We start from the raw sequence: 131,441 nt of genomic DNA, 5'->3' as shown, positions 1-131,441 counted from the left end.
ATAGAGCAAGCAGGAAGGTAAGAAAGAGACAGAGAGTGAAGTTCTGTTGCATCAGAGGGGAAAGGTCTCAATGCAGAGAATGTCACACTGGACAGGTCCAATAAAATGAGGACTGAAGAGTCTATGGGATTTGGCAACCTGAGTAAGAAAATCATTATTAGAGTGGGTTAGGGAAGGGGACAGATGGGGAGAGGTTGAAAAGTGAGAGAGGAGGCGAACTGTTTCTAAACAAGCTCTTAAAGGCAGTTGTTTAGGAGTAGGGAGCCAAGGTTAGAAGAATTTAGTGGGAGTTCTGGGTAGTGTGGGATACCTGATAGAGATTCACGGTCATGAATGTAAAGGGAGATCAGTCTGCTTAGTTGTGTGATTTTCCCCAGCAACAGAAGTTGCTTGGGTGCAGGCACAGAGGGAGTGAGGTCACACTGGGGGTTTGTCAGGTGAGATGTTTGCCTGTGAAGTTGATAGATGGGGTGAGACTTGGTGGAAATATGGAGGGTTGGCATAATGTTCAAACGAGAATTCTAAGGTAAAGGCAAAAGGTTACTGTGCTGCGGGCAGCTAACTAGCCACCTCAGACGGATGAATAAAGAAAAATTAAATTTATTGAAAGGGGATGGGTATCCAAAGGGAAGGGCTACACAGCACTGAGTCAAAGGGCATTGGGTCCATGATGGCAGCAAAAATACACTTGAGACAGATAAGAGTATAGAAGCAGCAGCAGGAGAACCTAGGCTGGGCTGCTTGGGCTCACTGAGGAGTCAGAGAGAAGGGGGCCTTGGAGACTGGTTTGGGGGGTAAGCCCCGGACGAGCTGCTGCTGCCCATTGCTCCCCTGATGGTGCTGGCTTGTTCCTCTGGTGGGGAGCACACACTGGGTCCTTTGTCCTGAGCCTATTTCTTTCTTGCAGGCAGAAATCTTAGGGGAGGTCTCAGGGGAGGGTCTCAATAGAATATTCATCAGCTTGCCAGGTGAGCTCTTTCAGGGTCGTGGCCTCCACTGATTGGCTGGTGCAGGAAGTCATTAGTCAACGTATCTGATCCTGAGGCAGCCACGGCCCCATTTGTCTGGTTTTGCTGCTTATATGGGCATGGAGCTGAAATACAACTGAGGCCTAATGTTATCTTTAGGGAGGAAACTCTGAGGGGCTGTAAACCAAATGACCAGTGATGTGCTGGGGGAGGAAGGTTACCCTGGGCACAAGGTTATTGTTTTTCCACTTTTGCCCTTGCTAAGCACCCGGGGCTTCCTGCCTGTTTCTTAACCTGAGTTTCTGTATCTGGGCTTCTCTACCTTGAACATCTAATAAAAAGAACACCCATAGGGTTGGGAGAGGTTTTGAGAGATGAGGCTTGAAAGTTTAAAAAGGCAGCATAAAAATTGTCACCTTCACTTTGTGGACTTTCCATTCATGTCTTTTTTTATTGGCCATTTTCCTTTATATACTAATGACCTGAACTTTGGTTTTTGGGGGGAGGGAGGGAGGGTTTGTTTGGTTTTTATTTTTTGAATAAAAATAAGTAGCTTATTCCAAGAATGTAGGAGTTGGCTCCCCCACTTTGCCCGCATATACCCAGCCCCCACTCCAGGCCTTCACCACATTATTGTTTGTGCCCATGGGCTATGCATATATGTTCTTTGGTTTATCTTTTTCAGTTCCCTCCCCCTCCACTTTTCTGAGATCTGTCAGTCTGTTCCATGTATCCATGCCTCTGGTCCTATTTTGTTCCTCAGTATTTGTTCATTAGATTCCACGTATAAGTGAGATCATACGATATTTGTCTTTCTCTGACTGGCTTTTTTTACTTAGCATAATAATCTCCAGGTCCTTCCATGCTGTCCAAAAGGGTACCAGCTCCTTCCTTTGTTACAGCTGCATAGTATTCCATGGTGTAAATGTCCCACAGCTTTTTTATCCACTCATCTACTGATGGGCACTTGGGCTATTTCGAGATCTTAGCTGTTGTAAATAGCCCTGCTATGAACATAGGGATACACATATTCTTTCTGATTGATGTTTCGGGTTTCTTAGGATATATTCCTAGAAGTGGGATCATTGGGTCAAACAGCAGTTCCATTGTTAACTTTTTAGACTCCATACTTTTCTCCACAGTGGCTGCACCAGTCTGCATTCCTCCCAGTAGTTTACTAGTATTCCCTTTCTCCACACCCTCACCAGCACTTGTTTGTTGATGGTAGCCATTTGGCAGGTGTAAGGTGATACCTCATTGTGGTTTTAATTTGCATCTGATTAGTAACATTGAACATTTTCACATGTCTGTTAGCTATCTGTATGTCCTCTAATGGAGAGTGTCTATTCAGATCCTTTCCCCATTCTCTTACTGGTATTGAATTGTATGAGTTGTTTTAGAAATTAGCCCCATACCAGATGGGTCATTGGCAAATGTTTTCCTATACAGATTTTCTTATTTGCTGTACAGTTTATTTTTGTTTAAAATATTACAGATGTCCCTTTTTCTCCCCAATGACCCATCCCACCCCTTCCCTTCTCCCTTCCCAGTCCCTCTGCCCACCATTGTTCGTGTCCTTGGGTTGTGCATATATGCATATAAATTTTGGTTACTCTCTCTCCCTCCACCCACCCGCCCTCCTCCATCCCTCTGACATTCATCAGTCTGATCCATGCTTCCATGTCATTGAATCTATTCTGTTCATCAGTTTATTAAGTTCTTTAGATTCCACATATAAGTGAGATCATGTGATGTTTGTCTTTCGCTGCCTGGCTTACTTCAGTTAGCATATTCTCCAGGCCCATCCATACTGTCCCAAAGGGTACGAGATTCTTCTTCACAGCTGCGTAGTATTCCATGGTGTAAACGTCCCACAGCTTTTTTACCCATTTGTCTACTGATGGGCACTTGGGCTCTTTCCAGATCTTGGCTATTGTAAACTGTGCTGCTACAAACATCGGGGTACATATATTCTTTCTGATTAATGTTTCAAGATTCTTAGGATACATTCCCAGGAGTGGAATCACTGGGTCAAAAGGCAGCTCCATTTCTAATTTTTTGAGGAACCTCCATGTTGTGCAGAAGCTTTTTAGTTTAACGTAGTCCCATTCGTTTATTTTCTCCTTTGTTTCCCTTGGCCTAGATATATTGGTGAAGATACTGCTACATGAGATATTTCACTGCCCGTTTTCTTCTGGGGTTTTTATGGTTTCACAGCATACATTTAAGTCTTTTATCCATTTTGAGTTTATTCTTGTGTTATGTTGTAAGTTGGTGGTCTAGTTTTTTTTTTTTCATTTACCTGCCCAATTTCCCCAACACCATTAATTGAACAGACTGTCTTTACTCCATTGTATGCTCTTACCTCATTCGTCAAATACTAATTGGCCATATTGGTGTGGTTAGATTTCTGTGGTCACTATTCTGTTCCATTGATATATATGTCTGGCCTTGTGCCAACAACAGGCTGTTTCAATTACAATGGCTGTGTAGTATAGTTTAACATCTGGTATTGTGATCCCTCCAACTTTGTTGTTCTTGCTCAAGATTGCTGTGGCTATTTGGGGTCTTTTTTGGTTCCATATAAATTTTTGGAATATCTGATGTAACTGTGAAATATGCCATTGGTATTTTAAAGGGACTGCATTGAATCTGTAGATAGCTCTGAGTAGTATGGACATTTTAATTATTTTAATTCTACCAATCCATGAGTACCATATATGCTTACACATTTTTGTCTTCCTCCTTAGTTAATTCCAAGGAATGAATATATCATACATACATACATACACATTGGTCACAATGGTAAAGAGAATTTTTATAGTTTGTCCTTCTGAGGATTCATTATTGGTGTGTAAAAATGCCATCTATTTGCCCTAGCCATTTTGACTCAGTGATTAGTGTCTCTCTGCTGACTAAAGGGTCCCAAGTTTGATTCTGGTCACGGGCACATACCTCAGTTGCAAACTCAATCCCTGACTTGGGTCAGGGCAAGTGTGGGAGGCAGCTGATCAATGTGTCTCTCTCACATTGATGTTTCTCTCTCTCTCTCCTCCTCTCCCTTCCACTCTCTGAAAAAGCAATGAAAAAATATCCTTTGGTGAGGATTTTTTAAAATGCCATCTATTTCTGGGTGTTAATTTTGTATTCTGCTGCTTTGCTTATTAAATCTAGCATTTTTTTGGTGGAGTCTAGGGTATTCTATGTACAGTACCATGTCATCTGCGAATGAGTTTTACGTCCCTTCCAATTTGAATGCCTTTTATTTCTTGTCTGATTGCTGTGGTTATAATTTCCATTACTATTCTGAATAAAGGTGGTGCAAGTGGACACCCATCTGGTTCCTGTTCTTAAGGGAAATGGTTTTAGTTTTTGCCCATTGAGTATGATGTTGGCTGTAGGTCATATATGGCCTTTATTACATCAAGTTATGATCACTCTATTCCCACATTGCTGTTTTTGTCATAAATGGGTGGTTAATTGTGTTGAATGCTTTTTTGCGCATCTATTGATACGATCATATAATTTTTATTTTTCATTTGTTTGTGCTGTATCACGCTATTGATTTTCAAATATTGAACCATCTTTGCATCCCCAGAATAAATCCCACTTGGCCATGATGTATGGTCTTTTTAATATATTGCTGGACCTGATTTGCTAGTATTTTGTTGAGGATTTTACTATCTACATTCATGAGGGCTATAATTTTCTTTCTTTGTATTGTCTTTATCTGGTTTTGGGATTAGGATAATGCTGGCCTTGTAAAAACAGCTTGGAAGTCTTCCCTTCTCTTGAAATTTTTGGGAATAATTTGAGGAGGGTAGGTCTTCTTTGAATGTTTGGTAAAACTCCCGTAAAGCCAGCCAGCCCAGGGCTTTTGTTTACTGGGAGTTTTGTTTTTTTTATTACTACTGCAATTTCACCAGTTGTTATTGGCCTATTCAAGTTTTCAGTTTCTTCCTGAATGAGTTTTGGAAGATTGTATGTTTCTAGGAATTTGTCCATTTCACCCAGATTGTCCATTTGAAGTTCAATGTGTTTTCTTAGAATGTGTTGTATTTCTGTGATTTCTGTTATTTCGTCTGTTTCATTTCTGATTTCATTTATTTTGGACCTTTGTTTGTTACTTGATGAGTCTGGTTAAAGGTTCATCTATCTTGTTTATCTTTTCAAAGAACCAGCTCTTCATTTATCTTTCATATTGTTATTTCAGTCTCTCTGTCATTTATTTGTCTGATCTTATTTCTTTCCTTTTACTTAATCTGGGATTTTCTTTTTCTAATTCTTCCAGTTGTAGGGTTAGGTGGTTTATTAGAAAATGTTCTTGTTTTTTTAGGTATCCTTGTAGTGCTATGAACTTCCCTCTCAGTACTTTTGCTTTGTCCCATAGATTTGGGGTTGTTGTATGCTCATTTTCATGTTTCCAGGAAGTTTTGGATTTCTTCTTTGATCTCATTGGCAACCCAGTCATTGTTTAATAACATGCTATTTAGCCTCCATGTGTTTGAATGGTTTTGAGTTTTTATTGTAGTTATTTTCTCATTTTATGCCAATGATATCTGAGAAGATGCTTGATATTATTTCAGTTTTCTTGAAGTTGTAGAGACTTGTGTCATAACATGTGGTCTATCTTTGAGAATCTCCCATGTGCATTTGAGAAGAATGTATATTCTGTAGCTTTGTGGTAAAAAGTTCTGAAAATGTCAATTAAATCAGTCTGCTTAGTTTGTCATTTCGGGTTGCTTTTTCCTTGATTTTTTTGTCTGAAAAGTCTGTCCAGTTATGTCAGTGGGGTGTTAAAGACCCTTACTATTATTGTATTGCTATCAGTCTCTCCCTTAAAGTACTCAAGAAGATTTTTAATGTATTCGGGTACTCCTATATTGGGTGCACATATGTTTACCAGGGTTATATCCTCTTGTTTTGATCCCTTATGTATTATGTAGTCACCTTGTCTCCTTATGGCCTTCATTTTGAAGTCTAGTCAGATATAAGTACTACTATCCCAGCTTTTTTGAATATTTTTTTTCCATCCCTTTACTTTCACCGTGAGAGTATCTTGTAGACAGCATATATATGGTTCATGTTTTCTTATCCATTCAGCTACCCCAGGTCTTTTGATTGGAGTATTTAACCCATTTACACTTAAGGTTATAATGGATAGGTACTTATTTATTGCCATTTTTATTATTTATGCCTATGTTCCTCTGTTTCTCTTTCGTTTTCTTTCAACAGTTCCTTTAGAATTTCTTGCACTGCTGTTTTGGTGATAATAAGCTCCGTTAGCCTTGTTTTGTCTGGGAAGCTGTTTATTTCACCTTCAACTCTGAATGACAGCCTTGCTGGATAGAGCAGTCTTGGTTTCAAATCCTTGCTTTTCATTACTTTGAATACTTAAGGTCATTCCCTTCTCACCTGTACTGTTTCTGTTGCGAAATCAGCTGACAGCCTTATAGGAACTCTCTTGTAGGCTACTGACCATCTCTCTTGCTGCGCTTAAAAACTTTTGCCATTTTAATTATAATGTGTCTTGCTGTGGTTCTCTTTGTGTTCATTTTGATTGGGACTCTTTTTGCTCCCTGAATTTCTCCAACTTTTTCCTTCACCAGGTTAGGGAAATTTTTTTGTTAATATTTCTTCAAAGAGGTTCTCGATCTTTTGCTGGTTTTCTTCTCCTCCTCTATTCCCTATGATGCGGATATTGCTGTTTCATTTTTCCCCACAGTTCCCTTACACTGTCCTCAGGCTTTTTAAGTACTTTTTCTTTTTGCTGCTCCAGTTGAGTGTTCTTCTTCCTTGTCTTCTATACCACTTATTCGGTCCTCAGCTTCTTCTAATCTAGTTGATTCCTTCCAGGGTATACTTTATTTCAGCTATATTACTCTTCATTTCTGATTGGTTCTTATTCATGGTTCTCTTTTTTCATGATGATGTAGTTTCCACTAAGTTTCTTGTAGTTCTAAGTTTTTTGAGCATCCTTATAACCATTACTTTTAACTCTATATCTGATAAATTGTTTGCCTCCATTTCATTTACTCTTTTTCTGGAGATTCCTCCTGTTCTTTCATTTGTGGCTTCTTTCCCCATTTTTGCTGATTCTTTGTGTTTGTTTCTGTGTATCAGATAAGATAACCATGCTTCTAAGTCTTGGTAGGGTGGCCTTCTTTTGGGAGCCAGTGGTGCAGTCTCATTGATCTTCTGAGCTGGGGCTCTAGAAATGACCCTTGTGTGGACCGTGAACTCTCCTGTTAAATTTGGGTGTGGACTGCTGTTGTGCCAACTGTGGATAGGTTCAGCCCTCAGGCTTGTTGACTGTGAGTCTCAACTCCAACCATGTTGTACCAACTGTTATACAGGCGCTGAAATAACAAAACAAGGTAAAACCAGACCAAACCAGAAACAAAAGAAAACAAAACAATAAAAACTACAGCCACAACAAGACTAAAACACACACACACACACACACACACACACACACAGAGAGAGAGAGGAATATTAGAAGACATGAGACCCAAAGACTTAGAGGATAAATGAAGAAAAAAAAGAGTATCAAAACAAAGAAGGAAGAAATCAGAAATAGGGTAAGTATAAAAAATAAAAGAAAAAAACACATAAATGAAATAATACTTTTAAAAAGTAGTAATACTGAGTTATATAAAATATAGGAAAAGAAAAATGGTAAAATGAAAGAAAAGGAGACAAAAATTGAATTAAAAATACAAATTATGAAAAAGTAAAGAGAATGGGAAAATTAGACTAAAATGAAAGAGCAATGACTGAATATGGAAAGTAAAAGAGAGGAAAGAGAAAAAAACAAAAACAAGCAACCCACCCCCCTTTGGATCTGCTACTTGTGGAGCTTGCTGGATTTTGTTTCAATGTTGTTGGATCTGGCCCCTTGGTGTGCAGTTCTGGACTTCCTGAGCCATTCTCTAGTGCAGGACAGTGTGAGTTGCTGTCTCTGCCTGGCCCTGGGCAAACTGACTGAAGCCCTGCTAGACGGATCCCTATGTGGTCTGATGGGTAGGGGCTCCCTAGCCTAGAGGCTGGGTCTACTTCACGACTTGCCCCTTGAATATACTTTTTCTGAGCTGCTTTTCCTTCCCCCATGGAATTGGCCTCTGCAAGGGTATCTGGTCTTGGTCAGAATGGTTTAAGTGGATTTGCACTGGGGGTGGTGCCTGTAGCTTATAGGAGGGGTAGGCAGGCACTTCTTCCAGTGCCTGATGGGTCACTGGCACCCCCTAGTTGCCACCCCAAGGAGGAAGGGATAAAATCAACCAACCAACCAAAAAACCTCAGCCCCGCTTGGCACTCTTAATCTTTCAGCATGGCGGGTTCTTTCTGGGCAGCACTTCTGCCCAGGCTTCCACCAGGCCAGATATCCAAGCCCCCCTAGGCCAGGCCCAGCTGCACGGGGATTAATTTCCAGTCTAGTGCCGTTCCACAGGTGGGGGAAGGAGCGCCCCCTCTTCACTCAAGGTGGGGAGGATCGCATCTCTTTCTCAGGTCACTCTGACTTGCCCCTGCCTTGCTCTCTGTCAAAAACTCTTCCAGAGTATAACCGGCCCCTAACATTTACTGCTAGGTGATCTGCTCACACTCCTCTGCTGGGCTGTTTTGCTGAGTGACCCCTCCTGCTGACAACAATTAGTGTGACCTTCTCAGGCCGGTGTAACCAAGCACTTGCTTTTTGCCTGGGGTAGTGTGGTCGGAGTCCCCCTTTGTGTGCCGAACCACCAATTCCCACTGTCCAATGCTACTTGGGCTCCCCTTCCCTTCTGTGCTGCTCTGGTTTTGGGATCCCTGCATAGGGGTGAGACTGCTTGCTCTCAGGAGGCTGGAGCTGTGCCACCACTGCTGCACTTTCCTTCCCACTTCCCAGCCCCGCTGCACAGCTGTGAGAGTTGGCTCACCTACTCCATGTCTTCTCCTGCCCCTTCTCCCTGCTCCCAGTTTTTCAGATCAGCTGTTTTTCAAGTTGAAAGTTCTGCAGTTTAGCCACAGGTCTAGTCCAGTGAAGGGAGCAAGTGGAGGGAACTTCCTTAGACTGCAACCATCTTGCCCTCCTCGAGTTTTCTTTTTTTTAGCTATTAGGGTTTAGGGAAGTTACACCATAGTCAAACATGCCTGAGAAGAGACACCTTCTCCTGGTGGTGGAAGCAACACAGGAAAAGAAACAAGGACACCCACTCTCTCCTATGATCTCCACTATCTCTTTCAGATGGGAAATAAAAATTCAGTACCATAAAATTCACCTCTGGGATGCATCCTAAAGAATTGGGAAAATTTTGACCCTTGGATCTTAAAAAGAAAAAGGTTAATTTTCTTTTGTAATACAACTTGGCCCCAATATAAATTAGGAGATGGGAAGTTCGGCCTGGAAATGGAAGCCTAAGTTATAATACAGTCAATCCTGCACTAAACTTATTCTGCTTAAGGCTGGGGAGTGGACTGAAATACATGCCCAGGTCTTCATGGCCCTGAGGAATGACTCTAAAATGTGCAAACACTGAAAGGTAGATCCTGTGCTCTTCGCAGCCCTAGCAAAGAAACTAAATGAGGGTGAATACCTGTTTCCACCCACGGTGCCTCAGAAACCAACTGCCCCAGAACTAGCACCACCCTCTACTGAATCAACTGGTAGGGGGAGGATAACACAATAAATTCCAGAGACAAAGAGTACCATCTCGACCCTTCCCTTTAGGGGAAGCCCAGGATGGGGCAATAATAATTCAGGTTCTGTTTAGCATACAAGACTTAATGGGCATAAAGGACAGGTTGGGGAGTGTCACAGATGACCCTGGCAAATTTATCCAAGAATGGAAAAAACTCACCTTACCATATGACTTATCTTGGAGGGATGTTAATCTAATCCCTTAAGAAGCCCTGACCACCTCAGAAAATGATAGTATTAAGGGAAAGGCACTGGCCTATACAAATGAGGTCCATACACAAAATGATAACTATCCACCAGGAATGGAGGCCATCCCCTATTCTAATCCTAATTGGGACTATGATTCAGAAGATGGGAGATGGGGCAGAGACCACGTGCTTTTTGCCTCTTGCAGGGCATGAAAGCTTCCCAAAAGAAACCTGTTAATTATAACAAACTGGCAGCCATTGACCAAGGTCCCCAAGAAAACCCTACCTCCTTCATAGAAAATCCAAGGGAAGTTTGATCAAATACACCAATCTGGATCTTGATGATCCAGCTGGAACAATTGTCCTAAATGACAAATTCATGACCCAATCAGCCCGATATTAGGAGGAAACTACAGAAATAAGGAATGGGAAAAGCTACCCCCCTGGAAGAGCTGTTAAAAGTAGCATCCTTGGTATTTTACAAGAATCAAAAGGAAGAGAGAGCTTTAGAAAAGGAGAAATGCAAAGAGAAAAGGCAGGTCCAGTTTCTCACCACCCTACAAGGGCAGAGGCCAATGTTACCATGAAAGGGGGAGTCCAAAAGCGTTCCTTCCAACAAATGCCATAAATGCAGGAAGCCCAGACACTGGAAAAGGGAGTACCTCGGGAATAAGCATCCTTGAAAGCCATGCACCCTGTGCCACAAGTTCGGCCACTGGAAGAGGGACTGCCCTGGAGGCCAGAGGGTCCCTGGACCAGAATGGCCTTGAACTGAAGGCGCCCTACACTCCAATCAGCTCTCACTAAGAATGTCATCACTGAAGGGACAGAGCCAAGGGTAACCCCTGAAGTGGCAGAAAGGCCCATTAATTCTCTCTTCAACACAGGAGCCTTCTCTGTGCTGATGTCCTACCAGGGATCTCTCTCTTCCATCAGCAGCGTTATAAAAGGGGTAGAAAGAAAACCCAAGGCAAGATACTTTACACCGCCTTTAAATTGCCTATGGGAAGTGAATACTTTTGTGCACCAAATTCCTAGTTATGATAGAATGTCCCATTCCATTGTTAGGAGATATTTTAAGCAAAGTTAAAACCTTAGTGATAGTTTCAATAGATACTGAGAGCCCCATTCCATTTTATGACCTTACTTGTAAAAAGAGCAACAGCTGAAATAGATATAGACATAGACCAGGAGTTAGCCTCCCCCCTCTCATGTGGACCACAGGAACTTCAGGCAAGCCTATAGAGTAAAGCCAGCCATGATCAGTCTGAAGGATTCTAGCAAATTTCCAAATAAACAGCAATATCCTATAATCCTGAAGCAAGGGAAGGCCTACAAAAGGTTATTACAATATTCTTTGGTCATGGTCTGCTGGTTCTTTATAACTACCCCCTGCAACACCCCTATCCTATTTGTTAGGAGCAAGGATGGACCATGTAGGTTGGCCGAAGATTTAGGAGCTGTCAACAGGCTGTAATTCCAATACACCCCATAATACCAAACCCATATACAATTTTCGGGGAAATTCCCTCTCAAACTCAATGGTTGTCTGTATTAGACTTGAAGACCCAAATTACCAATTCCTGTTTGTCTTTGAATGGACAGATGCCCAGGAACATAAACAACAGTTTATGACACGGATGGTTCTTCCCCAAGGGTCAGAGACAGCTCACGCTTGTTTGGACAGGTCCTGGAAAGGATGTACTGCTCCTACTGAGGCACTGGGGCGCACATGTGTAATATAAACCCTAAACTTCCTGGACTAGAGGAGATACAAGGTCTCTAAAAATCAGGCTCACATCCTTCAACAAAGAATAGAACACCTAGGCCTTGTGATAACTCCTGCGAAAAATGCTGTCTTCAGAAAGAATATAGGCTACCCTGAGTATTCCAAGGTCCACAGCCCAAAGACAGCTATGGGCCTTTCTAGGACTAATGGGATACTATAGACCCAAGATGTGGAGGAAAAGCCTCAGCCCTTTATGAGACCCTACAAGAAAGCAGTCAGCAGGAAACACCTAATTTACAATGGATAAAAGATCAATGAAGGGTCTTCGAAGGCCTAAAGGCCTTGACTCCAGCTCCTGCTTTGAGATTGCCAGACTTTAAAAAAATCCTTCCAATTGTACGTCACTGAATGGCAGGGAAGCGCATTACAGGTTTTAACAAATGCCTTGGGACATACCAAGAGACCAATTGGCTACTTCTCAAAAGAACTGAATACAGTAGTCCGGGCCTGGCCCCACTGTCTTGGGGTGGTTGCCACAGCAGCTGTATTTTTAAAATGTTTTTTTAGGACTTTTATTGATTTTGAGAGAGAGGGAGAGAAAGAGAAACATCGATGTGAGTGTGAAACATCAATTGGCTGCCTCCTGCACGCCCCCTACCAGGGATCAAGCCCACAACATGGGCATGTGCCCTGACCAGGAACTGAATCCATAACTTTTCAGTGTATGACACGACGCCCTACCAACTAAGCCACACCGGCCAGGGCACTGCCATGCTCTTAGAGGAAGCTTTTAACATACTCCTAGGACAAGAAATTCCTCTATACACCTCTCATCAAATAGGACCCTTATTAAATACCAAAGGGCCACATTGCCTTACCAATAATCGCATACTATGATATCAGGTCACCTTAACTGAAAATCTTTAAGTGAAAAGAGAGCTATACAGTCCTGAATTCAGCTACCCTAATGCCTGCATCCAATTCAAAAGAGAACATAACTGTTGTTTGGTCATAGGTCAAGTCTATGCAAGCAGACCAGATCTCAAGGACCAACCTCTTCTAAATCCAGACGAGGTTTGGGTTTCAGATAGAAGTAGTTTTATGAGAGAAGGTATACATTATGCTGGATATGCCATAGTCTTCTCACATAAAATAATAGATGCCCAAGCTCTACCACCTGGAACCTCAGCACAACTGGCAGAATAGTTCTCACAAGAGCTTTAGAATTAGGCAAAGGAAAAAGGCTAAATATATACACTGACTCTAAATATGCATTCTTAATACTACATACCTATACAGCTATTTAGAAGGAAAGGGGATATTTAAATGCCAAACAAAGCTCAATAAAATATGGAAGACATGTATTACAGCTCCTTGAAGAAGTACAATTGTCCAAGGAAATAGCAAAGATACACTGCTGGGGGTATCAAAAGGGCACAGGTGAGATTACATTAGAAAATAAGTTCACTGATCACATTGCTAAGACTGTAGCCACAGTATATTGGGGGCCTTAAAACTCTCTGTAAATTTGAATAGATTTACACAATGGAAAAGATAGGATGGGCAAAGCAACACGGATATACTAAAGATGAAAGAGAATGGTATCAGAAGGCCTCATATACCTTCCCCAAAATATTTAATAGAAAGTTATTAAAGGAGTCCGTGACCACTGCCACTTCGGTAGAGACAAACTAATGCAATTCTGTTCACACCTAACTATTGGAAAAGGGTTACAGAAAACTGTCAGACAAATAAGTGAAGGCTGTCCTCTTTGTGCTATAAGTAATCTTCAGGGGTCAAGACAACCTTTGACCTTCATTGAATCAATACAAAGGAGTGGGGCTTACCAAGGGGAGGACTGGCAGCTGGACTTCAAATTCCTTTATGTCAAGGATTCAAATACCTATTGGTCTTTGTAGACACCTTTAAGGGTGGGTTGAGGCATTCCTAACGGACAGAAAAGGCTCAGGAAGTAGCTAAAAGATTGTTGAAAGCATTTGCCACAATTTGGGCTTCCTCAATCTTTGCAAAGTGGCAATGGTCCAATTTTCATTTCCCATATAAACCCAAAAGGTTAAGGTGGGTGGTGCTGGGCAGGCTAAATAGCCATCTCAGATGGTGGACTAAGAAAAATTGAATTTATTTAAGGAAAGGATATGGGGGATGGGAATATCCGAAAGGGCAACACAGCACTGAGCCAAAGGGTCTATGATGGCAGCAAAAATATACACAGGACAGTGAAACAAGGAAGGTGCATAGAAGCAGCAACAGGAGAGCCCAGGCTGGGCAGCTTGGGCTCACTGGGGGGGGGGGGGGGGGGGGAGGGCTTGGAGACAGGTTTGGGGGGTTAGCCCAGGACGAGCTGCCGCTGGCCATTGCTCCCCTGGTTGCAGTCTTGTGGGGTTCCTTAGAGAGATGGAGATGGAGCTGGCATCTTCCCTGGTGGGAAGCACACACTAGGTACCTTTCTTGCAGGTGGAAAGCTTAGGGGAGGGCTCAGGGGAGGGTCTCAATAGAATATTCATCAGCTTGCCAGGTGAGCTCTTTCAGGGTCCCGGTCTCCACTGATTGGCTGGTGCCAGGGCAGGGTCATTGTGAAGGTATCTGGTGCTGAGGCAGCCATGGGCCACTTGTCTGGTTTTGCTGCTTTTCTAGGCCTGGGGCTGAAATACAACTGAGGCCTGGAGGTTATCTTTAGGGAGAAAACGCTGAGGGGTGTAAACTAATGACCAACGATGTGCTGGCGGAGGAAGGTTACCCTGGGCACAAGGTTCTTGTTTCCCAGTCCCCCTGGGCGCAAGGCTTCCCGCCTGGCCCCCTAACTCACCTGGCGGGGGGCTGCCGGGGGGCTTCAGGGGGCTCCGGCTGCGGGGATGTCGCTCCCGCCCACCCAGGCTGCGCTCCCCCCCCCCGCCCTGCCCGCACCCCCACAGACCCGCTCCCCCAGCCTGTGGGTCGCCGGCCGGAGCGAGGCTTCCGGCCGGTGCGGCGGCGCCTCCTCTGCACTGGGGAGGTGTCCCCACCTCAGGGCCCGGCGGGGCCACCGCCTCCGAGGGCCCGGGAGCGCCGCGGACACCGAAGCCTGCGGACACGGCGCGGCCGCCTTCCTCCGCTGCAGAGGGGCGCGGCGGGGCCCCGGGCGATGACGCAGTTCCGGCGGGAGCGCAGGGGCGGGGCCTGGGCCTGGCGGGCGGCGGCGGGGCCCCGGGCGATGACGTGATTCCGGCGGGAGCGCAGGGGCGGGGCCTGGGCCTGGCGGGCGGCGGGCGCGGCGGGCGGCGACCCGGCTGCTGGCGGCCGGTCCCGCGCCGGCACCGCCCTCTCCGCTCGCTCCTGCCTCCCGCAGCCTCTGCCGCCCCCGCAGGCTCCGGCGCGGAGCCCATGAGCGCGCGGGCCCCGCCGCCGCCCCCGCGGGTCGCAGTCCTCTCGGAGCCGGCGCGGCCGCGGCCCGAGCGCGGAGCCCGAGGCGGGAGCCATGTCGGAGCAGCGCGGCGGCGCGCGGGCGGCCCGCGGCAGCTGGGTGAGCGCGGGTCCCGGCTCCGCTCGGCCGGGCGGCGGGGGCGCGGGGCGGGCGCGGGGCGCTGCCCGCCTGGGCGCCGCTGCACGAAGCTGTGCGGTCTGGTTCGTGCTGCAGACGCGCCGGACAGGGACTTCTTTGGGGGGCTCGTTCTGAATTTTCCACGCGTGAGGTAGCCCAAGTCCTTCTTGTGGTGACTCCCGGCCGCCCGCACCTGCCCGGGGCCGGTCGGGGGAGGCGGGCCGCGCGGGCGGCCGGGAGCGCGCCCAGGCCGGTCTCCTTCCAGGGTTGCCGAGGCGCGGATGGCGCCTGAAACCGGCTCGGGTCGGCCCGGCGGGTCTTGTCAGCGGGCCTGGGGCTCCTCGTGACGGATCCCTGCGCGCAGAGCCTGGCGTTTCTCACAGACCTTTTCCTGCCCCTGCCCCTCTTTTCCTCCCTCTTTCTCTCTCTCTCTCTTTCTGTTTTTCGTCTGCCTAGTTAGGACAGGAAATATAGAAATATTACAGTGAATAGAAACCCTAACACCAAGGAAACGTTTTTCTAAAGCAAAATAAAAATATTGGAAAAATTAAATATATGTAATGAACTTAAGGTTTTTAATTTACCGATCTAAATTTGCTTGTAAGTCATTGTATTCGATGGTGTGAGCCCCCATTAGCGCGGGAGGCCCGGAGGAGGCGCGGCGCCGGGCTCTGGGCGGGCCCCCGGCTCTGGGCGGGCTCGGCGCCTCGCCCGCGGGAAGAGCCTGGTCGTGCTGAAGGCCCCGCCCTGCAAAGGGCCTTAGTTTTGAAAGGCATTGGGGCGGGGGGAGAATCCTCATTCAAATATAATATTTCTGGAATGTGGGAAATTTATCTTGGTAGGGGAGGGATATTCTATAGAACTGATTTTTCTGGTTGTTTCTGATTATGTAAAAAGTAGGTTGGTTATCTTCCTGCCCCTGAACAAAACCAAACTGCCAGCTGCTCCTCCCGTCTTTTTTGAATTGATAGACAGTAATTACCAACGAGGGCCAACGAACAACTTAAGAGGCAGTATCTTTCATTCCTTCACATACCTACAGCTTTCAACACGTTAGTCAGTCTAGCTGAGTTTGCCGGGTAAAGATTTTAGATTTTGCCCTCCTGCATTCCTATGGTTCAGTTCCTCAGCATTTTTGACCTAGATTCTGACTGTCTCTTGAAACTCTGGCTTACCTCACCATCAGTCTGCCTTCCCCAGCGTGTATCCGTGTGACCTAACATGTAAAGATGATCACTGCTCTCAATTTTTTTTTCATTGGCTCCCTTTGCCTTGCAGGGGCGGGGAATCTTTTCTCTGCCAAGGGCCATTTGGATATTTATAACATCATTAGAGGGCCATACAAAATTATCAGCTTAAAAATTAGCTGTAGAAAGCTCTAGATTTATTGAATTTCAAGTCCTGCCTGTAGTGCCTTGGCAGGACCAGACCAAATGATTTTGGGTGCCATATTCTGCCCGAGGGCCGGACGTTCCCCACCTGTGGCTTACAGAATAGAAAAATAATCTGGCAGGTTGAAGCATTTGGCATGGTGATTAGATGAGTATGCTTGGAATCCCAGGTCCCACCTTAATTAACTGTATATTTGGACAGGTTACCTCTCCTAATTAATTGTGTTTACCTCAGAGGATTGTGAGGGTTACCACAACCTGGCACCCAATAAGTCCTCAATAAATATTAGCTGTTATTTTTCTTATTTCTCAATATTTTTGGCATGAATGATCGGTCAGAATGTGTAAGGGTTCCCTGACAAAAGTATTCAGTTCTCTCATATACTAACATATATAGGAACTAGAACCCACTCTAAAACTTAAAATTGTTAATTATGTGCTTACAGCAGGAACTTTTGAAGAATGTTTATTTAAAGAAACCTAGACAATTTATTCCTAGAGTCCTCCTGTGAATCCTGATGGTAATTTGGGCACAAGTAGATTTCCTGTCCAGTCTCTGAGGTTGCATACAGGCAGTACCTATTAATAAATTACAGTGAATACTGAAAATGAGTTTTCCCGGTGCTTAATGTACTTGTACTTAGTGATATAACTAGCATGGGCAGGTGGCAGGATCCAGCCACTGGTGCTTTTTGGAATGTGTGGCGGCTGTGAAAGCAGTGAATGCCTGTAATTGTAGATGTTCATGTCGTATGACAGTACCTCCAAATTATGCATCTTTCCTGCTTGCTGCTTCTGTTTAGTATCACTTTCAGGTGCTATTGTCTACAGCTCCCAGGACTTGATTTTATTTTAATGTGTTGGAATTTCCTTATAGCTTGATTTCATGGTTTCAGGTTCTTAAGATGCTACTAATGTAGGGAAAGACTGTTCGTGTACAAGGAATTGGCTGACTCCTCTTTTCTACTTTGTCTGGCAAAGAGGTGTATTGACCTGAATAATAGAAGGGAATCAAGTATTTACTCCAAGGGATTATTGCCTTCTATGAAGGGGAGGTGTGAATTAATTTTTTATGTGGTGCAGAATGTAGATGAAGTTCTTTTTTGCATGTAGATAACCAGTTACTGTATCATTTGTTGAAAAGACACTTTTATTCACTGAATTGCCTTTGTAGCTTTGTCAGAATTTAGTTATCCTTGTCTGTGCCAGTCTGATCTGGATTCTGTTTCATTGACCTGTTTGCTTATCTTTACATCAGTACCATTCAGTCTCTGTTACTGGAATTTCATAATAAGACAAAACTAATAGAGTTAGTTTTACGATCTTGCGCTTCTCTTTTAAAATTGTTTTGACTATCCTGGGTTCTTTGCATTTTAGAAGTATTGAATCAGCTTATGAATTTCTACCAAAAAAAAAAAAAAAAAGCCTGCTGGTATTTTCATTTGGGATGATGTTGACTCCGAAGATAAGTTTGGGGAGAATTGAAAACAATATTGAGTGTTCTGATCCATGAGTGCAGTATCTCTCCATTTACTTTAGATCTTCTTTAATTTCTCTCAGTTGTATTTTGTACTTTTCAGTGTATAAGTCCTCCACAACAGTTGTAAGATTATTCCCTATTTCTTATTTTTGATGCTGTTGTACATGTAATGTAAATGTAATATAAATGTAAATTCTTAAAAAATTTGGTTTGTTGTCAATATGGAAATAGAGTTGATTTAAGAAATATTTTTAATTGCCATATTATACATGTAACAAAATTTACAATTTTAACCATTTTAAGTAGTTCATTAGTGCTAATTTAGTTCACACTGTTGTGCAACCAATCTCCAGAATTTTTTCATCTTGTAAAACTGAAACTTTACATTCATTAAACAGCAACTCCCATTTCTCCATCACAAATCCCCTAGTAACCACCATTCTGCTTTCAGCTTCTGAATTCGACTACTGTAGATACCTCATATAAGTGAAATCATGTACTGGTTGTCTTTTGTGACTAGCTTGTTTTACTTAGGTGTGCTGTCCTCATGGTTGTTTTTGTGGACCATGTTGTCATCAACACTGCTGCAGGGCTGTGTGCATGCGTCATGATTTTCTTCTTTAAGACTGAATAATGTTTCATTTTATGTCTGTGCCACTTTTCATTTCTCCATGTACCTGTTGATGAGCACTTGGGTTGCTTCTGCCTTTTGCTCTTGTGAATAGTGCTCCTGGAACATGAGTATACAAATATCTTTTTGAGACCCTGCTTTCAGTTCTTCTAGATATCTACCTAGAAATGGAATTGTAGGATCACTGAGTAATTCTATTTTTAATTATTTGAGGAATCACCATACTGTTTACCATATGGCTGCACCATTTTACATTCCCACCTACAGTGTACAGGGTTCTAATTTCTTCACATCCTCACCAACCTTGTTATTTTCTGTTGTTTTGTTTTTGTTTTTGATAGTAGTGATCCTCATAGGTGTGAGGTGATATTTCATGCTTTTGATTTTGCATTTATGTAATAATAAATGATGTTGAGCATCTTTTCATATGCTTATTGGCCATTTTTATATCTTCTTTGGAGAAATATCTATTCAAGTCCTTTGCCCATTTTTAAATTAGGTTATTTGGATTTTTGTTGGTGAGTTGTAGAAGTTTCTTATATATTCTGAATATTAGCTCATCAGATACACAGGTTACCTTTTCACTGTTGATTGTGTCCTTTGATTTACAGATGTTTTAACTTTTGATCAAGTCTCATTTAAAGTTTGTAATTTTGATGAAGCCCATATGTTTTTTCTTTTGTTGCTTATAGTTTGAAGTCATGTCTAAGAATCCATTACTAAATCCCAAGATTTACCTCCATGTTTCCTTTTAGGAGTTTTATGGGTTTAGCTGAGGTCATTCATCCATTTTGAGTTACTTTTTATATATGGTGTGAGGTAGGCTCCAGCTTTATTCTTTGTAAGTGGAAATTCACTTGTCTCAGCACTCTTTGTTGAAGCAACTGTTCTTTCCGCATTGAATGGATTTGGCTCTGTTGCCAGAAATCAGCTGGACATACATATATGGGTTTTTTGTGGACTTTCAATTTTATTCACTTAGTGTATATGACATCCTCTCTGTCTTTTACTAACATGTTAGCAGGTCACTGATGTTTACTGGGATCATTTGTGAAACAAGTGGGAGTAACTTTCAACCTTATCTTTTACCAACTCACAACAGATGACCTGACTAACAAAAAAGCCTTGTGCCCTAGTTTATCTGAACTTTCCAGGTCATGTTGAGAAAGCAGGCGAGGGAGTTAATAGAGATTGTCCTTTTGCCCAATTACACACTAGCCAGGCCAGACTCCTTAGAGTGGGGAAAGGGGCGGGTGGGTAAGTAAATATCTGCACTGTGCTTTGCTTAAGGAGCTGTCTACATTTGACTCTTGTTACCTCTTACTCAGTTTGCTGCAGTCCTGGCTACCTGCTGTATATCTGTGCTAGTTCTGATTATGGAGAAATTTGGGCTAAGAGAAAGTCAGTGTAAGTAATACAGTGGTTAGTGGCACACACTCTCTGGAAGTATGTGACTCAGGATGGAATACCAGCTTAGGCAGTTACTAACCATTTGAGTTGGGCAAGTTACAAGTAAATTCTCCTCATCTGAGTTTTGTCATCTGTAAAACGGGGATAATAATAGTTATTCTCTCAGGACTGTAGTGAGGATAAAATGATAGTACGTGTAATATGTTTGATCAGCACTTGGCACAGTGTCTGTTGCTGCTATTACAGGATCATTTTTTGCCCTGGTATACTCAGGATTCCTTGTAATAGACTGTCCTTGTCCTTCAGAATGTTTATTTTCATTTTTAATTTTATATCCATGAAATGGGAGCAGGGATAGTTTCTTTTATTGCTACTATTGCCCCCAGCATCTAGCTGACATATAGTAGAGCTCAGCAAGTATGTGTTGAATGAATTAATCAGGTGGAGTTGAGTATTTTTATTTTTTTTTATTTTAATGGACCCGAGACTTTGGGAACCTTTATTTAATCATTTATTTATTTCTATTTTGTTAATCCTCCCCCAAGGATATTTTTTCCATTGATTTTTAGAAAGGGTAGAAGAGAGAGAGAGAGAAGCAAGAGAGAAATATTGATGTGAGAGAGACACATCAATTGGTTGCCTCCTGCATGTGCCCTGACCAGGGCCAGCGATAAAGTCTGCAACTAAGGTACGTGCCCTTGGCTAGAATCGAACCCAGAACCCTTCAGTCCTTGGACCAACACACTAACCACTGAGCCAAACTGGCCAGGGCAAGAGAGGAATATTTAAAACACAGTTCTGGGCATCTTGGTTTGCTTTCAATTGGGTGGTGGTTGGTATATTAAGACTTTGAAAAGTTGAGTGGAAAGCAGTTATTTTACAAATATTTAATGAATGCTTAGTGTGTGCAGCATGATAGCCATCTTATTTATCCAACTATTTAATGTTATCCTGAGAAAATATTTATAATTTTTGTGGAAAAGTCATCTGGAGAAATAAGGAATAAAATTGTTTTTCTACTTTTATTCCAATACTATCATGAGGAAGAAAAGCAAGGCCTTCAAGTATAGTCATTTATTGGTTTTAAAAACCGTTTGTGTTCCTCATTCTTGTGTGTATATTTAAAAAGCTTTTTGAAAGCTTTATTTTAAATATATCTTTATTGATTTCAGAGAGAGGAACGGAGAGGGAGAGAGAGAGATAGAAACATCAACGATGAAAAGAGTCATTGATTGGCTGCCTAGCCCGCAACCCTGGCATGTGCCCTGACCGGGAATTGAACCCTGATCGCCTGGATCCGAGGTCGACGCTCAACCACTGAGCCACGCCCGGCTGGGCGAAAGCTTTATTTTTGATGGAGCATTTTACTAACTAGATAGATATAATAATGATGTAGATTAAAAGTAGCAAATGTGTGAATTATTAAAATAGAGTTTATAGTAAAACATAGTGTTCATATATGTCTTTGTAGTAACGCAGAAATGACTGACGGACTCTTGTGACAGCACTTTTCAACTAGTTTTCAGTTAGAATATATTTTTAAGTAAAAATTTTTCCTATTTAGAAGTAAAATAGAGCCATCAGTTTATACAGTTATAATTTTGGTTCCTTAGCCTCAAACTCATACAATTCAAACTAAGGTATTTCATATTTAATAGGTTAACATTGTGCATGATGTGATGATGTACTTGATGATAAGGGTATTTATTATTGCACATAATAGAAACACCAGGAATAGTGTGCTTAGTTTAGCAGCTTAGTATCACCAAGGACCTGGGCTCATTACACTCATATGTTCTGGTCTTCCCAGTATACTGGCTTTTGGTCTTTAGAATTGACCCCCTCTGGTCTTAAGATGGTTGACAGCGCTAAGGTCACCTCCTTACACAACAGTGCCCCCAAACTGGAAACAGTAGTGTTTTTTAATATGCCCCTAGAAGAGTGGAGATAGGTCTATAATCCTTCCCACTTACCTTTCCTCATATTCCATTGGCCATATTTGGGCCATGTAGCTCGTTCCTAACTTAGGTCATCGAATTATCCTTATCAATTTGACTAGTCAAGATTCAACGCCTGGGCCTGAAGAGCTCTCTAGCCAGCGATCCTGAGGAGGTGACTACTAGCTCAAGCACACAGTTGCTGAAACATGACACAGTTAGGAATTTGTTAGCAAATATCTCTTGGGCATTATAAGAAATCAACCTTTTCTGCCACAGAAACCTATTATCTGCTGAGTTCAGGGTATGTTTAGAAAAATGCTGTGTGGTACCTGCCTGTGAGTGGTGGTGTGTGGTATAGGGGGAAACGTGTTAAATGGAAGAGGAGGCTGTGGGGATGTGGTGGGAAAGCACCTCCTCTACTCAGGGAAGACAAGAAATATCCGCAGCTTCGCCTGGCTGGGCGTGGCTCAGCAGTTGAGCGTCGACCTAGGATCCAGGCGATTGGGGTTCGATTCCCGGTCAGGGCACATGCCCAGGTTGCGGGCTAGGCAGCCGATTATTGACTCTCTCATCATTGATGGTTCTGTCTCTATCTTTCCCTCTCCTTTCCTCTCTCTGAAATCAATAAAGATATGTATTTAAAAAAAAGAAATGCCTGCAGCTTCTCAGATGTTATATCAAGTTACTGATATTTGTGAACTCCACTTTGTATGCCACTTACATTGGGGTTGGCAAACTTTTCTGTAAAGAACCTGATGATAAATATTTTAGGCTTTGCAGCCATATAGTCTGTGTCACAGCTACTCAGCTCTGCCAGTGTAGCACAAAAGCAGCCATAGACGCACATAAATGAATAAGTGTTCAGTTTCAGTAAAACAGTTTGCAAAATCTGGCTGTGGGTTTGGGCTGTGGTCTCTAGTTTGCTGACCCCTGCTCTGATATTTAAGGGCACTAGTTTTCCCTACTCCCCTTTTCCTCCAGGATGTTTTATATCCTTAGTCACTTATTTTTAAAATGAAGTTTATTTTAGAATAGTTTTAGATTTACAGAAAAATTACAAAGAGTATAGTTTTTGTATGCCTCCCACCCATTTTCTATTATTAATATCTTACATTAGTATAGGATATTTATCAAAATTAATGAAACAATATCCATACATTATGATCAACTAAAGCCCATTCTTTATTTGAATTTTCTTGTTTTTTATTGAATACACTTTTTCTATTCTAGTATCTTAATTACATTTAGTTGTCATGTCTCCTTAAGTTCCTCTGGGTTGTGATAGTTTCTAAGGCTTTCCTCTTTTTTTTTTTTTTTTTTTTAATCCTTACCTGAGGATATTTTTTCCATTGCTTTTCAGAGAGAGTGGGAAGGAGAAAGCAGCGGGGAGGGAGGGAGGAAGGGAAAGAAACATCGCTGTGAAAGAGATTTATCAATTGGTTGCCTCCTGCACGCGCCCCGACCAAGGCTGGGGATCAAGCCTGCAACCCAGGTATGTGCCCTTGGCCGGAATTGAACCTGGGACCCTTCAGTCTGCAGGCTGACACTCCAACCACTGAGCCAAACCAGCTAGGGCATGCTTTCCTTGTTTCTGATGACCTTCACAACTGACACGTTCTGGTTAGGTTTTTTTGTTGAATGTTCCTTCTTTGGAATTCATCTGATGTTTTCCTAGTGATTAATATGGGCTTATAGGTTTTGGGAAGGAAGCCCACTGAATTGAAATACTATTTTTATTACATCATATGAAGGATACATATCACTGTTGATGTTAACCTTCTGTCTGAGTGTTAGTCTGCACTGAAAAGTGTCCCTTTTTTCCCTTTTCTCCGCTGAGAAACGGCACCAGGTGTTAGACAGGTGGAGTAAGACCACACCTTGGTTCAGCAACCTCCGTACTTGAGTTCTGGCTAAGAAAGAATTCAGAGACAAGACTCAAACTATAAGAGAAAAATTTGTTTAGAAAGTCACAGAGGTAGAAGTGAGCCATAGAAGAAATGGGTTCAAGTTACAGAGACAAAAGAAGGGCCATTAGAGCTTAGGTGAAAGAGAGAGGCAAGGAAAACATGCTTGGGGGAAGGCATAGCATGCTTCATAGAGAGAGCCGAGTTGGGCTCTTCATCTTGAAGGCATTTATCTGCTTTCTGAAGGCAGGGATTGCAGGGGAGGTCCCAGGGAAGGACCTCAATAGCATATTACTTAGCTTTCCAGGTGTGTCCTTCCAGGGTTGTGGTCTCCACTGATTGGTCAGTGCCAGGGCATGGGGCCATTTAGTCTATGCTAAACATCAGCCATGACATTGCTTGTCTGGTTTTGGTGCTTTTCTGGACCTTGAGCTGAAACAGAAGTGATACTATCCATAGATACTATCCTTAGGGTTAGCTTAAGGGAGTGGTTGTGCAAGGGCCCTCATGGGAGTAACATGATGCCACTCTTCATCCCCTAGTCCACCTCCAGGAGGGGTCTACCATATGCCTAGTGGCATGCCAGGGAGGAAAGGTCAGAGGAGGGCCTGAGCTGCATGACCAATGACATGAAAGGTCAGGAAGTTTAAACCACATGACCAGTGACGGGCTAGGGAGGAAAGGTCACCCTGGGGCGGGGGTGGTCGGTTTCCCAGTTTTGCCCGTTGCTAGGCACCCTGGGCTTTCCCCACTGCTGATCTTCTATACCTGGCCCATCATCCTTGCTCTACTCATGCCTATCTGCCTACCACACTTTCTTTTTTCTTAAAGAATGGTTTATTGATTTTTAGAGAGAGAGGAAGGGAGATAGAAAAACATCGAAACATCAGTAGGCTGCCTCCTGCATTTTTAATGACTTGTTGAGCATCTTTTCATATGCTGATTTGCAATCTGTTTATCATACCATGACTGGGAGTGGAACTGGGATCTCCTGCATCATAGGTCGATGCTCAGCCACTGAGCAACAACTTCTTTATCCAGTCATCTAGCTAAGGACACTTCAGCTGTTTCCTCGTCTTGGCTACTGTCAGTAATGCTGCAGTGAACACAGGGGTGCATATATCTTTGTGAATATGTGTTTTCAGATTTTTCGAGTAAACAGAAGGGGATTGCTTGGTCCTATGGTAGCTCTATTATTTTTGCTGAATTCCCTTATTAGCTCGAACAGTTTGTGTGTGTGCACGTGTGTGTGTGTAAAACCCTTAAGGTTTTTTTTATATAAGGCCAGTTTGGGTGCTTTTTATTTCTTTTCTTTTCCTTAATTACTCTGACTAGAACTTCCAATACTATGTTATATAGAAGTGGTAAAAGCAGGTATTCTTTTCTTGTTCCAAATCTTAGAGGTAAAGTTTTTTCAGCCTTTTACTGTTAAGTGTGGTGGTAGGTGTGGATTTTTCATGTGCGGACTTTATCATATTGAGATGTGGTTTCCTTATATCCTAGTTTTTGGATTTTTTTAAATCATGAAAGGGTGTTAGTGTTTTCAAATGTTTTTTCTGCATAAATTGAGATGATCATATGTTTTTCCCCTTCATTTTATCATGGTGTTCTTTTGATAGGTTTTAATGTGTGAACTATGCTTACATTCCAGGAATAAATCTCACTTGATCATGGTGTATAACCCTTTTAATATGCTGCTGAATTTGGTTTGCTAGTATTTTGTTAAGGATTTTTACATCAATAGCATAAGGAAAATTAGTCTATAACTGTCTTCTTTTAGTGCCTTTGGCTGTGGTACAGGTAATGGCTCCTTTATAGAATGTGTTAGGAAGAGTTCCCTCCAGTTTTTGTTTTAAATATGTCTTTATTGATTTCAGAGAGGAAGGGAGAGGAAGAGATAGAAACATCAATGATTAGAGACAATCATCGATTGGCTGTCTCCTGCACGCCCCCTACTGGGGATTGAGGATCAAGCCCACAACCGGGGCATGTACCCTGACCAGGAATCGAACCTTGACCTCCAGGTTCATGGGTCAATGCTCAACCACTGAGCGACACTGGCCAGGCACTTTGTTTTTAAAAAGAGTTTGAGAGGGATTGGTGTTAGTTCTTCTTTAAATGTTTGATAGAATTTACCAGCAAAGCCATCAGGTTCAGGGCTTTCTTCTTGTTGGGAGGTTTTTGGTCATTGATTCAATCTCCTTACTAGTACTAGGTCTGTTCGGATGTTCTGTTTCTTCATGATTCAGTCTTAGTAGACTGTTTTTTCTAGGAATTTGTCCACTTAATCTAATTTATCTAATCTATTGGCTAACAATTGCTCTTATAACCCCTCTTTCATTTCCAATTGTAATTTAAGTCTCTCTACTTTTCTTGGTCAGTTTCACTAAAGACTTGTCAATTTTTTGATATTTTTATAAAATCAACTTTTAATTTTGTTGTTTTTCTGAATTGCATTCATTTCTGCTAATCTTTATTATTTCTTTCCTTATTGCTTTGCATTTAGTTTGCTCTTTTCTAGTTTCTTACAATGAAAAGTTAGATTATTGATTTCAGATCTTCTTTTATAATCAGGCATTTACAGCTGTAAACTTACCTCTAAGCACTGTTTTAGCTGCATTCAACAGCTTTGTATGTTTTCATTTTTGCTCACCTGAGAATTTTATAACTTTCCTTGTGATTTCTTTTTTGACTTGTGGTTATTTAGGAGTATGTTGTTTAAAAATCCACATATTCGCGAATTTTCTAAATTTCCTATTTTGATTACATAGTGGTCAGGAACAGAGTTTGCACGATTTCAGTTCTTTTAAATTAATTCAGACTTGTTTTATGGTCTTTCCATATGCACATAAGAATGTCTATTCTGCTGTAGTTGTGTAGTGTTCAACAAATGTCTATTAGGTCTAGTTAGTGTACAGTGTTACTGAAATCTGTTTCCTTGTTGATCATCTCATTGTTCTATCCATTGTTATAATTGGGTCTTGAAGTCTCCAACTATTGTTGAATTGTCTTTTTGTTCCTTTATTTTTAAAGGGTATGGGTGCCAGTGGGTGAGGGAGAATAAATGAATGTGTTGCATAATCTAACATCCTTTTTTTTAAAAAAAAAAAGAAGTCTTTATTGATTTCAGAGAGAGGAAGGGAGAGGGAGAGAGAGAGATAGAAACATCAATGATGAGAAAGTCATTGATTGATTGGCTGCCTCCTGCACACCCCCTGCTGGGGATCGAGCCGGAAACCTGGGCATGTGCCCTGACCGGGAATTGAACCATGACCTCCTGGATCACAGGTTGGTGCTGAACCACTGAGCCACTTTGGCCGGGCATAATATAAATACCTTTGATATTGACTCTAAGGAGGTCCTACAATCACTGTGCAAGATTATACTCTCCAATAAAAAATGTGCAAAGGAAGAGCAAACAATTCATACAAAAATATAAATTTCTGATAACCATAGGAAAGAAGCTCAGCTTTGCTTGTAATCAGGGAAATGCAAAATAAAATGAGACAACTGTGAAGTCTAATTAGCAAGGGGAGACAGGTCTTTTCAGACACTGTTAATGAGACTACAAGTTCATTTAAATATTTTAGACAAACTTTTTATTTTTTTAATCCTCACCCAAGAATATGTTTATTGATTTTTAGAGAGAGAGGAAGGGATAAAGAGAAAGAGAAAAACATCTGTTGGTTGCCTCCAGTACGTGCCCCAACTGGGAATAGAACCTGAAACCTTTTATTTTTTGTGTATAGGATGGCACTCCAACCAACTGAGCCACCCAGCTGGGGCTCAACAACCTTTTTAAAGCTTTTTGTTGTTTTTTTAATTTATATTTTGTTATGAGTACTCCCCCATATTTGTCACCCTACTTCAACAATTAGAAACTTACAAGGCCAGTTTTAGTTCACCTGCATTTTCTGTAAACTGGTCATTAAGTATCAGCTGAATTGAATGCAAGCTTTCTGTTTATTTGGGGCAAGAATACTTTATGTAGTGCTATTTCTTGTTATATCACATCATGCTGCAGAGACTTTTTTTGCGATGTTTGATTGATCAGGGTTCAGGTGTCAGTTCAATTATTCCCTTATAAAATGCCTCATCAGTTTTTATTTAATGTTTTTTACAGCCATTAATGGTTTTTGCCTACATTCACTATTTCAGTGAGGTTACAAAGTGTCCAGGGGTATAAGTTAATCATTCCTTCTTTATTTGTTACTGGAATTCTTTGTTTTTGGCTGTCAAATTAGAAATATTTTCCTTTCTAGTTCTTAACTAGCTGGGCATTTCACTGCACCACTGTTGATGTCATCTGTGATATCATGAAGGGTGGTGGCCATCAACATTGCAGCCCACAGACTGGGTATTCCCCAGGATCTCTTTAATGGTTCCACAGAGTTCTCTAGCTAAAGATCTGTGCTGCATCTGTTGGACAATGTTGACAATCTCATCAAAAGTGTTATTTCCACTGTACTTAATTCTTTTGCTTCTTTCTGTCTTGTGTTTCTCTGAGGGCTTTGATGACCAGGCCAGAGGCAGAAGCCGCTACCTGTCTGGGCTTGTCTGTTCTGAATGGACAGTTTCACTGTAATCCTCAGACCCTTCCAGTCACTGGTTGCTTTGGTGATGTCATCACCAAACTGTTTTGGAGACAGACCCAGGAGGCCGATCTTGGGGGTCAGGGCAGATGTGGCACTGACATCCCCACTCGTGCACCTCAGGTGTACAACTTTGATCTCGTTGGGGTTGAACTTTGGGCAGCATGGGATCTAACTTCTCATTGGGGAGGCAGCTGGTGTCGGATGAACCTGGATTAGGGGCGACCAAAGAAAGTTGCACCTAAGCCTCCTCCAAGCCGAAAGCCCAAAGTCTTTGAAATTCTTAAACTTTCCCTGATCAGGTATTTGGTTACCCTGAAATATAAAAGAGCAAAATAAATGCTTCCTTTTTTCCCCTCCTCATTTACCAGTTTTCAGAATAATGACTTGGTTTTCTAACATCCTTCAAATATTAATGGATTTACAAATTTGAACAGCTTTTGCTCAGTGAGAGTTCCTTCTGTTTGGCTCCTGAATCCTTTTGATAAAACTGTAGTCTTTGATAGCATCCTTGCTTTTGGCAAGATATGTTTCAGGAGCATGTATATATAATATTTTCCCCCTAAATCTGGAATCTGATATTTGTCCAAAAAGTCTCATTTTCTTTTAGTAGGAAATGATATTTCAAGACCACAGTCTGGGCCCTAGGGGTGCTCACTTCTATTGGGTTGCTTATATTTTTCTAGGTCTTTTCAGTAGGTAGAACTAGGAAATCCTGTTTTTTTAAGGTAATTTATAATCATTATCTGTATTGATATTTATAGACCATATTTAGAATTTCAAGTTTTTACTTAGATTTTGTGTCTTTTTTTCTTACAATGAAAATATTGGTTCCTAGTGACAATAGCATAGTAACTTATTTACTGTACTCTGTAGTAGTCTCCCTTTATTCATGGGGGATGCATTGCAAGACCCCCGGTGGATGCCTGAAAATGCAGATAGTACCATACCTATATATATACTGTTTTCTCTCTCTATGTAATAAAGTTTAATTTGTAAATTAGGCACAGTAAGAGATTAATAGTAACAACTTGTAACCAAAATGCAGGTTTGACTGCCTGCTGCAACAAAAGCCAAACTCATGAGACGGGTACTGGTGCAAAAGGAAAGAAATTATTCAGGTTCCGCCACCTGGGAGAATGGTGGAATCCAAACTCAAAGACTATCTCCCTTTCCTCCTCATGCCTGGTTCTAATAAGGATAAGGAGGAGTGGGCTTTTTTTCTATGCAATTATCTTGCTAACTTTTGGCACACTCAGGCCCTATCCAGATTCATCTTTCTAGCCTCTGGTGGTGATCAGTGTAAGAACCTCCCCCCCTGTGCTATCTAGGCCAATGGGGGAGACTCTGGGCACTCCCTGACTGTCTATGGTATCAGGGCTAGTGGTGGTGGGGCTGCAGGACCTGCCATCAGGAAGCCTGGAGATGCTGCAGCTGTCAGCCTGCCTCCCGATGAGGTACATGGGCCTGCAGGTTAGAGTTTGCAGGACACCCCTGGATCCCAGCACAGCCCCCCATGTGGCCCACCCCTCCGAAGTGGCCAGCTGGACTTCTCACCCTGCCACCTGTGCTCACCCTGCTGTTGCTGCCCGTGCTCTGACTGACTGACTGCAGTAACAGACTGATAATAAAATAGAATAATTGTAACAATTTCTGTAATAAAAGTCATGTTAAATATGGTCTCTCCTTCTCTCTCATAACTGAAATGGCTACTGAGTGATTAATGGGCAGGTAGTGCCTACATCCTGGATGCTCTGGACAAAGGGATGATTCAGCTCCCAGATTTGGCTTCCATCTCTGTTGCCTTCACTCCTTTTCTTTCTTCTGTATGTAACTACTTTTCATTGGTTGCTTATTTTTTCTTTCCAACTTGTGTTTTGTTTTAAATACAAGCAAATATATGTGTGTCCTAGGTATTCATATTCTTTCACCCTTTCTTAAATAAAAACTACTATACATTTCACAGTATTTTGAATCTTGCTTTTGTTTTGTTTTTTAACTTGGCATCATATCCTGGGCATTGCTCCAAAGCAATATGTAGAGATCTCCATTTTACTATTGTATAATATGCCAGTGTGGGGATTTATTGTACTTTACTGAATGAACAGAGCCCCCTCCCCCTTTTTTTTGGCTAGTATAGTGTCGCCATAGTCTTGTGCATAATGACATATCATATTTTTGCAATTTTGTCTTTGGGACAAATCCCTAAAGTGGGATTGTTGCTTCAAAGGATAAATACGTAATCTTGCTAGATGTTGCCTCATTATACCATTTTTTATTCCCATTAGCAGTGTAAAAGCATATTGTCAAACTTTTAAATATTTGCCATTCTGATGGTGAGAAATTGTATATGAGTATAGCTTAATTTTCTATTTTTCTTATTATGAATATGTTTGTTGAAGGGCTGTTTGATGTCTTAGTCTATGAACTGTTTGTTCATATCTCTTGCCTGGCTTTCTATGAATTGTTAATCTTTTTCTTGATTTTTAGAAGCATTTTATGTTGGAGATTAGTTGATTAGATGACATAATAATTTGAACTATTTTTTCACCCAGTTGTACAGCTTTTTTACTGTAATTGGTTCTTATTGATTATAATTTAAAATGTGATAATTTTTGGCAACTTCACTTCTAGGAATTTATCATATAATGCTGTACAGTTGTGTATATATAAAAGGATATTAATTATCCCAACAATTCCACTTGTAGGTATATAGCCAAGGGAACTGGAAACATATCTTCTTAGAAAAACTTGTACACCAATGTTATAGAAGCATTATTCATAATAGTCAAAGGTAGAAACAATTGAGTATCTACTAACTGATGAATAATGAATAAAGAAAGTGCAGTATATTTAAACAGTGAAGTATTTGACCATAAAATTGAATAGTGAAAATAGATGAACCTTGAAAATGTTATGCCGAATAGAAGCAAAACACAATAGGCCATATGTTGTATGATTCCAGTTGTATTTGATTCCAGAAAAGGCAAATCCATAGAAACAAAAAGTAGATTAGTGATTGTCAGGGGTGGGGTGAGGGAAGAATAGAGGTGACTGCTAATGGGTACAGGATTTTTCTGGGGGGGGATAATGAGAATATTCCAGAATTAGATAGTGGAAATAGTTTTACAACTTTGTAAATATACTAACAACCACCGAATTGTACACTTGAAAATAGTGTATTTTTATGCTACATGGATTATATAAAAAAATATTAAAAATGACATTATGCATCTAGCCAAATTCAAATTGAAGAACATTCTGCACAATAACTGGTAAGAGAAAGTGTCAATATCATGAAAGTAAAAAGTAAGTTTTGGGAACTATTTCAGATCAGAACCCAAGGAAACAGAACTAAATACAATATGAAATGGATTAGATTCTGAACTAGAAAAAAGTAGTGAGAAAAATGGTGAAATTCAAATATTATGTAAATTAGCTAAAGTAGTGTAGTGTGTAGCAATGTTAATTTCTAGGTTTGAAACATTGTACCATAGTTATGTAAGGTGATAAAGTTTGGGGAAGCTGGGTAAAGTGTAAACAGGAACTCTGCACTGGTTTTTTACTTTTCTGTAGGATTTGCATATGTACTGTGACATAGAAAGAGATAGATTAAAGTAAAAAAGGTAGTGTGCATGTTCTGTTACCATTAATATAAAAGTATATTTTTACCTATTAATGTCCATTCATAAAAATATGTAACAAATTTCTAGCATTGTCATTACCTATGGAGAATAGAACATACTTATTCCCTTTAAAGTTTTACAACATATATTTGTGGAACAGTTTTATTTTTTTTAAATATGTCTTTATTGATTTCAGAGAGAGGAAGGGACAGAGACATCAATGATGAGAGTCATTGATTGGCTGCTTCCTGCCCGCCCCCTGCTGGGGATTGAGCCCAAAACCCGAAACTCGGAATCGAACCTCGATCTCCTGGATCATATAGGTTGATACTTAACGGCTGTGCCATGCCAGCCAGGCACAGTTGTAATTTTTTAAGGCATATGTATTTCATTAAAAAAGAATGCAAAAACACAATACACTCATTTGTCTTTACTGTTTTATAAAATATTAGGTGGAAGAGAAATGCTATGTCCAAGTATGTAGTTCCCTTAATATTGTCCTTCGTAAGTGTTTTGTTTGTTTGCTTGTCTTCCATGAGTTTTTAGGAATATTTGTGCAGTGATTCATTGGTTGCTGTGTCCTACTTTGAATGAAATCCCAGAGTGTAGCAGTTTTGCACAGTGCCTTGTTTTAATGACTGATTACAAACTTCTTTGTAGCCATAGTGATGTTAAACTTTGTCACCTCTCTCCTTAGGAGAGAATCACAGTAATTTTAGTTAACAGAGCTGAGTCTAGAAGTTGTTTTTCTTCTCAGGCAAAGAGACCATGCCTTTTACTCACCCAAAAACTAACTTCTAATATAGTAGGAAAATTGTCACTAATTAAAATATCCCTGCATTTAGCACCCTTGAGCACCCTATGTGTGAGAGGCAGCTCAAAGACAAGTCTAGACCTGCAGCTGCTCTTTTGGCTTTATTTGGGGTTTGTATTTGGAAGAAGTGGGTCTTAATCCTCCATATGGATGTCTTGTCATCTTCAATTACACAGGCTTCCTTTCCTTTCCTTCAGTGTCAACTGCTTTTGAAAATCTTTTTTCTGAAGGAGGAGGATGCTCTTGTGATTTGGATGTTCCACATGCATAGAGTCAGCCCTCAGTACCTGTGGGTTCTGCTTCTGTGGGCTCAGCCAACCTAGGATAAGTTATATGCAAATATGCCGTTTTATATAATGCACTTGAGCATCTGTGGATTTTGGTATCTGGGTGGCATGGGAGGGTGGTGGGGGTTGCCCTGGAACTAATCCCCCATAGATACTGAGGGACTACTGTATATGGAAATACGTACATTTCTTTCTTTAATTTTGGTAAAATATACATAATATAAAATTAACCATCTTAACTGTTTTTAAATGTGAGTTCAGTAGTGCTAAGTATATTTACATTGTTGTGCAGCCAACCTCTAGAACTTCATCTTGCAAAACAAATTCTAGACCCATCAAACAACAATTTCCTGTTTTCCCCTCCCCCCATCCCTTGACAACCACCATTCTACTTTTGTTTCTATGTGTTTGACTCCTCTAGATATTTCACATAAGTGGAATAATGCAATATTTGTCTTTTGGGGACTGGCCTATGTCACTTAGCATAATGTTCTCAAGGCTCATCCATGATGTAACATGTTTCACCTGCGTATATTTTAAGTCAGGTAACACCCTCTCCGTTTCTCCTATCTCCCCCCACTAATACTGTGAACTATTCTTTTTTTAGTCTGTTCTTTAAAAAGTGATATTTCAGGAATTTTTGTTGCCCTTTCTGACCACAAATGTCTATAATACCTAACTAGTAAATCTTTAAAATAAAAGCTCAAAAGATGGCTTCTGAATGAATATTATTCTTTAATCTCACAAATATTTTATTGAGTTATGTTTGGACTGAGGGACGAAATTGGAGAGTTACAAAAGGAACTCAAAGCAGTCTTAAGAGTTTAAACCTAGCCCGGCCGGGCGTGGCTCAGCAGTTGAGCAGCAACCTAGGATCCAGGAGATCTGGGTTCGATTCTCGGTCAGGGCACATGCCCAGGTTTCGGGCTCGGTCCCCAGTCGGGGGCGTGCAGGAGGCAGCCGATCAATGACTCTCTCATTATTGATGTTTCTCTCTCTTTCCCTCTCCTTTCCTCTTTCTGAAATCAATAAAGATATATATTTTTTAAAAGTTTAAATCTAATCATGAGGTTGTATCATTTGATGCAGAACAGGGTTGTATCATTTAATAATTGCTACATGAGAAACTACCCCAACAATTAGTGACTTAAAACAACAACCATTCATGACAGTTTTGGGGGTTAGCATTTGGGCCACAATTAGCTGGAGGGTCTTCCCGAGATTTGATTGCAAATAGGCTTCTGCAGTCATCTGCAGGCTGACTGGAGTTGGGTGATGTAAGATGGCCTTGCTCTCCTGTGCCAGGCATTGATGATGGCTGTTTTGTGATTGGTCTAAGGAGCATCAGTTGGGAGGGCTTCAAATGCTCTCATCCTCCTGTGCCTCTAGGGGATTTCCCCACTGGGCCTTGAAGGCCTCTGAAGTCTAAGTTCAGAAGTTCATGTTGTCACTTCACCTGGCATCTGTTGGTTAAGCCAGCCCCAACCCTGGAAAGTACAGAAATGGATTCTGCCTATTGATGGAATCGGCAGCACAGTGACGTGAAAATGTATGTACAAGAATAGGAGGAATTTGTGGGCTGTTTTTTGCAGCCTAGTGCAGGAGTGATGGGATGGCATTTGTATTTCGGAATGATCACTCTGTGTGTAGTGTCAAGAAAGATTTGGAAATGGGCAGGGAAGAGGAGTCAGGGCAGGATTCAGAGGCCATGGTAGTCATCTGGGAGATGGTAATGTGAGTGTGAAGACGCTTCATCGTCTGCTCAGGATGTTCTGTACTGGTCTATAAAAGGGCAACAAAATGGAGAGGGGAGACGCAGAGCTGAGAGGCTGTACTAGGTCAGGCTCAACTGGAAATGTTTTTAATCCTCACCTGAATATATGTTTGTTGATTTTATTTTTATTTTTTTGAGAGAGAGAAACATCAATGTGAAAGAGAAACATTGAGTGGTTGCCTCTTGTATGCACCCTAACTGGGGACTGGTCCTGCAACCGAAGTATGTGCCCTGACCAGGGATTGAACCCGCACTCCTTCGGTGTATGGGATGATGCTCTAACCAGCTGAGCCACACCCAGCCAGGGCAATAATTGGTTAAGTTTTTATAAAGCCTTCTTAATTAGCTCAGATAATTTAAAGGAGAAACCTATTACCCTTTTTTTCCTCAGCATACTGGCCACTAAGAACTTAGAAATAATTGGAAGTAAGGAAGATTGACTTCCGTTACCTTATGTCCGATTGCCCACACAGAGTTCCCACCATACCAAGGCCTACCTGTGGCATTTTTCTCAGATATCACTGTTATTGCCTAGAGATGCATGATAGTTCAGTTAAAAGTAATTTATGTAACAAGGACAGTAATAATGTAATATTTGCATTTTAGAAGAGATTTTTAAAATTTTTACCTAAGAAAAATATAATGTGGGAACAAAAAGGTGGGTGGTCTGGTTTTTGCAAGGTTTTAAAAATAATAGCATAAAGATATATGCACACAGAATAAAGTATGTATTTTTTTTAACATTTAATCAGTATTGCAGCCACAATGATCTCGATAAATAAAGCTTCATTGCCTGGGAAAGTGCACCAAATCACAGAAACTGCACTTGAAAAATAGGGTAGTGTTCCTGTGCTTCCTACTTGTAGCTGTTTTTCAGAGTTTTTTGAGATTCTTGTATGCATGATATTTGATAAATAAAACAAATGATTCAAGAGGAATAGGGTATTTATTGACTGTTTGGAAGCAGTTGCTTTGTGATATAGAATGAGGGACTATCAGAATTTTCAACGAAATAATTATGAAATTACCAGTAAAAGCCTATAGGCTATTTACTTTTTAAAATTTTTTTTTTGCCCTGGCCTATTTTGCTCAGTGGTTACAGCATCAGCCTGCGGACTAAAGGGTCCTGGATTTGATTCTGGCCAAGGGCACATACCTCGGTTGCAGGCTTGATCCCCGGCCCTGGTTGGGGTGAGTGTGGGAAGCAACCAATTGATGTTTCTTCCCCCCCCAACCCCCTTCCCCCGCTCCCTGCCTTCCACTCTTTCTGAAAAGCAATGGGAAAAATATCCTCATATGGGGATTAAAAAGAATTTATTTTTTGTGCTCCCCTTCTCCTGCTTTTGTTATCATCTGATACCCAGTGCGTTTTCAGATTTCCATGATTGACTCAAAATTATCTTTTTGTTGTTGTTGTTTATTTGAGTCAAAACCGAAAGTCCACATATTTTTAAAATTTCTTTTAATCTATATACTAACATAGTTCTCCTTCCTTTTTCTTCTTTATACCGTTTCTTTGTTGAAGAAACTGGTCCATTTGTTTCAGTTTTTTTCTATGTTCTGGGTTTTGTGTTTAAAAGACCAGAAAAAAGACATTGGTTTGGTTATTAGGACTCTTGTCTTTCTACATTTACTTTTGTCTTTTATAACATTGAGATATTTTAAGGAGAACAGGCCAGTTGTCTTGTCGAATGTCCCACAGCCTGGATTTGTCTGATCTTTTCTCATGATTAGATGCTAGTTAAATAATCATGCAGGTGTAATTTTACCTTTTGAAGACTTGAAAATATAAACATAGGAATGGTGTGGGTTTTACAGAGTCTTTTGTAAGTTCGTTTCTAAGTGCTAGCAAAGCACCTGATCATGTAATAGGCATTGTCACAGTGTCAGAGAACATTAAATTAAAAGGAATTTTAGATTTCATCTCCAGAAGTCACAAACTGCAGACAACTAGCAGAGTAGACACAGTCTTAAAACAGAAAATTGGATTCTAACACTTTTGGGAATTGAGTATGTTTCTTCTCCCATCACTTAATTTAAGTCATCTGCACTTCCCTAAAGTTTTTGAGTATATGACTCCAATGCCTACTTTCCTTATTTAGCTAGGGAAACTTCAGACTTAGGCCAGGATGCTGAAAAACATACTTAGTAAGAGACAGAATAGTCAGGCCCTAGAACCTCAGTCTCTTGAAGTCTCCGTTGGTTTTGTACCAATGCTCCAGTGATTTGTATTGGTGGGATTAGTAGAATGTCTATAATCTTGATACCTTTTATAATTACGGAAGATGAAAGAATCAGGGATATTGCAGAATGAAGTTTTATCTTAAACATTAAAGATAGGTTCTAAATTTATACTGTGTGTGTGTGAGAGAGACAGACCGACTGACCTACTGACCATTTTAGGATAATGGATTTTAAAAATTTTACTCTTTTTCACAATAACTTTCTTCCTTTTTTAGCTACAAGGTTTTGGCCGACCAAGTGTGTACCATGCTGCTATTGTAATCTTCCTTGAATTCTTTGCTTGGGGCCTATTGACAACTCCAATGTTAACTGTAAGTATTGCTAAACTGGGTCCTCATTTAAACAAGCCAAAGGAAAATGCTTAAGCATATGTTCACAGGACCATATGTCTAAATATATGTTTGAGAGTAGTTCTTGACAGTAGTTTAAGACTGCTTATTCCATTAGGTTGTTTCTACTGTGTTAGATGGAACCACCTGCAACAAAACACTTGGGATGCTCATTAAATATTTCTGGGTAGCAAGACACCCACTGAATCAGAATCTTCGTTCATAATGAATAAACTATATATATTTAAAAAGATCATTAAGATGCCTTAGAGGAAGTTATCACAAAGCTTTGTTGAAGATTATAAGTTACTTTATATGGATGCGATGGCCATGGACTTAACATAATAAATAGGAGATTGGTAAGTACCTTGTAACAATGAAATTGATGATTGTAAGAGTGTTCAAATTTCCATTTTTGGTAGCTTACCTACATCTATATCTTTGCAGAGGCTGTATTGAATTTCTTAGAAAGAATTTAGATGTTTGATGTGTACTTAGGGGGAAGGGAGATGCTAAGAAAAGATTGGGGCACAAATTTTAGGTGCTTAGTAACTATTTAACACTTAATTTTAATAAAGTTATTTTGAAATTGGCCTTGAAAAATACCTAATAAAGGTATTTTTCAGTTGTCTTAAATTGTTCTTTAAAAATCATTGGGCCTGGCTGGGCGTGGCTTAGCGGTTGAGCGTCAACCTAGGATCCAGGTGACTGGGGTTGGATTCCTGGTCAGAGCACATGCCCGGGTTGCGGGATCGATCCCCAGTCGGGGGTGTGCAGGAGGCAGCCGATCAATGACTCTCATCATTGATGTTTCTGTCTCTCTCTCCCTCTCCCTTCCTCTCTCTGAAATCAATAAAGATATATTTAAATAAATAAAATAAAAATCATTGGGAATTAACTCTTCCCAGTCACCATTTTGCCAAGAGAATCCCTTTGAATACAAATAAACTTTGTTTCCAAATTAGGTTTAGAAAATAGAAAACTTCTTAGAGGGTGGCTATTAACCTTACATGACACTTTGCTATATATACTTTTTTTTTTCTCCTCACCCAAGGAATGAAGTCGTTTTTTCCTTTGATTTTTGGGGGGCAGGGATGAACCTGCAACCCAGGTAAGTGCCTTTGACCAGGAATCAAATCCGAGACCCTCCAGTGCACAGGCCGACGCTCTAACCACTGAGCCATGCCTGCCTCGCTGTGTACTTTTAAAAGTTTTTAATTCTTGTGGCATATTTAAAATATAATATAGTTCATTAAAATTACAACATGGATGGAACAGTTTTTAAAATTTCCCGTGTTTATAATCTTCTGTTTTGTTCTTTCTCATTGCACTGCTTTTTTCTTCATAATGCTTTACTGCAGAAGTTAACTGGCTAATAGGAATAAGCAGTCCCCATTTCAGGTGTCATGAGATTTTGCCTGCTGTGCGCATCACTGTGTTCCTAGTACCTAGGGTTGCCTGGGGCTCAGTTGGTACTCAATATCTATTTTCTTTGAACAAATATGTGTTGCAGGTATACACATATACGTCCCCGAGTGATTGTTTCTTCAACACATATTTTTAGTATTGAATATATACACATCAAGCCGCCATTTTAAGAGACTGTGTTATTTGATTTTTTTGGCCCTACTTCTCTGTGTGTCTCGCCTCCCCCTGGTTCTCTAGGTTACAAAGTTAAGAGTTTCAAATAGTATTTTTCTGATGCAACCACTTGCTTATAATCTACTGTGGTTGTTCAGCAGGTTTCTCAATATAGATGTAATCCTGTAATTATTATTTGGTAAAAATTCAAATTGAATTGAAGAATACTTAAGTGTTTTTGATACCCTGTCAGAAATTCTACAAGTTCCTTCTAAATGGTTAAAATCCTTGGGTCTTTTTGACCTAGACCAGATTGTCAGATCCCTTTTAATTTTAATTAAACTGGTTAATTTTAATATGCCCCAGGGACTGATGCGCCTTCCTCCTTGCTGACCAAAGCAGATAATTTTCCTAGGTTTTCTGTATCCCTGTTAGACCTTAGAATGCAGTCTTATTAGCCAGCTAAAATGCTGCTCTCCTGTCTCTGCGGTTTCTAAGCGGTTCTGCTGCTTGCAAGGATTTGATTAAAATGGACATTTGTTTGTGAGGAGCACAGAGTTGCTAGCATCACTTTGACACTCTAGGGTGTCCTGGAAGTGTAGCCGAGTTAGTAGATGTGCTTATTCTTATTTTCTAAGCTCTTGACATTGCTAAGTTAAGCCAAATGTCCTTTATTTTTCTGTGTCCTTCAGCCTTTATATTACAGTTTGCTCTTTTTGTTGTTATTGTTTATTTGTTTTGTTTGTTGTTATTGTTTCATTGATTTTTAGAGAGAGGAAGGCAGAGAAAAATATTGATGTGAGAGAGAAACATTGATGGGTAGCCTCCTGCACTTCCCCCTGCCGGGAATTGAACCCACAACCTTTTGGTGTTTGGGACAACATCCAACCAGCCGAGCCCACCCTGCCAAGGCTGTTTTGTTTGTTTTTTAATGCAAGAGAATGGTTCACTCCCCCTTTTGAAAAAACAGTTTTCTCTGGCATATCCATTTCATTTTTTGCTGTTTCTGGTTGGACAAAAAAGTGATAATGTGAGGTTGTTTGATAAGGAAAGGACAGAATTGGGGTTTATCTCATTAGAGCTGGCCCTGTCCTCCATGTTGGGGTGCACTGTTCTGGGTTTCCAGGTCTTGGCATCCAGGTCTATCACCTGCCACTGTGTAACTGTTAGGGTGGTGGTGATTTGGGTGTGTTCCTTTTTTTTTTTTTTTTTTTAACTTGCACAGCACTCTGTCCTGTTTCCATCAGGGTGAGAAAAACAGTCTTGAGATCAGGGTTTGAAGCTGTAGAACAGCACATAACATATTAATGTTTGTCCAGTCTTTCTCTACATCCTAGTACTCATTAGGACCCTCTGTTTGAAGCAGTCTAGAACAGTTTACTCTCTTAGTAATTTTCTCTATGAGATTTGCTTCTTGTCTCCTGTAGACATGTCCTGGATTACAATTTTAGTTTGTTAATTAAGCACAGTCAGAAAGGTCTTCATCCCTAAAACTCTGAAGCAGACTTTAAAATTGGCCTTACACAGTGGCCTTACCTTTTAGTAGCAGTAGTTTGTACGAGAAAATGAATGCCTGACATCTACTCTCTAGTCAAAAGCAAATCTTCTTAAGAGCCTGATCTTATTTTGATATAAATAAAGTACCTATAATCTGATTAGACTAATTTAAGTGCCTTCATATGTTTAAATAGAGCACTTACTTCAGTAAAGATAAATGCAATTTTAGTTTCTGTGAGTGAAGAATTTTATTCTTGCAATGAGCATATTTTCTTTTGCATGTCTTTCCTGAAATTCTGCTTTTAAGCGCTTTGTTCCATATTCCTTTTCCTGATCTAGCTCTGCTTGTTACTGTCAAAACAGGTGCCCCTTTATTCAACAAGCATATTCCATCTTGTCAGCCCCTTACTTGCTCTGCAGTCCAGCCCTCCTTTATTTATTTATTTTCACTTAATCAGTGTTTCCTCTTGAGAATTGAGGTGGGTGGGATGAGAAAAGACAAAGGTACTTCACTGGGTGATTTGTACTTCACATGACCAGGAAGTAAAATTCTAACTATAGCCACATGGAAACTCTTTTTTTAAATGTTTTAATTATCTTTATTGCTGAAAGTATTACAGATGTCCCCCTACCCCCCCCAACTAACCCCCTCCCCCATACCCCTCCCCCAGGCCTTCACCACACTGTTGTCTGTGTCCATGGGTTGTGCACATATACATGTAAGTTCTTAGGTTAACCTCTCCCCACCTACTCCCCCATAGCTGCCTTCCCTCTGAGATTCGTGAGTCTATTTCATGCTTCTATGTCCCTGGATATATTTTGTTCATTAGATTCCATAATTGAGTGAGACCATGTGATACTTGTCTTTCTCTGACTGGCTTATTTCACTTAGCATAAAACTCTCCAGGTCCCACCATGCTGTCTCAAAGGGTAAGAGATCCTTCTTTTTTACAGCTGCATAGTAGTCCATGGGGTAAATGTCCAAGAAGATGCTTGATATGATTTCAATCTTCTTGAACTTGTAGAGACTTGTTTTGTGTCCTGACATGTGGTCTGTCTTTGAGAATGTCCCATGTGCACTTCAGGAGAATGTATATTCTACAACTTTGGGGTGAAATGTTGTGTAAATGTCAGTTAAGTCCATCTGATCTAGTGTGTCATTTAGAGTCACTGTTTCCTTGTTGATTTTTTATCTGGAAGATCTATCCAGTAAAGTCAGTGGGGTGTTAAAGGTCCCTACTCTGACTGTGTTGCTGTCTGTCTCTCCCTTGAAGTCCTCCAGAAGTTTTTTTTGCAGGCTGTGTGAGTCTTTGGTTCTGAGGTGGGTCTCTCGTAGACAGCATATATTTGGGTTTTGTTTTCTTATCCATTCAGCTACCCTATGTCTTTTGATTGGAGCATTTAATCCATTTATGTTTAAGGTTATTATTGATAGGCACTTATCTATTGCCCTTTTAATTCTTTATACCTATGTTTCTCTCTCTCTCTATTTCTACTTCTAATTATAGAAGTTCCTTTAACATTTCCTGTAATGATGGTTTAGGGGTGATAAACTCCTTTAGCCTTTTTATGGGGTGTGTGTGTGTAGCTCTTTATTTCACCATCTATTTTGAATGATAGCCTTGCTGGATAGAGTAGTCTTGGTTTCAGATTCTTGCTTTTCATTACCTTGAATACTTCATGCCATTCTCTTCTGTCCTATAGTGTTTCTGATGAGAAATCAGTTGACAGCCTTATGGGAGCTCCTTTGTAGGTAACAAATTGATTTTCTCTTGCTGCCTTTAAGAGCCTCTCTTTGTCTTGAATTTTTGGCATTTTAATTATGATGTGTCTGGGTGTAGCCTCTTTGAGTTCTTCTTGCTTGGAACTCTCTGTGCCTCCTGAACTTGTGTGACTTTTTCCTTCACCAGTTTAGGGAAGTTTTCTGCTATCATTTCTTCAAACAGGTTTTCTATCCCTTGCTCACCTTCTTTACCTTCTGGTATTCCGATGATGCAAATATTGTTATGTTTCATGTTGTCCCACAGCTCCCTTAAACTGTCCTTTTTTAAAATTTTCTTTTCTTTTTGTATCTCTGATTGAGTGATTTTTTTCTACCTTGTCTTCTAATTTGCTGATCCCATCCTCAGCTTCCCCTAATCTGCTGTTTATTCCTTCCAATGTATTTTTTATTTCTACTATGTCTGTCTTATTTCCTTCATAGTTTCTATATCTTTTCTCATGCTGTTGAGCATCCTTACAATCAGTATTCTGAACTCTATATCTCATAGATTGCTTATCTCCATTTCATTTATCTCTTCTGTAGAATCCTCTTGTTTCATTTGGGGCTTGTTTTTCTCTCTCCCCATTTTGGCTGCCTGATTGGGTTTCTGGGTTTTAGGTAGATCTGTTATCTTCTACTCTCAGCAGGTTTCAGACATACAGCACAGGATTAACTAGTCACCATGTTTTACATAACATCCCCATGACTTCTTTATTTTATAACTAGAAGTTTGTAACTTCTCACCTCACCCATTTGGCCTCTGGCAACCACCAATTTGTTCTCTGTGTCTATGAGCTTATTTTTTGTTTTATTTTTACAAAATTCCACATATATGTGAGATCATATGGTATTTGTCATCCTGTCTTACTTATATCACTTACTATAATGCTTTCAAGGTCCATCCTGGTTTTCACAAATGGCAAGATTTTATTCTTTTGTGTTGTTGCATAATCTTCCGTTACACACACACGCATACACACACACACACATTACTCATTACTCATTAGTGGACACTTCTGTTGTTTCTATAGCTTGGCTACTGTAAAAAATGCTGCAGTGAACATGGGGGTGCATATATCTTTTCAAGTTAGGGTTTTCATTTTCTTTGGGTAAATACCCAGAAGTGGAATTTACTGTATCATATGGTAGTTATATTTTTATTTTTTTGAGAAACTGCCATACTGTTTTCCATAGTGGTTGCACAAATTTACATTCCCACTAACAGTGCATGAGGGTTTTTTTCTTCACATCCTCACCAACACTTTTTATTTTTTGTTTTTTTTTATAATAACCCTTTTAACAGTGTTAGGCATATCTTATTGTGTTAGGCTTATCTTATTTGCATTTTCGTGATGATTAGTGATACTAAACACCTTTTTATGTACCTGTTGGCCATCTGGATGTCATTTTTGGAAAAATGTCTATTCATACCTTCCACCAATTTTTTTTTTTTAATATCTCTTTATTGATTTCAGAGAGAGGAAGGGAGAAGGGGGGAGAGAGACAGAAACAGTGATGAGAGAGTCATTGATAGGCTGCCTCCTGCACGCCCCTACCTGCAGATCGAGCCCACAACCCGGGCATGTGCCCTGACTGGGAATTGAACTGCAATCCCCTGGATCCTAGGTCAGTGCCTAGCCTCTGAACCACACTGTCCAGTGCTTCTGCCCTTTTTTTAATAAGTTTTTTTTTTTGCTATTGAGTTGTTTGAGTTCTTCATTTACCTTGGCTGTTAGCCTTTATCAGATACACAATTTGCAAGTATTTTCTCCCATTCAGTAACTTTCCTTTTATTTTTTTGGTGGTTTATTTTGCTGTGCAGAATCTTTATTCTTTTATTTTTTAATTTTTTTTAATACTCACCTGAGGACATTTTTTCCATTGCTTTTCAGAGAGAGCGGTCGGGGAGAGGGGGAGAGAGAGAGAGAAACATCGATGTGAGGGAGACACATCAGTTGCCTCCTGCATGCGCCCTGACCAGGGCCAGGGATTGAGCCTGCAACAGAGGCATGTTGCCCCTGGCCAGAATCAAACCTGGGACTTGTCACTCTGCAGGCCGACACTCCAACCACTGGGCCAAACTGGCCAGGGCAGAATCTTTATTCTTGATAATCGTAATTTATGGGGGGTTTTTCTTAGTCAGTCTTGCTAAGTATTTATCAATTTTAGTTATCTTTTCCAAAAAAGCCACTTTTTGCTTTTTTTTTTTTTTTTATTATTGAATGTTTTGAATTTATTTCATTGACTTTTTTTTTTCATCCTCACTTGAGGATATTTTTTCCATTGTTTTTCAGAGAGAGTGGGAGGGAGAGAGAGGGGGAAAGAGAGAGAAAGATCAATGTGAGAGAGACACATCAGTTGGTTGCCTCCTGCATGTACCCCTTATAGGCCAGGGATTGAGCCTGCAACTGAGGTACATGCCCTTGACCGGGAATCAAACCTGGGACCCTTCAGTCCACAGGCTGGTGCTCTAACCACTGAGCCAAACCAGCTAGGTTGATTTCTGTTCTTTTCATTACCTTATTTCCTTATTTCTTTGGGTTAAGTTTGCTGTTATTTTTCTAGGTTATTTCTATGAAAGTTTAGAAGGTTGATTTCAGTCCTTTTTTGTTTTTAGTTTAAGTATTTAAAACTTTAAATTTATCTCCAAGCGTTGATGTAGATATATATAACTCATGAGTTTTGACATATTGCATCTTTATTAACATTTAGTTCATTTTTTCCCTAATATTTCTTGTGATTTCTTCTTTGACTCATGCATTATTGGAAGCATATTGTCTAATTTCTAAACATTTGGGAATTTTCTAGTTTATTGTGTTAATAGAACCTATTATGAATTATTTTAGTTCTTTGAAATTTGTTGAAACTTATTTTATATTCTTGTATATGGTTAATTCTGATAAATATTTTATATTTTATATTTTATATGACTTGAAAAGAACAAGTATTTTGTGTTTGGAGTAGTGTTCTCTACATGTTAAGCATGTTAGTGTGTTAATTATGTTTGATTTCTTTCATATAGTCACTGATTTTTTTTTTTGGTCTACCTGTTTTATCCTCTGTTGAGAGATGTGTTTCTTTTTCACCTTTCGCATTATTGTTGTTATGTAGCCAAATACTCTATTGTTAAATACTACCATATGTTGTTATATTTTATGCAGTCAGAATTCAGTTAGATTTACCTTGATATGTAACCAGTCTAGTGCTCTTCTTTCTCTTTTTGCATTTTTGTAGGGTTTTTTGCAATCAGTTTTTGAAGAGTTTTCTTTTGCTTTATTTGGAACACGTCTCTCTGCAGTGCATTGTTTGTTTTTTGGTATGTGTTTTTTAAAGATTTAAAAAATTTATTATTTTTCTTTTTTGAAAGAGAGTAAAGAAGAGGGAAAGAAAATGAGAAACATCAATGTGAGAGCAAAACATAGATTGGCTGCCTCCTGCACACCCCCTACTGGGGATTGAGTCCATAACCCGAACATGTGCCCTGACCCGGAGTCAGCAGGTGAACTTTTGGTGCATGGGACAAGCCCCAACCAACTGAGCCACACTGGCCAGGGCTGTGCATTTTTTAAATGCATGTGACATCTTCAATCTATTGAAGACATTTATACTTATTTTATCGTATAATTTTTTTTTTCTGTTTTCTAACATAATTTGGCTATTTTACAGTGAAGTAGATTCTTTTCCTTTTTGTGTTCTTTTTTTGTACCTTTCAGTGGTTTTTCTCAAAATTTTTGTTGAATTTTATAAGGGTTTATAAGTGAGGGGGTAGATCAGGGATTGTGAAAATGTCTCCTTGGGCTAGGCAAGTTGTGTAAATGTGAGAAGTGTTAACAGTTAGAATATATGTTCCTTCTACTGCAGCAGCCACTGCCTACTTAGGCCGTCAGTGACGTAGCCGTTCAAGCCCCATGTTTTGAATTCTTATATGACTACCTAGGAGATGCTAGAAAATCATATAAAGTTTGCAGATTGACAACTAACTCAATATGAAAAATACAGTATGAGTAACAAAGCATTACTTTGCTAATTTGCCACCTGTGATAGGGATGTCCCTGGTAGCCAGTGTTGTTCTCCAGCTCTGATGGGAAGTCCCATTCCTTAGAATGGAACCAAGTGCTTTTTTTTTTTTTTAAATATATCTTTATTGATTTCAGAGAGAGAGGAAGGAAGAGGGAGAGAGAGAGTTGAAACATCAATGATGAGAGAGTCGTCATTGATCGGCTGCCTCCTGCATGCCCCAACTGGACTGGGAATCGAACCACAGTCTCCTGGATCCTAGGTTGATGCTCAACCACTGAGCCACACCTGGCCAGGCCCAAGCGCTTTTTATAGGAGCTCTTGATTTATGAAAGTTTGGCCATCTGGGATTTCTTCTGTAGTACTAAAATAATTATCATGTGATTGTAGGGCTTCATGCCATTGGCAGCTATGAATGAGTGACCTGGTGGACTATCCTTTCGGAATCTCATGCCGTTCAGTTCTTCAAGTATTCCACTTAGAAATCCCACTTCAGATAACTATGCTTGCGATTGTTACCTTGGGGACCAGTATATAGGTCAGCAGCTTTTTGTTGTTGTTAATCCTCACCGGAGGATTTTTTCTACTGGTTTTTAGAGCAGAAGGGAGGGAGGGTGAGACAGAAACATTGACGTGAGAGAAACACATTGATGTGTAAATTGGTTGCCTCCCAGACAAGCCCCAACCCGGGCCAGAGATCGAACCTGCAACCCAGGTATGTGCCCTTGACCAGGAATTGAACTCGTGACTCTTCCGTGCTCACGCTGACACCCTATAACCACTGAGCCAAACTAGCTAGGGCTTCCTTGAGTTTTTAAAAAATATATATGTTTTAAGTGACTTAAGAGAGAGAGGAAGGGAGAGGAAGAGAGGAACATTGATAAATCCATCGGCTGCCTTCTGCACACCCCCTACTGTGGATGGAACCCATAACTCAGATATGTGCTCTGACAAGGAATTGAACCGGAGACATCTCAGTGCACAGGATGATGCTCAGCCACATCAGCCAGGGCTCCTTGAGTTGTTTTTATATAGAAGGATGTTAAAAATGAAAACTTCATGAAAGGCTAAGGGTCTGTGGTGGTGGTGAGCAGGCAGGCTAAATAGCCACCTCAGATGGTGAATAAAGAAAAACTGAATTTATTAAAAGGGGATGGGTATCCAAAGGGAAGGGCTACACAGCACTGAGGCCAAGGGTTTTGGGTCCATGATGGCAGCAAAAGTACACTTGGGACTTTGAGACGAGGAAGGGCATAGAAGCAGCAACAGGGGAGCCCAGGCTGGGCTGCTCTGGCCACTGAGAAGTCAGGGAGAAAAGGGGGCCTTGGACACTGGTTTAAGGACCTTGGATACAGATTCAGGGAGTAAGCCTGGAAGGAGCTGGGGCTGCCCATTGCTCCCCTGTTTGCAGTCTTATGGGGTCTCCTCGGAGAGATGGAGATGGTGCTGGCATGCTCTCCTGGTGGGGAGTAAGCTCTGGGTCCTTTGTCTTGAGCCTATTTCTCTCTTTCTTGCCAGTGGAAAACTTAGGGGAGGGCTCAGGGGAGGGTCTCAATAGAATATTCATCAGCTCGCCAGGTGAGTTCTTTCAGGATTGTGGTCTCCACTGATTGGCTGATGCCATGGCAGGGTCATTAGTCAAGGTATCTGGTCCTGAGGCAGCCATGGCACCACTTGTCTGATTTTGCTGCTTATCTAGGCCTGGCTCTGAAATACAACTGAGGCCTGGATGTTATCTTTAGGGAGGAAACTCTGAGGGGGTGTAAACCAAATGACCAGTGATGTGCGGGGGGAGGAAGGTTACCCTGGGCACAAGGTTCTTGTTTCCTCAGTTTCGCCCCGCTAGGCACCTGGGGCTTCCTGCCCTGGTGAGTCCCCGTACCCTAGCTTCTGTACCTAGGTTTCTGTACCTGGCCCACTTAACACTTTGATCTTATCTGAGATATTTAATATACTTTTTATAATTAGGGTTACTTTATTATGGTAAGTTATTGTCTTTTGTAGTTCAGTTATTTATATCTTTAATTTTTTTGAACCTATCATAAATAGTTTGAGTAGGATATTGCTGTTTTCTTTACAGATGCTCTCTCCTCTCTGAAATCTATGAAAACATATTTTAAAGTATATATACTGCCGTGTTTTTAAGTTTCACCCCCTTTTTTTGAGGTGTGTGACAAATAAACAGTTCTAATATTGATTTGTATTTCTTTTTTATTTAAATTTTATATTGTTGACACCATTGCAGATGTCTCCCTATACCGCCCATTGCCCACCTCCACCCACCCCCTCCTTTTCCTGCCTATGCCCTTACCATGCCATTGTCTATGTCCATGGGCTCTGCATACATGTTCTTTAGCTAATCCCTTCACCTACCCTTCTCCAGTCACTCCCACCCCTCTCTCCTCTGACATTTCTCAGTCTAGTCTATGTATCCATGCCTCTGGTTCTTTTTTTTTCATCAGTTTACTTTGATCATTAGATTCCACATATAAGTGAGATCATACGGTATTTGTCTTTCTCTGACTTGCTTATTTCAGTTAGCATAGTGCTCTCCAGGTCCATCCATGCTTTTTACTACAGCTGTGTAGTATTCTATTGTGCAAATGTCCCACAGCTTTTTTATCTGCTCATCCACTGATGGACACTTGGGCAATTTCCAGATCTTGGGTATTGTAAATAACACTGGTCTGAACATAGGGGTGCATATATTCTTTCTGATTGGTGCTTCAGGATTCTTAGGATATATTCCTAGAAGTGGGATTGCTGCATCAAACAGCAGTTTCATTTTTAATTTTTTGAGGAAATTCCATACTGTTTTCCACAGTGGCTGCACCCGTTTCCATTCCCACAGCAGTTCACCAGGGCTCCCCTTTCTCCACGCCCTCACCAGCACATGTCGTTTGTTGATTTGTTGATGGAGCCATTCTGACAGGTGTGAGGTGATACCTCATTGTGGTTTTAATTTGCATCTCTCTGATGACTAGTGGTTGAGCATATTTTCATATGTCTCTTGGCATCTGGATGTCCTCTTTGGAGAAGTGTCTGTTCAGTTTCTTTGCCCATTTTTTAATTGGATTGTTTGTCTTCCTGGTGTTGGGTAGGGCAGAAGTAGGTTTACACTTGTTCATTTGGAAAATAATACAACGAGTAATAATACAAGAATAAACTGTGTGTCGCATACTCACAAGTGTAAATTTACTTTCGCCCCATCCTTTATTTGGAGATCACCCCTTATCAGATCAGCCATTGATGAATACTATCTCTCATATGGTAGGATCCCTTTCTGTTTTGTTGATGGTTTCTTTTGCTGTGCAGAAGCTTTTTAGTTTGATGTTTAGTTTCGTTTTTCTCATGTTTCTCTTGCCCTTGGAGACATATCTGCAAAAATACTGCTCTGAGAGATGTCTGAGATTTTACTTCCTGTTTTCTTCTAGGATATTTATGGCTTTGCGACTTACATAGAAGTCTTTTATCCATTTTGAGTTTATTCTTGTGTGTAGTGTAAGTTGGTGGACTAGTTTCATTTTTTTACATGTACCTAATTTTCCCAGCACCTTTTATTGAAGAGACTATTTTTACTCTATTGAATGCTCTTGCCTTCTTTGTTAAATATTGATCATAAAGGCATGGGTTGCCCTGGCCAGCGTGGTTTAGCGGTTGGAGCATCGGCCCATGCACCTCAGGGTTGCAGGTTTGATTCCTGGCCAAGAGCATGTACCTGGGTTGTAGGTTCACTCCCTGCCCCCATTTGGGGCACGTGCTGGAGGCAGCCAGTTCTTTTGTGTGTGTCCATCTCTCCCCCTCCCTTCCTTCCTCCCTCCCTTCCACTCTCTCTGAGAAGCAATGGGGAAAAAATATCAATGGGGTGAGGCTAAACAAAAACAAACGAACAAAAAGGCGTGGCTTGCCTTCTGGGCTCTCTGTCCTGCTCCATTGGTCTATATGCCTGTGTTGTGCCAGTACCAGGCTGTTATGATTACAGGGGCTTTGTAGTACAATTTGATATCTGTTACTGTGATCCCTCCAACTTTATTCTTCTTTCTCAAGATTGCTGAGGCTATTCAGGGTCTTTTGTGCTTCCATATTAATTTTTAGAATATTTGTTCTAGATCTGTGATATATGCCATTGGTATTTTAGTAGGAATTGTGTTGAATTTGTAGATTGCTTTGGGTAGTGTGCACATTTTAATGATGTTCTTCCAATCCATGGATATGATATATGCTTCCCCTTGTTTGCATCTTTCTCTCTCTCTTTCTTCAGTGTCCTGTAGTTTTCCTAGTACAAGCCTTTTACCTCCTTGGTTAAGTTTATTCCTAGATACCTTATTTAGGTAGTTTTCTTGGTTTCTGTATCTGAGGTTTTGTTATTGGTACATGAAAATGCCGCTGATTTTTGGATATTAATTTTGTATCCAGCTAGTTTGCCAAATTCATTTATTAGATCTAGCAGTTTTTTAGTGGAGTCTTTAGTGTTTCTATGTACAGTATCATGTCATCTGCAAATAATGACAATTTTACTTTCTCCTTTCCAATTTGGATGCCTTTTATTTCTTCCTGTCTGATCACTGTGGCTAGGACTCCCAGTACTATGTTGCATAAGAGTGGTGAAAGTGGACATCCCTGTCTTAAACTGATTTTAAAGGAAATGGTTTTAGTTTTGGCGAGTATGATATTGCCTGTAAGTTTTTCATATATGGCTTTTATTACGTTGAGGTATGATCAGTCAAGTGACTGGAGTGCCTTTTTAGGTTCTGGCCTTATTTAGGTTTCTTCCTCATTGTCTTGTTAACTTTTCATACTTTTAGGTATTTTTCATATTTCATCTATGCTTAAAGTTTTTTCATTACATGGTTCCATCCAACTCACCTAGCCTGCCATTAACAGAAGCAGAAATCTTTCCCTTTAATTTGCTTTTGAATTTGTTTTGATGTTTGTTTGCCTTTTGTAGGTTCTACATGAAACATTTCCCCAACACATATTCCTCATGAATGGTCTCATTCAAGGTGTAAAGGTAAGAATAATTTTTGTATGGTTCATTGTGAGTGAAGCCGAGAATCCTTAGTAGTTTAACTATGAAAGTTTAAATGGGATTTAGGAAAGCAATTACTATTTGTTTTGGAGACCTAATTTTAAATTTTTAGCTGGATTATCAAAGTCAAAGTAAAATATAATCCAAATTAGTAAGACATAAAATGATTTACTGGTAAAAGAAATACTTTGTTTTTATTAACATGTACACTGCAGTTTATAAAGGGTTTAATTTTGTGGACTTTTGATTTCTCTACCTATCAACAGAATAAAACTGAAAACTACTTTTAGATCAAGGAAGAAGAAAGCATCAAGATTTAGTATATAGACTTTTGGCAAGGCTGATAGTTTAGCCACAACTCTTTTTTTTCTTAATTGTTGACAGTATCACCCTGGCCAGTTTGGCTCAGTGGCTAGAGCATCGGCCTGTGGACTGAAGGGTCCCGGGTTTGATTCCGGCCAAGGGCAGGTACCTCGGTTGCAGGCTCCAGCCCCAGCCCCGGTCGGGCGCATGTGGAAGGCAACCAATTGGTGTGTCTCTCTCTCTCTTTCTCCCTTCCACTCTCTGAAAAAGCAGTGGAAAAAATATCCTCGGGTGAGGATTAAAAAATAAAAACAATAAAAAAGTAATTGTTGGCAGCATTACAGATGTCCTCCATTTTCCCCCGTTCTCCACCCAGCCCCTGCTCACCCAGGCCTTCCCCATGCTACTGTCTGTGTCCCTGGGCTCTGCATATATGTTCTTTGGTTCATCTCTTCCCATCTCCCCCAGCCCTCTTCCTCTGAGATCCGTCAGTCTGTTCCATGTGTCCATGGCTCTGGACCTATTTTGTTCGTCAGTTAATTTTGTTCATTAGATTCCACAAATAAGTGAGATCATGTGATATTTTTCTTTCTCTAATTGGCTTATTTCGCTTAGCTTAATAATAATCTCCAGGTCCTGGCCCCGACTTTATGAGTTCTCAACTTCTTAACTTAATTAACTCTATCCCTAATTTTAAATAAAATAGTAAAATACAACGTTTTACCCCAGTTCCACTTTATAGTCAAATATATGAGTATAGCATGTAATTTGCCCTGCTAGCTTAGATCATATAAATTTGTGCATAATTTTACTTTGTGCTGAAGTTATGCCCTAATAATTTCCTGAATTCAGCCATAAGAATTTGCTGAATTCCCAGCTTTGAACAGCATCAATTGTAATGAATACTATTTTATTATTTGCCTGTTTTCAAAAATAATTTCAGAATGTTTATGAAAACATAAGTAAAACAAGGCAGTTTAAAAGTTGAAACAAGAAATTTTTAATACTCATTGAAGACAAAGGAATATTATCAAGAATCTCCATGTGGCTGTTTAAGCACTAGTGTAGTTAAAAAGAAAAACTAAATGCATGAGAGAGAGAGCATTGATAAAAAGCATAAGGTAAGTTTATCCTTACAGTAGAGTCTTACAGAAGTTAATCCATAGATCTTTTGTCTTGTGGACTGGTTAATAAAATGTGTTTTAGTCTCATTCTGCAAAATAAAACCAACTGTGTTACACCTTGAAGTTGAGTTAGCATACTACATGTTCACTTAGAGACATTCATGATGTTATTCTAAAAAAACAAACGTAAAACAGAAGGTTTTTTGTTTGATTCAAGTGCTTTGACAGACTTACTCATTTCCAGTAACTGTTGAACTTCAACTTGTATACTTCAATAGTTGGTTATTGCTTCAGAGGCGGGGGCCTAATGATAGAATCCTACAGCAAAGCATAGCTGTATTAAGGTCTCTTAATATGCATGTGAGCACAGTGGAACGAATATGGCTTCAGATTGCTGTGGCTGAAAAAACAGGACAGCCTCGGGGAGGCCTGCGTGGAGGCCTTGGGAACTCAGAGACCTAAAGGATGGTCTGAAAGTAAAACTTACTGAAAGCAGTTTATGACAAGTAGTCATGTCCTAGGCTAGAATCTTCCCTGACAAAAGTCACTTTACCTTAATTAAGCCTGTCTGTTGGGTTTTTTGCATCTATGATAGCATACCTTTGGGATGCCTAAGTAATTTCATTTTTCCAGACCCTCGAGGCATAGGTGCTGCACCAGAGGGAGACCACAAATCCTCTCATTGTTATTGAGTTAATTGCTGACTGTTAGCTATCCTATACCCACCTGTATAAAAGAAATATGTGTCTATCGTTTTATTTTTTTACCCAATCCCAGAGGTTTCCCTGCTGTACTTTCTCCTGCCTCCCTAATCCATCACCAGTGGATTTCAGATAGCCCACTTACCCCTTCTCTTCTGATTGTAATATATAAAATAAGTTGCAAAATGCCATTCTCTGGAGCATTATCTCAGTCCATTGAAATTTTGCTTCTTGGCCATTGTCAACAGTTTGGCTCATCTAAAGTCACAAAAATTCTTCACAGGTTTGAATGTTTCTTACATTGACATTTACTTAGAGTAGTCAGCAGGATTCCAAAGAAGCCCACCCAGGACCACCCTGCGGAGTGGGACCTGGGCCCATTGAGCCTGCCTGCTCCTCCCACATTGGGTGAACTTGGGTGAATGTCTCTTGAATCCAGGACTTTCCATTGCTTGTGGTAGAGGCTCTGACTTTAAGCTCTATTTTTAAATCCTCAAAATAAAACTAAAGTTAAGGGTTAATAGAACCCAGGCTAAGATGAGACAGGAGAAAAAAATGGGTGGCTGGTGTTTACTTTGGCTTCTCAGTTGGATTGCTTTCTGAGAGTCTGAACAAAAACCTTTGCTGTATAAATGAGAGCTGAACTTGTTCAGTTCCAAAGACAAGGGACACATCCTCCCACCAGCTGAATCTTTGGTGTTAATAAGCAACTAAAAGTCTTTGTGGAGGTCATTCCTCATGACATGCAGAAGCTCCACAGCGAAATTCCAACTCAGCTATAATTAAACAGTTGACTCATCCTGGGACATGCACATAATGTTTGTTTGAGAAACCGAGGCACTTAAGAGGGTTGAACAGCTAGAGGGGTGAAAGCCTTGTAGAACTCAACCCCAACACACTACTTAACATCTCTAAAAGATTTACTCAGACTTGAAAAATATAAAAAAAATACAAAGCTAAAATTAACATGAAAAATTGTTCCTCCAAGGCGTGAAACTCCCCCGCTGTGGCCCTCATTAATACTCCTGATAAAAAAGCCTTTTACTTACAAGTGCTTTACAAAAATGGGAAGACTTAACTAGAAAATATCAACTTCAAATGGCCAAAATACAGTTGTCTTTGGGTGCCTAAATTAATTTTTTGCATGTAAAAAAAGGAAGAAAAATGCCAGCTCTAAAATTAAGCTGGATAAATAAATGGAAAGCGTCTCTTAATTTGAATATTAGAAGCTGCGCAGAGAAGCACAGATAAATTATTTTCCATGGGACCCTGATGAACTCTCAAAGCAACTTAACTATTAAAACATATAATCTAAACTATTCTAACCTATTCCAATTAATATACCTACTCACTTCTGGAGACAAAAGCAATGGAATTACTAATAAGATTCACAAAAAAACTCCTGTAGAAAAGTCTGTTCACCTTAAGGATTATAAATAGCTGAAATGGAACTAAAAAACACACACAAAAAAACAAGCATAGGGCTGCTCTCAGGATTATGAGAAGGCATTTCCCCTTCTTATTAATAATAGTTTAGAAAAAAATAAAATTACTGTAAAAAACAGGGGGCTTATAATTCTATGTATAAGCCCCTATAATTTTCCCATCCTTCCAGGAAGAAAGAAAGAAAATTTATACAAAATCTCAGAACTATAAATAAGCTTGTTATTCCCAGACATTCTGTAGTTCCAAATCCACTTACCTTATCAGCCAGCCATTCCTGTATGCTGCCAATATTTTTCAGTAATAAATTTAAATAATGCTTTTTTCAGCATTCTAGTAGACAGTCAATACCTCTTTGCTTTCAACTGGGAAGATTACTACAGATTTACTTAGAATACCCCAGAATATACAAAAAGTCCCACCTGTTATCTTAGATACTAAAAGCTGATTTAAATAATATTAAATTTCCTAAAAATTTCACTTTAATCCAATATGTAGGTGATTTAATTTTATACTCTAAAAAATTACTAGACCTCCAAAAGAAACATATTACAACAGCTAGCTATAAAAGGACCTGAATATCAGAGATCAAGCTTTGACTATTTATCCCAGGTAATATACTTTGGTTATCTAATATCTAAAGATGGGCTACTAATGAACCCTAAAAAACTCAGATAAACCCCATCTTTTCCTCTACCAAGGAAAGCCGTAGCAAACTAGCATAGAGGATTCCTACTTTGACTGAATATTGTCACAGTTGGGTTCCAAATTTTTAATTAATAGCCCAGCCTCTGTGTCTTATTAAAATCAAATTAAACTGATCCAATTCAGTGGGACCCAGAAGGAAAACAAGATATAAAATCTGTAAAAAATTATTTAAAACTTCCACCTTTGGACACCTTAATTATAAAAATTTTAACTCAAAAATATAAATCATCATAGACTTACAGGCTGTTATAGTCAACCACTAAAGTCAATAGCCAAAAGGCTCCCTCTGTACACGACAGCCAGTTCTGCTACAGACGTGTTATACAAACAACAACAACAAAGTTAAGGACTCTCTTTTGTTCATGTTCCTCATTCTGTTAAATCTCCACTAAATTCTTCTCATATTCAACACTTCTGTTAGCTGACTGGCTCTTGCCTTCTACACCTAATTTCACTTAAACTCAGTATAACAGTTTTAACCCAACAACTTTGCTACTTTCTTTACAGAATAAAGACATCCACAGTTGCATTCTGCAATTTGTAGGAAACTCCTTAATAATGCTGACTTAATTTGGTTTATAAGTCAATCTTTAAAGAATAAACTGGAATGTTACCAAACTGGATATATAATAACTTCCATGGTAAATGTAATGGAAGGTTCTTACTTACCTAAATAAAATCTACCCAACAAGCCTAATTGCTAATTCAGACCTGTTAATTGGCCAAAAAAATCAAATCAGTTTAACTTATTTAAACTATTCCTTTCTAAGTTAGTAAAATTGATAAAGATTAAGTATCTAGATATTTTTAAGTAACTTAAATACTAAAACATTGATTGCTAAAAAAGTCTTAGTTTCACCTGCTTTTGACTTTCATTACAAAGAGGCTGTGGAATGGACTTGGAACTCTTAGTAAATGTCTAATGCTTTGTTAAAGTTGTATTTCTAGAAAGTGTATTTGCCAATAGAAAAACCTGTATTTCTAAAGGTTATGAAATGTGTTCATAAAAGTCATTCTAGGGAATACTGATTGCTTACTTTTTTGGTTATCATTAAAAATTAGCATTTCTGACTAATCATAAAGAATATATGCACTCCTATGTCCATAGCAGCGCCGTTTACAATAGCTAAGATCTGGAAACAGCCCAAGTGCCATCAGTAGATGAGGGGATAAAAAGCTGTGGGACATTCACACCATGGAATACTATGCAGCTGTAAAGAAGGAGGATCTCGTACTCTTAGGGACAGTATGGAGGGACCTGGGGAATATTATGCTGAGTGAAATAAGCCAGGCAGCGAAAGACAAATATCACATGATTTCTCTTATATGTGGAATCTAAAGAACTTAATAAACGGATGAACAGAATAGATTCAATGACATGGAAGCATGGATCAGACTGACAAATGTCAGAGGGTTGGAGGAGGGAAGGTGGGTGGAGAGGGAGAGAGTAACCAAAGAATTTATATGCATATATGCACAACCCAAGGACAGGGACAATGGTGGGGAGAGGGACTGGGGAGGGGGGGGGAGGGAATGGGGTGGAACGGGTCATTGGGGAGAAAAGGGACATCTGTAATACTTTAAATAAAACAAAAAAAATTAGCATTCCTAAAAGTTAGAAATTCTAATTAAGCTAATATATAATTTTAATAGAAAATATAAAATGTGGAAGTGCATTTTTAAGAGAATAGAAAAAAATTAATTCTCAAATTTTTAATATATATATATGGTCTTTATATGTATGGTCTTCTTATAATACATATTCATCTGTATATTATGTGTGGTCTCTGAATGGCATTACTAGGCTGTAATCTTTTATTGGCCTAAAAAAATTAAATACTTACATAAATTAAGGAAAATTCTATAGTCTAGGTAAAATATTTAGTATTAAAACTTTTATATTTAATTGATATCTTTTAAAGTTATTACCATAAAAAATACTTATTTTACAGGTTTAGAAAATCTATGTCATCTCCTTTCTTTTGTTAATGTGGTGTGTTACACTGATTGATTTACACATGTTGAACCACCCTTGCGCCCCTGGGATGAGCCCCACTTGATCGTGATGTATTATTTTTAATGTACTGCTATATTCAATTTGCTAGTATTTTGTTGAGGAATTTTGCACCTGTATCAGAGATATTGGTCTGTAGCTTTCTTTTTTGTGTGTTATCCTCGCCAGGTTTTGGTATCAGGGTATTGGACTCATAAAATGTGTTAGGAAGTTTTGCCTCTTCAATTTCTTGGAAGAGTTTGAGGAGGATTGGTTTTAACTCTTCTTTGAACCTTTGGTAGACTTCACTGGTGAAGCCGTTGGGTCCTGGACTTTATTTTTTGGGAGGTTTTTGATGGTTGTTTCCATTTCCTTGCTGCTGGTTGGTCTATTTAGATTTTTCCAGTTCTTCATGATTTAGTCTAGGACAGTTATATATTTCTAGGAACTTATCCATTTCTTCTAGGTTATTGAATTTGGTGACATATAGTCTTTCATAATATTCTAGCATGATCCTTTTTCTATCTGTGATGTGTGTGGTGACTTCGCTCTCATTTCTGATTTTGCCTATAGGTCTTTTTCCTTCTTTCCTTAGGGAGTGTAGCCAGGGGTTTGTCAATTTTATTTAAAAAAAGTTTTAAAGCTATTTGTTGTATTAATATCTAATTTTTAGAATTTCCTTTCTTCTGCTGACTTTGAGCTGCTTTTCTTCTTTTTCTAGTTCTTTTTGATGTGATGTTGGGTTGTTTACTTGGGGTTTCTCTTGTTTCTTGAGATATAATGATATAAATGATATAATGATATAAGCTTCCGTCTTATTACTGCTTTTGCTGCATCCCAGAAATTTTGGTATGTTGTATTGTCATTCTCATTTGCCTCTATATATCTTTTTTTTTTAAATATATCTTTATTGGTTTCAGAGAGAGGAAGGGAGAGGGAGGGAGAGAGAGAAACATTAATGATTAGAGTCATTGATCAGCTGCCTCCTGCACGCTCCCCCTGGTGACTGAGCCCACAACTTGGGCATGTGCCCTGACCGGGAATCAACCTTGATCTCCTGGATCCTAGGTTGATGCTCAACCACTGAGCCACGCCAGCCAGGCACCTCTCTGACTCTTTTGATCTCATCTTTTATTTCTTCTTTGACCCAGTCATATTTTACTAGTATGTTGTTTAATCTGCATGTATTTGTGGGTTTCTTTACTTCCTTTTTGCAGGTGATTTCTAATTTCATGGCATTGAGGTCAGAGATTATGCTTGGTATAATTTCATCTTCTTGAATTCATTGGTGGTAGTTCTGTGACCCAGCATATGGCCTCTCCTTGAGAATGTTGCATGTGCACTGGAAGAGTGTATAAACTGATGTTCTGGGATGAAAGGCTCTGTAAATGTCAGTTATGTCCATTTGGTCTAGCGATTCATTTAAGGCAGACATTTCTTCATTGATTTTGTTTGGTTGATCTGTCTAGAAGCTGCTGCCAGTGCAGTATTGAGGTTCCCAACTGTGATTGTGTTTTTGTTTTTTAATTCTCACCTGAGGATATTTTTTCCATTGCTTTTCAGAGAGAGTAGAAGGGAGAGGGACAGAGGGAAACATCGATGTGAGAGAGACACATCGATTGGTTGCCTCCTGCACTCACCCCAGCCAGGGCCGGGGAACAAGCCTGCAACCAAGGTATGTGCTGGGACCCTTCAGTCCACAGGCTGACACTCTCACCACTGAGCAAGACCTGCTAGGGCGATTGTGTTTTGATCTGTTTCTCCCTTTAGTTCTGTGAGTAGTTGCTTTATCTATTTCGATGCTCCCTGCTTGGGTGCATATGTATTAAGAAGTGTTATGTTTTCTTGATGTAGTGTCCCTTTTATCTTTGTTGTCTTGAAGTCTGTTTTGTAAGATATAAGTATAGCTATACCTGCTTTTCGGTGGATGTTATTTGCTTGGAGAATGATTTTCCACCCTTTTACTTTGAATCTATCTTTGTCTTTGCAGCTTAGATGTGTTTCTTGTAGGCAGTATATGGATAGGTGTTTTTTTAAAATCTTTATTATTAAAAAGTTTCCTGGCCGGGCGTGGCTCAGTGGTTGAGCGTCGACTTAGGATCCGGGAGATCGGGGTTCGATTCCTGGTCAGGGCACATGGCTGGGTTGCGGGATCAGTCTCCAGTCGGGGGCAGCCGATCAATGGCTCTCTCATCATTGGTGTTTCTCTCTCTCTCCCTCTCCCTTCCTCTCTCTGAAATCAATAAAGATATATTTTTAAAAAAAGTATTACAGATGTACTGTTTTTTCCCCATTGATCCCCTCAGGCCTTCACCACACTATTGTCTGTGCCCATGGGCTATGCATATATGAATAAAAGTTCTTTTATTAGTCTTCCCCCACTCACTCCCCCACTCCCACCTTCCCTTCGAGATTCATCAGTCTGTTCCATGCTTCTGTGCCTCTGAATCTATTTTGTTCATCGGTTTATTTTGTTCATTATATTCCACATATGAGTAAGATCATGTGATATTTGCCTTTGTCTGGCTTATTTTCACGTAGCATAATACTCTCCAGGTCCCTCCATGCTGTCTCAAAAGTTAATAGATCCTTTTTTACAGCTGCGTACTATTCCATGGTGTGAATGTCCCACAGCTTTTTTACCCACTCATCTACTGGTGGGCACTTGGGCTGCTTCCAGATCTTAGCTATTGTGAACTGCGCCGCTATGAACATAGGAGTGCATAAGTTCATTTTGATTGATGTTTCAGGATTCTTAGGATATAGTCCTAGAAGTGGGATGACTGGGTCCATATTTAATTTTTTGAACAAACCATACTGTTTTCCACGGTGGCTGCACCAGTCTGCATTCCCACCAGCAGTGTACTAGGGTTCCCTTTTCACATCCTCGCCAGCACTTGTTGTTTGTTGATTTATTGATGGCAGCCATTCTGGTAAATGTGTGGCGATACCTCATTGTTTTAATTTGCATCTCTCTGGTGATTAGTGACTGATCATTTTTTCAAATATCTCTTCATATGCCTGGAATTTTCTTGTTCTCTTTCTAAGTCTTTAAGTTTAGGGTTAGATAGTTTATTAACAGTTTTTCTTATTTTTCAACATCAGCCTGTAGTGCTATGAACTTCCTTCTCAGGACTGCTTTTGCTGTGTACCATAGATTTGGGGTTGTTGTGTGTTCATTTTCATTTGTTTCCAGGAAGATTTTAACTTCTTCCTTAATGTCCTTGGTAACCCATTCATTGTTTAATAACATGCTTTTTCTAAAGACTCCATATGTTTGAATTTTTTTGATTGTTTCTGTTGTAGTTGATTTCTAATTTCATACCATTGTGATATGAGAAGATGCTTGATACGATTTAAGTGTTCTTGAACTTGTAAAGACTTGTTTTGTGTCCTAACATGTAGCCTGTCTTTGAGAATGTCCCATGTGCACTTGAGAAGAATGTATATTCTGCAGCTTTGGGGTGAAATGTTCTGTAAATGTTAAATCCATATGATCTGGTGTGTCATTTAGGGTCATTGTTTCCTTGTTGATTTTTTTGTCTGGAAGATCTATCCAGTGGAGTCAGGGGGGTGTTAAAATCCCCTGCTATGACTGGATTGCTGTCAGTCTCTGCCTTAGTGTCATCCAGAAGTTTTTTATAAATGTAGGTGCTCCTATATTGGGTGCATATATGTTTACCAGGGTTATAGCCTCTTTTTGGATGGATCCCTTTAGTATTAGTAGTGACCTTTATTGTCTTGTTACGGTCCTTATTTTGAAGACTATTTTGTCTCTGTTGTTATGACTTGCTACCCCAGCTTTTTTTAATTTCCATTTGCATGGATAAATTTTTTCCTTCCCTTCACTCTCATCCTGTGTGAGTCTTTTGTTCTGAGGTGGGTCTCTTGTACACAGCATATATTTTGGTCATTTTTCTTATCCATTCAGCTACCCTATGTCTTTTGACTGGAGCATTTAATCCACTTACATTTAAGGTTATTATTGATATGTACTTAGCTATTGCCATTTTAATTCTTTATGCCTATGTTTCTCTCTCTCTGATTGATTGTTTGTTTTCTACCCCGTTTTCTCATTCGCTGATCCGATCTTCAGCTTGTGTTGTTTATTCCTTCCAGTGTATTTTTTATTTCTACTATGTTTTTCTTAATTTCCTTCATAGTTTCCATATCTTCTCTCATGCTGTTGAGCATCCTTAAAATCAGTATTTCGAACTCTATGTCTGATAGATTGCTTATCTCCATTTCATTTATCTCTTCTTATGGAGACATCTCTTGTTTTTTCATTTGGGGCTTGGTTTTTGTGTGTGTTTTGGGGGGTTTTGGGGTTTTTTTTTGCTTGTTTGTTTTTTAAAATATATCTTTATTGATTTCAGAGAGAGGAAGGGAGAGGGAGAGAGAGCGATAGAAACATCAGTGATGAGAGAGTTGTGATTGGTCGTCTGCCTCCTGCATGCCCCCAACTGGGGATTGAGCCCACAAGCTGGACATGTGCCCTGACCAGGAATCAAACCACGATCTCCTGGATCCTAGGTTGATGCTCAACCACTGAGCCACACCCTGCCGGACAGGGGGTTTTTTTGTCTCCCCATTTTGGCTGCCTGTTTGGGTTTGTTTCTGTGTATTAGGTAGATCAGCTAGGATTCCCAGTCTTTTTGGATGGCCTCTGGTGCAGGCCAATGTCAGACGTTTTTTGTGACTGGCATTGAGTACCCTGTTTGGCTATCAACCTTGCATAGCTTGTGGCTCCCTCGGCTGGTGCTGGGTGTGTTTTGAAAGCACCAACATACACACCTTGGTCTGTTTTTCCAAGCCCGGGTCTAGAAGCAGATCAGGCAAAGACAAAGCACCCAGACATCCGCCTTTGCCTGCAGGCTGCCTGTAATTCTAAGTCTCTTAATGGCATCAGCTTATAGATCATAGTAAAGTGTAAACTCCACAGGGTGGGGAGAGAGGTTTTTAATATGTGGGGCAATTGCTTCCCCTCTCCCCCAGCAAAAGCTCCCTGGGTGTTAAAGGTCTGCCTGAGAAATATGTCCTGTGGAGTAGAGGGGGATGACTTATCACAGGAATCCTAGCTTTATCCCCAGAGCCCCCAAACGTGATTCTCCTCACACAGCTCCAGTCCACTCTGCCCTCTCTCTGCTGGAGCCCAAGGTAAGTGGTTGCACATGAAACTTTGTGTGTTGACTCTTTATGAGGGGGCCTGCATTTCCAGCCACCTCTCCCTAGGAGACAGAAACCCAGCTGCTTTTCACAGGCAGATGTTATGTGGGCACCTTTCTCAGGTCTGGTGTTCTGGGCTGAGAAGCCCAGCCTGGGGTTTAGACCCCAGAGTTCTCAGTGGGAACCCCCACAGCTGAGATCTCCCTCCAGACCTTCAGCTGCTGCCTGTGGGAGCCCAGCCAGTCCTCTCGCCTCTGCACTTCCTACCAGTTCTCTGTGTGGTCTCCACTTTAGGTCCTGGGTTATGAGGGTTCTTTCCAGCTCGTCTTCAGTAGGTTATTCAGGATGGTTTTTCTGTATTTTAGTTGTCATTCCAGTTTGGTCCCGGGAGAATGTCAGTGTAGCTTCTACTTAATCTGCCACCATCTTGGAATCTTATGTTTGGATTTTGATTTTTAATCCACTGTGCTACTCTGTGCCTCTTTATTCATGAATTCAGACCATTTACGTTTAGAGTAGTTACTGATGTGTGAGGATTCCCTGCGGCCACTTTATCGTTTGTCTCCTGGTAGCTCAGTGCCTCCATCAGTTCCTTCCCCTGTGCTTCTGGCTGTCATTTTTTCATGGTATTCCATACTTTGTTCTTCTGTTTCCTCTTTTTTAAGCTGTGTGTCCTGGTTTGGGGAGTTTTGTGTTTAGCTACCATTAGTTTTATAAAATTAAGGTGCATAGCTACAGTATTTTTTTTCTTTTGAGTCCATCTCACGTTCATCTTCCTTTGCTGGCTCAGGCCTTTACCTCCGCGCCTTGTATGGTTTTGTTGTTGCAGATTATTTTTGTTTATGCCGTAATTTTTTTTTAATCCTCACTCGAGGATATTTCCTTCATGGCTTTTTTCTGAGAGAGTAGAAGGGGTGGGGGGACAGAGAGAGAGGGAGGGAGGGAGAGGCAGAGAGAGAGGAATTTTGACGTGAGTCACACCAGTTCCCCCGACAGCACTATTTAAGCTTCTGGTACCATGCTGTCAGCTGCGCGGAACCGCACAGAGGACGAATGGCTGCTCGCTCCTCCCGCACGGAGCACTGTGACTAACGGTCGCCAGTGCGGGCGTTTCAGTGTGTTGGTGACTGGTTACGACACATCTCTTAGTTCACACGCAGACAGCAGAGCACGCGTTGTGTTGCCACCTGTCCCCAGTGATGAAAATACATGGCAGTGTACAGACGTGGGCCCTCAAAGAGGGAATGGGCCGGCAGGTTGAAAGTGCAGTGAAAATGGTGGCAGTGCTGGACGTGAGATTCCCGTAGACCTCGGTGGAGTTGCAGAAGGAACAGCTGAGTGGGGCATGTTGGAGAGACTCTTAGATGTGCAGCCAAAGGAACTTAGTGAAGATGAATTTATCAGCAGAAATGAGAGAAATGGTTACTAAGAAAAGGATGACAGTGTCCCAGAGGAAGTGACGGCAGCAGAAAGCCCTTATTTACCAGGCCCGTGACAGTCCCCAAGAGTACAAAGCTGAAATGAAAAGCTTTCCTGTGCCCTTAATCTCAATTTCTAATCCAACAAAGAGGATAGACAAATAACCAGTAAATTTTCATAGTGTTACAATTACAGTAGAACAGATATTACCAGGTTACTTCTGCTTGAGCAGCTAGGAGAATCAAGGAGGAGGTGCTCCTCACCCACGGCTGTGAGAATGCCTGGAGTTTACAGGGTCCACGTGGGGAGTGCACGCGGGCCCAGCATGGCCTGTGCCAGGGCACACGGGCACAACACCAAAGCATATTGCATATTGCACAGATAGGGTGTGTGTTACATTCCAGATTTTGGATGGTTTTATTTATATGCTATGGTGAAGAATTTTTAAAACATACTATAAAGACTCAAATACACAGAAGTAGAAAATAATGTAGTGAACACCCATGCACTCATCGTCCAGCTTCACTGTCTATCAACATTCCCCACTCTTCTCTCTCCTGGTTCTCCCAGCCGTTCTTATCTCTAGTATTTAAAAGCGACACGTTATTCCAACCATAACTACATGCTGAAGAGTTTAAACTCTGCACAATGGAGAACTTAGCAGCGTTTCTAAGGAGTGAGAGAGCTGAGGTTAGCAGCTCATCGTTGCTCTTGGGGATATGTGATAAACATACTGGAGGGAGGGAGGACCAGGGTCAGGGGCCAGATAGAAGATGGTTTTATTGTAACTCAGGTAGCAGTGCTGAAGATGGGTACAGAGAGATCATTAAGAGTGAATTGTCTCTAAACAGTAGCCTTGGAGTGGAAGGATGAAGTGAAAAGCTTCCGAGGGCTTCTTAGGGTGGGAAGTGTGGGTGGTGGTCAGGTTTCCAGCTGTCCTGCCTTATCTGTTGATGCTTCTTTCCTCAGTTTCAGTTACCCGTGGTCAATTGCAGTCTGAAAATATTAAATGAAAAACTGCCGAAGTAAACAGTTCATAAGTTTAGATTGCACACCATTCTGAGTACCATGGTGAAATCTCGCACAATCCCACCTGGCACGCAAATCATACTTTGTCCAGAGTGTCCACACTGTACAGTGGATAAGATATTTTGACAAAGAGAGATCACATTCACATGTTTTATTACAGTATATATTATTACTAGTTATTGTTAGTCTCTCACTGTTTCTAATTTATAAATTAAACTTAATCATGGGTATGTGCGTATAGGAAAAAACATGCCATATACAGGATTTGGTACTATCCGTGGTTTCAGGCATCCACTGGGGATCTTTGGAATGTATTCCCCATGGATAAAGGGGGGACTGCTTGCTGTAAAGGGAATAGTATGCATCTTAAATGTCCTAATAGAGAAGTCCATTTGGCTGTAAATATGGAGCTCAGAAGAGAGAGATTGGAAATCTGTTCGTAATGTGCAGACAGAGCATGTGAAATGAGGACTGTGGCACCAGCAGGGTCTGAGGATCAGGACTGTGATCACCTCAGAGGACCCTGAGGTCAAACAGGAAATTGATACGGAAGTGTCCAGCCAGCAAGTGACTGGCACATAGTAAATGTGTTTCTTTATTTCCTCTGCTTACGTGTGGTCTTGTCTCTTGCTTCTCCTTAGCCTCAACTCTGTTGTCAAGTTGCATTATCTCCTTCCTGAGCCAACAGGAAGACACAGAGCTTGAGCTTGTCTTATGGACCTTGGGTGTGTGCATACTTGTTCTGTTTACCCTGTCAGCTTACAGGCAGTTTGAGAGCAGAAGGTGTGTATTTGTTTGGGTGTCTTCATTGCACCAGTTAATTCACAGCTTTGTGCATAACGGATGTGCTGTACATATTTATTAAAATGAATCAAGTCCCGGCTTCTTCTCATATGCTTGATGTATATTCATCTTAAGGGCCAACACACACACACACACACACACACACACACACACACACACACTCTCTCTCTCTCTCTCTCTCTCTCTCTCTCTCTCTCATGCCACTTTTCACACACACACACACACACACACACACACACACTCTCTCTCTCTCTCTCTCTCTCTCTCTCTCTCTCTCTCTCTCATGCCACTTTTCCAGTTTTTCCCAGAAAACAAGCTCTTACCCCTTTCTTCCCTAACAGTGTGTTTAGAAATTTTGTTAGAAATTTTTTTAATGATAGTTTGTATTTAATGTTTCAAATTATTCTGTTTGGGGACCAACAAAATGAACTGCAGCGTTTAGAAATTCATTTAGAAAATAAGAATTACAGGTAATTAGGGGATTGCATCATAAATCTGACCTTTGCTTGTTTTCTTCTCCAGGGCCTGCTCTCTTTCCTGAGTGCCCCGCTCGTAGGAGCTATGTCTGATGTGTGGGGGAGGAAGCCCTTTCTCCTTGGCACCGTCTTCTTTACCTGCTTCCCTATTCCACTGATGAGGATCAGCCCATGGTGAGTGGCTCAGCCTTTCTTCATCATGACTGTTTTGGTCATGTGTGAATAATACATCTGCAGACCACTTCTTAACCATTTCAAAGCAGTCTTATCTGTGTTTTCATTTGATCTCTTTGGTAATACTGAAAGCCAGTTTTGGCAGGTGCCATCTTGCCCATATTATAATGGGGAGATGAAGAGATTACATAATAGTATGAGGTGAAGAAATAGAAATAAAAGCTGTAGTTGCCATGAAGTCATTTACAGGATTTGGGTCTTGGGAGAGGGCTGAGGATCCCACACACCGGTATGGCTCAGTTGACTTTGCAAATGTAACTGTTTTTGTCAGTTCATCGGTCTATGGCACTGATATGAACATAATTTATGTCATAAATGGCAGGGGTCACTTGTGCATAATGTAGTCAGACCAGTAACCTATTCTAAATCATAATACAAACTTTTAAAACAATTTTTATTTACTGATTTTGAGACAGAGAGAAACATGGATTTGTTGTTCTACTTTTTCATGCATTATTTGGTTGCTTCTTACACGTGCCCTGTGCAGGGATCAAACCCACATCCTTGGTGTATCAGGATCACGCTCTAACCAACTGAGCTACCCAGCCAGGGCCATAATATGAATTTTAACTTGATCTCATTTTTTTGTGATAAATAGGGAGAGAATATTTAGCATGTAAACAAGTCTAGTTAGTTACCAAAGATGGGTTGGAATTCGCACCTGAGTAACATGGTTATTTTTCTGGAGTACAGAGGATGGTGTTTTGACCAAAATTCCTGTTGCTAATCTCAGCAATGTGAAAGACACACCTTAGAATGGAAGGTTTTTGGGTTTTGGTTTTTAATGCAATTAATAGATTTTTTTATTTACTCATTTGAAAATTCCCTCATTTTATTACTCGATAGAGATTTTATTTATTTTTAAATATATCTTTTTTGTTTTCAGAGAGAGGAAAGGAGAGGGGGAGAGAGAGAGAAACATCAATGATGAGAGAGTTGTGATTGATCAGCTACCTCCTGCACACCCCTGACCTGGGATCGAGCCCGAAACCCAGGCATGTGCCCTCACCAGGAATTGAATCATGTTCTCCTTGATCATAGGTTTGATGCACAGCTGCTGAGCCACGCCCAGCTGGGCTCGATAGAGATTTTATGTCAACGTAGTCATTATGGCCTAAATTTGTGCCCATCCTGGACGTGCATTTAATCTCCTACCAGATGAAGAGTTTTTAAGTACTTCTTGGTATTGTCTTTCTGTCCAGGAGCATGACATGCTGTTCTAATGAGTTCACATTGTTTTTTTAATGTCCTCTGAATACCTTAAAAATGTTTTCTAGATCTTTAAATGATTTTACCTCTTCTCTCCCAGTTTTCATGATGCTACTTTCACCACTTGTATTGACTAATGAATAATGGTGAATAAAAGTAGTGACAGCAGACTTACCTTCCTCATAAAGAAAGCTTTGTAATGTTCTGTCAGTAAGTGTTAAGCTAGCTTTTATGTTAGCTTTTAGATTGAAAAATACTCATTTCTGTTTTATCCAAAGATTTTCTTTATTAAAATCAAGATTGGATGTCAGATTTTATTACATCCCTTTTTTGCATCAATGGTAATCATTTGATTTTTCTCTGTAGATCTGTTACCATAATGAATTATATTAATGTATTTTCTAATATTGAAACATTATTATATATCTGGAATGAACCCTACTTTTTGTTCTGTAAAGTTCTGTTTGCTAGTATTTTAGCTAGATTCTTTTAAAGCATCTATACATGTGATGAAAAATTTTGGTCTTAATTACATTGATATTTTTTGTTACCCTGTCTGCTTTTGTGTAGCTCTTGTAAAGTCGTTTGCTGTATATGTCCTTTTCTTTTCTTTTTTTTAAAAATATATCTTTATTGATTTCAGAGAGAGGAAGGGAGAGAGAGAGAGAGAGATAGAAACATCAATGATGAGAGAGTCATTGATCGGCTGCAGCCCGCAATCCAGGCATGTGCCCTGACCGGGAATCGAACCCTGATTGCCTGGATCCTAGGTCGACGCTCAACTGCTGAGCCACGCCCGGCTGGGCTGTATATGTCCTTTTCTTAACTAAAGCTAGGAAATTTAGAAAGATTTTATTTCTCTTTTAGCTTCCTTTAAAACTATAACTTATTTAAACTGCATGTACTGACACCCTTTGCACAGTAACAAAATTAGCATTTTTCTACTTCTTTCTCTCCATCTTGATTATAATTTTATTAGTTGTCCTTTATATCTTATACATGGATATAAATAAATTTTTTTCTGGGTTTATAATCTACATGATATCTTTGACTCTGGTTGCAAAAATGTATACCCATACTACCTCTCTCCTGGGTAACTGAAATGATCTTTTTATAGGTGGCATTTTGCAATGATTTCTGTGTCTGGAGTCTTCTCGGTCACATTCTCTGTGATATTTGCCTATGTAGCTGATGTCACTCAGGAGCACGAGCGAAGTACTGCTTATGGATGGGTAAGATAATAGATTTTGGTTTTTAACCAGAGAATTAATTAGCATTCTATTAAAAGTTCAATGAAAAATGAGATTTAAAATAAGTAGTATATATTGACATATAAAAGAAAATCTAAAGTAACTGAAATAAAAAATGAGACTTAAAAAAGTTAAAAATAGCAAGATAGAAATTACTATTAATTCTCTGATTTTAGGGTTAGAAGATTATCAGGAATGTCAGAGTTGTCAGTTGCAAAGTTTTTTAAAAGTTGATTTATTGTTAGATGATCTCTTGACAATCATAAACAATAAATAGGTTAGAATTCTCTGTGCACCTAATTTGAATTGGAGAGGTGTAAGAACCTCAGACATGTTAATCTGTTGTTGTTATATTACTGGTTGTGTGGCTCAGTCACTTATTTGGGATATAGTGCTACAGAAAAGGACTACACTCATTCAGCAAATAATTTTTGTTTTTTAATATATCTTTATTGATTTCAGAGAGAGGAAAGGAGAGGGAGAGAGAGACAGAAACATCAATGATGAGAGAGTCATTGATCGAGCTCGCAACCCGGGCATGTGCCCTGACCGGGAATAGAACCCCGATCGCCTGGATCCCAGGTTGACGCTCAACCGCTGAGCCATGCCCAGCTGAGCTCAGCAAATAATTTTTGACAGCAATGCAAAAGTTACAGGATACCTTTTCTTTTTGGATAATTGATTATTAGACAATTGATAATTTCTAATTTTCCTAGGCATGATAATGGCATTGTGATCATGTAGGTGAAGAAAGACCTGTAGACGATGACAGGCTGAAACTGTTTATGCCAGAGTGTCACATATCTGAGAGCTGCTCAACTGGTTCAGGGGGAAAAAAGGGTGTGTGGGCCTATTGGGACGTGTGGGTGTTATTGGAGTGGAAAAATTTTCCTGTCCTTACCTTCTAGGTTCTTTGACTGACCAAATAATTAGATTGACATAGGGCAGATTAACAGGAGAAAAACAAATTTAATTTTATGTGTACAAGAGCCCCACAAAGACATGAGCAACTCAAAGGCAGTCAGACATTTGAGGCTTATATGTCATCCTGAGCTAAAGAGAAAGGGGAGAGGGTCCTGGGGCTTCAAAGGGGGAGGAAGACAATTTGCAGAAAGATGAGAAGAGCAAACGATTGGTAAACAAATGTTTGCCCTGCCATGCAGATGAGTTTTTCTGATACAAAAAGTAGTCTTTGGTCATGGACCTTTTTCTGGTACAGGCTCCCCATCTAAATTTATTTTAGGCTGTCCAGGGAGAAGTACAAAGCTTCTCCTGAGTCTTTGGGTCTTAACTGCCTTCAGCTCAGAACAATCCACATGCCATGTGGCACATTTGGGGTAATATATTCTGCTTCCCCCTAATGTGTACTGTGCTCTTCCCTCCACTTTCCTGTGTTTGAAAATGTTTACGGAAAGAAGGTAGAAGAAGAAAAATTACCTGGCTGGATTGTTGAATAGTTTGGAGGGGGATTGAATGCCAGAAACCCAGGTTACTTCTCTCTTTTCCCAAGTCTTACCTTTTCTTCTAAATCCCACTTCCTGGGAGATAGTAAGCAGTCATTCAGTGTTGACTGATTGAATGAATAATTGCACAAATCAGTGATGGACATATAAGTCAGTTACTGCTGTCCCACAAAACACAATAGCCATTTTTACTTTGTTGATTTTAGACCTCAATAGTTTAAAAAATTTCCCTTTCAACCCCACTTCCCCTCTAGCTACTACCTGCCCTCTCCTCCCTTCCTCGTTCCCTCCTCTCCTGAGTGTCTCCGGTCATGTCCTAAAACCAGGGCGTCTCTGGAGTGCAGAGTGGAGTACAGAGGGAGCAGGTAAGACACTGTCATGGGAGGCAGGTGCTCAGGATGGCTCCTAGAGGCCAGTCAATAGAGAAATCTAGGGGTACCAAAGCCTCTTAGCACACTTGTGCACATGTTCTCTACACTGTAGGAAACACCCATTGAGATACTCATTTCCCTCCAATTTTACTAGATTTTTGTTCCTTGCTTTCAGAAGAAAAACCAGTCACAAAGCTGTTGTGCTGAGCATTAGGGCTTTAACGAAAGATTTCAGAGAAAGTTCTGGAACCAGCGACTTAGCTCCGCTCACTAGCTGAGTTCTTCATCTGTAAAATAATACCTGTCCATAGGGGTGTTGAGAGGTCAGCGAGAGAAGCGCCAGGCAGAACTATAGGGCTCACTTCTCTAATAATGGAGGGAGGAAGATTGGGACAAGTGGGCAGTAGTGGAGGGAGAGGTGACAGGAGGGAGTCCTGAGCACAGAATGCCCTAGCTGAATCGGGCTGTCAGTAGTAAGGGTGGGCCTGCCTCTCTCTGTCTGAGGACATCTGCCCTGCTGTGCCGTCTAACTCAGGTGTGAAACTTTTGACTCTCCATGTACATGGACTTGTAAATAATAATGCTTGTTTCTTCCTCTGTTTTGCAAGACTTAAAAAGTCCCATCAAGATTTCTGCCTTTATTTTGTTTCCTCCATGGCACTTTACAAATATTTATATTGCGGAAATGCCAGAAAATAATTGGAGCACTTCCTTAGAACACTGTTGCAAGGTGCACCACCTGGATGGGAAAGATGAATTTTACAGTTACAGTGGTTCGGAACACACCATTTAATAATGAGCATTAATCTCACAGTCAATATTTCTTTCTCCTATACATCCGAAGTAGCTATTGTATCCCCTCCAAATTGAGGGGGTGGTTAGGTGCTTATAAAAGGCAGTCATTTTATATTCATGTATTATACTCATGTATCATATGTATTCTTACATGTTAAATCATTGTTACATAGATAAGATTTGGTCACTAAGAGCAATGGAGTTAAATTATTAAGTTACTGACCAGTTGTTATTTTAGAAATTGTCCAAACTAGCTAGAAGGTAGTTGTGATAAAATGCCTTTTTGGCAAATAATGGTATAATGATTGAGTGTTTTCTTTTGTGTACTCTATAATCTTTAAATTCTTTACACTTGGAATGCTTTGGATTATAAAAAGCAGTTTCAGCTAATATTTAGCAGCTATAAGTCTGACTATATTTTAGAGAGATTGGAAAATGGCTTTTCTATTTGAACTTAAGATGGTTATTTAACATTTTTATTGCTGTTTATCTGTATGTTGTGTGATAGAGTATCTTTGCAGTTTACATACAAAATCAGAGAAGATTAGATAATGGAAAACTTATGAGTAAATGAGTGATTGACCCTTGCTGTGCAGGTATGTTGTGCACTCGAGGACACTGCAGCACTGTTCCTTAGTGCGTGAGGTGCTGCAGCAGTGATCCCTCGGCTGTTCGCATGTCATTGCAATTTATAATGTCGTTATGCCGTTGCCTTGATGTCTTGAATAACATGGAAAAACCTGAAGGACAGGAGCTCTATCTTCTTACTCATCTGGTACATAGGAAGTATTCAGTAAATACTGAATCCAGGAGTTTCTGTTCCCCAAATCGGAATTCTGTACACCCCCTAATGAGCATAGGGATGCATACATCTTTTCAAATTAGTGTTTTAATTTCTAAAGAACCTCTGTAGTGGCTGCACCAATTTGCAGTCCCATCAACCATATATAAGTGGTCCCTTTTCTCCATATCCTTCCCAACACTTGTTGTTTGCTAATGTATTGCTAATAGCCATTCTGACAGGTATGAGCTGATATCTTATTATAGTTTCAATATCTATTGCTCTGATAATTAGTGATATTCAGCATATTTTCGTATGTCTCTTGGCCACCTGCATGCAAACTATCTCTAGAGAAATGTCTGTTCAGGTATTCTGCCCATTATGTTCAATTTATTCTTAAATATTTGATTTGCGTGTGCTATCTTTATGATGTGTTTAAATATTTCATTTTCTTTTTTAAATTTATCTTTATTGTTGAAAGTATTACAGGTGTCCCAGCTTTCCCCCCTCCTTCCACCTTGCACCGGTGTCCCCCTGCACCACACTATTGTCTGTGTATGCCATGGGTTATGCATATATGCATATAAGTTCTTTGGTTAATCTCTTCCCACAAACCTCCATCCCCACCTTCCCTCAGAGATTTGTCAGTTTGTTTATCAGTTTATTTTGTTCATTAGATTCCACATATGAGTGAGATCATGTGATACTTGTCTTTTTCTGACTGGCTTATTCTCTCCTGGTCCCTCCATGCTGTCTCAAAGGTTAATCGAGCCTTTTTCACAGCTGCATAGAATTCCATGGCATAAATGTCCCATAGCTTTGTTATCCACTCATCTACTGATGGGCTCTTGGGCTGTTTCCAAACCTTAGCTACTGTAAATTGCGCTGCTATGAACACAGGGGTGCATATATTCTTTCTGATTAGTGTTTCGGGATTCTTAGGATATATTCCTAGAAGTGGGATCACTGGGCCAAAAGGCAGCTCCATTTTTATTGTTTGAGGAACGTCCACACTGTTTTCCACAGTGGCTACACCAGTCTGCACTCCCACCAGCAGTGCACCAGGGCTCCCCTTTCTCCACATCTTCGCCAGCACGTGTCGTTTGTTGATTTGTTGATGGAGCCATTCTTACAGCTGTGAAGTGATACCTCATTGTGGTTTTAATTTGCATCTCTGATGATTAGTGACGTTGAGCATTTTTTCATATGTCTCTTAGCCATCTGCATGTCCTCTTTGGAGAAGTGTCTATTCAGGTCCTTTGCCTATTTTTTCATCAGGTTGCTTTTTTGGCGATAACTAGTATGAGTTCCTTATATATTTTGAACACTAATGCTCTGTTGGGTGTATCATTGACAAATATCTTCTCCCATTCAGTAGGTTATCTTTTCATTTGCGATGGTTTCCTTCACTGTATAGCAACTCTGTAGTTTACTTACTTTTTCTTTGCTTCCCTTGCTGAAGGAAAGCTACCACTAAGATACTGTATGTCAAAGAGTTTAGTACTCTTGTTTTCTTTTGGGAGTTTTATGGTTCCTGGTCTTACCTTTAAGTCTTTAATCTGTTTTGAATTTATTCTTGCATATGGTGTAAGAAAGTAATCCGGTTTCATTCTTTTCCATGTGTCTGTCTGGTTTTCCCAAAATCATTTATTAAAGAGACTGTCTTTATCCCATTGTATACTCTTGCCTCCCTTCTCATATGTTAATTGACCATGGATTATTTCTGGGCTCTCTTCTCTGTCCATTGATCTGTGTGTCTCTTTTTATGCCAGTAGCATGTTGTTTTGATTACTACGACCTTGTGCTATAGTTTGATATGGGGTAGTGTGAAACCTCCAACCTTGTTCTTTTTCTCAAGATGGCTGTGGCTATTCAGGGTCTTTTGTGGTTCCATATAAATTTTAGGATTATTTGTTCTAGTTCTGTGAAAAATACCATTGATATTTTGATAGGAATTGCATTGAATCTGTAGATTGCTTTGGATAGTATGGTCATTTTTAATGATGTTAATTCTTCTTATCAATAATCTGGATATAGCCCAGCCGGTGTGGATCAGTGGTTGAGCATCGACCTATGATCCAAGAGGTCTCGGCTCGATTCCCGGTAAGGGCACATGTCCAGGGTTGCAGGCTTGATCCCCTGGGATCGTGCAGGAGGCAGCCAATTAATGGCTCTCTTATCATTGATGTCTCTATCTCTTTCTCTCCCTCTCCTTTTCTGTCTCTGAAATCAATAAAATATATTTTTTTAAAAATCTGGGCACATCCTTCCATTTATTTTTATGTTCTTTAACTTCTTTCTATAATATCTTACAGTTTTTGAAGTACAAGGTGTTGACTTCCTTGGTTAAATATGTTTTTAAGGTGGGTGTTTTTTTTTATATAAATGGGATTATTTATTCAGAAGTAAATATGTTTTTAATATCAATATTATTTTGTATTAGTTTCAGGTGTACAACATCAAGGTTAGACAATCATATACTTTACACAGTATTCCCCTAATATTTCCAGTACTCACCTGATACTATACATAGTTATTACAGTGTTATTGTCTGTATTCCCTATTCTGTGCTTTACATCTCCGTGACTGTTCTGTAACTACCAGTCTGTACTTCTCTGCCTCTTCACCTTTTCCACCAGTCCCCCAAAGTCCCTCCACTCTGACAGCCATCAGTCTGTTCTTTGATTCTTTTGAGTATGTTTCTGTTTTGTTTATTTGTTTATATTGCTCTTTAGATTCCACATATAAGTGAAGTCATATGGTGTTTGTCTTTCTCAGACTGACGTATTTCACATAGCATGATACCCTGTAGGTCCATCTATGCTGTCACAAATGGCAAGATTTCATTCTTTCTTTTTAATGGCTGAGTAATGCTCCAGTGTACCACAGCTTTTTTATCCACTCATCTATTGATGGGCACTTGGAGTTGCTTCCACATCTTGGCTATTGTAAGGGATGTTGTTACACTTCATGTTGTCCCAGAGGTCCCTTAATCTATTTTTTTTTTAATTTTTCTTCTTACTTTCCTGACTGGGTGTTTTTGCCTCCTCGTCTTCAAATTGCTTATTTGATCCTCTGCTTCATCTAGGTGCCCGCAGGCGCCATCTTCCCTGGCTCAATCACTTAACTATCCTTACAGCGCCAGCCTCCAGCTCTTGGTAGCCCCACCTGGCCAAGCTTGTAACCTGCAGAAAGGTCTGTTGCAGCTTGGGCACAGTGGGCTCTGCCCTGGGGAACAATTAAGGAGATTCAGGCAAACACAGTGCTTGTCGGAGACTCAGACGGTCAGTAAATTCTGTGGCTCTGGAGCGGTGGGCCATTTTTCCACCCCCTGCACAGCACTGGTGCTGTCAGCCAATAGGAGACCCACAATTCCCAGTGGCCCTGTCCCTCTGATTCCCAGTGGCCACACCCTGCCAAACTCACGTTGGCTGGCTGCTCCCAGCCAGCACCTTTGGTGCAAGTTTTTTTCTTAAGGAGATTTTGGCGCAGATTCTGACAGATACTGAGTTGTATGGCTCTAGAGCAAGGGCCATTTTTCCCTCTCTGCATGCCACTGGTGCCCATCCGCCAACAGGAGATCCACTAGCCCTGTTCTGACCCCGATTGCCCCTCTGTATTGAGCTTGTACTTTGTGGAAGAGACTGTGGGCTGTGGCCAGCCTGGGCCCACTCTACAGACTTTGTTCAGAAGACTCTTGAGGAAGTCCAGGCCACCTCAGGGGGTGTTGGAGCAGCTGCCAGGTGGAGGCTGATCTCAGGGTATTTGGGCCATTTAGTGATCTGCCCCCAGGCTTGGGCTTCTGGTAGCCAACGTTTATACACAGCTTGTCTCTTCTCACACACACCCAGGCCCAATAGAGTCAGTCTGTGGATTACGTGTAGCTCCACACAGGTAGTCCAAGGCCATTTACAGGCAGCATCTGACATTCACCTGCACCAGAGTTCCTCCCAAGTGGACCCAGAACCAGCACAACCAGGGATGGGCTTCAGACCAAACCAGAGCACGACCAACTAACCTCACAAGTGGAACATTCAAAGGGAGATCTCAGCAGTCGCCAGACCCTACTGGGGCCAACCCTACTTTGAGGGTTCATTCACTGTGGTCAGGGTCGATCCTCATGGCCAGCCAGCGTGGGCATTAGTCCACAGATGGGCTGAAAGCAGTCAAGACACAACTACAACAGGAGGGCTCATATAAACCACCCGAGACATTGCTGGAACACCTAGCTCAAGTGATCAGGAAGATTGTGCTTCTTGAGCCCCTCAGGACACCAACTTCGTAAGACCTGCATACCAACAAGGGGAGACATAGCAGATCTACCTAATGCACAGAGAGACATACAAAAAGGCAGACAAAATGGGGAGACAGAAACATGCCCCAAATCAAAAGAACGGGAAATCCCCAGAAAAAGAGCTAAATAAAATGCAGGCAAGCGACCTACCAGATTCGCAGTTCAAAACAGTGGGTATAAGGATGCTCAGGAGCTTAGAGGGAGAGTGGATGAACTCAGTGAGAACCTAAACGGAAAGACAGTAGGCATTAAAGGGACATTGGAACCATAACAAACCAATGAGAAATGAAGAATGTGGCATTTGAAATGAATACACTAGAAGGAATCCAAAGCAGAGGTTAGGTGAAGCAGAGGAATGAAACAAGTCTGAGGAAAAGGGAACAGAAACCACCCAGGTAGAGCAGCAGGGACCTAGTAAAGGAGGAACTACTTGCCAGCAGGAGAATTCTTTAACATTTGAATACCTGGTTAATGCAGACCAAGGCTATGCCTTGATTTTCCATTTGTGAAAGTCACACTTTTAAGGCGGAAGTTTCTGTTCTGCAGATTATCGCATAGCATCAGATACTGTAGAATTTATATAATGGCATCTTCTCAAAGGGAAGAGAAAAAACAGTTCTTCACAGGAGGAATTTTCTTTTTTTTTTTTGGTTTTTTGTACCTTAAATGTCAGTAATCACAAAAACTTCTGGCTTCTCTTCATTCTAGACCTGCATTAGTGAACATGTTGTAGCCTTGACTTCTGTTTCCTGACGGTGCTTGGACAAGGAGAATTTTCCTGACCCAGTTGGCCATCATTTGAAATTTCTTTGACCAATACTAAGTACTTTTCACTTCCCGGTGTATGAAGAATTCATCAGCACTGAACGGATAGAGCCACTCAATCCAAAAAGTGAAACAAAAGGGACCGTGAGTCATCTCTCCGTGTGTTTCTATGTCCCTTGTTTAGAAGGGCTTCACGCTTCTAGTGTCTGTCATGTAACCAGGCATGGCCATGGCATGTTGCTCGAGTGCTTCCTCCAGAGTGTCTCCCCTGGGTGTAGCTGGATGTCCACTGTATGGTCCAAATACTTGTACTCCCGGTTGACTGGACGGTCCTGGGCCTTGGCTGCCTTCTCCTGTTCAGATTGTAGCCTCTAGTCTCTTCCACCTGCCGCACCGGGATCACTGCCTCTTTCGTTTTTTATTTTATTTATTGAGTCCTCTCTCTTTTCATCTTGACGAGTCTCGTTAAAGGTTTATCAGTTTTGTTTATCTTTTCAAAAAACCGGCTCTTGGAGTTTTTTAAGACCCTATTTTATTTGTTTTCACTCTGATCTTTATTATTTCCTTCCTTCTGCTCATTTTGGGCTTTATTGGTTCTCCTTTTTCTCGTTCCTTTAGGTGTAATGAGAGGTTGTTTACCAGAGATTTTCATTATTTTTTGAGGTATTGCTCTGTATTGCTGTCAATTTCCCTTTTAGAACTACTTTGTGTCCCATGAAGTTTGGGTGGTTGTGTTCCCATTATCATTTGTTTCAAGGAATCTTTTGATTCCTTCCTGTATGTTTTTATTAGGTGATTCATTGTTTAGTAACATGTTATTAGCCTCCATGTGTTTATGTGTTTTTCAGGGTTTTCTTCTTGTAATTGGTTACTGGTTTCATACTGTTGTGGTCAGAGAAGATGCTTGATGCAAGTTCAGTCTTTGTGGCCTATCCTAAAAATTGTTCCATGGGAGCTTGAAAACAATGCATATTCTGCTGCTTTGTTGTGAAATATTCTTACAATCTAAATTAAATCTATCTGGTCCAATTTGTCACTTAAGACTGCCTTTTCCTTGTTGGTTTTCTGTCTGGTAGATCTATCCATTGATGTCAGTGGAGTGTTAAATTCATCTACTATGACTATATTACTGTTGATAAATCCCTTTATGTCCATCAATATTTGCTTCCTATATTGAGGTGCTCCTATGTTCGGTGCACATATATTTACAAGGTTTATATCCTCTTGTTGGAATGATCACTTTATCATTATGAAATATTTTTCATTGTTTTTTGTTATAGGCTTTGTTTCAAAATCCATATTGGCTGATACAAGTGTTGCTACCCTGTTTTTTTTTTTATTTCCATGTTCACGAAATATCTTTTTGCAACCTTTTACTTACAGCCTGTGTCTGTCTTTTGATCTGAAGTGGGTATCTTGTAGTCAGCATATGCATGGGGCTTGTTTTGTTTTCTATTTAGCTGCCCTATTTCATTTGATTGAAGTATTCAATCTCTGTGTATTTAAACTAATTATTGCTAGGTATATGGTTATTGCCATTTTATTATTTATGTTTTTGATACTCTTTTCTTCTTTTTCTTAAAGCAGTTCTTTTAACATTTCTTGTAATACTGGGTTGGTGGTAATTATAGCTTTTTCTGGTCTGGGAAGCTTTTTTCTGTCTTTTGATTCTAAATGATAGCCTTGCTGGGTAGAGTATGCTTGATTGTAGGTTCTTGTTATTCATTGTTTTAAATATTTTGTTCCAGTCTCTTCTGGCCTGTAATGTTTCTGTTGAGAAATCCAGCTGGCAGTCTTATGGGAGCTCCCCTGTAGGTAAATAACTGTTTTTCTCTTGCTGCTTTTAAGGTTCTCTCTTTGTCTTTAAACTTTACCATTTTAATTATGATGTGTCTTGGTGTGGGCTTCTTTGGGACACTCTGTGCTTCTTGGACTTGTTTCCTTTGCCAGGTTAGGGAAGTTTTCTGTCATTATTCTTCAAATAGGCTTTCAATCCCTTGCTCTCTCTTTTTTCCTTCTAGTTCCCCATGATGCAAATGTTGGTACACTTGATGTTATCCCAAAGGCTTGTTAACCTGTCCTCATTTTTAAAGATTTTTTTTCCTTTTGCTGTTTTGATTTGGTGTTTTCTGCTACCTTGTCTTCCAAATCACTGATTTGAGCCTCTGCTTCATCTTCTATTTATTTCCCATAATGTATTCTTTTCTTTATTAAAAATTTTTAATGTTGACATTATTACAGTTGTCCCTCCTTCTTACCCCTCTTTGTCCACCTCCAGGTTGGTCTTCACCAAACTATTGTCCATGTCCATGGGGCTGCATATGTGTTCTTTAGCTAATCCCTTCATCTTCTTTATGCGGTCAGCCCCACTCCCCCTCCCCACGGGCACTAGCCAGTGTGTCCCATGTGTCCATGCTTCCGGTTCCATTTTGTTGGGTAGTTTATTTTGTTCATTAGATTCCACATATTACTGAGATCATATGGTGTTTGTCTTAACCTAAGTGATTTATTTCACTTGGCATAATATTCTTCATGTCCCTCCATGCTATTGCAGAGGTTAAGAGTTCCTTCTATTTTACAGCCACTTAGTGTTCCATGGTGTGAATGTCCCACAGCTTTTTTACCCACTCATCTGCTGATGGGCACTTGGGCTGTTTCCTGATCTTGGCTATTGTAAATAATGCTGCAATGAACATAGAGGTGCACATATTCTTTCTGATTGGTGTTTCGGGATTCTTAGAAGTGGGATCACTGAGTCAAAAGGCAGTTCCATTTTTATTGTTTGAGGAAATTCCATACTGTTTTCCTTAGTGGCTGCACCAGTCTGCATTCCCACCAACAGTGTGCTAGGGTTCCCCTTTCTCCACACCCTCACCAGCACTTGTTTGATGATTTATGGATGGTAGCCATTCTGACAGGTGTGAAGTGATACCTCATTGTGGTTTTAATTTGCATCTTCCTAATGATTGGTGTCACTGAGCATTTTTTCATGTCTATTCACCATATGTAAGTCTTCTCTGGAGAAGTTTCGATTTTAGTATTTTGCCCATTTTTTAACTGGATTGTTTGTGTTCCTGGTGTTAAATTGTATACATTCTTTATATATTTTGGAAATTAATCCCTTATTGGATGTATCATTGGTAAATATGTTCTCCTATACAGTGGGTTCTTTTTTCATTTTGTTGATGGTTTCCTTTGCTGTGCAGAAGCTTTTTAGCTTGATGTAGTCCCATGTGTTTATCTTTTCCTGAGTTTCCCTTGCTCTCGGAGATATAGTGGCAAAAATATTGCTGTGAGATGCCTGAGATTTTACTCCCTGTGTTTTCCTCTAGGATTTTTACGGTTTCATGACTTACATTTAATTCTTTTATCCAATTTGAGTTCAATCGTATGTATGGGATAAGATGGTCTAGTTTCATATTTTTGCATGTACCTGTCCAATTTTCCCAACACCATTTATTGAAGAGACTGTCTTTATTCAATTGTATGCTCTTGCCTCCTTTGTCAAATATTAATTGACCCTAAAGGCATGGGTTGATTTTTGGGATCTCTGTTGTGTTCCATTGGTCTATATGCCTATTATTCTTATGCCAGTCCCAGGCTGTTTTGATTACAATGGACTTGTAGTATAGTTTGATATGCAGTACTGTGAGCCTTCCAACTTTGTTCTTTCTCAAGATTACTGCAGCTATTTGGGGTCTTTTTTGGTTCCATATACATTTTTGGCATATTTTTTCTGGTTCTGTGAAATATGTCATTGGTATTTGGATAGGAATTACATTGAATCTATAGATTGCTTTGGGTAGTATGGACATTTTAATGATGCTGATTTTTCCAATCCTTGAACACGGTATATGCTTCCACCTATTTGTACCTTCTTTCATTTTTTTCTTCAGTGTCATACAGTTCTCCGAGTTCAGGTCTTTTGTCTTTGGTTAAATTTATTCCTAGGTACCTTATTTTTTGTTGTTGTTCCAGTAGTAAATGGGGTTATTCTCTTAGTTTCTCTTTCTGATAGTTCATTTTAGGTGTATAAAATTGCCATCAATTTCTGGATGTTGATTTTATACCCTGCCACTTTGCTGAATTCATATATTAGACCTAGTAGTTTTTTGGTGGAGTCTTTAGGATATTCTATAAAAAATACCATGTCATCTGTAAATAATGACTGTTTTACTTCCTCCTTTTCGATTTGGATGCTTTTTATTTCTTATTTTTGTCTGGTCACTTTGGGTCAGACTTCCAGTACTATGTTGAATAAGAGTGGTGAAAGAGGACATCCTTGTCTTGTACCTGATCTTAAGGGAAACACTTTTAGTTTTTGCTCATCAAGTATGATGTTGGCTGTCAGTTTTTCATCTATGGCCTTTAATATTGAGTTTTTCATATATGGCCTCTATTCCCACGTTGCTGAGAGTTTTTATCATAAATGGATGCTGGATTTTATCAAATGGTTTTTCTGCATCCTCTTGCTAAGGCCTTTGTTTTCAGGTCTGTTTTGTCAGATATGAATATTGCTACCGCAGCTTTTTTTGGCTTCCTATTGCATGGAATGTTTTTTTCCATCCCTTCACTCAGCCTGTGTGTATCTTTTGTTCTGGGGTGGGTCTCTTGTAGACAGCATATATATATGGGTCATGTTTTCTTATCTATTTGGCTACCCTATGTTTGATTGAAGCATTTAATCCATTTACGTTTTAGGTTATTATTGATAAATGCTACATTCTTCTCTGTATTTCTTTTTTTGGGGGGGGGGAGGTTATATTTTTTCCACTGCTTTTCAGAGAGAGTGGAAAGGAGAGAGACAGAGTCTGTGACAGAGAGAGAAGGAGCTAGGGGGAGAGAAACATTGATGTGAGAAAGACACATGAACTGGTTGCCTCCCACACAAGCCCTGACCAGGACGAGGAATTGAGCCTGCAACCAAGGTATGTGCCCTTGGCCAGAATCGAACCTGGGACCCTTCAGTACACAGGCCAACACTAACCACTGAGTCAAATCGGCCAGGGCTCTCTTTTTTCTTAAAGCAGTTCCTTTAGCATTTCTTGCAGTGCCCTTTAGTCTTTTGTCTGGGAAGCTTTTTATTTCACCTCTGATTTTAAATGATAGCCCTGCTGGATAGAGTATATTTGGTTTCAGGTTCTTGCTTTTCATTACTTTCAGTACTTGATGTCATTCCTCTGGCCTGAAGTGCTTGTTTTGAGAAATCAACTAATAGCCTTATGGGAACTCCCTTATAGGTAACTGTTTCTCTCTAGCTGCCTTTAAGATTCTAATCTCTCTTTGTGTTTAATTTTGGCCACTTTAATTATGATGTGCCTGGGTGTGGGTCTCTTTGTGTTTATCTTGATTGAGACTCTCTGTGCTTCCTGAACTTATATTACATTTTCCTTCACCAGGCTGGGTAAGTTTTATGTCATTATTTCTTCAAACAGGCTCTCTATCCCTTGTTCACTTTCTTCTTCTTCTGGTATTCCTATGATGCATATTTTGTTATATTTCATGTTGACCCAATGTTCCTTTAAACTATCCTCTTTCTTTTTAATTATTTTCTCTTTTTTCTGTTCTGATTTAATGTTTTCTATTTTGTCTTCTAATTCACGGATTCAGTCCTCAACCTCGTCCAGCCTACTAGCTATTCCTTCCAGTGTATTCTGTATTTCAGATATGATATTCTTCCTCTCCAGCTGATTATTTTTCATGTTTTCTATATCCTTGATGCTGTTGTTGTTCTCGCTAAGTTTCTTGAGCATCCTTATAACCACTACTTTGAATTCTCTATCTGACATATTGCTTCCCTTCTGTTCCATTTAGCTCTTTTTCTGGCGTGTCCTCCTGTCTTTCATTTTAGGCCTTTTTCTTTGTCTCCCCATTTTGGCTGTCTCTTTGAGTTTGCTTTTATGTTTTAGAAAGGACTGCTGTGACCTCTCGTCTTGGTGGGGTGACCTGTTGTAGGTGTCCTCTGGCTCCCAGTGGTGCAGTCTCCTTGATCTCCTGAGCTAGGTGTTCTAGGAATGTCTCTTTTGTGGGTTGTTTGGACTCTCCTGTTGTAATTGGGTCTTGATTGACGATGGTTCTTTTGTGGTTGGGGTCAACCCTCAGGCTTGTTCACTATGAGGCTCAATCCCGACCATGGTGTGCAAACTGCTGTGCAGGTACAGTCTCGAGTTGTCTTCATGGGCTCAGTGGCACAATCGTTAACCCTACAGACTGGGTGTCTGTGAAGGGGTTCACCTACCAGGTGGGGTTGTTCCTGGATACACCTTTGGGTGTGCTGTTTGTGTGTCTAATTAGGTCAAACTCCTCTAGTGGATTTCAGATGCAGGTCACTGTCAGACATTTGTAACTGGCCTTGGGCTACCTGTGTGTAATTAACGCCGATCAGTGTTTGTGTCTGAGTCTTTTAGACCTGTGTTCATGAGAAAGACCAATCTGTGTAAATGGGTGGGCTTCTTTTAGCTTAGAGCTATGTGCAGATCTGTGGTTGGTGTGAGGCTCCCTGAGGCCCACCTCCACCTGTCAGCTCCTCCGCACCCCCCAAGGTTGCCTAATCTTCCTCCAGTGCCTTCTGAGGAGAGTCTTTAGGGTCAACCCAGGTTAGCCTAGCTCAGGCAAGTTGCTCCCCTGCTTAGAGGTTATGCAGTCAGGTACTCAATGAAGGCAAATTAGTCTCTACTTCAAAGCCATACTCTTCAGTCTCTATCAGATATCTAACTCTAGTTCCCCCTAGGGGGCTTGCTCAGAGGGATAGATCAAAAGAATCTCCAGATTAGAATGTTGCTGGCCCAGCCTGCAGGAGGGGGCTAAGCACTTCCTCCTGGTTCCATCCTCTGAGGGTCTCACACTTGTAATGTCCTTCTCTGAGCCACTCTTTCATCCCCCACAGAACTGCCCCAGTAGGGGTATCCAGGACTTCACAGAGCTGAACCTGTTGTGGGTGGTGTTCACAGCCTGTAGGAGGGCTCTACCTCTCCTTCCTGGGGCTGCCTGGCTAACTCACAGGGAATTTGGATCAGCCTCCCCACCATGCAGTCACAGAGCCTAGCACTCGCCCATCTATCTCCCCAGTAGAAGGTTCCCCACCATGCATTCACTGAGTCCAACACTCGCCCATCTATCCCCCCAATAGAAGGCTCCCCACCATGCCGTCACTGAGCCCAGCACTTGCTCGTCTGTCTCCCCATAGAAGCCTTTCCAGGGAATACAGTCCAAAATTTCCAGCTCTGCGTGGAACCAGTGCCCTCACGCCACAGGTCCAAGCAGGAGCGGTTAGAAACTCAGCCCCTTACAGGAGTCCGATCTCTCCACGTGGCTGGTCTCAGCAGAGTGGGGGCTGAAATTCCCAGCTGCACTCGTGCTCCCAACTCTGCAGTGTGGGCCAAAACTCCCAGGCCTGCCCTGCTCCTGTTTGCCACTAACCCCACAGGATTAGCATTCTAAGAGGTTCTACAGGTCAGGGGAGGGGTTCCAGCCCCACACTGGAGGTGGGAGATTCCCTTCCCCTTTCCCCAAGTCAACCAGTTCAGTCACTAACTGGGGCTCTGCACAGTGCCTTTCATGAAAATAGAGGGTCCCTCAAAGTCACTTCTGGGTACAGCCCACAGACCCCTCCAATGAACCCAAACACTGCACAGCACAACCTTTCCACCAGTCAGATCCTGAGCGAACTTCTTAGGGTGGGCTGCTAGCAATAGGAGCGCTCCTTCCCTGGGAAGGGATGGGCCCAGCATCCCTCTGGCAGGTGCTTCACAGGCTCTTCTTCCAGTCCCTGCTGCTCTAGGTTTGGGACCCCTGTGTGGGGTTGAGACCTCACACTCCCAAGGGGAGGGAGCTTTGTATCCAATATCACTCAACCTCTCAGCCGAGCACCTGCTTCAGGGGGACTCCCCCTCTCTGTGACTCCCCTCCTCTTACAGTCTCTACATTGCTTCTTCAGTGCTCCTTGGATATAATATGTCCAATTAGTTACACTTCTCTCAGTTCTTCAGGTCGATTCCTCAGTATTTTAGCTGTAGATCTTGTCCATGGCTGGGAGCAAAGGCACTCAGCCTCCAGCTATTCTGTAGCCATCTTGCCTCCCCCTGGAATGCATTCTTCATTTTAATTAGTGTATTCTTTTCAGTTATTGTACTCTTTATTTCTGGCTGGTTCTTTTTTGTTTTCTATCTTCATTTTTCCTGTTATAGTCGATCTTCGATTGCTGTTGGCACGTCAGTAGGAGGGATTTTACCCCCATTCTGATCGGCTGCGAGGACTGGCCACAACCATCATAGAGGATATGCTGGGCAGGGGCTGACCCAATGGAGCAAGATTCACTTCAGTGGGGCTCTGATGCCTGCTGAGTTTACCCCTTGAGTGTGTCACTCGTGGAGATTTTTGGGTTATGCTTTGGTGTGGTCTGAAGCTGTCCCCTGGGTGAGCTGACTCTGTGGCCTCCTGGTAGGTGCAGGCCAATGTCAGCTGCTGCCTGCACCCTACCCAGCATGAGCTACAAAGTGTTTTCCAGATGGTTGCCACTTGTGCTGGGCTTGGAGGTGCCAGGGAGAGGCCAAGGTGTGAACTGAGGCCACTGCTGCTAATGCTGGGCCTGGGGCCTCTTAGCAGGAAGTACAGGGCATGCTGAGGCCAGATGCTGTGTGTTTGAGGTTTGTGAACCTTTGACAGAATTTAGGAAAGTCTGCAGCATAAGCCTAGTTAGGCCAGTTGTATGGAAACAGCACTGGAATTGGCTTGGGTGATCCTGCAAGTTGGGTGGGGCAAGTCTCAGGGAATCACCAGGGCTGGGTGAACAGTGTGAGCCAGGTTGATGGAGACTCAAACATGGGGCCCACCTTCATCTGGAGGGAGAGAGCTCAGCAAAGGAATAATGGTCTCTGCCAGCACTTTTGCCTGGGAGAAAGCTGCCCCTATAGCCCTCGCCCTGATCACCAACAGTTTAGTTCCTCCCTGTACATTTCCGGAGCCTTTCATGCTGCTACCTCAGCACTTGAGCTCAGAGAGGGAGTCAGTCAGTGAGTAAGTTCATGCCTGGCCTTTGAAGAGGAACATCTTGGACTCCAGCAGTCCTCCATCTCACTCAGTCACAATTCCTGCTGGTTTTCATAGCACTGGAACCTGAGCTGGGGGCCTGGTTAGGGGCTGTGACCCCTTGCCCCTCTGAGGGGCCGCTGCAGCTGAGATACCCTCCTGATTTTAACTGTCACGTGTGGGTGTGGGGCCAGCCCAATCTGCTCCTCTGCCCCTCTTACCAGACTCAATGTGGGTTCTTCTCTATATCCTTAGGTATTGGACTTCTGTTTAGCTAATCTTTAGGAGGTCCTCAATGGTGATTGTTTTGTAATTTAGTTGTAATTTTTATGTGGTCGTGGGAAGAGGCAAGGACAGCGTTTTCCTACTCTGCCATGTTGACCGGAAGCTCAAACAGTGCCTATTTCTGAGAGATAAAATCAAGCACAGTCCCTGAGTAATTTGTAGATTTTTATCATAAACTCTGTAGGCATTTTTTTTATACCTTTCTCCCCACAGCCCTATTTCTCAAAGAAAACTAAAGCATGTATGTTTTATTTATGAGGAAGGTTTTCACAATTTTTTTTTTCAATCCTCACCCAAGGATATTTTTTTCATTGATATTAGGGAGGGGGGAAGGGGGGAAGAGGGAGGGAGACATCAATGTGGGAGAGAAACATCAATCGGTTGCCTCCTGCATGCGCCCTGACCAGGGATCAAACCCACAACCTTTGGTGTACAGGATGATGCTCCCACCCACTGAGCCACATTGGCCAGGGTCACAATTTTTATTTTTAATAATTTTTTTTTTAATTCTTGTAGCTTTCCAGGATATCTCCAATTAGTTAATAGTAGGTGAAAAAATTCTTAAAATGACTTTAATACTCTTTCTTTCTTAAAATTTATGTGCAACACATTCCTTTGTCTTGTTTAAAACTACTGCAGGTGGGACGCTGAGTGAGAGAGTGCTTTTTCCACAGGTCTCAGCCACCTTTGCAGCCAGTCTGGTCAGCAGCCCAGCCATTGGAGCATACCTCTCAGCCAGATATGGAGACAGCCTCGTTGTGCAAGTGGCCACAGTGGTGGCTCTTCTGGACATCTGCTTCATCTTATTGGCTGTTCCAGAATCTTTCTCAGAGAAAATGAGACCACTCTCCTGGGGAGCTCAGATTTCTTGGAAACAAGCAGACCCTTTTGCGGTAAATAAAAATATGAAAACATTTACTTTTCTAAGTATCTTTCCAAACCATGCAAATAAAAGAACATTTTTGCAACCTCAGGCATCCCAGCAGTTGTTCATCCCATTCCTGTCTCCAGTAAAAATAGAAAGAAATTAATTGCAAGGAAGGGACTGAGGTAGACTGTGTACCAAGGAATATATAGAGTTGATATTTCTTAAGTCGTGATGTAGCTGTCACAACAGGAGAGAGGAAACATGTCCAGTTAATTCTTGATGAGGGAAAGAATTTTTCGCTTTTTGAGTGGTGGTTTTCGTTTCTTTTTTAACAAAACAAATGGAGGTGGTTGTTTGAAGTAGTTCTCATTCACTAAGTTAAAAAGAATGGAAGTGTTTGTTCTGACTAAAGTACTTACTTTCTCAGTTGTTGAAATATATCCATTTAGACCTTGAATTTAGGCTTTGAACTTGTATTTTGCAGATTGAATGGATTCTTTGTTTTCTGTAATTTTTTATTTTTATTTTTGGCATGGGATAGTCCCATTAACAACTCAAAAAAGTACTTAGGAGAAGAGGCTTAGCTCCCCCTCTTGGTTTGAAATTGTTCTTGAAGAAAATATGTGCAGAAAAACATTAACCAGGGATTTGATACTTGCTTTTTCTCTCCCAAGCTTACCTTTTAGGAAAATATGTGTAATAAGAAAACTAACTCGTGAGAAGTTCTTTTGCAGAAAGCCCTTGTGGGGCATGACCTGGGGACCCGGCCCATACTATTTCTGCCCCATCCATTTGTGCCATCTGGAGAAAGTAGGAAACCGGGCATATACCCGGGATTCGGTCAGGCCTCCCACCTACTTTGTCGACCTGGTTGCTGGCAAATTGAATACTAACATTTTAAAGAATAGAGTGAATTTATGTGTAATGAAATGCCTATCCTTTCTGTGGCTTTAAAGTTATATTATGAATGAAAAAGAGAGATGAATTTTTCTTAAAAGGTCCTGGAGTAACATGTTTCCAGTATGTTTTATAGGATGTTCAGGGTCTGTGTCAGGATGTGAACTAGTATTGTTAAGTAAAGATGGGCAAACGTGTGTGTCTGTACACACTACGCATAATATTTGAGGCACATACTTCTGAGATTTCGATTTGTAACGTCCACAGAGAGATGGTGATAGATTTAATGTTAATCCCTTCAACTGTTACCTGCCTTAATAGATGGTAGCAGTGAAGGCAGTGTCGCAGAATAGCAATGACATTAGTTTCTATTTGCTTCTTTTTAGTTTTCAATTACAGTTGTCATACAATATCATATTAGTGTCAGGTGTACACCCCCTGATTATAGAACTAAGTGACCGTCCTGATAAATCTCTGCCCCATCTGACACCGTGCACAGTTGTTAGAATATTATCGACTCTTCCCAAGCTGTATGTTCCTTTATCTCTTTCTGCTTTTTCCTAGTCACTGAAGAAAGTTGGAAAAGATTCTACCGTGTTACTAATCTGCATCACCGTGTTTCTTTCCTACCTTCCTGAAGCTGGACAGTATTCAAGTTTTTTTCTCTATCTCAGGCAGGTGAGTAGTGGATGCCTAGTAGCTTTTGAACACAAGGAAAATCAAAGATTGGTATCTGTCAGAGGTATTTTGGGAAAACAGGGTAGAAGGAAAAAAATGTGTGAACTTGCTTCAAGTTATAAATGTAGGTGCTGACATGTAATTAGGAGGCAGGAAGGAACCCTTTCACACAATGATGTTTTAAAATAGAGTGAAATGTTTACTGTGGAAAAAATTTTCTCGAGAATTATACAGAAAGAATTAGCAGAAACAGAATTTATCATAATGTTTTAAATCTTCAATAACATCCATTAAATTTTGCAGAGAGGGAAAGCTGACTTCAGAAGTACCTGCCAGCTTGCTGAGCCCCTTCTGAGGCCACCCTTCAGTGCTGCTGTGGGCTCCACGGTGGCTTGCAAGCAATAATCAAAATAACATTTTTTCTCTTCTGATTTATTTCCTCTTTAAAAATTTATACTTTGCTTTATTCCCCCCAAAGGCAATTGACTTAAGACAATTTTTTTTTAAAGTTCCTTTTGCCAGAAATTGTTTCAGGCTCTGGGATTGCTGAGACTTGAGTTGCCTTCCATTATAATCCTGCCTTGGTCTTTTTTTTTGGTCCTCACCTGAGGATATTTTTTCCATTGCTTTTTAAGGGGGGGGGGCGGGGGTATGGAGAGAGAGAGAAACATCGATGTGAGAGAGAGACACATCAATCGGTTGCCTCCCGCACGAGCCTCAACTAGGGCTGAGGATCGAGCCTGCAACCAAGGCACGTGCCCTTGCCAAAATCGAACCCAGGACCCTTCATTCAGTTCAAGGGCCGATGCTCTAACCACTGAGCCAGTCTGGCTAGGGCCTGCCTTGGTATTTTACTGATTTCACTGGAAGTCCTACTGGTTTATTCAACTTTGGCAGAGCAGCCCTCTTAAGATAAATCCCTCTATTTTGAACATATTTTCAAATGAAATTTGTTAAATTTGCCTTTCTCATAGTTTTCCTGAGGTTGTGACACTAATACTTTACATGGTGGCATGAAAGTAAAACTTTTTTCAAGCAGTTCTATTTTGTTTTGCTCATTTTTGGTGGGTGGAAGCTAGAGATTTAGAGGGAAGAGTGGTGGCAATTAAATTATGCATTAAACAAAATATGCATTTAATGTAGGAAAAATGGGAAAGCCCAAAGAAGAAAGTGAAAAATCATATCCCTTCACATGTATAATAAACAACTGAATAATTTTTTCTCTCCTTTGTTCCTATACATATGCTTATGTCACCACCATCACCACCACCAATAATTACAGCAGACCAGAATCGTTCTGTTATTTTGTATTTGTGCTTGCTTTAAAGAAGCTAACACACACATTTTAATTAAAGTGGCACCTGACCCTTGTAAATCATGCATCTGATAAGGAGCCCGCATCCAGTGTGTGTAGAACTTCTTTAATCCTCACCCAAGGATATGTTTTTATTGATTTTAGAGAGAGGGGAAGGGAGAGAGGGAGAGAAACATTGATGGGAGAGAAACAACAATCAGCTGCCCCCTGTACGCACCAGACCGGGGACTGGACTCGAAACCTCTTGGTACACGGGACGATGCTCTAGCGACTGAGCCACCCGACCAGAGCCATGTGTAGAACTCTTAACTCAGTGACGAAAAGACAGCTAACTCAGCTGAAAACTGGACAAAGGATTTTAAATAGCTACTTCTCCAAGGAAGATATGCAAATGGCCAATAAACACACCAAAAGGTGCTTCACATCAGTAGCCATCAAGGAAATGCAAATCGAAACAACGAGATACCACTTTACACCTGCTGAGGTGTCTTTAATCAAGAAGATGACAAGGCTATGGAGCAGCGGGAATCTTCATAATCTAGTGGGAATGTAAAATGGTGTAGCCACTGTGCGAAGGAGTCTGGGAGGTCCTCAAAGTGTTCGTCGTAGGCTTCCTATCAAATCTAGACTTAGGTATATAGCCAAGAGAAATGGAAAAAGCATGTCTATACAGAAACTATGCAAATTATTATTCATAACAGCCTAAAAGTAGAAACAACCCAAATGTCTATCGACTCATTAAATGGATCAAGGCATGTGGCATATCAATACAATGGAATGTTATTACTTGGCAATAAAAAGCAATGAAGCACTGATAACACAACAACATGAGTGAACTTTGAAAACATGCTAAATGGAAGAAGCCAGGACCATATACTGTACGACACCATTTGCATGAAATGCTCAGAATAAACAAATCCATAGAGACAGGAAGCAGATTTCTGGCTGGGTGGAGGCGTAGGCCAGGAGAACGGGGTGTTTCTTTGAGGAGTGATGAGATCTTCTAAAATTGATTGTGATATCACTGTCCAACTCTGAATATATAAAACCATTGAATTGTACGCTTATAATGGGGGAATTGTGTAGCATTTATGTTCTATCTCAATAGAACTTTAAAAATATGCTCATTTACAAATGTAGGCAGAGAAATAATACTTAAAACCACATTTTTGGTTTCTAATTTTTTAAAACTCAAATATGATTAGCAACTAATAGAATATTGTTAATGTTAGCAGCACTGATGTTGGAAACGGGATCTAGCGCACTTGTGTGACGTGAAGGAGGCAGTCGCTTATGAAATAAGGGTGCATAATGTCCTCAATAATTGTTTCCCTTTCTTTCTCATGCGTTCTCTTTTGTCTGCTTATACTTGCTTCTTTGCTCTTTAAAGTAATTTTGTTAAACCGTGAAGGAACTGGTTTTGTTTTTTCCATCAGCTTATTGGCTGCAAATTTCATTGCCTACCCTGGAGATTACCTCTTGTGTCTATGATACATTGACCTCTAATGAAGTAATACTATTGGCATTTCCTACTTTATTTAAGGACCTTTGACTCTCTTAATCATCCTGAGTTATATGCGGTTGGCAAAAGTAGGTTTCAGTTGTACAAATACATAATACAATAATTAATAAATAATAATACATCAATAAACTCTGTTTTGCATACTCACAACTGTAAGTACTTTTGCCCACCACTGTATGTTCTTGTCAAGTAATTTCTGTGTCGTTTTTTTTTGAGATTCTTTTTTTTTTTTTTTTTTTTTTTTTTTTTTAATATATCTTTATTGATTTAAGAGAGAGGGAAGGGGAGAGAGATAGGTCAATGATAAGAGAGTCATTGATCGGCTGCCTTCTGCATGCCCCTCACCAGGGATCAAGCCCCAGCCCGGGCATGTGCCCTGACCAGGAATTGAACCTCCATCTCCGGGACCATAGGTCGATGCTCAACTGCTGAGCCACGCCGGCCGGGCTGTGTCATTATATTTTAACTCTTAACAAATGTGCATATAATTGTTTTATATAATTAATGTTCTTTTAGATATATTTACATATTTACCATTTCTTTTTATTTTTTATATATCTTTATTGATTTCAGGGAGGGGAGAGAGAGAGAAGCATCAATGATGAGAGTCACTGCCCAGCTGCCTCCTGCACCCCCCCACTGGGGGTCAAGCCCGCACCCCGGGCCTATCCCCTGACCGGGAGTCGAACCCCGATCGCCTGGCTCCCAGGTCGACACTCAGCCGCTGAGCCGCGCTGGCCGGGCTCCATTTCTTTTTTATTGAGGTAAATTTGACACATTTTCCATTTCAGGAGCTTTTCATTGTCATAAATCCTTGAGACTGCTTTCATTCTAGCTGAAGAGCATCTGTTTTTAAAAAGCTTCTTTCAGCCCTTTTCTTTTTTCCTTTTCTTTCTTTACTGTTGACACTATTACAGGTTTCTCCATTTTTCTCCCTCTGCCCCAGCCCTCGCCGCACTGTTGCCTGTGTTCTTGGCCTCTGCATATGCGCACGTATGTTCTTTGGTTAATCTCTCTCCGTCCCCTCTGAGATCCGTCACTCTGTTCCATGTCTCCATGTCTCTGGACCCTATTTTGTTTGTCAGTTCATTTTGTTTGTTAGAACATCTCTTCTTTAGTGCATATCTGCCATTTATAAAATCAGTCAGCTTCCTGCCTTCCCTCCCTGCACCCCACCCCACCCCACTGCACTCTTTCTGCCTGCAAACACCTTTATTCTAACCTGCACACTTTGGCAGCAGGGCTCCCTCCCTGCCCTTGCACCCTGCTCCAGCCTTGGGCCTGCCTACTCCTCACCTGAGGGTGCTTCCCCCACTGCGTTCCAGAGAGAGGCCTCGATGTGAGAGACACGTCGAGGGCTGCCTCCCACAGGTGCCCCGACCAGGGCCAGGGATCGAGCCTGCACCCCAGGTACGTGCCCTTGGCTGGAATCTAACCCAGGACCCTTCAGTCCACAGGCCGACGCTCTAACCACTGAGCCAAACTGGCTGGTAGCCCTTGGCCTTTTTATCTCCAAGTGTTTTTTTTATTTGTTTTTTTCAGTGTATTTAAACTAAAAAAAAAAAAAAGTTTACCCATTTCTTATTTCCCACCCCCAGCTGCCTCTGGCAACCACCAATATGTTTTCAGTATTTATGAGCATTTTAAAAAATTTAAGATTCCACATATAAGTGAATCCATATGGTATTTGGCTTTCTCTGTCTGGCTTATTTCACTTAGCACAATGCCCTCTAGGTCCACCCATGCTGTTGCAAATGGCAAGATTTCATTCTGTTGATGAATAATATTTCTGTGTGTGTGTGTGTGTGTGTACCACATCTTTACCTATAAATCCATCAATAGACACTTTTTTATGGATGAATAATATTCCATTTTATACAAACCACATTTCTTTATGCATTTATCCATCAGTGGACACGTGGGTTGTTACATTCTCTTGGCTATAATAAATAACACTGCAGTGAATATGGGACGCATATATTGTTTCAAATTAGTGTTTTCTTTTTTCCCCCCACCCCAAATAAATCCCCAGAAGTGGAATTCCTGTATCATATGGTAGTTCTATTTTCAGTGGGAACGGCACCAGGTGTCTGATCGGTGAAGTCAGGCTGGACCTAGGTTCAGCAACCTCAGTACTTGAGTTCTGGCTAGAATTCAGAGCCAAGACTCAAACCATAAGAGAACATTTATTTGGAAAATCACAGAGGTACAAAAAGTAATTTGTAGAAGAAATGGGCTTAGGAAACAATTTATATAGAGGCAAAAGAAGGGCCCTTGGAGCTTAAAAGTGAGGAAGGGAAAGGGGATGGACCTGCCCCTACTTGCCCTGGGGGAGACTGGTAGGGGGCAGGGGAAGGGAAAGGCATAAGCATGCTCTCAGGGGGGAGAGCGGGTGAGGTCCTCTCTCCTAAGGGTTTTAAGGGTGGAGATTTTAGGGGAGGTCCCGGGGAAGATCTCAATAGCATAGTCGAAGCTTTCCAGGTGTGTCCTTTCAGGGTCTAGGTCTCCACTGATTGAGTGGTCGGCCCTAGGGCAGCTGGTCCTGAGGTTAGCCTTGGTGTCACTTGTCTGGTTTTGCTGCTTTTCTAGGCCTGGGGCTGAAATACAGCTGAGGCCTAGATGTTATCTCTAGGGAGGAAAGGGCAGGGGGTCCAAACTGCATGCTAGGAGAGCAAATTGTCGTTTGCTAGGCACTTGGGGCTCTCCACCCTGGTGACCTTCTGTACCTGGCCCATTTTCCTTGCTCTGCTCTTGTCTAACTGCCTACCACAGTTTGAGGAACTTCCATAGTATTTTCCATAGTGGTTGCACCAATTTACACTCCCACCAACAGTGCATGAGGGTTCCCTTTTCTCCGCATCCTCACCAACACTTGTAATTTCTTGTCTTTTTTATAATAGCCATTTTCACTGGTGTTAGGTAATATCATTGCGGTTTTGACTTGCATTTCTCTGATGATTCTTGATTTCAGCATCTTTTCATGTTCCTGTTGGCCACCTGTATGTCTTCTTTGGAAAAATGTCTGTTCAGTTTTATGCCCTTTTTTTTTAAATTAATTTTTTTTTTTTATGCCCATTTTTAAAATTGGATTGTTTGTTGCTGCTGAGTTGCATGAATTCTTTACATATTTTGGATATTAGTCCCTTATCAGATATATGACATCCAATTATTTCTTCCCATTCAGTAGGTTGCTTTTTCATTTTGTTGATGATTTCCTTTTTAGTTTGATAGAGTCCCACTTGTTTATTCTTGCTTTTGTTGCTTTTGATTTTGGTGTTAGATTCACAGAGTCATCGCCAAGACCTATGTCAGGGAGCTTACTACCTACTTTTCTTCTATAAGTTTTATGGTTTCAGGTCCTACATTCAAGTCCTTAATCGATTTTTAGTTAATTTTTGTGTGTGGTGTAACAAGGTGGTCTAGTTTCATTCTTTTGCATGGCTGCCCAATTTTTCCAACACTGTTTTTGAAGAGACTGTCTTTTCCCCATTGTATGTTCTTGGCTTCATCATAAATTAATTGACCATATATACATGGGTTTATTTCTGCGCTCTCTTAATTGGTTCCATTAATCTATTTGTCTGTTTCTATGCCAGTACCATGCTGTTTAAATATATTTGAAATTGAGGAGTGTGATGCCTCCAGCTTTGTTCTTTCTCAAGATTGCTTTGACTATTCAGGGTCTTTTGTGTTTCCTTACAGATTTTAGGATTGTTTCTTCTGTTTTGGGGAAAAATATAATTGGAATTTTTATAGGTATGCATTGATTTGTATAATTCTTTGGGTAGAGTATGGAAATTTTAACAGTATTAATTCTTCCAGTCCATAAGCACAGAATATCTTTCTATTTCTTTGTGTCTTCTTCAACTTTGTTCATTAATACCTTATAGTTTTAAATATACATGTCTTTCTCTGCCTTGGTTAAATTTATTCCTATGTATCTACCTCTCCTTTCCTCTCTCTGAAATCAATAAAGATATATTTAAAAGAAAGAAAGAAATGCAACCAATTTTTTCCCCTTAGGTATTTAATTTTATTATTATTTTTCTTAAATTTATTGGAATAACATTGGTTAATAACATTATATAAATTTCAGATGTACAACTTTATAGTGCATAGTGCTCACCGTTCAAAGCCTAGTGTCCTTTTGTCACCATGTATTTGACCTCCTTTACTTTTTCTCTCTTCCCCCAACCCCCATTCCCTTCTGGTAACTACCATTCTGCTGTGTGTGTCTGTGAGATGTTTTCTCTTTGTTGTTTTTGTTTGTTTGTCTTGTATCTCACATATGAAATCATACAGTTCTCCTTTTCTGTCTGGCTTATTTCACTTAACACAGGTACTCTCAAGATTCATCCATGTTGTCCCAAGTGACAGTATTTTATCTTTTTTATGGCTGAGTAGTAGTCCATTTTGTATATGTACCACATCTTCTTTATTTGGTCATTCTTCAAAGGATGCTTAGGTTGTTTCCATGTCCTAGCTATTACGAATAATGCTGCAGTGAACATAGGGGTTCATACAGCTTTAAGAATAAGTTTTTAAATTTTTTCAGGTAGATACCCAGAAGAAGGATTGCTGAGTTATATGATTGCTCTATTCTTCATTTTTCGAGCAACCATCACACTGTTTTCCATAGTGGCTGCATCAGTTAACATTCCCATTAAGAGTTCACAGTGTTCTTTTTTCTTAATATCCTCGCTGACGCTTGTTAATTCTTTTCTTTTTTCAATCCTCACTGAAGGATATACTTACTGATTTTAGAAGGGGAGGGGTGAGAGAGGGTACATCAGCTGCTTGCCTCTGTACGGGCCCTGACTGGGAATCAGACCCGCAGCCTTTCAGCGTCTGGGATGACGCCCCAGCCAACCGTCCCATGCCAGCCAGGGTTAAATCTTTTCTTTTTGATAATAGCTGTCCTGATAGTTTTGAGGTGGTATCTCATTGTGGTTTTGATACCCATTTTTCTTCTAATTAGTGATACTGAGCATTTTTTCATGTACCTGTATGTTTTCCGATGAAAAAACGTCTGTTCAGATTCTCTGCCCATTTTTTAATTAAATTGCTTTTTTATGTTTTTGAGTTGTACTTCGGAGTACTTTATATATTTTAAATATTAGCACCTTATCAGAGGTATCATTTGCAAATACCTCCTTTCCTTTGGTTGGCTGCCTTTTTGTTTTGTTGGTGGTGTCTTTTGCCTTACAGAAGCCTTTTAGTTTGAAATAGTCCCATCCATGTATCCTTCCAGCTTTTCTTGCCTTTAGGGTCAAGTTCACAAAAACCCCTCTGAGACCAAAGTCTATAAATTCAGTGTCTATGTTTGTGTTCTACCATGTATTTTATTGTTTCAGGTCTTACATTCAAGTCTTTAATCCATTTTTAATTACCTTTTGTGTATGGTGTCAGCAGTTTAGTTTCATTCTGTTGCTTGTGGTGGTCCAGTTTTCCCAGCACCATTGATTGGAGAGACTGACTTTCCTTTCTCCATTGTATGTTTTTGGCTCCTTTGTTGAAAAGTAGCTGCCCATATAGGTGTGGATTTATCTCTGGGTTTTCAGTTGTGTTCCATTAATTTGTGTGTTTGTTTTTCTGCCAGTACTGTACTGTTTTTATTATTGTAGTTTTGTAGTATAATTTGAAGTCAGAGAGCGTGATACCTTGGCCTTTCTTTTTCCTCAGGATTGCTGTGGCTATCTGGGGTCTTTCCATACAAATTTGAGGATTTTTTTGTTCTATTTCTGTGAAAAATGCCATTGGGACTTTGATAAGGATTGCATTAAGTCTGTATATTGCTTTAGGTAATATGGCTATTTTAACAATGTTAAGTTTTCCAATTCATGAACACAGAACAGCTTTCCATTTCTTTGCGTCTTCAGTTTCCTTCAACAATATCTTGTAGTTTTCAGGGTACAGAGTCAACCTTCACCTCCTTTGTTAAGACTGTTCATAGGTATTTTATTCTTTTTGTTGTGATTGTAAATGGGATTGTTTTCTTCATTTTTCTTTCTGATACTTTGTTGTTAGTGTATAGGAAGGCAACAGATTTTTTTTATATTGGTTTTGTATTCTGCAACTTTATTGACTTTGTGTATGTGTTCCAATAGTTTTTTTTGATGGAGTCTTTAGGGGTTTTCTAGGTACTATCATGTCATCTGCAAATAGTGACAATTTTACTTCTTCATTTCCAATGTGGATGCCTTTTTTTTTCTTGCCTCTTTGCTGCTGCTAGGACTTCCAGTACTATCCTGAATACAAATGGCAAGAGTGGACATCCTTGTCTTGTTCCTGATCTGAGAGGAAAAGGTGTGTGTGTATTGGTCTTATCATATGATGCCTTTATTATGTTGGGTTACTTTCCCTCCATACCAGCTTTGTTGTGTTTTTATCATAAATGGATGTTGAATTTTGTCAGATGCTTTGCATCTATTGAGATGATCATATAATTTTTATCTGTAATTTTATTAATGTGGTGTATCACATTGACTGATTTGCAGATGTTGAACCGTCCTTGCCTCTGTAGTATAAATATCACTTGATCATAGTGTATGATTTTTAAAAATGTACTATTGAATTCAGTTTGCTAGTACTTTGTTGAAAATTTTTGCATCTATGTTCATCATAGATAATTAGCCTGTGATTTTATTTTTTTGTGACATTTTGGTCTCATTTTGGTATCAGGATAATGCTGGCCCTGTAAAATGTGTTTGGAAGGGTTATCTTTTGGAACAGTTTGAGAAGGATTGGTATTAATTCTTTTTTGAATGTTTGATGGATTTCACCAGTGAACCCCTCTGGTCCTAGACTTTTGTTTGTTGGGAAATTTTTGATTACTGGTTGAAACTCCTTGCTGGTAATCAGTCTGTTCAGATTTATTATGTCATTGTGATTCTGTCTTGTTAGATTATATGGTCCTAGGAATTTATCCACTCTTCTAGGTTGTCTACTTTGTTGGCATATAATTTGTTGATAGTAGTGTCTTGCGACCCTTTGTGTGGTATCAGTTGTAAAATCTCTTTTATTTCTGATTTTTATTTATTTAAGTCATTTCTCTTTTTTTGAGTGTGATTCTAACTAAAGGTTTGTCAATTTTATTTCGAAGAACTAACTCTTAGTTTCATTAATCTTCCCTATTGTCTTTTTAGTCTTTATTGTATTAATAATTTTTAAAGCCCTTTTTCTGAATTTCATAGAATTTAATAGAGGGGGAAAGAATTTAACTTTTTAAAAACTTGATATTTAAAACTTACAGTTTTAAGCATTTCAGAGCTGTTAAGGTTCAGAGGCTTAGAAATTGTTGGCTGCTCATTGGAAGCCTTTTGAAACATACCTGTGTCTAGGCCCAGAGGATCTGGTTCAGTTGGTCTCCAGTTAGTTGCAGGGTCTCATTGCTCCCTTCCCCTCTCCCTTCCTCCCTCCTTCTCTATGTCCCACGTGCTTTTAATGTGCAGTCAAAGTTGAGAGCCACTGAATTTGCTAGTGAGTAAATTCTGAATTCTGTATCAAATAAAAGTCAAATTCTTTTCTTTATATTTTCTCTAATGCTTGATAACATATTTGTTTTTTGGTGGGTTGGGGATGGGAAGGAAGATGAAACAATAGGCCTGTAATAGAAAATGTCTTTAAAATATTTGTTAAATTAATTTGCCATTATCAAGGTTTTATGAACTTTTTTCAACTGTTTCGTCCTATAGCTTTATTAGAACATAACATTTCTTATTTTTATAATATCTGTATTAACAATAGTGTTTCCCCCCCCTATTTTCACAGGTCATAGGTTTTGGATCTGTTAAAATTGCAGCATTCATAGCTATGGTAGGAATTCTATCTATTGTGGCTCAGGTGAGTGTCATTTTACTCATCTCTCTCTCTTTTTTTTAATATGTCTTTATTGATTTCAGAGAGAGGAAAGGAGGGGGAGAGAGAGAGATACATCAATGATGAGAGAGTCATTGATCGGCTGCCTCCTGCACGCCCCCAACTGGGGATCGAGCCCGCAACCAGGGCATGTGTCCTGACCGGGAATCGAACTGCGATCTCCTGGATCCTAGGTCGATGCTCAACCGCTGAGCCACTCCCGGCTGGGCGAATGTTTCAATATTATTTTAATTTTCAAAAGTAAGTAGAGCCTGGCTGCGTTGCTCAGTAGCTGAGCTTTGACCCAGGAACCAAGAGGTCGCCGGTTCGATTCCCAGTCAGGACACATGCCCGGGCTGTGGGCTTGATCTCCAACGGGGATTGTGCAGGAGGCAGCTGATCAGTAATGTTTCTATCTCTCTATCCCTTTCCCTTCCCTAAAAATACAAGCCTCTGCTCTCCCAGGTCTGAAGAAATGTGGGAGACAGTGCAGTGGAGTATGTGTACTGAGTAGAAAGCACTGAAATGTCTTCATCTGTTATAAATACAGGACCACAAAAGGCAGCGTATATGTTCTTTAAATTAACTCACTGGCAGGCATTCACTGTATCATATAGGACTTCTAGAGGCCATTTCCCTGAAACAGCTACTTACTGCTGTAAAGCGTGGTAGGCCAAGTATAGCACTGCTGTGGTAACTCTCAAGAAATGAGAAAGCTGCAAAACTGTTTTGCCTAAATATTAGAATTGACAAGGCTGACAGGATTTCATCAAGACAAAGACCTTCTATTTTTGTTGTTGATGTTAAATTGTATCAGCAAATGTAAATTACGTTCAGCTTGCACGTGATTTGGTTTGGGTTTTTTTATGTTAAGTCTAGTTAGTTAGTTAGCCCAGACTATCTCAACTAGTTTTTTAGCAGAGTATATATTTGTTAAAATCAAATTCATATAAGTCCAACTTTGAGGAACAGCTGACCTCCAGCAGAATCACACATATTCTGTAAATATTCAGCAGGGCTTGCTGGTCACTGGTGGTTAAGTGATTGGCGTTTTCTCAGAAGAGACTGAGGCCGTGTCCCTCTCAGTTATGGCAGCTGGTGGATGGCTGTGGTAACCTTTGGGGAAGTGCTAGCAAAGCACCAGAAGAGCAGCTTTAGGGGAGGAGGCTAAGGGCCCTGAGCCCCAGGTTAGTTCGAGAGCTGCCGAAGTTCCCCCTTTAGAACTGCGTCAGCACCACATGGTCTCCACGGCCTCAGCTCAGGGGGTCCCTGGCTCATGACTGGGTTCCTCAGTGTTTTCTCCTTTGCTTTGTAGACAGTTGTTCTTGCCATCTTGATGAGATCATTAGGGAATAAGAACACCGTCCTGCTGGGCTTGGGTTTCCAGATGCTCCAGTTAGCCTGGTACGGTTTTGGATCTCAGGCCTGGTAAGCCTTTCTCATGGGGTCTCATGAACCTGCAGAAAGATGCATCTTTCAGGGGAGCTTTAGTGATTGAGTGTAATATGAAGGAAGCAAGGGTTATTTTACCAGCTTGGTGTAGTTGACATTTCAAAAACTGTTTAGACTTAATTTGGGAAGGCTGGAGCTAGGTAATTTGGGGTTATTTGTAAAGATTGTCTTCACCTTCATGGCTTTCAATAAGTTGTTTCTTAATGAAATGTGTGTCCTTCCTTCTCCAGCCCTTCCAAATATGTTATGTCTACCTTTTAAACACATTTGTCAGTTTTTAGGGACATAACTTATACTCAAAAAGACAAGGAAAAATGATAGGGTTCGTTGCTGTAATTAGCTGAGTGACCTTGGGCAGTAACAAAACCTTTATAACATAAAGCATTTGAATTAGATTAATCTCTTCCAAAATCATGTGTATCCCGAGGCAGTTATTTCTGCTAACATATTATATTCCCGTAAACAGGAAGGTCAAAATAAGCCCTGGCATCAGAAGAAGTAAAAAGAGAATCCAGAGTGCTGTTTCGTTATGTGGCTAGTTTCCCCATGTGCCTGCTTACCCAACACCGGAGTTCTTATCACTCAGATATTAGAGTCAGTCCTCATTTTGCATGCATTACATAATCTACGGAAACTGGACGTGCTGCAGAGGTCAGCAGATGATTCTTTTTCCCTTAAGATTTCAGTCCTGTGAACTTTGGTTCAGTAGCTGAGTCAGCCAAGTTCCTGCTGTGGAAAAGATTTTGTCAGCCTAAAGGGTTTTTCCTTTTAAGGATGTGCATGTCAACCATCCCCAGGGAAGTCTGAGCAACAGGATTTTAAGCCCAGTTGGGGCCTCACACTTAACGCTTAAATTGATACACACTTAAGTTCCTTTCATTGAGAAAAGGCCCAAAGTCTAAAGGAAGCAGGCTTGAGTCTGCGGGATGCTGTCCTGCACTTCAGGGCTGCTTCTCCGCTGGTAGCAAAGTGAGCAGCTCAAGGGCAGTGTGCAGGCAAGCCCGTGAGAACTGCAAAGGAAAGGAGGAAATCGGTGGAGGAAGGTGGTGTTCACAGAAACAGGTCCTTTTGAACTTCATTGAGCTTACATCGAAAGGCAGTCATAGGGAAGTCAGGGATGAGAACAGGTTTTCAGAGAGGTGAAATAAAATAAATGAAACTTTCTCAGCCTGTGAAGTGATGTATAACTTTGCAGGTTAAAAAAAAATCCCTTAGTAAAAAAGAAAAATGAAATACAACTGACATGAGAAAACAGGAAGCGTTTTGTGCTTTTGCCACTGCTGTCCTTCGAGCAGCGAGTTCTCGGGCTGGCCTGCCCAGCTGAGGCTGTCCTGTCCTTGCAGGATGGTGTGGGCAGCCGGGGCCGTGGCTGCCATGTCCAGCATCACGTTCCCAGCAGTCAGCGCCCTCGTCTCTCAGAATGCAGAGTCCGACCAGCAAGGTGAGATCACTGTCCCCTCTCTGTTGCCCTCCTTCAGTTGAGACGTACCTGCCGGAAGCATGAGCAGCTCTGAGCCTCTCTTCCCATCCAGGTGGCCCCCTCTCGGTCATCACACCGGCTTGCTTTCCTTCCTGCTCTGAGACGATGCTCATGCTGTTAAAATGGGCATTCGACAGTTCAGGGTACTAAGAATTAGAAATAGAACTGTTTTCTCTTTTTGGTTTTGACTCCTCTTTAGTACGATGCCATCAGAATTAAATAGACTATAATTACATTTAAAAAAATATGTCTATTGATTTCAGAGAAGGAGAGAGAGACAGAAACATCAGTGATGGGAGTCACTGACCGGCTGCCTCCTGCACGCCCCCTGCTGGGGATCGAGCCCGCAACCCAGGCCTGTGCCCTGACCTGGAATCGAACCTCAACCTCCTGGATGCTCAACCACTGAGCTATGCCGGCTGGGCTATAGTCACATTTTAACAGATGTCTGTTAAATAATGATGCACTAGTTAGTGAAACAGTGAGCTTTTTATTTAATCACTATAATCACTGAAATATCTCTATTTGGAGTCACTCTAAGTCCATTAGTTGGACTTGGGAATGGTTCTCTGAGAGGGTGAAGAGTAAACCTTCGCAGCCACTGATAACTGACAGTGAGAGGCAAAGCCAGGCTGACTGTGGGGCTGGCTTGTAGACTTACTCCATCCTGTGCCTCTGGATTCACCATCAAGCATTCCCTCTGCTAGAACTAATCCTCCTTCACCTTTTAATGACTCACCTTACTGTAGTCAGGAAGTAATAACTTTTAGAAGGAAAAAATGTAAGTGCCTTAGAACCCTTTAAAAAGTTTTAACAAAAAGATAGTTTATTTTTTGCACCTGTTTTCACATCAGAAATCAGCCATCTTATTCACACCCACACTTCAAAATAGTGCCACCTGACCACAAATCCTGTGTCCCCTGCTGTGGGAACTCAGCTGGCTGCACGTCCTCGGAGAGGTGTGACGAGTGACAGCCCGGTACCTGAGAGACACGATCCTGTCTTTCATGACATAAATTCTCTTTGGTTCTTTTTATGCTTATATGGATTAGCACGGATGTTTCTAAATGTCAGCATACAAAATTATTACAACATACTGTATTCGGTGAATTATCTTTGACCATTTTTGACCTACAGAAACATGCATTTTGTACAGTTCAAGCTAATTTTTTACCTGTCGTGTTAGAAACCAGAGAGACCTAGAAATTGGCACCTGTGGGCTATTTCAGTGCAGGTCCACAAGAAGATGCACCAGAAATGTGGAGGTCACCTTGGGAAGCAGCCTGCCCCAGTGGCTGGGAGCGCACAGCATCGGGACTGATGTTGACTCACATGGGCAGGGCTGCAGGAGGCAAAGGGCAGATTTTTATTATAAAAACACTGTTAAATGAGTAAAGCAAGAAAATCTTAAAGCACAGAAAAGTGAAAATTGTCTGTACGTGGAGATATTAAAGTTCTCGTTTTACTCCCCATTTATAGGACTGTCTAGCGGTTATGTGGATCCAGCCCCTAAGGGGTTTCACAAATGTCACTGTCATTTCACCCCCTCATGGGTGGTAGGGTACAGAGGGACAACATTAAAAGGACATAGTAGAACCAAGAACACATTTGTGCAATGAATGAAAATACAATGGATGAAATACCTAGCCTGCCTTCCTCAGCATGGACACTCAGTCCCGCTGAGTCGGTACATCACAGTTTGTAAGAAAGTTTTCTTACGTCCCTGGTCTTGACGTGCTTTTCAGAGAAGACTGGCGTCCTTCTTTTTCTGACTTAGGAGTTGCCCAGGGGATCATAACTGGAATAAGAGGGCTGTGTAATGGCCTGGGGCCAGCACTCTATGGCTTCATATTCTACATGTTCCATGTGGAACTGACTGAGCTGGAATCGGAATTGAATTCTAACAATGCTGCTTTGCAGGTAATGTGGTGATAAGTTTAGTTTTATAACAATGATTATGTCTGTAGCAAAATCCTCTGACCTTAAATTTGGAGAGTCCTTATTTGTATAATGACTACTGGATGTGACCATAGTGAGTGCTGTGTTCAGTGCTCCCTGGGATTGGGGAGGGATCATTTCAGTCATTTAATATCTTATATAAAAGATTTCTCTTAATTCTGTTCAGAGTCTGTTCTCACCCGCACAATAACTGTAATCGTAATGCTGTCTTATGGTAAAGCCCAGGCCAATAAAATGTAAGATGACCTATAGTTCCAGCTAGAAACTGAACTCGAATCTTTTTCCCATTCTTTATTTAGTATTTCTTCCCTCCTTCCTTCTAAACAGTACTCAATAGAGATTTCTATACAAAGTTGGAATTAATGTTCAGGTACAGAATACATGCCTGAGGTCCCAGGGTGAGATGAGAGGTAAGCTCTGCCCTCACGGGGGGGCAGCTGTTGAGAAGCGATGAGAAGCGGCGATTGGTCGCCCTGTCATATTCCAAACCCTGGGCTCTGGGCGAGTTTGCCTTGGCACTTAATGAAACATTTGCTCATGAGGAAATTTATTCACTTTGAGGTGGCGTGGGGTTTTTTGGGTCATCCGAAACTAATTTGTGTTGAAAAGACTAACCGATTCTTCATCTCCATTTGTTTCCTCCTCCTGCCAGGGAGCGCGCGTCCCAGGCCCGCCGTTTTTAGTTGGGGCATGTATTGTCCTTACGTCTTTTCTGGTTGCCTTATTCATCCCTGAGTATAATGAAGTTAAAAAGCACAGCAACGGCAGCAGCAGCGTGACCAGCACCCCAGAACGGGCCAACGATGAGGACATTGAGCCCCTGCTCCCAGACAGCAGCACCTGGGAGCCCGGGAGTCAGTGCACCGAGCTCTGAGCTCGGCAGAGGGAGGCTGCAGACGCCGTCTCTCTCGAGCCCCTGGGAGCCACACCACATGGAGATTTTTTGGTGCTGGAGGGGAGATGCTAGTGGCATCCTTTAGGGCCAAGTTTGATAAGTAACCGTCTGCCTCCCGTTCCGTTTCCATTCTTTTTCTGTTTGTACATTGGAGCAAGTTAAGATTGGAAATACGTTGTTGCAAATAGTATGCAACACTCAAAGTTATCTGGAGTCTAGACTTTGAAACTCAAATAGGAAAAGTCATATCTCTGTGAGAAAGGATGGGTTTCCTTGATCACCAGCAGAGTAAGAGTGACAGCAGTCCCCATGTCCCTTTCAGTAGAAGGTGCAGGATTGTGGTGGGGCTGCCGTCTCTGGCCAGATTTAAAGTAAAGAATCCCTTCTTTTCCTCTTTCCTGCTTCTCTGAAAAGTGCCCGCTTAGCCCGTAGGTGTTTATGAGTGGCTGCTCCTAGAGCCGCTCAGTATCAGGGATTTATTGCCTTCGTTCAAAGGTCAAACAAAAGCCTAGTCTTACTCTCCTTTCCTGTCTCTACTTAATATTTTTGGCTAGAATGAAATTAGTATATACACCTCTGGGTATTAATAATATTGATCAGTGATATCCTTTACCAGTTAAGAAAATTTTTCTTATAAGTTTAAATCATAAAAAAATAGCAATTCAGATTTCTCACCCAGAATTGATCAGACCCAGGGTGATTTTACAGAAGATACATCAGGCATTCTGGCGGCAACACAGAAATTGGAGGGTGCTTCTAAGAAAGTTTCAACAATGCAAACATTCCTAAGTAAGGGTGAGAGTTAGGAACTGGATACAGTGGAATTGACGTCCAAGTTCAGACCCAGGTAGTGCATTACTGCTTTTCCTCCCCACGTCTCCTGTATCCTCAGCTTTTCTCAGTCGCCACACTCCTGCCTTAACTGCTCTGTGCAGTATGCATGTGTTTTCAGTAGGTCTTTATTTCCACCTGCTTGTCTGACTTTTGAATCTCATGGGAATATGCACATCAGATCCCTTCTAAAATATGGTTTAGGAAGCTTCGTTTCACAATAAGTGTCGTGCTAGTTTTTCAGGATGATGTACAGACAGGAAACTACAGATCTACATTCACAGGGCCTATGTTGAACAGAGCGCTCCTCTGAAAGTTTTATGGGTACGACATATATGTAGATATTTTTAAGGGTTTTAACCTTTTTTTTTGATGGAGTGCTGTGTAAATCTTGTATTTATAAATGTAATGAAGGTGTTGACAAAAAATATATATACAACTTTTGTAAAGGATTATGTACTAACAATACATTTAAAAGAAAATATATTTTGAAACCTGTTCTGCTATGAACAGAAATGACATATCTTTTTACTGTGCTGTTGGTTTTTAAGTTAAGCGTCCTAATGCATAATAAATTTGCAATGGATACTTTTTTATGTCTTTTGTGTTTCTTTAAAGTAAATAGTACCATTGATCTTTGGGTTCTGTTTTGGGTGGCTTTCAACTGAAGTAAATTGCTAATCCTTAATGTGAAATATATGTGTATTTTCAAAGTTTAATTTTTAACAAACTTCCTTAAAAATCTTCCTTTAATAACAGATCATAACTATTTTTTAATTTTTATTGTTGAGAGTATTTCAGATGCCCCCCTCCCCCCCCATTGCCCTCCTCCACCCAGTTTCCCCCCACACCCTAGGCCTTCACCACCTTATTGTGTCCATGGACAGTGCATGTTTTTTATTTTATTTATTTTATTTTTTCAAATTTAAATGTAAATTTTATATATGAATTCAATAAGGAATACATTTAAACTGTGCATTGCCACATAATCACCATCTGTTTTGCATAAAACAATAAAAATGATATACTTTTTGAACATGTGTACTTCAAAAATAAAAGGTTATTTTTTACTTTTTCTCTTACTGGCAACTTTGGATACATTTTTAGGTTTTGGCTCCCAGAGGGAATTTTTTACAAATCTGGAAGCTGCCCATCCGGCTGGGCAGCCATCCTGTCACTTCCCTGCCTCTGCTCCGTGTCTGCTGATTTTCCCAGCTCCTGCTTCACTGGCTGTTGATTGGGATTAACTCACCGAGTCGCCACGTAAACCCAAAACAGTGAATTTAATGTGTGAGCAGAAACTAAGTCCACTTTTGCTTGTTCAAGTGGGTCCAAGTTCTGCAGCAACTCATTTCGGAGACAGACATCACGGTCTTCAGCATGTCATTGACAGCACCGGGGGAACTCTCAAATGCTGATAAACACTCCTGGGTTTCTACCGGATAGTCTTCATTAATGTCTTCTTCTGCCATTACGACCAACTGGATGGTTGATGAGGACCCTCTTCTGATTGTAGGCTGCGGACTTCTTGTATTCTCACTTGGGGAAGGCCCATATTTTTTATTTTTTTCAGAAAGCAGGGACACAGACACGTGCACACCCATGTTGATTATCAGCACTATTCACTAAGCCAGAAGGTGGGAGCAACCCAAGTGCCCATGAAGGAATAGAGAAAATATACAGTGTGGGTTATTATTCAGCCTTACAAAAGAAGGAAATCCTGATACATACAACATGGGTGAACATTGAGGACATCACGCTAAGTGAACTAAGCCAGTCACAAGAGGACAGATACTGTATGCTTCCACTTCTATGAAAAATCTAGTCCAATTCATGGAGACAAAGTAGAATAGTGGTTGCCAGGACTGGGGGAAAGCCGGAGCGGGAAGTTATTGATGGGTAGAGTTTCAGTTTTGTAACATGAGAAAAGCTCTGAAGATGGGTGGTGAGGGTAGTTACACAGCAATGTGAATATCTAATGCCACAGAACTAAAAATGTAGTTTGCCAGCATTTTAAAGATGATCTCATAGCATCTCTGTTCTTTACCTCTGTTTATCAAAATTGAAGTTTATCCAATAGAGCAAATGGCTTTTTTTTTTTTTTTTGTAATTAGGTAGGTTTTTAAAATTGAGATAAAATTCACCATTTTAACCATTCCAACGTGTACTATTCACTGATTTTTAGCTTATCCACATGGTTGTGCAGCTAACAGCACTATGATTCCAGAACATCTCTATCATATCAAAAAAGAAACCCCATAGCCATTAGCAGTCACTATCAACTCCGCCTATCCCCACCCCATCAATAGTACACTTTGTCTGTGTTTGCCTCTTTTGGACAATCCATGTAAAGGAATACAGCATGTGACCTGTGTGTGGCTGCTTTCACACAGCATGGTTCAAGGTTCATCTAAGTCGCAGCATGTGCCAAATTTATTTCGTTTTAAAGTTGAATAATATTCCATTGTATGTACACAGCACGTTTTCTTTATTTGTCAGTTGATAACTTACTGCTCAAATGTCTGAATATTTGGGTGGTTTCCACTTTTAGGCTTTCGATGCTGCTAAGAACTGTCTGGTCCTGAGCGTGTGTGTGAACATGCTTCAGCTCCTGGGCTTATGACGGGACGGCAGTGCTGGGCTACGCGTGGAGTCTGTTTAACTCCTTTCTCACAGCCGCACTTAACGTTCCCGTCAGTAGTGTAGGAGGGCTTCTGCTTCTCCACATCCTGGCCAAGGCTTGGCTAGTTTCTGTTCTGTTGTTGTTTATAGACAGTCTTGCACTTTTCTAATAACTAATGATGTTAAGTATTTTTTCATGTGCTTCTGTGCCATTTGTATAATTTCTTTGAAGAAATGTCTATTCAAGTCTTTTGCCCACTTTTGCTTGGGATGTTTGTTGTTGAGTTGCAAGAGTTCTTTAGTCTGGATACTAGACTCTTACCAGATATATGATTTGCAAATATTTTCTCCTCATTCTGTGGGTTGTCTTTTTACTTTCTTGATAGTGTTTTTTCATTCACAAAAGTTTTCATTTTTATGAAGTTCAGTTCATTTTTTTTGTTACTTGTGCACTTGGTGTCATATCTAAGAATCCATTGCTAAATTCAAGGTTATGAATATTTACCCATATGTTTTCTTCTAGGAGTTTTATAGTTTTAGCTTTTACATTTAGGTCTTGGACCCATCTTTAATTTTTGTATATAGTGTGAAGTAGGATTTCAGTGTCATTCTTTTGCATGTGAATATTTAGTGATTTCAGCACCACTTGAAGAGACTTTTTCCCCCTGTCAAAATCTGATTAACAGTGATCGTGTGGGTTTATTTCTGTACTTTTCCTTCTATCCCATTAGTCTACATGTCTCTGCTGAGGCCCAGTACCATACAGTTTTGATTACTGTAGCTTTTATAATAGTAAGTTTTCAGAAGTCAGGAGAACAAGCTTGTTCTTTTTAAAGATTGTTCAGTGTCCCTTGAAATTCCATACAGATTTTAATATCAGCTATTCCATTTCTGGAGGGGAAAAAAGATAGTATTTTGATAGGAATAGCTTTGAATCTGAGGATCACTCTAGGTGGTATTGCCGTCTTAACAATATTAAGCCTTCCTACCCATGAATATGGATTTTTTTAAAGTTCAATTTTATTTTCAGATTGGTCATTGCTAGTAGATAGAAATACAACTGATTTTTGTATGTTGATCATGTATTCTGCAATTTTGTTGAATTTCTTAGCTCCAGAAGTGTGTGCATGTGTGTGTGTGTTCATTAGGATTTTCTATATATTAGATCATGTCTCCAAATAGAGACAGATTTCTTCCTTTCCAATTTGGGTGTGTTTCATTTATATTTTTCTTGCCTAATTTTCTGGCTAGAACTTTCAGTAAAATGTTCAATAACAGTGGCAAAAACGAGGATCCTTGTCTTGTTCCTGATTTTAAGGGGAAAGCTTTCAGTTTTTCACCGCTGAGTGTGATGTTGGCTGTAGGTTTTTCATAATAGATGCCCTTTATCATGTTGTGGGGAGTTCCCCTGTATTCTTAGTTTGTTGAGTGGATTTTTTAAATCATGAAAGGATGTTTCATTCTGTCAAATGCTTTTTCTGCATCAGTTGAGATGATTGTGGGGTTTTTTTCCCCTTCAGTCTATTAATACAGTGTGTAACTCTATCACATTGGTTGATTTTTATACGGTGATTCACGCTTCCGGTACTGGGATAAATACTACTTGGTCATGGTGTGTAATCCTCTTAATGTGCTGCTGAACTTGGTACACTATTTTTAGGATTTTTGCATTTATATTCATAAGGGATATTGGTCTTGTGATGTCTTTCTCTGGCTTTGGTAATGCTGACCTCATAGAATGAGTTGGGAAATGTTCCCTTCTTTTTGGGAAGGGTTAAAGAAGGATCGATGTTCATAATTCCTTAAATGTTTGGTAAAATTCTGTATTAGTCAGGTGTTCCACACCAGTAGTTTAAACAAAATTTAATGTAAAGAATTATGAACTATACTGTAACTAGCTATCTGAAAGAGTAACGTGAGACCCCCAAGGCAGTGGGCACTGGCCCTCGCACATCAGCCTGCGCCAGGGTCAGCGGGGCGTCCTGGTCGCGCTGCCAGGCACTGGCTGGGTGGAGCCTGAGGATCTGCATTTCTAAAACGTCCCCAGGAGATGGTAATGTTGCTGGTCCTGGGACCACAGTTGAGAAGTACTGGTCCAAGTATCATGGGGCTAAGAAGTACAGTTTCTCTGGGCTGAGGGAACAAAGGCTACAAGTTTGAATTATTAAAACAGTTCAGGGAAGGGCCATAGAATCTGGGATGGGGTCTCACTGCTGAAGAAGGGCTGCCAGCTGGCCAGTGGCGCTGTTTCTGGGCTTGAAGGTAAGGTCTTGGGGGCTAGGCTGGCACCGTGTACTTGGTGTGCACATATTCGAAAAACTGCCAGCTGGGCTCAGCTGCTGCTACGGGAAGGAACGGGCACCACCGGGGAAGCCGCATTGCAGCCCGTCCCCTTCCTCTTCATCGGCAGGCCCCCTGCAGCGCCCTTTCCTGGCAGCGCCGGGCCGGAGCCGGCTGGCAGAGCAGGGCGGGTGTGCCAGGTGGGAGGCAGGCTGCGACTGAGACGCAGTGACACCGAGTCGCTGACACCAGCGCCTGCTGCACCTGTGAGCTGCGTGCAGATCCACCCAACTCCATTTCCTCCCTAACGAGGGAACCAACTTACCCGCGATCCCCGCCCTCGCGGCGAGATCAGAAGAGGCAACGTTTCAGCAGGCAGGCGTCTGTCACCGGGCGTGCTGACTGCTCCCCCAAACCGTTCACAGTCCCATCTGAAAACACTCACGGAAAGGTAGGAGCAGCCTCCAGGGAAACCTGTGTGAAGTGAGCAGGAAGAAGGAGGCGGCGCCGAGTCGGCTCAGTGACGGGAGGCGGGGCCGAGTCGGCTCAGCGGCGGGAGGCGGGGCCGAGTCCGCGCAGCGACGGGAGGCGGGGCCGAGTCCGCGCAGCGACGGGAGGCGGGGCCGAGTCCGCCCAGTGACGGGAGGCGGGGCCGAGTCCGCGCAGTGACGGGAGGCGGGGCCGAGTCCGCGCAGTGACGGGAGGCGGGGCCGAGTCCGCCCAGTGACGGGAGGCGGGGCCGAGTCCGCGCAGTGACGGGAGGCGGGGCCGAGTCCGCCCAGTGACGGGAGGCGGGGCCGAGTCGGCCCAGTGGCGGGAGGCGGGGCCGAGTCGGCCCAGTGGCGGGAGGCGGGGCCGAGTCGGCTCAGCGGCGGGAGGCGGGGCCGAGTCCGCTCAGCGACGGGAGGCGGGGCCGAGTCGGCTCAGCGGCGGGAGGCGGGGCCGAGTCCGCCCAGCGACGGGAGGCGGGGCCGAGTCGGCCCAGTGACGGGAGGCGGGGCCGAGTCGGCCCAGTGGCGGGAGGCGGGGCCGAGTCGGCTCAGCGGCGGGAGGCGGGGCCGAGTCCGCTCAGTGGCGGGAGGCGGGGCCGAGTCGGCCCAGCGGCGGGAGGCGGGGCCGAGTCCGCGCAGTGGCGGGAGGCGGGGCCGAGTCGGCCCAGCGGCGGGAGGCGGGGCCGAGTCCGCGCAGTGACGGGAGGCGGGGCCGAGTCCGCGCAGTGACGGGAGGCGGGGCCGAGTCCGCCCAGTGACGGGAGGCGGGGCCGAGTCCGCGCAGTGACGGGAGGCGGGGCCGAGTCCGCCCAGTGACGGGAGGCGGGGCCGAGTCGGCCCAGTGACGGGAGGCGGGGCCGAGTCCGCGCAGTGACGGGAGGCGGGGCCGAGTCGGCCCAGTGGCGGGAGGCGGGGCCGAGTCCGCGCAGTGACGGGAGGCGGGGCCGAGTCCGCCCAGCGGCGGGAGGCGGGGCCGAGTCCGCGCAGTGACGGGAGGCGGGGCCGAGTCGGCTCAGTGGCCGACGCAGGAGGAGGCGGCTGTGCGGCGCCCGCCCCGCCCGCCCCGCCCGCCCCGCCCGCCCCGCCCCGCCCCGCCCCGGGCCGGCGCCCGCCCGACTGCAGCTCCGGGCGTGCTGCCTGATGCGAGGCGAGGACCAGTCCGGGGGCCCGAGCTCTCAGCAGCCCTGCCCTGTCGTGATCGCTGTAACTTTCAGCTAACTTTCCCACTGGGCACAGCAGGACCAGGAGGCACCGCCGAGACCCGCCGAGCTCCCGACGCCAGCCCGCCCCGCCCCGCCCCGCCGACGGCAGCAGCTCCTCTCCTCCTGCCTCGGTTTCCTGAGGAGGCCGGATGGCAGGCTCATCTTTCAGGGCAGCGGGCCCACAGGCGCTTCCCGTGTGGCGGCATCACCAGCCCCCGAGCCGCCAGCGCCCGGCGATGGGCAGCGGGTGTGAGGGGGGAGCGGCCGCCCTGGGCCTGGACCCGGCTCCGCCGCGCGCCCCACGCGCCGTCTCATGCAGAACAGACGCTGCGCCCGGTGAGAGCCCCGTCTCTGATGGTTTTTAGGTTTTCACTTGTTTTGAATTGTTTATTTTGATTAAAATCCTTTAAAATGTTTTAAAACATTTTGATTAAAATGTTTTTATTGTATAAAATATTTGAAACAGCTAAAGTTTAAAATTTCAAACCATGAGATGATGGTTACATTAAGTATCATGAACGTCAAGTTGTACACCTAAATACATACAATATTATGTCAATGATAATAAAGCTGTTTTAAAGTCTCATGGCACAGTTTTATTTAATGGGGAAAAAGCATGCTTCTTTATACTAGCAGTGAACAATTGGAAGTTAAATAAAAATTCCATTTATAATAGTTCCTCCTCAAATTAGGTATAAATCTGAAAAGCACGTGAAAGATTTGTAAGCAGAGTACAAAACACTCATGAGAGAACTCAAGACCTGCAGTCGACATGGTAAAGATGTTAATCCCCCAAAACTGATAATAAGATTTAATGTAATTCTTAACAAAAGCCCAGCAGGATTTTTACACATGTACATAAGCAGATTCTAAAATTTATATGGAAAGACTGAAGAAGAAGGCTGGGGACGTCTACCCGACGTTAAGAAATACCCTGGGGCTTCCGGTCAGGATGGCAGTGCAGGGAAGCTACTCCTCCCACAACCACACCAAAAAAGTACAACTAATTTGGCTGCATCATTGAGAACCACCTGAAATCTAGCTGAACTTCCATTAAACTGGGGAATTAAAGAAGCAGCCACATCGAGACTGGAAGGAGAGGTGGAGATGCAGAAGAGGCTGGTCCAACACCCACGTTTGATGTTTTTTACTCGGGAGGGATGTCTTGGCTGTGTAGGTCCCCCTGAGGAGAAAAGGATCCCAGCCCCACACCAGGACCCCCAGCCCAGGGTCCGAGTGCTAGGATGAGACATCCCTGTAACTTCAGGCTGTAAAAACCAGCAGGGGCTGTGGCTGAGTGACAAGGAGGCTGCTCGAGTCCCGGGCAGCTCCTCTTAGAGGGCCGGGGCACGAACTTACTCGGACTCACTCACCCTGAGCTCACACCGGATTACAACCCTACCACATCCACGAGCGACACACTCAAGGGGGCAGACTCAGAGAGCACCAAAGCCCCACTCAAGTAAATCCTGCTCTGTGGGGTTGACTCCTGCACAGCAGCTCCTCCACTGTAGTCATAGCTGGTCCTCAGCCGACTGGCCTGGAGGTCAATCCCTCCAAGTGATGCCAACAACAACCAAGGCTCAACTACAACAGGACAGTGCGCACAGCTCACACAGGGATGCACCTGGAGTGCCCAGCTCAGGTGGCTGGGGAGCCTGAGCCGCTGGACCCTACGGGACGCCTGCTACACAGGCCACTCTACCAAGTCTGGGAGACACAGCAGCTCCACCTAATACATAGAAACAAACACCTGGAAGCAGCCAAAATGCAGAGACAGAGAAACATGTCACAAAGGAAAGAACAGAAGAAATCTCTAGAAGAGGAACTAAATGAAATAGCTCCAAGCAAGCTAACAGATACAGAGCTCAGAATAATGGTTATAAGGATGCTCAAGCATGTTAGTAAGAGTGTGACGAAAATAATTGAGAAAGTCGATGACCTAATAAAGGACCAATCTGAAATGAAGGCCACAGGAACTGAAGTGAAGAACAATTTACAGAGTAGATCAGAGGACACTGAGAATCAAATCAGCAATTTGGAACATGAGGAAACAAAAAACACCCAACCAGAAGAGCAAAAAGAAAAAAGAATCCAGAAATATGAAGATAGTGTAAAGAGTCTCTGAGGCAACTTCAAGAGGCCCAACATTCGTATTATTGGGGTGCCAGGAGAGGAAAGAGCAAGAAATTGAAACCTTATTTGAAAAAATAATGACAGAAAACTCCCCCTACCTGGGGAAAGAAATAGACTTACAAGTCCAGGAAGCACAGAGGGTCCCAAACAAGAGGAACCCAAAGAGGCCCACAGCAAGAAACATCACAATTAAAATGCCAAAGGTTAAAGACAAAGGGAGAATCTTAAAAGCAGCAAGAGAAAAGCAGTTAGTTCCCTACAGGGGAGCTCCCATAAGATTTCTCAACAGAAACATTTCAGGCCAGAAGGGAGTGGCAAGAAATATTCAAAGTGATGAAAAGCAAGAACCTACAACCAAGATGACTCTACCCAGCAAAGCTATCATTTAGAACTGAAGGTCAGATAAAGAGCTTCACAGATAAGAGAAAGCTAAAGGAGTTCATCACCACCAGACCAGCACTACAGGAAAAGCTGAAGGGTCTTCTTTACAAAGAAGGGAAAGAAAAGATAAAAAATATGAATAAAATGGCAAAATACGTATCTATCAACAATTGAATCTAAAAATCAAAATAAATGAACAAGCAGAACAGAAACAGACTCATAGATACAGGGAACATTTTGAGGGTTGTCAGATGGGAGGGGGTTAGGGGGATGGGTAAAGAAGGTGAGGGGATTAAGAAGTACAAATAGGTTGTTACAGAATCGTCACGGGGATGTAAAGCACAGCACAGGGAATAGTCAGTAATAGTCTAATAACTGTGTAAGGTGTCAGGTGGGTACGAGATTTATCGGGATGATCACTAGTAAGTTACATAATGTCTAATCACCGGGGCGGACGCCTGAATCTAATAAATAATGTGCATCAATGTAACTGAAAAAACAAAAATGATGTTTAAAACAACACTTTGTAGCCACTGTAATCACAATGTGGTCTTGGATGAGAGAGAGCAAGGAACCCAGGAACGCCCGCACAGCGTGGCTAAATGACTCTTTACAAGGTGCAAAAGCAATTTATACGGAAAAGGTGGTACATGTCTTTCTAATTCCGCGTAACTGCCACGTGGATTATTGTAGCAAGCGGCTGCCTCCCTACCTTTTCAATGTGTTCTCTGCCCGGTACCTAGAGGGGCCCTAAGCAGAGCGCCCGATCTTGTCCGTCACGGGCGCAGCCCCTCCAGCCCCTTCGCCGGCTCGGATCCCGGGGCCCCCCGCACCCGCCGCCCCTCGCTCTGGCCGCCGCTGATCCCCAGGCGGCTCCTGCCTCCCGCCTTCTCTCGCTCTCCTTCCGCCAGGTGCCTGCTGGGGTTTTCCTTCGCCTCCAGGTTTTCGTTCCTCTCTCACGATGCCTTCCCTGACCGTCCTCCTGAAACCCTCGGTCATGCGGCCCCGCGCACCCTCTGCCGCCCGGGGCTTTGCTCGGCTTTCTGAGCACCAGCCGTGCTGCTCGGGAGGCCGGCCGGGAGAGGCCCCGCCGCGCCGGGTGGGCGCTTTCCTCCCCTGCACCCGAAACCGAAGCAGTCAGCCGTGAAGGCGCGTCCTGCGAGGCGCTGCTCGTGCTGCTGCATTTTGTGTCTGGGCGCGTCCGGGTGGGGTCTGCCCACGCCCCCCGAGGCCGGTTCATCTCTGCCCTTCTAGCGTCTGCTCGGAGGCCCGGGAGGCTGCTGAAGGAACCCGTGGGCTGAGCGCGGGCTGAGAGCCAGGGTCTGGGGGGTCGCAGCGACCCCGTGGGGACGGGCGGCCCGCGGAGAGTCACGGGACAAGGCCACAGCGACCCCGTGGGGACGGGCGGCCCGCGGAGAGTCACGGGACAAGGCCACAGCGACCCCGTGGGGACGGGCGGCCCGCAGAGAGTCACGGGACAAGGTCACAGCGACCCCGTGGGGACGGGCGGCCCGCGGAGAGTCACGGGACAAGGTCACAGCGACCCCGTGGGGACGGGCGGCCCGCGGAGAGTCACGGGACACGGCCCCGAGGGGGCGCTGCCTCCTTCCCTCGTGGGCGAGGAGGAGCCCCGCCTGGGCGGGAAACACTGGAGGGTCGCCGGGCGGCCGGGGCTCCTCTTTGCCTCCGGCTGCATCCCCGCAGTGCAGCTCCAGCCACTGCCCCCTGCTGGCCGGGCCCCTGGCCTCCGGCTCTCTTCAGTGAGAGACACGCCTCCTGCCCCTCGGCACGCACCTCCTAGGCGGCCCGAGTTGAACACGCGGCTGTTGGATTTACCGCTGAACTTTTGTCACTATTCTTGTCGTTTCCGCGCGGCCCCTCAGTGACTCTGAGGATGCCCGCAGTCCTTCAGCCTCACGGTCGCACCCCCGGCACGGCTCACCCGCAGGGCCGTGCGGGGCGGGCCGCGGGCCCTGAGTCAGGCGCCTCGGCAGGCGGCCGAGCTGGGGACCGGGCGCCGCATCGCCGCCGCCGCCCGCCGCGCGTGCAGGGTGCCGGCCAGCTGCTGGCCCTGGCCGCGGGGCCTGCGCTCCGCTCTCTTGCCTTTTCCTTCCTCCGCTCCGTGGCTGATGCGCAGGGAGTGGGCATCTTGGATCGGCCTCCGTCTCTCTCAAGATTGGTTGTGTTCAATAGCTTCCTTTTCCCCTGCTTTTTACATTTTTAAAAAGCTTTCGTATGGCTGATGCCGGGCCCATACATCTCCTGCCGTGCGAGGCATCCCTACCGTTAGTGTGGCTCGGCCACGCGGCCTCGCGGGGCCCGGCGCCGCCGGAGTCACTGCACACGGAGGCCTTTTTCGCACTAAGGTGGGTGAATCTCTGGTGCCCACAGCACGATTTTATATCCTACTCATTTGGGATAAGAAGAATAAAAAGCCTTGCATTTTCTAAAATCTGTAAAATGGAACCAACCTCAGAACATGCCATGAAAAACGCCATGAGATTTGGAGGTTGTCAGCCTTCGTTCTCAAGCGCGCAGTGTTTGTCTCCCACTCGCCCGAGGCTGGCTTCGGACGTGGAATCACTGAGCATGCGCAACAGTGGCCGGCGGGTGAGCGCGAACGCGCCGCAAAACGCCAGCCCGCCCGGCCGCGGGCTCAGGGGCGGAGCGTCGCCCTGGGCTTCGGAGGCTGAGGTTTGATTTCGGTCGGGGCACAGGCCTGGGCTTCGGGCTCCGTCCCCAGCAGGGGTGCGGGAGGCTGAGCTTTGACTTTCTCTCCCTCTCCCTTCCTCTCTCTCTGAAATCAATAAAAATATATTTTAAAAAATTAACATGCATTAGAATATTTAGGTATTTTAGTTATTTTGGTTTTGTTTACATGTGATACATTTGTATTTATTTTAATGATCATTGTTACCATTTTTAAAAAGCTGTTAATGCAATGATTAGTGATTGTGTTCAGAGAGCTGTTTTCCAGGGTTGGCGCAATACGGAGCATTTCTAGGTTCTATTAGAACCTTTTTTTTTTCCAATAGAAAAACAAGGATTTTTAGACACTGAAAAGTCCAAGTTGTCCTTTCAATTTTTCATTGTCCTTTCCTATGTTTGGTGTCTGTCATAATTTCACATTAAATGTATACAGTACATAAAAAGAGTGTAAGAGGGAAACATATATGCATCCATTTTCTGTTCTGATCATAGCAATTCAAGAAGAAAGCGTTGTCCTTGCTGTTCTGCAGTGTGCTAAGGCACCAAAGGGCACTTCCGCGAGTTCTGCTTCTGGCCAATTGCTGGGTATCAGATTGACAGTTTAGGCTGTCAGCAGAGGTAATTATATACCAAAATTGCTTGTGAACTTTCTGTTATATGGCTATTTGCTTTGCAATTATATAAGAATCAAAAAGCTTTTTGTCTTAGTAGATTTGGAATCTATTTTCCTGCATTATTAGTTAAAAACAAGAAAAGAAACACCGTTTCCCTGAGTTTTTTAAAATTTTATTTTTAACAAGGTAACATCAGCACATATTTAAATTTTTTAATAGTTCTTCAACATTTTAAAAAGTCTCCTGCTTCCCCTATCGCACCCTCCAGCACTGCTCCCCAGAAGCAGTCATTTTCACCTCTTTTAGCAGCTTCTTCAAAATAACAAGTTTATACTCCTGAATTTTGACTTTTCATTCTCGGGTGTAATATACTCAGTTTAATGGGAAAATTAGGATTTGATTTCCTTCTACCTGCCTCCACCCCCTTCTACCATCAGCCCACACTTCCCTTCCTCCGTTCTCCCCAAACTGTTCCATCCCTGGGTTCTGAGTTTCGTGAAGACATCCCTTGTTGAGAATCCTGTCTCATTCACAGTGCTGTCTGCTGTGATGGGCCTGTCATCAGAGAATCCATGCCCTCAGTTCTGGGAAATATTCTTGCATTCTTTATTTAGATATATTTTCCCTTTCCTTTTTTTTATAAATTTATTTTTAATTATACTTGACATACAATAGTATACAACATAGTGATTTCACATTTACATACCTAATAAAGTGATCACAATAAGTCTAGTAACCATCTGTCACCATTATAGTTATTACAATATTATTGCTTATATTCATCCTTGTGACTTATTTTATAAATGAAAGTTTGTACTTAATTTCCTTCCCCTTTTTCTTTTTAAGACTAACAAACATAGTATCTTATATTTTAATGATGAATTCTGTGGATATCTTTTCATTCACTGTGTATATAGACCTACATAAATTTTAATGGCTACCTACTATTCTATTACATGTATGTACTGTAGTCTATTCAGAAGGTTTCTTTTTTAAAAATTTATCTTTATTGTTGAAAGTATCACAAATGTCCCCTTTTCCCCCCATTGATCCCCTCTCCACCCCCGCACCTCTCCCCCCAGGCCTTCACCACACTATCGTCTGTGTCCACGGGTTATGCTTATATGCATATAAGTTCTTAGGTTAATCTCCCCCACCCCACCTTCCCTCTGGCGTCCCTCAGTCTGTTCCACGCTTCTGTGTCTCTGGATCTATTTTGTTCATCAGTTTATTTTGTTCTTTAGATTCCACATATGAACGAGATCATGTGATGTTTGTCTTTCTCTCACTGGCCTATTTCACTCAGCATAATACTCTCCAGGTCCCACCATGCTGTCTCAGAGGATAAGGGATCCTTCTTTACAGCTGCATAGTAGTCCACGGTGTGAATGTCCGAGAAGATGTTTGATATGATTTCAGTCTTCTTGAACTTGTAGAGTCTTGTTTTGTGTCCTAACATGTGGTCTGTCTTTGAGAATGTCCCATTTGCTTCAGGAGAATGTATATTCTGCAGCTTTGGGGTGAAATGTTCTGCAAATGTCAATTAAATCCATCTGATCTAGGGTGTGATTTAGAGTCACTGTTTCCTTGTTGATTTTTTTGTCTGAAAGATTTGTCCAGTGTAGTGGGGTGTTAAAGTCCCCTACTGTGACTGTATTGCTGTCAATTTCTCCTTTAAAGTCCTCCAGAAGTTGTTTTTGGATTTTTTTGAGCCTGTGTGTGTCTTTTGTTCTGAGGTGAGTCTCTTGTAGTCAGCATATATTTGGGTTTTATTTTCTTATCCGTTCAGCTACCCTATGTCTTTATTTTATTTTTTTTTAATTTTTTAAATTTTTGTTTAAAATATTACAGATGTCCCTTTTTCTCCCTAACGACCCGTTCCACCCCGTCCCATCCCCCTCCCCAGTCCCTCTCCCCACCTTGTGATCTATCTTTGAGAATGTTCCATGTGCACTTGAGAAGAATGTGTATTCTGCTGCTTTGGGGTGAAATGTTCTGTAAATGTCAATTAAGTCCATTAGGTCTAGTGAGTCATTTAAGGCCTGTGTTTCCCTGTTGAGTTTTTGTCTTGATGATCTGTCCAATGCTGACAGTGGGGTGTTAAAGTCCCCCAGTATGATTGTGTTGCTATCAATATCTCCCTTAAAGTCCCCCAAGAAATTTTTTATATATTTAGGTGCTCCTGTATTGGGTGCATAAATGTTTATAAGGGTTATTTCCTCCTGTTGGATTGATCCCTTTAGTAATATGTAGTGACCATCTTTGTCTCTTGTTATGGTCTTTATTTTGAAGTCTATTTTGACAGAAATAAGAATCGCTACTCCAGCTTTCCTTTCCTTTCCGTTTGCATGGAGTACTTTATTCCATCCCTTCACTTTTAGCCTGTGTGAGTCTTTTGCTCTCAGGTGGGTCTCTTGTAGACATCATATATTTGGGTCCTGTTTTCTTATCCGTTCAGCTGCCCTGTGTCTTTTGATTGGCTCATTTATTCCATTTACATTTAAGGTTACTATTGATATAAACTTATTTAATGCAATTTTTCCCCTTTATGCTGATGTACCTTTCTCTCACTCTTCCTTCTTTTTCTTAGAGCAGTCCTTTTAGCATTTCTTGCAATGCTGGTTTGGTGGTACTGAACTCCTTTAGCCTTTTTTTGTCCGGGAAGCTCTTTATTTCACCTTCAAATTTATTTATTTATTTATTTATTTATTTATTTATTTATTTATTTATTTATATTTATTTATTTATTTATATTTATTTATTTTTAAATATAATTTTATTGATTTCAGAGAGAGGAAAGGAGAGGGAGAGAGAGAGAGAGAGAGATATCAATGATGAGAGAACCATTGATCGGCTGCAACCTGCAACCTGCGCATGTGCCTTGACTGGGAATCGAACCCGGATCGCCTGGATCCTAGATTGATGCTCAACTGCTGAGCCACACCCGGTCGGGCTCACCTTCAATTTTAAATGATAGCCTTGCTGGATAAAGCAATCTTGGTTGCATGTTCTTGCTTTTCATTACTTGGAGAACTTCATGCCACTCCCTTCTGGCCTAAAGAGTTTCTGTTGAGAAATCAGCTGTCAGCCTTATGGGGGTTCCCTTGTAGGTCACTGCTTGTCTCTCTCTTGCAGCCCTTAATATTTTCTCTTTATCCTTGACATTTCCCATTTTAATTATGATGTGTCTTGGAGTGGGTCTCTTTGGGTCCCTCTTGTTTGGGACCCTCTGTGCTTCCTAAACTTGTGTGGCTTTCTCCTTCACCAGCCTAGGTAAATTTTCTGTCATTATTTCCTCCACCAAGTTCTCTATCCCTCGCTCTCTTCCCTCCCCCACTGGCAGTCCTATAATGCGAATGTTGTTTCGCTTCATGTTGTCCCAAAGCTCCCTTAGAATGTCCTTATGCTTTTTGTTTTTCTTTTTGCTGCTCTGACTGAATGATTTTTTTCTACCTTGTCTTCTAAGTCACTTATTTTATCCTCTGCTTCACTGAGCCTGCTTTTGATACCTTTCAGTGTATACTCTATGTCTTTTGATTGTAGCATTAAATCCATTTATATTTAAGGTTATTACTGATAGGTATTTAGCCATTGCCATTTTATTTCTTTATGCCTATCTTTCTGATTCTCTCTATTTCTACTTTTTATTACAGCAGTTCCTTTAACATTTCTTGCAATGCTGGTTTGGTGGTTAAATTCCTTCAGCCTTTTTTTTTTCTTTTCTGGGAAGCTTTCTATTTCACCCTCTATTTTGAATGATAGCCTTGCTGGTCTTGGTTTCAGATCCTTGCTTTTCATTACCTTGAGTACTTCATGCCATTCCCTCCTGGCCTGTAGTTTCTGTGGAGAAGTCAGCAGACAGCCTTATGGGAGCTCCTTTGTAGGTAACAGATTGCTTTTCTCTTGCTGCCTTTAAGATTCTTTGTCTTGAATTTTTGGCATTTTAATTATGATGTGTCTGAGTGTAGGCATCTTTGGGTTCTTCTTTCTTGGGACACTTGTGCCTCGTGAACTTGTGTGACTTTTTCCTTCACCAGGTTAGGGACGTTTTCTGCCATTATTTCTTCAAATAGGTTCTGTAACACTTGCTTACTTTCAACCTCTCTGGCATTCCTATGATGTGAATATTGTTACTTTCATGTTGTCCCACAGCTCCCTTAAATTGTCCTCCTATTTTTTATTGTTTTTTTTCTTTTTGTTTCTCTGATTGATTTTTTTCTACCCTGTCTTCTAATTTGCTGATCCAATCCTTAGCTTCCCCTAATCTGTTGTTTATTCCTTCCATTTTTTTTTTTTAATTTCTACTATGTCATTCTTAATTTCCTTCATAGATTTCATTTCTTTTCTCATGCTCTTGAGCATCCTTACAATCAGTATTCTGAACTCTGTCTCTGATAGATTGCTTATCTCCATTTCACTCAGCTCTTCTTCTGGAGAATTCTCTTGGTCTTTCATTTTGGGCTTGGTTTTTTTGTCTCCCCATTTTGGCTGCCTGTTTGGATTTGTTTCTATGTATTAGGTAGATCTGCTAGGACTCCCAGTCTTTTTGGAGGGTCTCTGGTGCAGGCCAGTGTCAGACAGTGTTTGGGACTGGCCTTGAGTATCCTGTTTAAAGCTTTCCACATTCCACAGCTTGTGGTGTTCTCTGCTGGCTAGGTGTGTTTGGAAAAGAACTAGATGAGCACCAAGGTCTGCTTTTCCAAGCCCTGGGTCCAGAAGCAAATCAAGCAAAGACTCAAACCCCCCAGAGGCTAATTGCTATTCTGAGTCTCTCAATGAACCTCAGACTGTAGGAACTCCACAGGATGGGGCAAGAGGTTTTCCAATAGGTGGGGCTATTATTTCCCCCCAGGCAAAAGCTGCCTGCCTGGCAAAGGTCTTCCTGAGAAAGATGTCCTCTGCTTATGGGGGGAATGACTCAGCACAGGAATCCAGAGGGCTTCCCTCTGAGCTATACTCAACAAGTCAGCAGCCCTAGATTCTCCTCACACAGCTCCAGTCCACTCTGCCCTCCCTCTGCTGGAGCCGAAGGTAAGTGGCTGCACATGAAACTTTGTGTGTTGACTCTTTAAGAGGGTGCTTGCATTTCCAGCCACTTCTTCCTGGTAGACAGAAACACAGCTGCTTTTCAAAGGCAGATGTTATGTGGACACCTTTCTCAGTTCTGGTGCTCTGGGCTGGGAAGCCCACCTTGGGGTTTAGACCCCAGAGTTCTCAGTGGGAGCCCCTCACAGCTGAGATATCCCTCCAGACCTTCAGTTGCTGCCTGGCCCTCCTGTGTCTGCACTTCCTATCAGTCTCTATGTGGTCTCCACTTTTCCTCCTTGGTTATGAGGGTGCTCTCCAGCTTGTCTTCAGTTGCAATTGATTATTCAGGATGGTTTTTCTATATTTTAGTTGTAATTCCAATTTGGTCCCAGGAGAGTGTCAGTGTAGCTCCCACTCAGTCTGCCACCATCTTGGGACCCTGTCCTTCCCCTTTTTCATCCATCCCCCGCATCCATCTCCCCTCAGGGAACCATAAGTTTGCTGTCTGCATCAATGAGTTTGTTTCTGTTTTTGTGGGGTTTTTTACCTGTTTGTTTTTTTAGATTCCACATATAAGTGAAATCATGTGACATTTCTCTTTCCAACTTGCTTCACTTAACATAATATGCTCTAAGTCCATTCATGTTGTTTCAAATGGCAATATTCCATTATTATGGCTGAAATACAAACACACATCTTCTTTATCCACTTATCTACTGATGGGCACTTGGGCTGTGTCCATATCTTGGCTATGTAAACAATGCTGCAATGAACATTGGGGTGCATATATCTTTTTGAATTATTGTTTTCTTTTTCATCAGATAAATATCCAGAAATGGAATTTCTGGGTTATACCGTAGTTCTATTTTGTATTTTTTCAAGAACCTCTATACTGTTTTTCATAGTGTCTGCACCAATTTGCAATCCCACCAACAGGACACAGTTCTCTTTTTTCCACATCTTCACCAGCACTTGTTGTTTGTTGATATATTGATGGTAGCCTTTCTGACAGGTGTGAGGTAATATCTCATTGTGGTTTTGATTAACATTTCCTTAATGCTTTAGTGATGCTGAACAACTTCTCTTATGTCTATTGGTCATTTGAATGTGCTCTTTGGAAAAATGTCTCAGTCTTCACATTGTTTTAATCACATTGTTGGTTTGTTGATTGGTGTTAAGTTATATGAGTTCATTTATATTTTGGATATTAACCCCTTAACAGATGTATCACTGGTGAATATCTTCTTCCATTCAGTAGGTTGATGGTTTCTTATTCTGTGCAAAAAATTTTTAGTTTGATATAATCCTATTTGTTTATTATTGTTTTTGTTGCCCTTGCCCAAAAAGACATATTCAAAAAAATTATTGCTTGTGTCAATGAGTTTACTGCCTATGTTTTCTTCTAGGAGTTTAATGTTTTCAAGTCTTACACTTAAGTCTTTAATCCATTTTGTACTTATTCTTGTATATAGTGTAAGAGGGACATCTAGTTTAATTTTTTTGCATATATCTGTCCAGTTTTCCCAGCACCATTTATTGAAGGAACTGTCTTTTGCCCGTTGTATATTCTTGCCATGTTTGTCATAGACTGACCATATCAGCATGAGTTTATTTCTAGGCTCTTTATTCTGTTCAAATGATATATATGTCTGTTTTTATGCGAGCACCATGTTGTTTTGATTACTATAGCCTTGTGGTACAGTTTAATGTACCTCCAACTTTGTTCTTTCTTAAAATTTCTTTTGCTATTTGGGGTCTTTTGTGGTTCTATATAAATTTTAGAATTATTTTGTTCTAGTTTTGTGAAAAATGCCATTGGTATTTTGATAGGAATTGCATTGTATCTGTAAATTGCTTTGGGTAGCTCGGACATTATAACGATGTTAATTTTTCCTGTCCATCATCATGGTATATCCTTCCATTTATTTGTATCTTCTTCAGTTTCTTTCTTCAATGTTTTATAGTTTCCCAAGTACAGGTCTTTTATTGCCATGGTTAAAAATATTCCTAGGTATTTTAATCTTTTTGATGTAGTTGTAAATGGAATTTTTTTCTTAATTTTTTTCCTGATAGTTCATTATTGATGTTTAAAAGTGAAACCAATTTCTGAATATTAATTTTGTATCTTGCTATTTTATTGAATTCATTTATGAGTTCTAATAGGTTTTTGGTGAATTCTATGTGCTGTTTTAATAATGCCATCAATATAATTTTATTCCCAGCTACCCTACTGGATTCTATGATTTATTATCAGGTGAAAAATAATGGTGGTGAAACAACAGGAAAATAAATCTTTAAATGGTTTGTGATCATGGTAAACTGGTCAGTCTTGATGGCAGTTTGTGATCAGGCTTAAATTATAATCTGAGTCAAGTTTTTGAGTTACTGGCCCCACTCTGTACTGTTTCCTTAGGCTCTGCGTCCTAGCGACTGTTACCACAGGGTCTTGGTGCTTATTTTGTAGTTAGTGGGAGAATTTGGCTTCCCTGGGCAGATGGTTCTGGGGCACAAACTGTCAGATCCCCAGGGCAGTTTGGGTCTTCTGTAACAGGCCCAGAGGAGGCTGAAAGCTGGAACTTCCAGAGTCCTGGGGCAGTGCAAGATGGGGTTGGAGGTAGGTGTCCTGATTGCTGTGAGGAGGCATGATCGAGGTGTATTATTGTGGTTCCATGTGCTTGGCTGGTGCTGCATCTGCCCCAGGCCGTTTGTGATCCTTTACCACACTGTGTGGTGTGGTGGTGTGGGTCCTGTGGGGGCATGGGTGTGATGTGCACCTGTCCCTCCAACCCCTGCTATCAGGATCCTGCTTCCCATGGCCCCTACTGGCCTCTCCTGCACACCAGGATTTGGAGAGATCCTAGACTCCCTGGCTTGTGTGTTGGGCGTTGGGGTAGGGGCTGGGGCTGTGGTTAGTTTCAAACCTGGTCAGTCTGATGCAAGAAAATCCTTTTTTCCATTTCCCCAGTTCTAGCCTCTACAAGAGAGGTGCCCAGAGGAGGGAGGAATGGCTGTTCACATCTCAAAGCCACTTACAGCGGAGCTTGGTGTTTTGTTTTATTTTTGGGTTTTTTTGGTGTGTGTTTCTTTTTTGATTTGTGTTTTCTTTTGTGTAATAATTTTCCCCCAGGCCTTGATGCTTTCCTTCTGAATTTTTTTCACCTGACTTAGGCCCATCAAGTGACCTGGTTTTAGTATTTAGCATTTGAAAAAATGTTGGGGGAGAGGGTAGCGTAAAGAGCCCAGTGACCCACCTTCCCCTAATATTCAGGTAGCAATTTCACAAATGTCTCAGCTTTTTCCTGTTTTGTCTATTTTATTGAATGTATTTTTTCTGATTATAAAAAATTACATACCTGTTTAGAGAATTTGGAAAAGATACAAAGTAACAAAGAAAATTAAAATCCAAAACTGCAAATATAACTACTTTAAACATTGTGATGTAGTTTTAGTTCATTCAAATGTAGTTTTAATTCATGTGTAAGCATATGTTCATACATATTTACAGTTTTACAGTCTACATTACCATGTATTTATATTGTCTTTTCTTACATCCTTGAGTAGACATTGAAAATACCACAATTTTTAATGACTTTCCAATAGCTTACTTTTCCCCTTTTATTATACAAATATATGAAAAGGGTAATATGAAATACAGAGAAGAACATGGGAGATCCTTTTGGTCTCACCCCTTGAAGTTTCAACAATTTGAACAGCTATAACTCAACACAGGATTCAACACACAAACATGTCTAAGACATCCATGCATCTGAAGGTGGACGAGTGGGAGCAAACTGGGAAGGTAAAGGGAGAAGAGCTGAGATGAGCCAGGGATGCAGCCCTGCAGCTGGGAGCTCACTGTGGGTCTCAGCCAGAGAGGGAAGGAATCAGGTTGTGACTGTCACTCCATTCAGCTGGGCACAGCAAAGAGATTCAGGGAACAGTATGAGCAGGAGTGGGCAGCTGCAGCTGAGCCCAGGGACCTGTTCAGGAATGAAGCAAAAAGGTGTGGGCCTGGCTGCCTGGCAATTGGCATTCCAGACAGAGAAACAAAGCCACAGAACCTGGCCACCTCCCCAACAGCTTTCCTCCGCTCACCCTTCATGTCTGCTTATAGAACACATTATCCACAAATCCGAGAACTACTACTACAGAAACACTTTTCCTGAGCAACAGGCACACTCTGCGACTAATCCCAGGGTCAGGTGGAGGAACAAGGGGGACTCCCAGGAGGTCCACAAGTCAAGACTTCTGGGAAGGCAAAGCAATAAAGGAGGCAGCCGGGCTCCCCCAGTTCACCACACCTCATGCATCACAGCTGCATTGACGGCAGCATCAGACTGTAGAGGACAGCACTGAGATTTCATGGATTTGGAGCCCCACTGCCCACTGCATAGCCCTGCAGAGTTAGTACCTTGGGACTTGGGCAAGCAGATCACAGGAGAGGCGCCCACATTCCCAGGGAACAAAGGCCATTTTCCACCGCCCTGTGGAGATCTGAAAAGCCAGAGAAGTGCAAGAGAGCTAAATGGCATGATTCAGTACTACCTGCTGGAAAACAATAGAAATACTTCTTATCAATCTACTAGAGAGGTGCCACTCATACATAGATGCCCAGACAAAAGGAATCCATCAAATACTGCGAATAACCAAAGGAATGAGGCGGCTCAGAAAGAAAATGAAAAATCTCTAGAAAATAAACTTAAAGACATGGAAGTATGTGATTTAAATGACATAATTCAAGATTGCAGTTCTCAAAAAACTCAACAACATACAAGAAAACACAGACGGGCAGTTTAATGAGCTGAAAAACAGTATCAGCGAATAAAACAAGTACCTAACCAAAGCGATTGAAATTTTTAAAAAGAACCAAATGGAAATTCTGGAGATGAAGACCTCAGTAAAAAAGGTGAATGAACTAGAGAGCTTAGGAAATACAGCTAACCAGATACAGGAAAAAATTGGTGATATCAAAGATAGAAATCTAGAAATGATGCAGATGGAAGAAGAAAGAGACTTGAACATAAAAGCAGTGAGAGGACTCTATGAGAATGCTCTGATTCCATCAGAAAAAGCAATATTAGAATAATAGGTGTATCAGAAGAAGAAGAGAGGGAGGAGGGAACAGAGAGTCTATTCAAACAAACAGTGGATGAGAACTTCCCAAACCTATGAAAAGAGCTAGATCCTTGAATCCAAGAAGGCAAACAGAACACCTAGTTACCTCAATCCAAAAACCCCTTCTCTAAGATGTCCATTAGGTTATCAACAGACTTCTCAGCAGAAACTCCTCAAGCTAGAAGAAAGTAGAACCAAATACTCAAACATCTGAATGAGAGAAATTACTTCCAAGAATAAGATATGCAGCAAAGTTATCCTTTAGATACGAAGGACAGATAAAGTCTTCTCCAGACAGATGTACAGAAGCTGAGGGAATTTATCACCAGAAGACCTTTATTACAGGAAATACTCGAGAGCATTATTGTACCTGAAACAAAGAATGAAAGGACGCACAACTCTGAGTAAGATTGCCAACAAACTCACAGTGTAAATAGGGGTAATTTTTTACAACAAAAACATAAAAGGGGAGGAGGAAAAGTTCTGAATTTGGAAAGAGGGTGGAGATTTGACTCGATGAAAAGGACTGCTGTGTTTAGGAAACTTCCCTTTTCTAACCCTAATGGCACCCACACATGCAAGAAAGCCCCAAACTGAAATATACATATCTTTCAAAAAAGAGGAAACAGAGGAAAGAAGAATGGGATGCCAGCAATGACAACCAAGCAAAACAACAGAAGCACAGGGAAAAGAACCAGCGGAGGTGCAGAGCTACAGGAAGACAGAAGATAAAGTGGCTGCAGGAAATCCTCATAATCAATAATCACCCTAAATGTAAATGGTCTGAATTTACCAATAGAGAGGCAGAGTAGCAGAGCGGATCAAAAAAACAACAAAACCCAATCTTATGCTGCCTACAAGAGACACAGCTAAGCTGCAAAGACAAAGGCAGATTCAAAGTGAAAGGGTGGAAAATGATTCTCCAAGCAAATAACACCCACCGAAAAGCAGGTGCAGCCACACTTATATCTGACAAAACAGACTTCAAGACAACAAAGATAACAAGAGACAAAGATGGAGAAATATATAAAGCAACTGCTCACAGAACTAAAGGGAGAAACAGATCAAGACACAGTCATAGTTGGGGACCTTACTACTCCACTGACAGCTCCAGGCAGATCAACCAAACAGAAAATCAATAAAAAAATATCGGCCTTAAGTGCAACTCTAGACCAAATGGACAGAGTTGACATTCACAGAGCCTTTCATCCCCGCACATCAGATTGTACACTCTTCCAGGGCACACGCCACATTCTCAAGGGCAGACTGCACGCTGGGTCCGGAACCAGCACCCACAAAGTCAGGAAGATTGACACTGTACCAAGCATAGTCTCTGACCACGACGCCTTGAAATTAGAAAAACAAAGCCACGGCCCAGCGTGCGTGGCTCAGTGGTTGCGCATCAGCCTAGGATCCAGGAGGTCACGGTTCGATTTCCGGCAGAGCACATGCCGGGGTTGGGGGTTCGATTCCCAGCAGGGGGCGTGCAGGAGGCAGCTGAGCAATGACTCCTCTCTCTGAAGTCAATAAAAATATATATAAATAAAAAGAAGAGTGAGGCACAGAAAGGGCTGGTTGCTCCGCCGAGGGACAGCGGCTGTAAAGCCAGAGAACTACTGTGGCAGCAAAAGCCCCCAGAGGAAAGGGGGTCTCAGTCCCATGCCGGGACCCTAACCCACACACCGGGCGGGAAGGAGAGCCTGCAGAGCGCCTGGCAGCAAAAGTAAGTGGGGACTCTGTGCACCGGAGGGGAGGGAGCCTGCCTGACCCCCGGGCGCCTCTGCAGAGGCCACTGCGCGGGGCTGGCTCCCGGCGCTCACCCGGGCTCTGGGGACGGAGGGGCTCCGGGCCTACGGAAGCCGAGGAGAGGGTCAGGGCTGCAGAGCGCTGGAGCTCGGGAAGGCCGGCTTCTGAGGTCCCCAGCTAGCACCCCACACTGCCCAGGCGCCCTCTCCTAGGCCACCCCCACTTCCATTCTTACAGCGCGGCTGGAGGAGTGCACCAACCCTGTCCTCCAAATACTGGAGACGCCGCCCTGCCAGGCTGGAGTCTGGCACAAAG

General features: G+C 41.6%; 1 protein-coding gene and 2 pseudogenes across 3 annotated transcripts; 1 reads left to right on the top strand and 2 right to left on the bottom strand.

Moving 5' to 3' along the window:
• The first annotated feature begins 15,001 nt into the window (after positions 1 to 15,001).
• SLC71A2 (solute carrier family 71 member 2) lies at positions 15,002 to 106,642 on the top strand. Of its 3 annotated transcripts, XM_087822505.1 has the most exons (12): positions 15,002 to 15,082; positions 37,409 to 37,504; positions 51,328 to 51,390; positions 66,621 to 66,748; positions 69,135 to 69,249; positions 87,723 to 87,941; positions 89,378 to 89,491; positions 100,099 to 100,170; positions 101,501 to 101,613; positions 102,981 to 103,078; positions 104,895 to 105,037; positions 105,729 to 106,642. In XM_087822505.1, exons 1-12 carry the CDS (start codon positions 15,038 to 15,040, stop codon positions 105,948 to 105,950), a joined length of 1,428 nt encoding a protein of 475 aa, XP_087678631.1. In that variant the 5' UTR covers positions 15,002 to 15,037; the 3' UTR covers positions 105,951 to 106,642. The 3 variants fall into 3 exon arrangements, with proteins under 3 accessions (XP_087678631.1, XP_087678632.1, XP_016064454.1); XM_087822506.1 differs by lacking the exons at positions 15,002 to 15,082; positions 37,409 to 37,504 and adding an exon at positions 37,543 to 37,881; XM_016208968.2 differs by lacking the exons at positions 15,002 to 15,082; positions 37,409 to 37,504; positions 51,328 to 51,390 and adding an exon at positions 65,994 to 66,077.
• On the bottom strand, positions 77,634 to 77,967 carry LOC107534009 (tRNA-splicing ligase-activating factor archease pseudogene; annotated as a pseudogene).
• A 1,096-nt stretch (positions 106,643 to 107,738) lies between the features above and the next one.
• Positions 107,739 to 110,112, bottom strand: LOC107534024 (nuclear nucleic acid-binding protein C1D pseudogene; annotated as a pseudogene).
• Positions 110,113 to 131,441: the final 21,329 nt, after the last annotated feature.

This window comes from Miniopterus natalensis, chromosome 12 (assembly GCF_054644295.1).
Source record: "Miniopterus natalensis isolate mMinNat1 chromosome 12, mMinNat1.hap1, whole genome shotgun sequence".
Taxonomy (NCBI): domain Eukaryota; kingdom Metazoa; phylum Chordata; class Mammalia; order Chiroptera; family Miniopteridae; genus Miniopterus; species Miniopterus natalensis.
The sequence above is the reverse complement of the archived record's forward strand: the minus strand, read 5'-3'. Positions and strand labels throughout refer to the sequence as shown.

Bases quoted from the DNA above. Each gene is read 5' to 3' on its own strand.
- SLC71A2 (XM_087822505.1), top strand. From the start codon at position 15,038: ATGTCGGAGCAGCGCGGCGGCGCGCGGGCGGCCCGCGGCAGCTGG. The intron at 51,391-66,620 runs GTAAGAATAATT...TTTCTTCTCCAG, and splicing joins GTCTCATTCAAGGTGTAAAG to GGCCTGCTCTCTTTCCTGAG. The intron at 100,171-101,500 runs GTGAGTGTCATT...TTTGCTTTGTAG, and splicing joins TTCTATCTATTGTGGCTCAG to ACAGTTGTTCTTGCCATCTT.